Here is a 144,179-nt window from a genome sequence, read left to right on the forward strand (position 1 = left end):
TTGATATTTGCCAAGGGAAAGAGGAGAAGGAAGAAAGGCTAAGACTTTTGAAGCAAGTAGTAAGTTAAACCTAGCTACCACCACTAACTAGCATTGTTGATTATTGTATGGTTAATTGCTATTATTGTGATTGAGCTCTCTTGATTGTTATGTGGCTGTTCTTGATAGTATCTTGCTTTGGCCTTTGCATGATTGAGTTTGCCAAATGATAAGCATGTTAGTTCATCCATAGTAGCTAATGTGATCATGCATAATAATGATGCTTGCTTGGTGTTATAGTTGGTTAATTTGCTACTGGGATTTCAAAAATCTCATCCCCCAAAATAATGTAACATTTTAGGACCTGAATCCTCCAAGGGGAAGCTGCAGATTGAAGGTTGATTTGTGGAGTTTAGCCACAAAATTTCGTGATAATATTTTGGTCATGTACATATTAAACTAACAGTGCTGGAAGCACACTGACCCGACCGGTTCACACGACTTTTTGATTATGTTCCCGAACGCGTTAAATCGTGAAATTTGGTATGATAAAAGATGACATCCTGAGCTTCAAATTGATAGCTAATACGTTAAAAATGGACAAGTATACGATTTTTGGTGAATTTCCAAAGTTAAAGGAAAGAATCTGGGAAAAAGAAATTTTGGCACTGGACAGAACGGTGTTCCACAAAAACCTGACACTTTCTCATAAAGAATTGGACAATGAGATTATTTTTTCTTGAAATAGGACTTAAAGAAATTTAAGTAGAATTTTGAACCACTCAAATTGGATTTTTGTAGAATAAGTTATGAATTTTTGAAGTTGGGCCAGAAAAACTGGATTTTTACCTGATGAACAGTAAAAATCCGAAAATTAGCGTTTTTATGGTAAAAAGTGAGCCCAAGACCATCCAATGTGGTCAAAAATGATTTTGAAAGGAACCTAAGTTGTGATGACTGTTCTTTCAAAACCATTATAGATGAAATTCAACAATTTATTCCAAAGATTAACCATGATAGAAAAGAAGAAACCTTAAAATTTTAAAATCACTATCATGGTTAAAAGAAATAAACTTATATTACGAGCACATCGATACTTAACTTAGGCCTTGGACTATCAAAGTCCAGAAATATCATTCCACCCTTAGCTCAAACAAAAACTTATACTTTCAAACGAATGTCACGTACAACGTCTCAGAAGCCTCTGGCTTTCTAACAGCTCTCTCATCAATTAGCAATAATCAAATGTATTAGTTCACAACATCAAAATAGATGAGTCCTATGTGGCAATATATAACAAGTCAGCACATAGAACAAAAGCAAGGAGGCTATACAAGCTATAACAGCACACTATGCCTCCAGAGCCTTCCCTGATGGGCCACCACATGAACTATCGCCTGAAAAATGTTAAACCACGGGGTGAGACAAATGCCTCAGTAACCAGCTTTCCAACTCATCATACATACTAACACGTGCTCGTGAGGTGTCAAGTGGGATAGTTATTAATTCTTGAGAAACATAGATATATCCATAAAAATATAATTTCAATCATCCAAACCCTCACTATGGGGGTCAACACACAAGCCACATAAGTCTATCCCTCACTCTGGGGGATCAATCAAACATATGGGCCTATCCCTCACTTTGGGGGACGAATAAGAAGCCACGAAGGCCTATCCCTCACTATGGGGGACGAAAGAAGAAGCCAACCAATGTGCACCAATGGCGGCCTTACCACGTGGTAGGATAGGACTCAATCCCAAAATCCAAATAACAACCAATCATTCACAATATAATAAAAATGTCTTAATCTTTTCTCAGTATAATCCATAAGATATAAATCATATATCTTTTCCAAACTTCTCAATCACAATTTCAAAAATCTCACAAGACAATTTTTCATAGCTCAAAAGATATAACATATCTACTCAAGTTCCAAATATCAACTATTATTCTAAAAATAGCAAAATACTCACAAACAATATATTAGCACATATAACAAGTGGAAAGTGGTTACCTCTCGCCAAAGTAATAGAAGGATTACCACAAGGTCAATCCTTTGCTCAACCAATAATTAATCTACACAATTAACATAACCACATATTAATATAAACTAACTAATTAATTTATTAAGCTTATATATTAGTTAAATTCCTAATTTAATTTAATTTTCATTCTAAATTCTCACAACTCTTATAATCCAAAATTAAGTATTTAAAACTAACTGATAATTTTCTAACAAGCCAAATTATTTATTTACATCCTCCAACTTATTTACTTTAATAAGAAGAATTTTCCAAAATTTCTAAATATGAAATTACTATATTCTAAATTATAAAAATCTCATTTGAAATTTAAACCTCAAAACCGAACCATCAAAAATTCAATAGTGTCTCAAATATTTATATATATAAATAATCTAATCAAAATTTTAATGGCATATATATATTTTCATAAATAATGAGCTTTAACTACAATAATTATTTTAAAACCTCCAGTCACCCAATAAACAAAACTAAACCGATTAAAATTTCAATAATATATCAAATAACTCAAATAAATTATTTAACTTAATTTTAATCGGTATAAATATAATATATCTCATAAATAACATATTTTTTTTATTAAAAATTAATTGTAAATACTAAAATCAACAAATGGACAAATCTAAACCGGTAGAAATGATCTACTATAACAGATCTACAATATTGTGGTTAACACTCATCAAAACTAAATACTTGCTCCAAATTCTATACCAAAAATTTTCTCTAAGTAATATAAAATTACTATCATTAGATAGATCTGATTGAGTAGAACAACTTTCATGAAGAGAGTTTTGTAATTAGAAGTAGTTTTACTTACCAAAATGATCTGTAACAATGAAGAGAGAAGGGAGAGAGAGCAACGCTGCGGGTGAGCGAGCGAACGAAGCAACGCGGAGAGAGAGAAGGAGAAGGAGAAAAAGACGGGGAGAAGGTAAAAAGAAAACACTAGGGGTAAACTGAAGTTAAAGACCCTAGGTAAAACGGAGAAAATAACAGTTTGGAACCTTTTTTTTTTTTAATATTTAAATCCTTAGAGTAGAATTTGAGATGTTACATAAGTCAATATTATAGTAAGGTGTGATAGACTGTGCATGGCTGAGCAGAATGTTTGCAACATTTGTGGCAAGTTCGGACACTTCTCAAGAGAATGCCCTCAAAATATAGAGAAAGCAAGGCTACGTATCCAAGGATGAGTATTTGCCATCACAGGGGAGAAGCCTAGAACTCTTCGAAAATGATCCAAGGCACGATCGTTATCAATAACTCCCTAGTGATTGCAATGTTTAATTTGAGTGCTAGTCATTTTCTTATCTCATATATTTGTTCTAAAGGACTTGGCTTGGTTATAAACATGTTGCCTTATGACATGTACGTGTCCATACCAATACACTCTAGGATAGTACATTTATTGTGTGTTTATACTGTATAGTTTACTATGAACACCAGTATACTACTTTAGATTTGATAAATATGCCTTCTATGAAAGTGATGTGATAATTAGATTGAAATGGTTGTCATCTCATAAGGGCAAGGATAAAACCCTGATCCTACCCCAAGAGAAATGGAGTTAAATCCGGAAGTTAAGTTAAAATTCATAATGAAAGCCCAGATGGGCAATGATATGATGAATAAAGTTAAGTAAGACTAACAAAGGTTAAGAGAAAAGTGTATTTTGTCATGATGAACCAAGGTAATCAGTGGCGATGAGCAGCGATGAGCAAATACAGAAGTGCTTACTAGAGGAGGTGGTACCTTTCAACCCTTCAAACAGGGATTCTAGTCACGACGAACGAACACAATAACTCTCAGATGTTGAGATGGTAACTTAACAAGACACAACGACTTTTAGAGGTTGCTGAGAGTAAGATTAGTAAAGGTCAGAAAGAGAGAGGTAGCCACTAATTAGAGTTATTAGATTCCCCCTCAAGAGGAAGATTAATGACAAGAGTTTAATAAGATAGTTAGGGATTGAGTCTGTACAGCACTAAGAAGATGTAGTGGCCACCTAAACTAGACAAACTTTTATAGCCTCATTAGGACTACGGCACCATGATAGAGTAGCTATCTCAAGTCCTAGAATAGATGAATAAGAACTTGGAGAAAGTGAAGCCAAGATGGAGAGCCCTAGTGAGATTTCTTAAGGATCAAGAAGAGAAAGAGACAGATGGCTATGTAAGGAACTAGCTTAGAGGTTGGCATGTTCCTGTTAATGTTAAGAGGTACTCAGTCACTTAGGATTTAGGTCAAGAGGCACCTTTTCAAGGGATATGGTCTTGGCCAGGAGTCTTCCTAAAGAAAGCGGGAGTTGGTCCTTTGAATTAGAATTGATGTTGCTCTCGATGAAGTAAGATACCCTATCCGAGCAGGAAAGGGAAGAAATCGAGGCAAGGTAAGCAGAGTTGACCTTACCCAAGGGAAGCATGAGTAGCCAAGAACGAAGCTAGGCTTGGATGTACCTGAACTTAGCAGAGTACTAGAGCAAGCAAAAAGAAGAAGAACCTCATAAGTCTTCTCCCTATGACTTCCAGAAACAACTGCAAACAGAAAGAGAGGCTCCCTCTTGTAGGGATAAGATGTTTGTTTGGCACGCTACAGATATAGCAACTATTTAAAGCTTGCACTCCTTGCATTGAAATGCTAGGCATTATGCATGTTAGAGTATACTCATACTGAAAGGAAAAGTAGAGGAAAGAAAAGTTGCATAAGTCCTCTCTCTGTACTGATCTAAAATAGTAATAGATGGTAAGAGCAGCTGGAGGAATAAGAGAACTCCTAAGGCAGATTGGCTTAGGCACCTAAAGAGACCAATAGGTAGCCTGGGGAATGACATGAGGCCTAAGAGAATAGTATTGGTTCTTGGAACAGTTTTAGAAAATTCTTAGTTAGGTGACCAACTGAGAGGAGGTGACTTACTTAGTCCTATGGTTGAAAGTCTCTAACAGATCTTAAGAGTATGTTAACACTTTAGGGAAGATGAAGACCAAGGATGAGTTGGAGATATGGAAACTTCCTTCGGTTGTAAACTAGTACTAAGAGAGTACCCATGACGTCCTTCCAAATAACCTTATCATTAATTAAGCTGGGCTCATTTTTCTTCCTATTAACAAAAGAAAGCTAAAGTTAGAGGAGTTAAAGACATAAGACCTAAAAAAGAGACATTTAGGCTAGATTCAGATACAAGAAGAACCCTTTGTGATACAGAGATAGACTGAGTATTGATGGGAAGATCCTTAAGATGAGGCTATAGTCAAGAATTTAAGCTGAAAAGACCCGACCAAAGATAGATTAAGAAGGGTCTAAGACAGTAGAGTATCAAGATTTAAGCCTATCAGAATCAGTGCCCTAGATTCCCATCAGCACTATTCAGTTAAGCGTGCCTGGGCAAGAGTAGCCTGATGATAGGTAACCTCTGGGAAGTAAGGTAAGAGGGTGCAAAAGCCAGAAATATTAGCCAATTTGGCAAGAATGCACTAAGTATAGCAGAAAATGAAAGATAAAAGTTAAGAAAGCTATTAGGCTACTTAGTGTCCCAAGTAGTATTGTTTTGGATCGAGACCTGAGATTTACTCAAAGTTTTAGAAGGTTCTCACTGAAAGAAATGGACATTACTCTCAAATTTAGTACAGTATACCCTCTACAGACCGATGGACAGACACAGAGAACGATATAGATGTTAGAAGATATGCTACGCGCATATGTGTTTGTTTTCGGCAGTAATTAGGATATGTACCTACCGTTAGCCAATTTGCTTAAGATAACAGTTTCCATTCAAGTTTCCATTCAAGTATCTGAATGACACCATACGAAGCATTCCATGAGAGGAGGTGTAGATCTCCCTTGTGCTGGGGTAGAGCTTAGTGAAAGAAGTATGTAGGATCCTGTTATAGTGGATCAGATGTTCTAACAAATTAAAGCTATTTAGTACAGACTCCTAATGGTTTAAAGTAGAGAAAAGATTTACATAAATACTAGGAGACTGTTAGAGTTTGAGGTTGGTGATCGAAGTGTTGCCAACAACAGAAGGTTGATTCCTAAAGACTAAGAAAGTGAGTCCGAAGTATGTTAGACTATTTCAAATTTTGTCCAAAGTTGGACTAGTAGTTTACAGGTTGACTCTTCCCTCGAATGTGAGTCAAATTCATAATGTCTTTCATGTCTCCGAATTAAAAAAGTACCATCCAGACCCTTCACATGTTATAACCTATGATGACATTGTGCTCCAAGACAACCTCTCTTTTGAGGTCAGACTAGAGCGAATCATTGATCAGAAAGTTGAACAGCTGAGGAATAGGCAGATTCTGCTGGTCGAAATTGTCTGGAAAGGTCTTACACTTGAAGAAGCTATATAGGAGATGGAGGCTAAGATAAAGGAAAAGTTTTCTGAACTTTTTCAATAAAATACTCCTTAAATTTCGAGGACGAAATTTATTTAGAGGGGAGAAATGTGACATCCAGTAACATGACAATTCGGGATAAAGAATATTCCTAAAAATTTAAGGACAAAAAAGGATAAGGAGAAATAGAAGAATTATGGTGGAAAATAATTATTATGATTTTTCAAGGCAATTACGAAAGTTTGACTAATTGAAAAAAATTTGGTCAAACATAATTATGAAAAAAATTTCTAAGTCTTAGAAAATTAAGAAAAAATAAGGACAATGTTCCTTGAGAATTTTATGAGGTTATATAATTGGTTTTATGATCAAATCATCCTTGAAAAAATTACAAAGGAATTTAAGGGTAATTTAAGCTAGTTTAAAGCCTTTTATTTGGAAAATTCCAAATAAATATTTGGAAGGAGAATAAAATTTCAAGAAAAATTTTTATGATGCTCAAAGGAATTATAAGAGATTATGAAATTAAAAGGAGGCCCTCAAATATCTAGGATTTTTCCTAATTATCCAGAAAAGTGGAAAAATCACTAAAGAGGAGGAAAATAGTTTTCCTTTTATTTAATTAATGGGAATTCAGGATTGAGATAAAGAGGGCATTTTGGGAAGATAAAAATGAGAAGAATAAATTATGAATCTGACAGAAAATAATTACAGAGGCCAAAGTACTGTAATTATAGAAAAGAGGTTAAACTCAGAGTAAAAGTACGCTGATAAAGTGTAAATTAGAGTCTTGCACTTTGCTTGGCCCACAAGTTGCCACTTGTCAAGACCTTAGAGAGTAATTAAACCTTCCAAGTTTCAAGTCCCAAGTCAAGGAGAGTTTGATTTTTGGAAATTAATTACAATTGAAATTAAATGATTAAGAGGGAAATTGTAACAAGGAGCAGGCAATTGACACTTGACAACTCATTAATTGTGGTAGTTGGGTGGTTGAGATATTTATTGGGCATTAAAGAAAGCTTATCCTCCCTCTAATTTCAGATCTTTATTTTGGCTAAGGAGAGAAAGGTAGAGAAAGAGTGATTTTTGGAGAAGAACCAAGAGGAAAGCAAGCCACTTTGGTCTACCAATCAAGATTCAAGATTAGTAAGTTGTTTTAAGATGCTTCTTGCCTTGTTTTCTTGGGTTGTATGATTGGAAAAATCTATTCTTGTCCCTCTATGATGCTGGCTAAAATAAATATAGGGAAGGGAGAGAAGTTTTGGTCGCTAAACATGGTTAAAACACCTTGTTTCATGATGGTTTCAAGTGGTTGTATGTTACTTTTAAAAAGATTTCATTGTTGGTTTGCTAGAGGAACCATTCGGCCACTTCAAGAACCCTAACCTAGGATGAGTTTTTCAATGTTTTGATGCTTTCATGGTGTTCAAAATGAAAAATGAAATAACCCAAAGAACAAGTATTGGAAGCATTAAAATCAAAGTTGTAATTTTTAGATAATGAACCCTTTTGGTTCGGCCAAGCTGAAACTAGAGAAAGAAAGTTTCTTTTCTTAAATCCAAATAGATATCTAGATTTTACATGAAAAATTATATAGGAATGGACCAAGAAAGAAATTTTTAGGGATTAAGAAAACAAAGCTTAAAAAATTAAAGATCAAAGGATAAAGTTTTAAAGGGCTTAAGAGTTTATTGAGTTTTGTTATTGATTTTTGATATGTTTTAATTAGTAATGTAGCTGCCCTTTCATGGTTTGTGATGTTAGGGTTTGTAAGTTGTGGAGGAGAGGAAGAAGGTCAACGAATCAAAAAGCTTTTGAATTAAGATAGTAAGATTTAATTAACTTTAATGTTAAGTGTTGCATTGATTGCTATGCAATTTCATATGCTATTATATGGTTGAGCTAAATGATGTTGGTGATGACGACTGTGTAGCTATACTCCTTGCTTTAAGTGCCTTGGCTATTGCATGTTAGAGTGCTACATGTATGATGTAAAGTAGTTCCCTCTTAACAGCAAAATGTTAGAATGCTTGTAATTGATGCATATGATGTTATGGTTAATTATTCTTACTACTAGGATTTCATTGAAATCTCACCCTCCCAAAATAATCCAACATTTTAGGGCCTGATTCATCCAAAGGGAAGCTGCCAATTCAAGGGTAATTATGGTGGTAAACCATGAGGAAACAATTATATTTTGGTTATGTATAAGTATGTATATTTGGTGTTGTAATCCCTAAGCAAGATACCAACTTGGAGCTATGTTTTTCTAAGTTCTTGAAGGAATTTCTTCACAAAATTTGATATACTTAAAGTTAATGTTATGAGCTCCATTTTGATAGGTAGAAAATGGCCAACTATATGATTTTTGGTAATTTTTCAAAATTAAGTTTCAAAAGCTGGAAAATATTTTTTACCAAAAAGACAGAGGTGATTTTCACAAAAACCTGATACTTTTTGAATGGAATTGGTTCACAAGATTATTTTTTCTTAAAAGAACATTCAAAGAGCTTTCTATATAATTTTAAACCACTCCATTTTTATTTTTCTAGATTAAGTTATAATTTTTTGAAGTTGGGCCAGAAAACTGGATTTTTACCAATTGAATAGTAAAAATTCGAAAATCAGCACTTTTCTTGAAAAATTAACCCCAAGACTATCCAATATGGTCTAAAATAGTTCTAATCAAACTCTAAGTCACTCTCGTAGTCAGAGTGTAGGAAGGGCAATCAAAACCCGTGAACTAACGCCAAAGTTCATCGGACCTTTCCAAATCTTATCAAGAGTTAGCCTAGTGGCTTCCAGATTAGCCCTACCCCCTAATTTGAGCTAGATTCATGACGTCTTTCATATTTCTTAGTTAAAGAAATATCAGTCGGATCCCTCACTTGTTTTGAAATACAAAGACATAGAGCTGCGAGATAACCTCACTTTTGATGTGAAACCAATGAAAGTGTTAGATCGGCAGATCAAGTAATTGCAGAATAAGGCATTCCAATGGTCAAAGTTCTTTGAAGGGATCTAACTCAAAGGAGGCTATATGGGAAAGGGAGGACGACATGAAAGCCAGATACCTATAACTATTTGATTAAGGTATATTTCTAAATTTTGAGGACGAAATTTATTTAAAGGGAGGAGGAATTGTCATATCCCAACAATTTTTACCTAGATATAGAAAATCAAAAATTAAGATGAGGGTTAATGTACAAATTAGATGGGAAGACGAAATAATGTTTGATGTGAAATTCCGATAAGCTCCAGGCTAACACTTCCGTAATTATCAGTCTAGAAAGGGCAAAACGGAAAAATTTAGAAACATTCCAAAAAATTCCTAAAAATGGAAAAAATGCAGAGCAGAGATTTTGGAAACTCAGTTTAGGCCTGAAAGATAGAATTTCGGTGAAAATAATTTATTATCGAATTTCCCGTAAACAAAGGTTTTTCAAAAAAATATTAAAAAATCAGAGAAAAATAATTATTTTAATTAGTTAGAGGCCTCAAATAATTTGGAAAAGTGATGGATACTTCACCTAAATATTTATTTGAATTTATAAAATTAATTTTAGGTCTTGAAAGTTCAGAAATTAATTTTAGGGAATTTATTTTCCCTCAAAATTATCGATAAAGGCCTAATCAGAGAAAATTCAAAATAAATACCTAGAGGTGGAAAAAAAATTATGAAAATTTTTAGATCATATTCTCATATTAAAAGGTGAATTATCATGGAGAGAAATAAATTTTTAGAGGTCTGAAAAAATTATGAAATGTTACTAGTGAATAGTAACTGATAAAATTTTAAATTAGTTTGGGATAGTGATTTGGTTTGTCAGCCAGTCCAAACCATTTATGGGGCCCACAATGGACCCAAGAAGAGTATAAATTTGTTTACTTTCCAGATCCTTCAGTTTTATTAAATAAAAAGTGAAAAATCAAGGGAAAATACTTGGAAATATCTAGTAACTTGCCACTTGTTCAAATCTGACCATTTCTTACACTTGATGGCTATCACATACACCCCTTGAGGTGTCCAATTTCATCCAAACATAGAGGGTGAGGGAAGATGGAATTTTTCTATAAATACACCCTTAGAAAATGCAAAAACTGTTGGAAAAATAGAAAAACAAGGGGAGGTTCTGCCATTTTGCTTCCAGAACCCTTCAACCAAAAATTCTAAGTGTTTTGGACAAGGAATCATTCAACATACACTAAGAAAATATTAAGGTATGCTTATACCTTCTTATTCCTAAGTTTCAAGCTTGGTTAGTTGAAGTTTTTAGCTTGAAAAATTAAGGAAAATTCTGCCAAAATTTTGTCAGACCTTGTGATGTTTAGGGAAGGATAGAAACCTTAATAATCAAGTGGAATAAGGAAGATTAAGTCGTGTATGGGTTGATTTTTGAATGAAATCAAGATTAGGGTTTTGGAGGAAGCAATTCGGTCAACCTTGTTCATGGTTTTGCTTGATTTCATAATTCGAATGGCTTTAAAAACATGTTTTTGTGTGGGGATATGTTGTTGGAAAGTGTTTAAAATCATTGGAATCAAAAATAGAATTTTTGAAAACCAACAACCCCCTATTCGGCCAAGAGCAATTCATGGGGAAGGAGTGTGATTTTTAAAAATTTGATTGCACCATTGGATTCCTCATGAAAAATTGTGAAGGATTGAGTCATGAGATGATTGATTCTAAAGAAGGAATCATTTTGATAAAAATCAAAGAAAAAGGAGGGAAATTGTTGAGTTAATATTCAAGTCTTGGAATTAAGTTGTTTATGGATTAATGTGACATATGTTTATACTTAGTTTAATAGGCATTGTGAGGAGGAACCAAGAGGAAGCTTTGTTCTTGGAGTAACTGATTGGACAAGTGTTAAAGAGGTAGCTTTGAATTATAATTTGATTATTTGTCTTGCTTGTTTAATGTGATTTGTTGTTTGCTTGGATTGAGGAACTTGTGTGGTGATATTGGTTGATTGGATAACCTTGGTTTATGGTTTGGCCAAATGCATTGAATTGGGTTAATGTGGAAGTGTTGATGTTCCTCTCCTAACATGGCATTAAGTATAATTCTATGTGGTTTGATTATGCCTTGAGGTTTGATAACATGTCACATGTGAAGTTGCTTGATTTACATGACAATTATAATTCATAAGCTACTAGGATTTCTTTGAAATCTCATTCCCCCTATATTAAATTATGTCTCAAACAAGGAATGATCCATCTAATGGTAAGGGCAAGGAAATGATTTTGAGATAGAGGAGCATTATGGAATTGAGGCTATTATGTTATGCTATGAAATGTAATAATGAACTTTATGTTGAGAATGTAATGACTTATGAATGATATGTAATGTGAATTATGTTTATATGACATGCGCTCATGCTAAAATTATGAATGGTGCAATGTTAAAAGAGTGTAGGAAAAAGGAAAATGAGAGATAAATTAAAGAAATTGACATTAGGGCATAAAATCTCCCTAAATAGTGCCAAATTTGTGTGAGATAATAAGTAATTGTTATAATTTGGGCATGAAATTTTACAAGCTTATAGATCTCATTTTTAATTTTAAATCAAGTAGTAAACCATCAAATTTGAAATTTTGTGCTAAGAGTTATGCCCTTCTAAAATTGGGCAAAAAATATTAAAAATTTAAAAATTTACCAAATGAACAGTGCACTTTGATGAATTTCCTGGAATTATTCTGGATGGAATTGGATCTAATCGTAGAACTCTTAACAAGTTTCATGTAAAAATTAGAATCACTTTGTTTTGATTTTTTTAGAATTAGTTGTGAATTTTCAAACTTAGCCTATTTTTGAATGAATAATATAATGATAGGATGAATAGTAAAATCCTGAGTTTTAAATTTTTCGTCCAGACATGTTATGAAATGACTTATATTGGTTCCAATTAACGTATAATAGGCTATAAAGAGAGGTGTGACACAATTTCGCATGTAATCATTGATATATTTCCTCATCTTTTGCCAAAAATAAACCTGGCTATGTGATAGAATGTATGGAGAAATCCTGCATGTCCCTTTGTGATGGACGAATAAAATTCATCTAGAATCATCTTAAGTAAGGTTGTGTCGTCATATAGAATCATCAACTGTTGTTTCTAATATAAATCCTAGCTCCAAATATGGAAATGCTTCATTGAACTTGGGTCGTCTTTCAGTTTGTCTTTCATTTGGGAAATCAAAGGAGATTCTCTAACTCAAGTATAAGCTTGATCCGTGAAAGTGTTCATACTAGTGAGTGCCATGCATGATACTCTCGACAAAGCATTGGCCACTTGGTTGGTTTTCTTAGGTTTATACTCAATATCAAACTTATAGCCCAATAATTTAGGTAAGCAAGCTGCCTATTCTAGTGTCTCATTGTCCTAGCTATTGATGTGCTTCAAGCTATCATGATCAATCCTTATGATGAAGTGATGACCCAGTAAATAATGATGAAAACATAAGACCACTTCGGTAATCACATAGGGTTCTCAAACATATACAAAATGAGCTTCCAACACAAAGGATTTTTGAAAATTTGGTAGAGCTAAAATAGGGGCTAAAGTAAATTCCTATTTAAGGGCTTCAAAACCTTCTTGCGCTTGTAGGTTCCAAACAAAAGAGGCTTTTCTTAATATATCAGTCAATAGACCCATAACAGTAGCATAGTTGTTTATGAATTTTTAGTAATATCTATTAAGGCCCAGAAATCCCTTCAGCTATGAAATATTTGTGGGCATGGGCCATTCTTGTATAGCTTGGATCTTCAATAGATCCATCTCGACTCCCTTGGCTGATACTATATGCCCCAAATACTACACTTTTATCACCAGATCAAGGTGTTGCAAATAGGATTCCCATGTTGAACTATGTATGAGAATATCATCAAAGAAGATGAGAATAAACTTCCTTAAGAAGGGTTGAAACACAAAATTCATCAAAGTTTGGAAAGTGGCCAGAGCATTGGTCAACTCGAATGGCATCACAAGGCGTTGATATAATCCTTGGTGCGTTCAAGACGCCATCTTCTCTCTGTCAATTTCTCTCGTAAGAATTTGATGGTACCCGAATTGAAGATCTAACTTGGAGTAATAGGTTGATATATGTAATTCATTGATGGTTGGCATTGAAAAAGCATCTTTTATGGTGACTACATTCAGAGCCCTATAATCGATACAAAATCACCATCTCATCTTTTTTCTTAATTAGTATTATAGGGGTAAAGAAAGGGCTCGTACTTGGTTGAATTAATCCTTCACACAACAACTCATTTGCCATATTCTCAATCTTAGCTTTCTGGCTCAATAGGTACCTATAGGGATGCACCTTCACGTGTCCTATACCTGGCTTCAATTCAATTTGATGCTCATACCCCTTCTCAGTGGTAAGCCATATGGTTGTTCAAAGACTTCCCCATACTGTTGAATAATTCAAACACTAGCGGGTGTAACTTCTCCTTCCGCTTGTTATGGCATCTCTTTTGCATCACCTGTATTTATGAGATATATTTCAGCGATTACATCCATCTGGCACAATCAAACTAGGTGATAAAAATGTGCTTGAGCCATAGCAAACCCTCTATACCCTCGCAATGTTACAAACTACCCATATTGCAGGAATCTTATAGTAGTACTATAGTCTAACAAAAGAGCCCCTAATGTCTCTAACCAATCTACTCCTATTACCAAAACCCCAACTATCTACAAAATAAACATAATCAACACAATGGTGTGCTCGCTAATTTGAATGGGTATATTAGTGACTTGCTTATTGCTCCTTAGTATTGGACCAGTATCCCCAAGACTCTGAGTTTAGTAGTATATTCAATAGTGAGGCCTAGGTGTTCTACTATCTGATGGTGTATGAAATTATCATAACTTCTGCCATCTAGCAATATTTGAACCTCAGTTCCATTGATACGGCCATTAAAACATATCGTAGCTAGACCCTGTGTCCTTCTTGGAGCGTGTAATGATAGGTGGTGTAATGTAGTCTCCACCACAGTGTTCTCTGGGTCCTATTCTTCTTTCTTATTTTCACACTTTATCGCATCTCATCATCATCATCATCATCATCATCATCTATCGATTGGGGAATTTATGATTGGGCGAGAATTTTGCATCATAAGTGTAACATAATCCCTTCTCTCGACAAACTTATACTTCGACAGGAGTTAACCTCTTAATCTGAGGAGTGTTGGTTCTTGGTAATAAAGGAGGCAGGGTTGCTTTTCCTCCACTCAAGACTGCTAAGCCCATATTGCTAGCCGGTAGTCTGATCGTTATGTTAGTCTAGTTCAAATTGAGCCCTATAATACCTCCTTTTTCCTTTATGTTAATGAACCCATATGCAGAGTTCTCGTAAAATAGTTGAGCTAATGACATAGCTGCTCTTATAGTTATGGGTCATTGAACCAGCACATCTCGTCTTAACTCTATCTTCAACCCCCATATATGACAATCCAATAGTGCAACTTTAGGGACATCCTCTGTCCGGTTAGATATAGTCAAAAAATTGTTATTACATTTATCAAGATTATTCTACATTGTCAACTAAAAAGGCTATGCTTAGGCGCAGTTAGACTTGGATAGTCCATATTGGTTTTCCATAGCCTGTGACATAGAATCCCAATTGGTTATCTAGCATGTCTTTTCAAGAACTTGAAACCATAGTAGCACATTCCCATCTAAATAGACTAAGGCTATAACTAGACATTATGGGTCCTTGATCTCATATTATTTAAAACTACTCAACTTTGTAGATCCAATCTAGCACGTTTGTCCCATCAAACCTGGGAAAATACATCTAAATCTGCTTTCCTGTTATTTGAGAGGTTATTGTGGTTTGAACCACATATTCTTTAGGAGATTGAAGGGGCTCCTTCGAGCTCGAAGCAACCGGCTCCGCCTTTTTGTTCAAGTTGTTGACCAATTTCACTAGTATTTCTAAGAGGCTTTCTATTTTGCTAAATTGACTGGTTTCCTCGCCAATGAACTTATTTGCTTTCTTCATGTCCGCTTGTAACTCTTTCATTCTTATGTTTTCTGCCACACTCTCTCAATGAAAGCACCAGAATATAATATAATGATAAAGAGAATACAAATGAAATAAATATGGGTATGAAAAGCTTTATTGATATATAGAGATCTCCTCAATGGATATATGATTTAATAGTACAAAAATCGATGAGGAGATACGGTACAAGATTTTTAGGGAAAATAGCATAAAAGAAATGTCAAAGAGTACAGAAAGGAAAGGAAAGGAAAGGAAAGATTCCTCAAGGGAGAGAGAGTCCACAATAAAATATTCCACATCACTATCAGTACTCTCTTGTTCATATTATAGTCATGCGCCAACCTCTAACTCGCGAAGCTTCCACATTTTCTCTTTTTTTTTTGGTAAGAGAGAAGGCTCAAAACCGAAAACAATTACATCACCATAATTTACTTCCTACTCTATCAGCATAGATGAGGTCCTCTAGCTACTGTGGGCATGCGTCAAACAGATATGACTCAAATATTCCTTTTTTGGCCAATGCATCAGCCACTGCATTACAACTCCTTGGAATAAAGTGAAGCTTAATCTCCTAGTGATAACGAAGCATATCCTTGATCTCAGAAAGACCAGACTACAATTGGCTTTTTCATGGGATGAAGATAATAAATCAACCAATTGCTTTGCATCATATTCTACAATAACACTTCTAAAGCCAAAGTCCCAAGCGAAATAGAGTCCCTTAAATAAAGCCCATTCCTCAACTTCTATAGTATTACACAGCCCAATTTCATGACAAAAGCCAGTGATCCAGTTCCTATTGTGATCTCTTAGAGTTCCTCTACAACTAGCTTTTCCAGTTAGAGTAGACATAGCACCATCTACATTCAGCTTAACCCAGTTGATGGGAGGTTGTTGCCATTTTGAATCAGCAGAGCAATTCCCTCCATCAAGATTTTCCCTGTCTGTAGTTTTCAGGACATAATTCCTCCACATTCGAAAAATACTCTCAACGGGATAGTTTGGTTTAACAAAAGTAGAGTCAAACACAAACTTATTCCTCCATAACTAGAGTTTCCAAATGGAGACTCCCCAGACAAACTTCCATTCTCCATTGAAATCCTTGCCTATATTTTCTTTCAGATTCATTGTCATCCACTCTATTGAAGTTACCGAGAAGAAACGGTCAGCATACTTGTGTTTTATGAGACCAAGCCAAAAATTACTTGCATAGGAGCAGGCTCGTAAGATATGCAATATTGATTCAGATTCAGCATTGCAATATTTGCAAATGGCAAATGTTTGGGACCACTAACTTCGTCATTCATTAGTAGGGAGTCTATTGAGTGTAACTTTCCACATAAACACTCGAATTCTTTCAGCACCTCCCTATTTCCAAATGGTTTTAAAAATTGGATTATGAAGATGGGAAGGTGTTTCTCCTATCAACTGATAAGCACTCTTAGTAGAGAAATTTCCATCTTTTGTAGCCTTCCAAGCCATTATATCATCGCCTGCCATATCCATTGGTAGTAGGACACCAATAAGTTTCTGAATGACTTCATTTTGAACCAGTCTATTCAAACGTTGGAAATCCCAAGCCCCATATTTAACCCATTCAGCAGCAACACTTTGATTCTCTTCTTCTAATAGCGGTCTAATACACATATCTTTTATGAGTTTATCATGAAACAGCCAATAATCATTAAAGAAATTGACATGTTGACTATTTTGTATCTGCCACACTGTGCCCTTCTGGATAACTTCATTTTGTTTACTGATGAATTTCCATAGTTTTGAGTCATTTGGTTGAGTAATGAGAAGATTCGTCTTATTTTTAAGCATATATTTGTGATTCAGAGTATCAAACCATAATCCTTTGCCTCCTCTGATTAGTTTTTGTGCCAGTTTTGCCCCATACACTCTATTAACTGAAGTGAGTTTTCTAAATCCTAATCTTCTAGCCTCTTTAAGTAAGGTAATCTAGTTCCATCCCACTACATGATAGGAGGTATTTGAAGGATCATGTCCCCAAATGAAGTCACGTTGTATTTTCTCTATCTCCATGCAAGTTTTTTTAGGGAGCAGTGCCACTTGGATTGGATAAATAGGAATAGAGCTTAGAATAGATTTTGTCAGTGTTAAGCACCTTACCATTGATAAACTTCCAGCCTTCCAAGCAGAGAGTTTATTCCTTACCCTATCCACCACATAATGAAATGTTTCAGTGGTCTTCTTTTTAATTGCCAGGGGAACTCCAAGATAGGCTTCTATCTCTTTAGAGATTTTCATAAGTATGATTCTCTTAATTTTCCCTTTAGTTGTAGCTTTAACAGTAGGGGAAAAATAAAGAGAAGATTTGCTTCTATTCACTTTTTCACCAGAAGCTGCACAGAACAAATCAAGACATTTTATCATGCAAAGAGCTTGATTTTTCGTAGCTTCCCCAAATAGTAGTGAGTCATCAGCAAACATGAGATGTGAAATTAAGGGGCTATTTCTTGAGATTTTGACCGGTGGCCAATTTTTCTCGTTAACTGCATCACAAATGAGATGGGAGAGTTTATCAATACACAGAACAAACAATAGAGGAGACATAGGGTCTCCTTGCCGTAACCCTCTCTTAGGATAAGAGAGATTGGTCTTAGTACCCTTCCACAAGACATTATAAGAGACTGACATAACACACGACATAATTAAGTGGATCAAATGTTGATCCAATCCAGCTTCCAAGAGGACTTTATGAAGGAATTCCCAACTAATTCTATCATAAGCCTTCTCAAGGTCAATTTTCATGGCCATTAAACCTCTTATACCCTTAACTTTTTTCATTGTGTGTAGTATCTCTTGACCAATAATAATATTATCTTGGATATTTCGCCCTTTGATGAAACTAACTTGGAAGGGTGAGATTAGATCATCCATTACAGTCTTCAGCCTCTGAGCTATAATTTTGGTAATGCATTTATAATGCACAGTACATAAAGATATTGGTCTAAAATGAGAAACAAACTCTAGATTATCCCTTTTTAGAGTAAGAGCAAGGAGAGTGCAGTTGGCATTCTGAGCAGAAATTTTTCCCTAAAAAACATCTCTAAAAAATTTACAAACATCTAGGCCAATGATATTCCAATTCTTTTGAAAAAAGATAGGAGAGAAACCATCAACACCAGGTGCTTTGTAGGGTCCCATAGAGAAAATGGCATTTTTAATTTCAGCTTCAGAAGGGGTAGTATTCATAGCAACATCATTAAGGAAATCAATTTTGGGAAAAGCAGTAAAAGTCTGTAGAGCGTCTATTTCAACTTCTTCATGGGAAAAAAGCTTTTTGAAATAATCCAGAACCATGTTTTCAAGACTTCTTCATCATCAATCCACTATCCTGTATCATTCCTTAGAGTTAAAACTCTATTCCTTTTTCTTCTCACATTAGCTTTCAATGGTAATAACGTGTATTCCTATCTCCTCTTTCAATCTAGATGGACCTAGATTTATGAAACCATTTAATCTCTTCCATTTTTATAAGTTCATCAAGCTCACTTTGCAATTCATTCTCCAAATTGCAGAGGAAGGAAGAGTGAGGGTAAGCATCAGAGCACTATATTCCATTAAGTCTAGCCAAAAGAGTTTATTTTTTTCCTTTCCACAAGACCAAACACATTCTTATTCCAATCTAGTAGAGAGTTTTTAAAATCATCTAGAGGGGCATTTAAATCACTATTAGCGGGCCAGGCATTTTTCACAAAATCTCTAAAATTTTCATGTTCAAGCCACATGGCTTCAAAACGAAAAGGCTTCAACTCCTTTCTAGCAATATTATTAGTGCTCAAAATTAATGATAAAGGATTATGACCAGAGAATTTGGTTCTGAGAAGTACCTTAACAATACTATCTGAAAATGTGGCCATAAACTCATCATTAGCAAGTGCACAATCAAGCCTTTCGTGGAGAAGGTTGTAGCCAGTCATTTTAGGTCCCTTCCAAGTAAATTCGAGGCCTTCGAATCCCAGATTAGAGAGCCGGCACTCAAGCAAGTGATCATTAAACCAGTATATATGATTTCTCCTACCTTGAGCTGCACCAATTCTTTCAGATAGAGAGGCGATATCATTAAAATCGCCATATACTACCCACGATTCATGTATAGTATCTGCCAAAGCCTTCAAATCTTGCCAGAGTACATTCCTGAGATTAGAATGAGGAATAGCATATATGGCAGATATTAAGAAATCATGAGACCCAAGAAGCGAGCAACATAGATGAATAAGCTGTCTCTCTTCTTTCAAAATCAAAACCGTAATTTTATCACTTCTCCATATAGCAAGCAAACCCCCTGAACAACCAACACTTGGAATGAAGGAAATGCCATCATAACCAAGAGAATGAAGACTGAGAAACCTTAAGCTTTGATCATAACATGTTTTAGCAAGAATTATTATTAGTGGCTTTGGCCCAATGAAAAGAGCTTTCAAATTCCTAAGGAGGCTTTTGCCGCGTGCCTCCCCTCATGTTCTAGTATAGGATATAATCCATAAAAGTTATAATTAAAGAAATGGGCCAAGCCCATCAGCACTCAGCTGAGAATGGAGTCTCAGGAATTATTGTGTCCACTATTTGCTCATTTGAAATAGCCTCATTTGTTTCATCCTTTAGGAGGTCTAGCCCATCATTGCTGTCCATACCCATTTCATCTATATCTCCAAGATCATGCGGTAAATTCAGAGGTCCACTTAGGTCGTTCATTTTGTCGTCATCCATATTTTCGTGCTGAGATGACTCCAAAATTTCTCCTCAGTTTCCTTCCTCCTAGTGCTCAGTGGACAAATCATTCAAGGTAGTCATAAGGATCTCATTGCTTCTCAAATGATTTTGGAATAAATCCCATGTTCTCTTCTCTTTTCGGCTCATTGGTTTCTCATTATTTGTCTTGTTCTATATTTCAACTGGGACCACTGCCATGTTAGAGCTGTTATTGATGCTCTGAAATTGTTTCTGCACTACTTTCTTTGCTTTTGCATTTCGTACCTATGTAGTGCGTGGTCGATACTCCCGTCTCTTCTCTTCTTTATTTTGTGCAGGTACCTCCATATTTTCATTTTGATTTTCATTAATTAATTCCTCTGCATCAGCAAGTACTCCAAACTGTGACCCAGCATTCTGTTGCGGTAGATTTTCACCTTGCCGTTCTTTTCCCTTCCTTTGCTGATGAGTTTTACTCACTACCTTCCATTACTCTGGTTGTCTAGGACACCCTATTACCTCAACATTCATATTCCTTTGTGATTCAGAGTTTTGCTTCATTAAGTTTTCATCATTTGTCATCGTTGTAGCTACATGAGTGGGGCATTCTTCACTTCGTACCCATAGATTCCACATTTGGTACAGAGGAGATGAAGTCCTTCATACTCCAATGAATATTCTTCACCCTCCAAACAAAAACCTAACATTAGCTACCTATCTAAATCAACAAGTACACAAATCCTGGCGTAATGACCTCTCAATTGGCAAGATGTATTAATATCAATTTTAAGTGTCTATCCAATCCTGTTGCCAATCCTAGTCAAAGCTTCTTCATCATAATATTCTAGGGAGACTCTTGGTAAACGTACTTAGACCATGACTTTGTCTATTTTAGCTATTTGAGGTTTGAAGCAGGGTTCCCATGGTCTTACAGTAAGGTAATGGTCATAGACCATCCACGGGCCTCCTGTTAAGGCATTATAGTAATCCTCTTTATTGGTCAGCTTCACCACGAAGAAACTATAGCCTATATTGATCGGTTTTGTAACTCCTCTTTTTGCTCAAAGGGACTGTAGACAAGCTTCCAAAGCCTTGTAACCAACATGTCTTCCTAAGAGCTTAACAATAACAGCTTTGTTTCAGGCCTTATACAGCCTCTTCTTCATCTTTGCAGAGAAATAGAAGGTAGGGAAGTTTTTATTGGGGTCTTCTCTGATCCTGCATGGAGGTTCATCAATTTCATTACCACTATCATAGTTCTCAAACATAGTATCATATGATAATTTGTCTTCTAGCTCATGTTCTTCATCTGACTGATCATCATTTTTGTTAATGCCTTTCAGCACATCAGCAAAAGTATGGCTTCTTCTCTGGTTAGGATGAGATCTAGTTCTAGGCTTAGGCCACTGGTTCATCCATGAACTGTTAGCATTCGCATTCTTAATCTTTTTGGAGCTTCTCCTGGGTAAGTCGTCCTCCTCAGTGGATGGAGGTATCAGTATCGGATTTTTCCCGCAACGAATGAGCACCATACCATTACTGATAGTGTTGCTTGGTCATGGAAACCTCAGACCAAAGCCGTTGGCAGGATGATTCTTGTTATTGCATGCATTCCACATTTTCCTTTTAATTCTTTTACTTCCACCGACCGAGCCATTTTGGGCTTGACTATCATCTAGCATTGGGCTAGAGTTCATTATAAAAAGAAAATAGGGTTAACGTGCAAATTAAATATGTTTTAGAAGTTTGCATATGGGAATGCCAGACACTATTATGAGTCTCATATTGGGGAGCCTCATATATGAGTCATATTAGGGAGTCTTATAAGTATTGTGTGGTTTATAAGTTCAAAAAAACTCTTTCTTCTGATAGGTTAATCTTTTGGGATTATAGTTTTTCTTTGGACTTATATATGTTCATCACATGGGTACTTTCATTAAGAATTGGCTAACTGAAAAGAGCTACTTATAGAGGGTCTTGATCGATAGGAGACCGAGTGAGACATTGGGGATGCTCACAAGTGATGTGGGGTTTATAAGTTCTTTCCCTTTGTTATATTATCTAATAGACAAGATATTTTATATTTTAAAATAAATTAATAGACAATTTAATCTTTGTTCTTTCTATTCATGCTTGGGGGAAAAAGCGGAAGAGAAAGAAAAGCTAGGGAAAACAAAGAGAAAAAGTTGCATTTTACCCGACTATACCATGAAGAGAAAAAATAGAAACGACAAACAAAAAGAAGAAAAATGGCATATGGGGCCCACAAATTGCAAGGCCTCCGCAAAGTACCCCGTAACTCATTAGTATCAAATTTTCTAGGATGAGGAGATGACGACAAAATTGCTTGCGACTCAAATAATTTTTCCAAGCTGTGGGCGCCTGACTTTTTCCAAAGTCCTCAAAGCGGGGCTTTGTTTGGGGCCCTTTTAGGGACAGGTGCCACCGGACTTGTTACCATTATAAGCTACTATCGATTTCATGCTTACCTTCAGCAGCCTTTTCAATCTTAATGATGTAATAATGAAATGGACATCCTATCCTCAAACCTCATCTTAGGTTAAAAAAAAAAAATTATATTTCGTGAAACAAGTTTTTTTTTCAAATATTTACATTACACAGTGTAAACTTACTTGAAATAAACAAATTTTTATACAAACATAATCTCTCATTCAAACTACCCCCGGTCTGGAACATCAACCAACTAATTTGCAAGAGCACGAAATCTTAAAATTATAAGACAAGGGACATTAAATTTTTTTTTTTTTGGGTTTATGATAAGTGGGTTTTACATGATTAGATAGATATATTTTGAGAATTTTAACTCAAAACATAAGTAAATACTAATTCTCATGGTGCCTTCTGAATGGACTTTCCAAATCCTCCATGAAAACATTGGTGTTTTAAGGTAATTTAGTACTTAACGTGCCAGCTACCTGATTTGGGTCCTTATTTGTGCGTTTTAGCTTTGTTTATTTTTGGGGAAAGATTCGCTTTGTTGATACTAAGAATCAGTTTCCCCTAATCGATTCTCCAATCTTTAGTGTTCGATGGTTCTGATTGTTTTTCATAGGCTTGCATCTGGCTTTGCATAATGGATTTCATTTCGAGATTAAACTTCTATGTTCACCGTTGGTTATTGCAGTTTAAGGTGACTGGGTTTGGGCACTGTGGAGCATTCCGAATTTCTGTCGGAATTGCATGGCTACTCTTTAAAATCTGCTTCTCATCTATATTTCATGTTCTTCATTCCTGTTGTCCTACTGTTGATTTCAACTATACCAAACGCTTTATTTGGCTCAACGGAGTTCAGGAGAAGGGAGGAGAGGGATCCTAACAATCCCTTATTTGAAATGATTAGAAAGAAAGGAAGGATACCCTACTTGTTTTCAGAGTATGTTTTTCAGTAGTATACAATATCTTAAATTAATTGTCAATACATCAAACACCCTAAAATATCTTTTAAATAACAACAAGCACTCTAAACTTGGGATACTGAGTGCAAATGAAAAATCTTTTAAGAAGTTGGATGCATAAAAATTACTTTAGAATATTGAATGTTATTGAAAAAATAATTTAAGATGTTGGATGCAGTAAAGATTAGTTTATGCTATTAACGAGTGTTTTTGGAAATATACTTCAAGGTGCAGCTTGCTAAATACTAAGTGTTATTAAAAAAATAATTTAGATTGGTGGATGTTATTTTACTACAAAAAATATGTATTTTCTAGTGGTTAAATTATGATGTTTCTAGCGGTTTTAACCGCAACAAACAACATTTGTAGTGGTTAGCCTAACCGCTAGAAAATCAAGTGTAAGAAATAGTTTTTTGGTGATTAAGGGAACCGCTACACAATCTGGTCAAAATGCAAGAAACTTTTTAGAGGTTAACATAACCGCTAAAAAAAAAAAACAGAGACACAGGTGAATGAGATGACATTTGTAGTGGTTAAAAGCTGTTAGAAAATTTCAAAAAATTTCAAGGGATCAAACTACTAGAAAATTTTCAATGAAATTACATTTTACTAGGAAACGAAATTTTTATATTGATGCCAAAAAAATTTTAGCAGTTACCAACCGCTAAAAAGTTTGGTATGAAATTACATTTTGTTAGGAATAGAAATTTTCAAATCAGCGCCAGGTGAAACCAAAGTTAAATTCTGTGAAATTTTTCCCTCTTATTTAAAATTTCTAGCGGTTTTAAACGCTAGAAGGTTCATTCTAGGCCAAAAAATAAAATTTAAATATTTAATTCTTAAAAATGATTTTATAAATTAAAAAACTGTTAAATTGATTATATTAGAGAATTTTTGTTAATGCGTATATTTACAAATGTATTACATATTATATATTTGAGTTTTGTGATCAATAATAAGTAATTTGTTAGAGTTAAATTTTTGATGATAACAAATTAAGGAATATGTGTTTTAGTAAGTTGATTGATCACCTGATCAATCAAGGGGTTATCAATAACTTGATAGATAACATTCTTGTACAAATAAGTAACTTTGCAAAAAAATTAATCGATAACTTGATAAATAATGTGTTGATCGATCAATTGATCAATTATTGTTAACACAATTGTGTATAGAAGCCTGTAGAAAATTATCGATCAATTGATCAATAATCTAATATTTGAATAACTGTCAGATATTGGGACATAAGTTTGGTAAGTATTTATCGATCACATCATCAATAAATAGGTCATCGATAAGAGGACAGATAAATAGTAAAGCTCTCTCACCTTGGTTAATTCTGTTTCTTTCATCATTTATCAATCACTTTATCGATCAGAGATTTTTTGATAACATAATCAAATATTGCTTTATAACCCACTCAATATGCCTTTGTTCAAGCTTGTTATCTAATTGATTTATCGATCACTTGATCGATCAGTGAATTATCGATCAAATGATCGATCATCACTATCTTGTTTTATTTTTAAGTTATGATTTTTCGATCACCTGATCGATAATCTAATTATCGATGAAATGATCGATCACCCATTTATCTGAGTGCTTTGTTTTCACATAACGTGATCAATAAATCAGCTCCCTAGCATTTCAGAACTAAATCTCTTTGTTATTTTTTTATCAATTACCTACTAGATCAAGCATTAATCAATCACTTAATCGATCATCATTTGTTTTCTACCCTTTGAAAAACTCTTTGTTGAATCTCTCTTATCGATCAAGTTTTCCATCATTCATTTATCGATAAAGTACTCAATCATTATTCTTTGAAAATCTATTTCTATCCCACTTTGCTTTATCGATAGCTTGATTGATCAATAAGCTTTCGATCACTTGATTGATCATTGCCTTATTTTAGTTAAACATCAACCAGTTACAATGATTCTCAAAATATGTTGATTATTTCCCTTCAAGCTTTTCTCATCCTTCTTGTTTATCTTAATTCTCTATTTTAAGGGATTAAAAATCAAAAGTGACCTTGAGCCTTTTTCTCTACATGTCTTTCTGAAGTCACTATTTTCATTTATTGATTACTTGATCGATAGATTAATAATCCATAACTTGATCGATAAACAAACTTGCCTGTTTCAAATTCTTACTATCTGATTAATCGATAATTTGATCAATCAACCAGTCATCGATCATTACTTCGATCAAGGATGTCTAGTTCTTATTCAATACATTTAGAAACTGATTGATTTCACTTTCAAACTATGAATGTTCATTTTTATTATTTGATCAGTTGTGGCTCTAAGCTTTACTTTGCAAGAAAAACTCATTGAAGTATTATTGCAGATTACGAAGAAGAACTCAATGGTTCTCCAATGGCTGTTTAGTAGCCTGTAACCTACCATGTCAGAAGCATTAACGGCGAAAATTGTTGCAACTAGGAAAACACGCAACCGAACTCTCAACGACTAGAAGCTCTTCTGTCTAATGGTTATTAGACTTCCTCAACTATAAAAGGCATGAAGAAGCATTAAATGAACAGATTAAATACGCAAGCTACCTTCTGCTAATAATTTACTGTTGCATTCAATACTCTGTTCTTGCTTATACTAAGCTTCAGTGTTTCTCATTTATTTACTCTACAAGAGAGCTCTATCTATCATCTTCAATTAATTTTTGAGTGAAACTCAAGAGTGTGGACTCTTGAGTGAGATTGTTACCTTACGGATAGTAAAGGGGAGTGATTGAGCGAATCAATTGCTGTACTGTGGCACCAAGAGCTCGATTAATCTTGGAACTTAGTGAAATACTCAGAGATGTTCTGAGGACTGGATGTAGATCAAGTGATTGAGATTGAACCAGTATAAATTCTGTGTCTACTCTCTACAGTGAAATCACTCTGACTTACACTCTCTGTTCTGTTTAGCTTACTGTTTTAATACGCAAGATTTTTATAACTCACCCATTCACCCCCCTCTTGGGTGAGACTGCCACTAACATAATTAAATTATGATTTTTGCCAAATTAATTGAATTGAATTTAATAAGATAATTGAATTGGAGATGTAATGGTTTATAATATTGAACCTTAACTCTCATGTTGAAAAGTGGTTGAATCAGTCGAGCAGGACATGACAAATGTGAAAAAGAAAAATCTGAAAGAAAAATATAAATAAATATGTTAGTAAATTATAAATAAAGATAAATAAAAGAAATTAAAATTTATAAAATGAGTACCATCTACCATATAAAGAAGAGGAATAAACCACCATATGATAGAGGAAGAAGAAAAAAGAGAACTATAAAGAAGAAGAGGAGAAGAAGGAAAAGAGATGGGGTAAATGAATGAGGATGTGATATGGTATTTATAGAGATCAGCGAGATGTTTCTAGCAGTTTGTTATAATTTCCAGTGGTTTAATTCATTTTGTAACGGTTTGACATTTCTAGTAGTTTTGTAACCACTACAAATTGTAATTTTTTAATTTTTAAAAAAGTGAACCAACTTTACTTTGTACATATTTATTTATGAAAAACAAATTATATGAATGATAAAAATTATTAAAACTGCTATTCTTGATCATCATCTTGCCTAAAAGGAGATATTAAAAAAAATTATTGTTAGAATTATAAAATATTTAGAAAAAAATCAGTAATTAGTAGTTAATTATTTAAATAATTTAAGAAAAGATATATACCTGATAATGGTCAAATTATCGTCTCTTTGAGGAAAGAAGTCTTTAAAATTCCTGGGTTGGAAGGATTCACCGTCGTAAATAATATCACCATCACCTATATTATAAAGATCTCGTGGCTTGAGGTGAACGACCATATTCCAGTCTTTATATTTCTCGTCCTCGACATAGGAAACTTGGTGTGCCTCAGAGGCAAGAATATATGGCTCATCATCTTCTGATTCTCTCATATGAATGAGTCTAGAGAAATTAACAAAGGTGATGCCCAAGTGGTCAGTAGCGAGTCCCCGTGAAGTTGTCATATTTGCCTAGGAGCACTTGAACAGAGTTATGGTGAAAAGCTAGTAACTTAACAATGTCAATTAGCTTTTCATAATAAATGATGCCTCCAAAGCGCATATCACCATCACTGCTGCTAGCATAACATCTCATCCCGAATGTCCTGCAAACTCTAGAGTTTTGTGTGAGCAATCCTTGATCACGTCCAACAGTACAGAACTTGAACCCGTTGACATTATACGCCGTAAACCTCCATGCATGGTCTAACGGATTGAGAGAAAGAGATTTGAATTCACCCGTTGTCATTACATATTCGATGTGTAAACCAACCAGGAAACTCTCTATGGAATTTTTTATCAATGTCAGCGAAACGCGCACGCTCTCATGACAACCGCTTGAGGTAATTTCTAAACTCACTACAATGAAGTGTAATTTGTTAGAAGAGTTAGTGAGAAACAAATATAAAGTGTGAAAGTTAGTAAGCTTATATAGTACTTACTGCATGAAGGGTTCAACTTGGCCGCAATTTATCAAAACATGTATGTGTGCCTAGAGTTTCTCTATGGGAGTGAGTCTGAAGAATTCATATCCTCCAATTGGTTTCCTAGCAAGAGGAAATAAAGTTGACATGGAAAGATCAGGAGGAGAATCATCTACGCAATGCGGGCGGTTAAAAGATGTCTCCATATCATCAAAGTACCTTGAACAGAAAGTTAGGACTCATCTCTGGAATAACCTTCTGCTATTGACCTCTCAGGTCACACCTTATTCCTAACATATGATTTTAATTTTTCCAAATACCTGCAAGTTAATATTCTATCAATAATTGTGAGCAATTAAAATAACAATGTCAAATTTAAAGAGGCAGGGATAAAAAATAATCCAGTACCTCTCTATAGGGTACATCTATCGATATTGAACTGGGCCAGCAACCTTTGCTTCTCGAACAAAGTGGACAGTCAAGTGAACCATGACAATGAAGAATGATAGAGGAAATATCATCTCCAGGTGACAAAGTGTAAGAATTATTTTATCTTGTAGCTGATCGAGCTCTTCCGGTATTGAGACCTTCGCACACAACTTCTTTAAAGATGAACACAATTCCACCAAAATCACTGATACATAAAAAGGAAGTGTGTTTCTTAAAGCCAATGGAAGTAATTGTTGCATAAGAACAAGGGAGCCATGACTTTTTAACCCAGTAACCTTTCGAGCCTGCAAATCGATACATCTTGAGATGTTGCTAGAATATCCATTAGGTGCTTTTATATTCTTCAACGTCAAAGGGAAGATATCCTTGTTCTACTTCATCAAGGAGAATTTAACTGGTTGAAACTTGTCGTTTTCATCAGGTCAAGTTTCTTCACAAATTTCCCAAGCCCATAAATCTTTTCTAGCTGTGAGATTATCTTTAGACTTTCCAGCTTCATTGAGCAACGTATATAGTACATTATTGTATACAATTTTTTTCAATGTGCATAACATCGAAATTGTGTCATAACAAATTAGATCCCCAATAAGGAACAGTGACAAAATATGCTTTTCTTCTACCATTGCATAGATTAAGCATCAAATGTCCCACGAGACCATCGTCCCAGTGCTTTGGGATCCACATTCTTACCAAACTCGACATCAACATCTTGTAATTGCTACAAAATATCCACACCAGACAAAGCAACAGGAGGATCTCTCTTTTCTTGTTTTCTATCAAAGCAAATCCATTACAATCTAAATCTCTGCTTGGAATCGAGGAACTGTTGATGTCCTATGAAGCACCATTTGCGACTGTGTGGAAGGTGACATAATACGACATCAAAATTGCACTTAGGATAGGCCAACCCAATATGCACGTTCCACTCAGACAAAGTTCCTAAATTGGGTAAATCACTTATTGTCCACATCAAGGCTACACAGAGATTGAATAATCGCTTGTCATATGAGTCATATGTCTCAATATCATTCATCCACAAGTCAATCAATTTGTGTATCAACAGTTGTAGGTACATGTCTATATCATTTCTTGGCGCCTTCTTGCCAGGAATGATCATGGAAAGCAAAAATGAGCTTTGTTTCATGCACATCCAAGGTAGAGATTGTATGGAATTAACACCACTGGCTAGATACTGTAGCTTGTGCTTATATTTCTGAAGGGATTAAAACTATTGGTTGCCAAAACAAGATGTACATTTTTAAGATCACCCACAAAGTCTGAAAATTTCACATCAAACATTTTCCATGCCTCCAAATCTCATAGGTGTCTTAACTTGCTATCTGGATTTTTCTCAGTCATATGCCACCTCATATGCTCAGTTATTTTTGATGACATATACATTCTTTGCAATTGCGGTTTCAAAGGAAAGCATTTAACAAACTAATGTATTAACAATTTCAAATATCAAATATTTAGAGATAGAATAAGTAACACATTATAATGAACCGTATTAAGAATTTTAAGTATCAAATATTTAGAGACAGAACAAGTAACACACTATAATGAATTGTACTTGAAAATTTTGGCTGGCTTCTTCTTTTGTTTTTTGGCCTTCCATACAAACTTATAGCGAGGTATGTTACATCTTGTACAAATCTTCTTATTTGCATCATCTCCCTAGTATAACATACAGTCATTTGGGCATGCATCTATCTTCTTGTAGTTCAAACCAAGCTAGTTGATAATCTTCTTTACTTCATAAAAAGATAAAGGGAATTCAACTTGAGGAAAAGCATCTCCCAGTAACTCTCATAGCATGGACATTGTCTTGTCAGTCATACCACACAAGTATTTGATATGATAAAGCTTCAGTAAGAATGACAACTTAGAATACTTTGTGCACTCAGAATAAAGAGGCTTATTAGCTTCGCTCATGAGGTCAAAAAATTTCCGGCTAGTTTTGTTTGTAAGGAACTTTGGTTGAGGTCCTTCTACTTCATCTTCATTGGGATCCTCACTTTCGTGAACACTAAAAGCATTATGCACAGTATTGTTCATGGCATCGGCTTCTTCCGCTCGAACTCCCATCCATGAAACTAGTGGAACTGACTCAACAATCATATCTGGTCATCCCCCATGTAGTTGTCAAAATACATACTCTCGCAGGAAGCGCTTAAATATCAAATGCTCTCTAACAATATCTCTTAAATGCCACTTCTTGAAATTACATTTAGGACATGGACATTGAATCTTACCATTTACGGCGGCATTGGCGAAAGCAAAATCCAAGAAATAGTTTAGACCAGCCAAGTATTGCGGGGTCGACCGGTGTAAGTTGATCCACGACCTATTCTAAAATTGCATAATGTGTGGTGCCTCAAGGATGGAGAGAAAGACAAGTGGACTAAGGAGTTTGATGAGTGTCCACTGCACACAGCTTCAGATACCTAAAACATTTGCCAAAACCACTAAGGAGAAAGAAAAAGCTATTGGTAAATCTAATAAACACCCTATTGCTGCAGCTACAATGCACCATTCCTCAACATCATCTTTGTCTAAACATATGGCCAAAATAATGGCAAAAGTGTTTAAAGATCTAAAAGTGGAGATACATGCAAGGTTGGACACATTAGCTGCAAACCAACAAGAGTTATTGTCTTAGTTAAAGGATGTGTCTGTGAAGCTTGCATATGTTGAAGCTCAACAAGATGATATTTCGGGTGATATCAGAGCCCTCAATCTGTTCACTCAATTGTATGCCGCTAAAATTAGCAAGGGAGCAAAAGCCACACACTCAAGACCCTCAAGTTCCAATTTTCAACAGCCACCAATCCCCTCTGAAGTACTAATTCCTAGTCCTCAACCACAATATGACCTGACACATAGATGAAACCATATATGTCTCCATTTCTCAACACCTTACCCCCTACCTTATAGTAATCCCCACCACCCCCTTAACAGACTGTCCCTCGAATGTCACATCAATCCCCACCTGATCTTGAACACACTATTCCTCTTACTTACCTCAGTCCCCATCATCCCCTCAATTGCTAAAAGATGCTAACTATGCTGGTTCTCAGTCTCATGTAGCCTTACACCAATAGTTACCACTTTCACCAACCATTTCTCACACATTCACTGAAGCAGAAGACCTTACCCCAGTCACCCCAGGCTCCATCATTCCTTATGTTCCATCTTCTGAACCCCTGCACCACCATCTAGACCACTAATGTTTCCTTAAATGATTGAGGCCCCTCCTCCCATATCATTCATACCCGATCCCCCTATCATGCCCAACAAACAAGCATCTGAGACCATAAATCCATTCCCTTCACCTTCACCTCCACCCAACCTTGAATCCATGTTTGTTCTTGTTGACCTTGCCCCTTCTGAATGTTCTCCTAAGGGAAGAAGGATGAGTAGCAACCCAACCAAGAGGAGAAGAGGGAATTAACCTAATATACTGTTATTTGATATGCTTCATATTGTTATGTCCCCAATGCACTTCATAGGAACTATTTTGATAATGACTATTTATGTTTCTTTCTTGGATAATGTATTTTATGTTATTCGCCACCTGTAGATGAATGATCTTTCTTATATGTTATGCACCAATGTTCATGTTCATGTGCAGATATGTTTTACTTAACGGTCTCTAGTACGTGTATCACGTGAATCGGTATTTCTGTAACACAACTTCCTTTTAACTCTCAAATTGGAATTTTATTACATCACTACCGATTCAATTAAAATATCTCTACCAGCGGTAACTGTGTGAGTAACCACATTACAATGTGAGACTCTCAAATATAATATGTAAATCAAATTCTATTTCATTTGCACGGTTATTGAATTTATTATACAAAATTCAGTTTTCTTTACCACATAGCTTATTTATCAAACCATTCCTGTTTCTATGACAAATTGAAACTGCATTCAAAAATTCATATTGCCGCTTATGAATTCCAATTTATATTATCACATGGCCTAGTACATGGCTTTTGTTTCTTTAGCAAGCATTATGAATAATTTTATGCACACAATTCACCTTTAATACAGTAGACATCAATAGAACAACACCAGACATGGCAACATTGGTTATCATTAACGACAAATTTACATAGTACAAGGTTTTCGTTCACCCCACACACACCATCATCAAAATAGTACATCAAATACAAGGGAACTCATGCTCTACTTCTCCTTTTAAAATGGAATTCAATACAAGACAATTCATGTTGTGCTTTCCCTTATTACATAAACACAATGCCTAGCTTTTTCTCCTCTCTTGTGCCTTCCATATTCACTATTTTGCCCACAGATCACCATATAGGTGCCTAATCTCTCCAAGCTAAGCAAATATTGACAAAGTGCGAAAATCTTTTGCCTCTGAACAAATGAACTAGTTATTTCATCTATACCCATTACTTAATAACGACAAAAAGCAAAAGCACTCTTCTGAAATCAATTCTTTACTTGAATTTATGCGTCCCAAGCCGTTGCATCACCAATCACACAACTTGTGTAAGTATCCCATCTAAATCCATGTGCGTCGACGTCCCACAATATTCCACACACTAGCTCCCAATCTTGATAAAGCTTCCTCATGTGAGGATGTGTATGCGGCCTTCCCTTTAACCCACAGCCTCGAGGCCTTTCTTCCATCCTATTTTACTCCAGATAACCATAATTATAAGTTGACCCATTCATAAACATTCCACTCAATCGCATGGCCTGGAGTATATCAACAAGAACTGCAGTCTCCTAACCAGAACCACCCCACACGCGCGTCCTGTTTCCTGTAACATTCAAATATGTTCATACAACAACCGATTAGAGGGGAAAGAATTCATTTCTTAAAATTTAGCCCCCGCCATATTGTCCACGGTGGCCGCTGTTTGAACATGTTCGTCGCTGCTCTATGCTCGTTCTGACATGTTCCTCCTTTGTTCACCTCTTTCTTTCGGCACCAATAGCAAAAACATCTTCCTCTTTTATTATTTATTAATTCCATTCATTACAAGACTAAAATGGTCTTTCTCCAGCATTTTCTTACCCACTTTCATTCCACCAAACATTAAATTTTCCATCAAACTATTTTCCATTCCCGTGCTTACCAAATATATCATCAGTTTTAAATTTTCCATTCCATTGCTTTCTGTTCCAACCTTTTCTCTTTACCAAACAAGATCTAGGTATTGTCTTTCCTAGAATACCTTTGTTAATCAAGCATGTTAGTTAGAACTACCATTACTACAAGAACTAACTTGAACAAAGTGGGTAAATATGAGACAAAGTGGATTAGAATCTTATATTTAGAACTAAAATAAAAATCAAAGTAGCTTTTATATTAAGAAATGAAGGTAGCATTACAGTAATATTTAGTAATCTTATAAGTTATAAATAGTTCCCAATATATATATTTAATTATATAAAATCCAATTGTCATCAACAAAAAAAAAATGTAACGTTATTTGACAGTATAATTTTAAGATTTTGTGCTTTTGCAAATCAATTGATTGATGTTTTGCATAGGTGGGCTAGTTTGAGTGAGAGATTATATGTCATAATGGCAAATTTTCAAAAAGCAATCCCATTAAAATATTTGGTTATCTTATTCGGTTTGGCTATTCGACTTTTCAACCATTAAAACAGGGTCATAGTTGCATTCACTACTACAAAATATAAATATATGTCAGTTAAATTTGGCCATAGATGACGGTATTCATAATTGTCACTAATGGATGCGTCATATGTTCTCTTTGCCAAATATGTGAGTGCTCTAAGTCTCAAAGGGTCATATATTTAAGTCTTCTGGTAATTTCATGTGACCTGCATGGGTCTCCTTATGTGACGATTTGTTTCTCATAACCGTGACATATTTTATAAAGATATGTGACGATTTTAACTAATAATTGTCATGTAAAGCAGCTAGCTTTTAAAAAAAAAAAATAGGTGGCTGCTTTTTATTGACCAGCTCTTCTATATTGCAATATCCGCGCGCGCGCGCACACACAGCAAAACAGAATCAATATTTATAAAATCAGCATATGCAACAAAATAGAATCAAGAACCAAGACACGATATATAAGAACCAACTTAAATTACATATAACAAAAGCTAATTAAGTGATATAGGTTAAATTGTATACATCATCATCATAATAATAATAATAATAATAATAATAATAATAATAATAATAATAATAATAATAATGTTATATTCTGAATAATCAACTAGTAGTGTCTCCTTCTCTTTTCCTACCCATTAATGATGTAACTCGTGTAAAAAAATAACTGTCTGCACGGACTATTTTTCAAAAAAACATTAATTTCTCAAAAATTGAGTTAGAATCAACATTATACTTCCCAAATTATATTTTATTATATACGCATGATAGGTGTCTCGGATTTTTCTCTTGTTTCTTTTTTTTTTGGCCCTTAACAAAAAACAAAATTGAACATTGAAAAAGAGCTAAATGCGACGGACAATTAAGGGCATGTTTGTGTTGATTTTTATGAAAAACCATACTCACCAAAAGTTAATTTGACTCCAAAAGCTAATTTGAGCTAAAAAAATTGTTTGGATAGGGATTCGAGTCAAATGAAGTTTTCCCGCAAAACCAGAGTTAGAGCTAGATCTAGATTTTGGAGTTTTTGCAGGCATTTAAACTGATTTTTTTAAACCAAAATATATCCAACCATAAATCATATTTCGCAAATTAACGTTTATCTTAACCTTAGTTTGCAAAATGTAGTTGATACAGTAAAAGTCAGTTCGTCTTCTGTCATCTAAATATTGATTCTGATTTAGAGGTGCGCATTTTTACCTATAATATAGCTAAAGCGAGGCTTATGTTTTCACACAAAAATTGAAAGGAGTTACACTTGTTCACAATTTATGTATAGTATGATTTCATGTACTTATTTTTTATTTTATACTGATAATTCCACCTGTGATGGTATTATTTAAAATTATTCTCACTGTTTTAATTAAATGAGTTTGAGTTAGATTTATTTTAAACTTTGAAGAAGAGAAATGCTTGCACACACCCAGTGCACCACATCATTCATTGACTGACTAGTAAAAATATGCCACGTCACTAATTTTAATCCTACTTGTAAGCTTATGTATCAACCTTGGAATTTACTTTAGATGGATAATTTGAGGCTGTAATTAATATATATATATATATATAAAGCAAACCATTTTTCTTCACGGAAGAAAGACGTGGCCAAAAGCATAATCTTTCTTCAGTCTAATAAAGCATGATTTTTCTTCAGTAAAGAAATACTTCTAGCGCTCCAGATCCTTAAGCAAAAGTCCTAGCAAAATTGGTACTTGTTCTTAAACATTTAGTCAGGGGTTTGATCTTTGGCAGTATGTATAAAGAAAGCCTCATGGCCAATACTAAAGCCCCTTCAAAAAGTCTATACACTAGTCATCCCTGCCGGCTATAGATACCCTGGACTCAACCAAAAAGAAAGAAAGAAATATTTCTAACGCTCCAAATTATTGACTCCACCAAAGCATGATGATTAATGTTGGGTCCCAAAGGAAGATTAGCATTTGTTGAGGGTTTTGATGAGTGTTTTTGACACGTTTTGGTGATGTGTTTGACCCCAGAAAGGGTTGTTCGGGTTCACATAGAGAAGACAAATCACAAAGGAACTCATACACGTCTACTGAAAAATGAAAGGCGCTAAACACGAGATCTAGCACAATTAACACTCAGCTAAGTTCTTGGGTTCCCTTTTAGTCAGGAGTTTACAGTATGAGAAAATTAGTCACTACTACCGGACAGTGGATACCTTAAGCTTAATCCCCAAAAAAAAAAAAACAAAACAAAACAAAAGAAAAAGAAAGGCCCTAGGGCTAAGAAGTGAGAAAGATATTTGAAATATATTATTTGTCCATTATTTTAAAGAAACAAGTATTATCATGTTTAACAGTTGTTCTCAATAGTTAAATATTAACTTAATATATTTTCTGATTATTTTCCAATAAATATAAAAAATCTGAATTTTTGAAATATTTTCTAAAGATATAGGGTCCATTTGGATTGGCGGTAGAAAAAGCAGCTTATTTCTAATCTGATTTTTAAAAAAGTAAGATTAGGTAAAAGTTAAATTGGATAAGGTGAATTGTATTTGGATTGGAGTTTTAAAAAGTTAGTTCGTAAAAGTGAGATTAGTAAAAGGTTGTTTGGATTATGATTAAGTAAAAGTAAGTTTGTTTGAGTAAAAAAAATAGGACCCACATTTTGTCTTTCCCTCTCCACTTTTCCATCTCTATAAGCTGCAATTTTTTAGCTTTTGGATTAAGTATGTGATTTTGGCATAAGTTCTTAATTTTTTTAAACTCTTCCAAACACACTCAAACATATTAAGAGCCAAAAGCTACTTAAAAGCCACTCAAACGTGACTCCAAACAGGCACACAATTATTTAACAGTTGTTAATTACAACCATTAAATATTTACTCGCAATTATTTGCGTTTCAATATAATAACTATCAAATAAGTTTTTGCTCAACCTCATTTTCATCTTACTTCATGCTTTTCTCTTAAACATAGCAAATTCTTTTAAATTATAATGACATGTTTTTTCTAAATTACTGTCATCTAAATATTGATTCTGATTTATAGTTGCCTCTTGTCGCCGATAGTATAGCTATAGTGGGACTGTGTTTCTACACAAAAATTGAAAGGAATTACAGTTGTACAGTATCTGTGTATAGCATGATTACATTTATTTAAAATTGGGTTAGATTTGTTTTGAGAGTGTTTGAATAAAAACCAAACTATAGTTTTAAAGATAATTTTATGGTATGTGAAGTAAATATGTAAAAGAATTTATTTCAATTTGTGAAAAATTATTTTTAGAAAGTACTTTTACAATAGCCAAATATCTCAAATTTGAAGAAAATGTACATGATGGGGACTGAGGAGGGGTGCTTACCAGTTGTCACGATGCTGCTTTTGGCCCCCCGGGGGGGGGGGGGACACAGATAATGCACCGTGGAAAGCAAGGTTGCAATCTTCCTTTAGTCTAAAACATAGTCTTTTTGTTTAGTCCAAAGCACAATCTTTCTTTAGTCTAACATAATCTTTCCAATGGGAATCGTGCCATATGTAATAAATGTATGTGATTTTATACTGTAGAAGCTAAATTTGTAAGGAAAATTTTATTTAGTAAAACATAAAAGGATTTTATACCCTAATAAGGACCATGAGTTTCGAGTCACACAGCACTTTGTAATGCCTTTGGGCTTCCTTCTAAATCATTTGGTTGTTGGGTCATATTGCAAATTTAGCACTTTGATACGATTGGGAAATAGAGAAGGAGAAAATTTAAAGAGGGAATGATGCACTTTATTACATAGCACACCTCAAGTGGGATTCGTTCCACTTTTTATTCACATTTTTCATGACTGTCACAAATTATACTTGAGCTTCCTAGCTATCTCTTTCCAGCGCCAATAAAGTTGTATGAATTGTTAGGCTAGCAATGGTTTCATATTCACATATGAGATAACCTTCAGAATAGTAATGAGCTATTCCAAGTTGCAATCTTCTCCAACAATGCATAAAATAATATGACGGTAAGTTAAGGTTAAAGTCAATTTTAAGATCAAACCGATCATAATTAAAATATGTAAAAAATATTAATATGTAACAATAAAAAAAATGTGCACAAAATGTTCACAAAAATTGTCCAAATACAAATCACATTATACTAATTTAATTTTATCTCAATTTCAGTTTACAAAATACAGTTGGGATAGAGGCTACTTTTGAAAACATTAATCCAAACAAGCCCTAGATTAGAAGACCCAACCATAGAAAAATTTCAGTAAATACTTAACAAAAGGATTTTTTTTTTTCTTAGTGAATGTGTCATAATCCATTACTCCCTTTTTTTTTTGTAGGAACAAAGAAAGGAAATTTTATTTTCTCTACTCTACTAGTTACTATGGCAGCGAAGAATCAAATTGTTACTATATTGTTTTTCCTTTTTTTTTTTGTTTATATGAGTTTTTTCAATATTTTAATGTTTGAATTGGTTATTAGCTCTAATTTGATACAAATTTATGTTTTAAAACAGTGCTACATATTTTATTTAATTTTATTTAAACTAAGGGATAGCCTTGCTTGTAAAAGAAGATAATATTTCTATAAAATTAGATTTGATTGAGTTAAAACAAGATAGTGGAATTTATTTTCATAAAATCTCTGAAAAATCTTAGACTGGGCAAGATATTCTATTTTCTAAAGCAAATAAATTGATCATTTAATTTCTGTTCATTCAATTATTTTTTGTCAACTTTGGTCGAAATACTGATCGATTAAATTAAATTATAGATAGCTGTCAAGTAATATATGTGTACATATATTTTCAATATAACTCTCTTAAAATTTAATGACATGTATTTTGTAAATTGCCGTCATCTAAATATTGATTCTGATTTCTAGTTGCCCATTGTCACCCATAGTTTAGCTAAACGGGGCCTGTGTACTGTTTTTACACAAAAATCGACAGAAGTTGCACTTATTCAATATTTATGTATAGTATGATTTCATTCAATTATTTTCATATTTTATTCTGATAATTCTGTTTGCGACAATATTATTTAGGATTATTCTCATTGTTTTAAATTAGCTCGGGGTTGTGGTAAAAAAAAAAAATAGCTCGGGGTTGGATTTACTTTGAAATTTGAAGAACATGATGACGAGGGGTCCTCACCAGCTGTCAGAGCGTCGCTTTTGCTAAAGAAAGATGCTGCATCGCCGAAAGTCAGTTTAATATTGTAATTATATATAAAGCAAAGCATATTTATTCACTAAAGAAAGAGGGGTCCAAAAGCATAATCTTTTTGTTAAAGCATAATCTTTCTTGTCTGATGAAGCATAGTCTTCAAAGCAGCACTTGAGCCTGTCTAATGGGGACCATGCTATATATAAGAGATAGAAAATTAAGGAATGCTTGATTTAACTTATTTTGTGTGATTTTACACTGTATAAGATAAATTTATATGTAAAAAAATTTCTTCCGTAAAACATAAATTTTCTTTTGAGGTATTTCCAAACACCCATGTTATCTGTATTTTTTTAAAAATTCTGTTCGAAGTTAGTTTTAGCTTGGTGCTGCCCATAGACTTCCTTCCAAAGATCATATTAGTTGTTGGGTCATATTGCAAATTTAGCACTTTGATACCATTGGAAAATAGAGAAGGAGAAAGTTAAAGAGAAGAAATGTAATTTTTTATATAGCATACATCAAATAGGATTTGTTCCACTTTTTATTCACATGTTTCATGGCTGTTACAAATTATACTTCAGCTTCCTAGCCATCTCTTTCCAAGGCTAAGAAAGTTGTATGAATTGTTAGGCTAGCAATGGTATCATATTCACATATGGGCTATTCCAAGCTGCAATTCTCTTCAACAATACAATTGTCCCCATTGTCCCCACTCTGTGCAAAGGAATGAATCCAACTCATAGTAATTACTCTTGTGTGAAGGAAATACTCTGCCCTTCATGGTTAACCTTTTACCACTAATTGTTGAGTTTGCAAATCTTATGCCCAAAGATCTTTTAATATTGTTATTACACAAATCTCGTAGTCAAAGCCATTAATTTGGAGGGCCATGAACTCTAAAATGGAATCATAGCCATCTTTTCGTCAATTATGCATTTCAAGCTATGTTGATCGGTTTGGATGATTTAAGTTCAGAAACACCTTGCTATCACTATAATACAGCAAATTCATTTGGACACTTGTGTCATTTTCAATTTCAGACTTTGTTTTTATAAAAGGATTTTTAAACTCTGATCTCATATTTTTAAAGATGTCTAAGACATTACCTTTTGCATATGCATATTGATGGTTAAAGATTTTACATTCCAACCTCTCTTGGACTCAGGAAACTTTACATATCAAAAAAAAAAAAACAAAAGTTGAATATGTTTATAATTCAGAGCTACAAGTACTATCTCGATCCTTAGTATAAGGCTAGTTTGACATTTGATTTGATCTTAAATATAAGATTCCAATTCACTTTATCTTTTATATTTATCTATTTTTTTTCAAAGTAGTCATTGTTATTGTTAAACATGTCAAATGTTTCATTAAATGGTGGTTCTAACTAATATATATTATTAGCAAAGGTATTTTAAGAAAGACATACTATTTATTATAAATAACTAACTTAATTAATTTTTTAAATATACTTAGAATAGTTAATTAGTTCTTATATTAAAAACCGGAGGTAGTAGCAAATTAATGCTGGTCAAAGAGGCGGAACAAAAACCAAGTCTTTAGTACTTGAGATTGAGAAAATCAACATCGCACTACTACAAAAAACTCTAACTATGGCGCTTATTTTTTAATTTTTCTAGCATTTTTGAAATGCTACATTAACTCCTACTACGGAAGGCTCGGGTATAAGCTGTAGCGCTTTGAAAATGCTACGTGAGGTGGACTTCCTGTAACTAAAATAAAATGAATAAAAAAAGGGAGGGAAAATGGAAAATATAATTATGAGGGGATTTTTATAATTTTTGAAAACAGAGTGTTTAGCTTTTATTTTAACTTAAATAAAAAATGAAAAAAAAGGACTTCTCTGGTGTTTTCTCGATAAAACGCTACATTAGTTCTCCAACTTCCTAAATAAAGCGCTACAGAATATTTTTTTACTTTTTTTTAAAAGGTAAATGGAATGTTATAGCGCTTTCTTAAGAGAGTGTTACAACAAGTATCATACATGGTGTAGCACTTATTTAAATAAGTGCTACAGAATATATCTTTTTTTTAATAAATTATTGACCACTAGCTGTAGCGTTTTCATTTTAAATGCTATAGAACGTGCGCTACAAATCGATTATTTTGTAGTAGTGTTGCTAAGATGAAAAAGGAAAACAATTTGATGGCTAATGAAAGAGTAAAGAAAGACCGTGGGTTTGTATAATATAATGGATAAGAAAAATAATATGAAAAATATGAAGGTAATCTTTTAAGCTTCATTACCTATGGCGAATGGTTCTAATAGAAAGCAACAATACTTTATGACGTGGCAGACTAAAATTCGAATATCTATTAAGAGAGTCGCTCACATCTAGTGACTGATAAGATTATTATTATTGTCTCTATAAAATTAACCACTTTTACCCTCGTGTTATCCTGCTTGACTAAGCATAAAGAGTGAAAATCATATATCTTAACTTTTCTCTTCCCTTCATGTTCTTTCCCCTCAATTTTCATCTATCACAACGGATGTACATTCAATGTCATGGGGTGAAATTTCCCTCAAGTTTTTTTTAAAAAAAATATAATGCTAATATTCTTTTTCAATTAAAAGTCTTTGACATCAGTTTGCTCTCCCTGTGGCCACACTTCAAATAATTTATATATGGTGATGTGGATCAATGCAAGATACTGGTGATCCTTTAATATATAAATTAACATATATATATGTGTGTGTGTGTAATATATACGTAATTTAATATATATATATATATACATATGTAATTTTTTTAAAATATACTTATCTGATCCTATTTATAGGGTAGAGAGAAAAGAATTTTTTGGTTTTATTTATAGGGCACATAGAGAAATCTTTCATATGAATATATAATTTTACCCTTCACTTATTATTGTGTTGACTTTATTTTTATGGGGTGTAATATATATTAAATGAAGACAAAATTGAAAAGTTTTTGAATTTTAAATGAGGGTTAATTAAGTTTAAAATTTTTCTTGATTTATGTGAAACATGTTGAAAGTGATTTATAAATAGGACCAGAGGAGTATCATTTACTAAAATAATAGATCTTAAACGCGGCTTAGAATTCAATGTTGGGTCTTTGAAGTATCATTTATTAATTTTATTAATAAACTAATTAATTATTCCCAAATTTTGGAAAAACCCATTTTATTCCTTATACAAGTTTTAATAAATTTATCGTATATAATAGCTTAATGGTTTTAATCAAGCATGAAAAAGAATCATTCACATCACCTTTTTTTTTTTTTTTTGCCAAATACTCACTTTTGTTTGTTTGCTAGGCATAGTATTCTCCTATTGAACTGTCGGGAACTAAATATAGGTACTTCCCCCAACAAAAATTTAAATCTTAGTTCGTCACCTTATGAGAGATCTAACCACTATTGGTCATTAAACTTTTTTAGCCAAGTAATAAAAACAGATCATACAAAAGCCCAGATTAAAACAAAACAAGGGGCACAAAACCCATTGCCGGCTGGCACATAGCAGCCCATTGAAACTGTGAACCAAAATATTTACTATTTCTCTTCAGTTTTGTATGGAAATCTATAAACAAGACATATGCAAGTATGTATGACATGCAATAGCTGATGCTATGTTCAAGAAGAAGTGCACCAATCTAGTTCACTTGGGAGATTAGGGACTGGAAGAAGGCCGTCATTGATTTTGGAAACTCAGATGCTTCCACTTCATCCAGTGTAACGCCCATTCTTCTAACATCCCACAATAACTTAAAACAAAAACAAAAGACAAATAAAACTTTCCATTGCAATCCGTCAAAACAAAATACATAATATAGAATCTTATGGTACTGTTTATGGGCAAGCAGTATTGAAACTCAAACTATATAGTGTTGTAATATCCATAAAAGGTACTCAAAAGGGTGCATAACATTACAATCAGAGAGAATATATATATATATATATATATATATATATATATAACAACAAGTACTCCAGCATTTACTCATTTATTTATAGAAATTTTATCTTCAATAGAGACACTCTGCTTTGCACCTGAAAAGGAGAAATCTTAAGACAACTCCTGCAAGAAGTATTAGAATGTGATTCATCCCTGCATCCAAAATTTAGTGGGAAAATATTAATTAGCAAAGGCTCTTGATGGAAAAGGGATATTGCAGGAGATGAATATGACTAATTAATCCTTTTGTATCTCTTTTTTATATTCTATAAGTCAATAAATTTTTTAAGGAACGGTTCATTGCCCGTTAGACACTTGTAAATCTTCTTTTATCTATATGTCGCTTTTCAAAATAAAATTTATTAAATTATTATTGTATATAATTTAATATACATGAAATTTTCTTAGTAATACCAAAAAATATGTAATTTTTAAAATATATTACAAGAATTTGTATGCATAAATCATTTACTAAAATAAAAGGTTCCGAACACTGTTTAGAATTCAAATGGTAGGTCTTTGAAGCGTCTTTGTTTACTTATATTCATAAAGTAATTAATAAATGGTTTTTTTTTCCCAACAAAAAGCAGGATTCATATCATTGTTTTTGCCAAATGCTTATTAAGCTTTTTTTAATTAAATAATAGAAACAGACCATACAAAGGCCCAAGCTAAAACAGAACCAAGGGCACAAAATCCACTACCAGCAGATAGCAACTATAGAAGCTGTGAACTAAATAATAGAGCAAAAATAGAAGTATGTAAAGTGTACATATGCAGGTAAGCATTCTATATAAGAGTTTTCTTTTGTATATATGCTATTTGTACTTATTTTTGCGTGAAATATGCTATGCGTACTTTTATTAAAAAAAATTTACAAATTTTGAAACGTGAAATTCAAGATGCAACAATCCATATGAAATTTGGAAAAAATAAATTATTCATAAATGTTATAATCACATGATAATATTTATATGCATGCATTGCTTGGGGCAATCAGAAAGCATTCACATTTACTTTAAAGCTTAACTGACTGCGATTACTTGACAGAAATAATTACCTTTCTCCAGATTTTGATGAAAGAAGATGCTGAATAGCTTCGTCTTCTCATTCGTATGGCTGATCCAATTCAAGTTTAAAGAAAAGGAGACGCTTGGTAGCCTCGTCTTCCCATTGCAATTGTTCAAACCACCTATAATTTCCTATAAAGCACTGTACATTTTTCAATGCATTTTGAGAATTAAATGGGAGCTTCTTCAAATCAGGGCACTCTATTACTGTAATCTCCTTCAAACAAGGGGACTGTAATGCCATTCTACATATACTCCTTAAGTTACTTAGAAATCCCAATTGAAGATAAGTGAGACTGAAAAAGAGATTACTTTTCACTCTCTCAGTGTCAGCAGTCCCAAAATCTTCATGTATAACTTCCGCCAATAAATGACAACGACCTAATTGAAGGACTTGAAGGTTTGGAGCATGTATAAGCCAATTCAAGTCAACTATGTTATTACATCCCATGAGAGTCAACTTGTGAAGGCTGATTATATATATTCATGTCCCCAAAATGAGCTCCTCGGAATATTCGCAACTTCAGAATCCTCTTGTCCTATGCCACCCATTGCTTGTAATATTTCGAGATACTCCATTTTTCCAAGTGATGAGAACAAGTAATGGAGTGTGAGCTTACTCCATCAACAAATAACTCACACATGCACCTGTGCAATTTTGAGAAGATGAGTATTTTTTTCAACGGAGGATATGCTCGAGACAGAAATGCGTATATCTTGAAGATAATCTAAGCTTTCTAGCTCATTCAACAACACATTTTCATCAGTCCCTCGAATTCTCCAACTTCTCATACTAAAAGCTTGAAGAGATAACAAACTAGATATATACCCACCCCACTACCAGATATAGGGGTCTCTTTCGGGGGCTAAAAAAAAGAAATTTATTTGTGAAGTTCTAATTCCTAAGAGTTTCATTGATGCCAAAAAGTGGGCTTTCGTCAAATGACTGGAACAACAGCATCCTCACCGAAGGAAAAGGAACAGATCGTTATCTTTTCATAAAGCTTGAAATGGAGGAAACTTTAGTCATATATTCCACAGAATAAAGAAAATCAACTGTTTATTTATATATGATGGAGGAATAGATCATTAATCATGGACTTGCCTCTCACAGATGTAGGTAAGGCTGTGTCGTTTTTAGAGACTAGAGAGGACACCAAAGCATAGAAGGCTTTGCAGGGATGGCAGAGACAAAGCAGGGGTGATGCCGAATGCACTGAAGCCACAAACTAGAGGTGAGGCAATGATGACGAGTTAGTGATAGACAATAGTTGAGGTCGGAGAAGGCAAGAAGCTGAGTGAGAACAAAGGACTGGACTTAGGAGGCTATGGCATGTGATTTAGGGCAAGAGTTTGAGAGAGAGAGCATCTGTGTTGCGTTCGACTGACAAGGCAGTGGCTAGTCGGTGCATTTTGCATGAGACTGAGGACCTGACTTTGAGAGGGACCAAAATATTTTAATAAAAGGAAGAGAAATAAAAATAGTGAAAAAAAAGAGGAAAATTAAAAAAATAAAAGGGGTTATATTCAGTTATTCGATTATAATCGAATTTTTTTATGCACATCAAACCGAACCCGGAAACCTAAAATAACCAAAAAAATTAACCAAAAAAATAAAAACCGAATTAACCAAACTAAAAGAACTGAATTAATTTTGGTTTGGTTTGATTTTTGGTTATAGTTCGGTTTCATTCACCCCTAACAAAATTTATTTTAAAGGGAGAGAAATGTCACATCCTACTATTTTTAACCCTGAGAATGCAAATAATAAATTAGTTAGAGAGTCAAGTAGTAAAGTAGACTCAGAGTCAAAATAACTTTTGAGTTGAAATCTGACTCTTGTCCAAATTGATATTTTTGAAATTATAAATCCAGGAAAGACAAAATAAAAAAAATTGAGAAAAATTTCAAAAAAATAGTAAAAACATAAATTAATAGGTTTGGAATCATATTTGAGGCCTTGGAGGTGGAAAGAGCATGAAAATAATTTATTAAAAAAATTTCTGCAAACAGATATTTTTCTAGAAAAATAGCAAAAATTAGCCAAAAATAATTATTTTAAATATGTTGAGACCTAAATAATTTTGAAAAAAATATGAGAAAATTATTTGAGAATTTATTTGAGTTTATAAAATTATTTTCAGGCCTTGAAAGTAGAAGCATTAATTTTACAATATTTATTATCGAAATCTTATCAATAAAGCCCGATTTTAGAGAAAATTCAATACAGATAGTTAAAGATTGAGATAAATTCTAAAAAGAATTCAAGAGACCTTTCTATATTAAAATATGACTTTATATGGGCAAAAATGAATTTTTGGACATCTAAAAGTATTATTGAAAATTAAACAGAAATTTTAGCCGATACAACAAAGTCGGGTGAAAAATATTTGGAGATGAAAGGTAATACTTGTTCCTTCTTGCTCCAGTCCATTGGGCATTATTTTGGGCTAGAAATAAACAACAAATTTGTGGCCCAAGTGTTTCACATGATTATGATTATGGAATAAAATAATGTAAATTAACACATAATTTTATCCAAATCATAATAGCACATGGGACACTTATACACTCCCAATTTTTTGCAGTTCATTAAGATGAACACATGGCCTTAACACCCCAGATTTTGAAGGGACACTTGGAGGCAAGGGGAGGATAAATTCACTCTATGTATTCCTCCTCTTATACCTTCAATTTTGATTATTTTTGGCACTTAAAGGGGGGAGGTCTTGTTTCAAAAAAACTGCGTTTTGAGAACCGAGAACATGTGATTTTTAGTGAAGATTTATCAAGTAAGAATCAAGGATCAATCAAGGTATGTTAAAGCTTTAATTTGACTATGTCTCTAAATTGTTTCAAGTGGAGTTTGGTGACAAAATTCCAACGTATCATGCTATCCAATTTTTGAAATACTGAAGAGTGATTGGGGAAGGATGGAAACCATGATTTAGAGCTCGGATTGGCTTGCTTAGTTGATGTTTGGATTGATTTTTGGAAGAAACTCCAAGTTTCCTAATTATTATAATAATTCGGCCAAGCTTGGTACAGTGGGTTATAAATTGTTTTAGTTTAATTTGATAATCGCAATGAGTTTAGAATGTGTTTTTGTGTGGGAATATATAAAAAAAAAAGTATTTGAAAGTATTGAGATCAAAAATAAAAATTCTAACCCTAAATTACATACAATTCGGCCAAGCTTATTGTAATAGGGTGGGGTTTGATTTTGATAAAACCAAGTTGATATTTGGATTCTACATAAAAAATTGTGTCAAAATAATCCTTGAGACTTGTCAAAACAAAGATGGAAATCAAAGTCAAAGGAAAAAAAGAGAGAGGCTTATAAAGTTATCTTGATACTTAATGGTATTTTATGTGTTATGGTTAATAATATCACATGTATTTATGTATGGATTCATAGGCATTGAGCAAAAGAACAAGGGGGAACCCAAAAAAAACCAAAGAGGCTAAAAGCTTTGGATTGAAAAGAGGTAGCATGGAATTTATAATTTCAATGTTAACTTGCTTAGTGGTTACATAATGTGATTCCTTGAATATATGCCATGTTACATTTAAAATTATTTGATGGTGATAACATGTTGGTTGGTTGCATTGTATGCCTTGACAATATGTATTAACATATTAATTTTGAATGGACTGGAATAATATTTACATGGCATAAAAATGAATAGATGTTTATGAACTTGTTTTTAAGATACCTTGCCTGCTTGGCATTATTATTATAATTCTTTTGCTATTAAGATTTTTATGAAATATGATTCCTCTCTGTGATTAAACAACATCTGTAGGACCTTCAAGTGGTATGGCTAAGGGCAAACAGGTGATGTCTCCATGAAGAAGAAATATTATTGAATTATGTTAGACTTATGTGAAATTTTGTAATAATTGTAGATTATTATTTTGATTACTTTTAAGTATTGCAAATTATGAAGAATTACTTGTTAAATGCTGTGATATGTGGTTGAACCATATCTGGATGGATATGGCTTGATTTTGACAAGTTTTGCAAAAAAGGGATGAAAGTTAACTTATTTAAGGGTAAAGTTTGATCATATGAAATTTTGAGCAATTGATGGAGTTTGAATATGAAACGTAAGGTCTAATAGATCATATTTTTAACTTTAAAACGAGTGGTAATTCATAAAATTTAGAGTTATGCACCAAGAGTTATGCCCTTTCAAAATTGGGTATAAATTTTAAAAAATTGAAAAAATTACTAAATGAACAATTCATCTTGAGGTTGAAACTGGGCACATATGAGCTGGATTCATAGTCTAGATGTATTTTTTTTTTTTGTTAAATAGCTCATTGCAAGCTTCAAGTAAGGCTTAAAACCATATTATTTTGATTTTTTTAAAATTAATTATGATTTTTTAAAAGTTAGAGAAATTAAAGTTACAATGAATAGTAACCCAAGAAATTTTAAAAATTCAAATTTTTCCAACTTAATGATTTGAGAAATGATTCCAAATGCTATCATTTGATATAAAATTGGATAAATAAAATAAGGTGTGGAACATTCACTTGTTGGAATGCAGAAATTAAAGAGTGACCGTCCAGCTATCCATCTCCAACATCTTTCAAATCGTCCACAAATCCTTATAATCTCTTATGATCTTGGTTGTGAATATGATGATGAGCCAATTGACAAAGCCTACTTTGAACCTTTGAAGTGGAAAAGTTTTTCATATGTTTGCGTAGCACCAGTTGTTCCCTTTGATAATGAGGCCCCGGCCACTGTAACAAAGGCTTGGCTTGAATTCAAGCACGTGAAAAAAGGAGAGAAGTTCTTTTCTTGAGGCTTGGATTTTCTTTGGTGGAACCTGTAGAAATTTACAAATCGGAATGGGATGTATCTAATAAGAGGTGTCAATTGCGCCCTAGTGGTCGCTTAATTTAAGACCCTTTCCGAATATTTTTTTTTCCCGAATTTTTCATTATTAAATTCTGTATAAAATAAGTGCCATTTTGATATCTTATAAACAAAAAATGGTGCATTTTTTTAATGATTTCTCAAAGAATCAAATATCAAATCCTTGAAAAATTGTAAAACAAGTTTAAAATTGAACGAGTTTTGCCCATAAAAAGAAACTAAAAAAATTGGAAAATTCCCCAAAATTCGAGGGGCCAAGAAGACACCCTGATATTGGGTGGTCATTGGAGCCAAACTTTGTACAGAGGAAGGCAAACATTTTGGTCCTTCAGTTGCAGGATATGATTCCTTCTTTTCTAACGAATACCTGCATGAACAAATATTTTGCATTTTTGTATTCTATTGAAGTTTGTTAGTTTTCGCTTGGTGCTGCCAGTAGGCTTCCTTATGAATCATCTGGTTGTTGCCATGTTGGGTCACATTGGAAATTTAGCAACTTGACACCATTAGAGAAGGAGAAATGCTAATCCGTAAGTGACTATGCCCATGTCACAATTACTACAAATACCTCTATGAGTCCCTCTTGCTTTAAAATAAGCTGCAACGACTACTTATTGGGTCCTTGCCTGAGGTTGTGTTATGAAAACAGAGGTGAACAGAGCATATCAATGTGTGTTTGTTTTCTTTGGATTCCCAAAACCTTCCTGCTTTTGAACTCATTCACAAGCCTATATAGCATGAACCGTAAACAAACCCACAACTCTGAATATCAATCTATTACCAACTGATCAACTTCCCACTCTTTCTTCTATAACTTCTTCACAACTTTTTCAAGCCAAACCTTGATCTCTGTGGCTCTGATTTGATATTCTTGAATACAAACAGCTTCAAACAACATTTATTATAATCCTTCGTGTCCAAAAGACAACAGGAAAATAAGGATGTGAAAAGCTTGGTTTCAATTCATGCTATCCACTTCCTTCTTGCTACCATGATCACTGCCAACAAACATCCCAACGGCTTCTACTTCCTCGTGTATATCTTTGAAGCTTCTCTCTCGTTCTTATTATCTTACTCTGGAAAACATTTGTGTACGATTTTTGCAACGGGAGAAAAAGCAACCGGCACAAGAGGAGGAGGAAAGGTTTGAAGAAAACATAAATGTCACAGCAGGAAACACAATCATGGGGCTCCACATTCGTCTGTTTCTAAATCTTTTTCCAGTTACTCGTTCAAAAGTCTGATTTTTGCGTTCAGTTTCTGTATGGGTTTTTTTTTGCATAATACTACTACACAAATTCTGATCATAATCCATTTCTTTATCTCTATCAGAATTCCTTTTGGTCATGGCCTCTTATGATAGAGGAGCATGGCATGATCAAGCATCAAAGGAAGACCAAAATACGGAGCGTGGAGCCCAAGCTAAAAGATGGAAGTCCAATATTCTAAAAGACCCATTACAAGGCATTGTAGGCCCAATGACAAGAGCAAGGACCAAATCTATGAAAGAGGCGCTGAAAGAGTTAGAGCCCATTTATTTGGAAGAAGCATCTCTCAATCAGCCCATCAAGGGTCCAAACATGGTGATTACATTGCTAGAAGCCAAACAAGATGATGTACAAGGCCCATGTGTAGTCCATATTGAAGAATTCACTCAAAGTACCATGTGACAAGCATGTGCCTTGGAGGAGGAGCATAAGTGACGTTCAAGAATATTCAAGAAGCATCAAGAAGACGTCTTTATGTATTAGTTATGGTTTAATTTCGTTTTTTTTTTTTTAAGTTTCCATTTTTATTTGCATTAAATAAGGCCTTTTGGTCAAAGATTGCATAAGAATATTTTAGGTTAGTTTCCTATTTTTAGGTAGAAGACTTTTCCTTCAAGAAAAGATAATTTCCTATTTCCTTTAGCCTTAATAGGTGCCAACCAAGATAGTCAATCATCATTAAGGCACATTTATGGCATTTATGACCTAGGGTTTTTTGATTCTAGATTGTTCTATTGTTGCCTATATATAGGCTACGCTTTTTGTAATTGAATTAAGATTTGAATGAATGAATTTTAGAGAATTTTATTTCTCTTGAGTGAGCTTTGCTTGCCGCTTCGTATTCTCGTGGGAATACTCAACTGTATCAAAGACTGATCATCCTTGTGGTGTCTCCATGGCTAGGGTTGTAAGAGACAGGTTCTCTTAAGGTCCTACCTTTGATCGTTCGTCTAATTTCCTAACTTGTTTCTATCCGATCCGTATCCGTCCCTTATATCATCTTATGTTGCGTATTATGGTTCAATTTTGTTTTTGTCACATGTACAGATCAGAAGCTTGGTCAGCAAAGTTACCCAGTCATCTTGCCAAGTAAGTAACTCCAAGCCTTTTAGAAATATTAGGACTAACGATCCAAAGGGACAAACTTAAAAGAATCAAAAAGCACGTTCTAAAAATTTTAGGGACTAAACCTAAAATAAAAAGAGACTATAAGCACACTAATGATTATACTAATCCAAAATTATACGAAAAATTATAAGCACACTAATGATTATATTAAGCCAAAATCATAACATAAAACAAAAGACATAGCGTACAATCTTATGGCAATGTTTATGGGTAAACAGTAAAAGTATTCAGACCATAGTGCTTGAGAGGATACAGAACGATACAATCTGAGAGAGAATAGGAATATAGCAACACTGACTATAACCTTTGTTCACTCATTTATTTCCAGAAATTTTATCTTCAATATATATACACAATATGTTATTCACCTGAAAAGGAAAATTCTTAGGCACCCACCTTCGAATGATAACCTTTCTTAGACGACATACTCTGATACTGGCCTGCATGAAAAGTTCGCAGGGGAAAAAAGTTTAATTAGTGAAGGCTCTTGATAATTAAACAAATAATATTGCAGCAGATGAACACAAGTAATTAATCCTTTTATATTTCTTCTCTGTATATGTATATATGTATTTTAATTCAAAAAAGTATGAAGGCGACCTTTTTTTTTTTTGGGCCAACATATGAAGGTGATCTTTAAAGAGTAAAGACTTGCTTAATATATGGGTTTGAATAATGAAACTTACCATTGCAATCCATCGTAACTAAAAAAAAAAACAATATATTTTTCTCATCTTAAATATAAAACCTATTTTATAATATAATTTATATTAAAAAATAGGTTATATATTTAAAATTGAAGGGAGCATCAATAAAAGGTACTTGAAAGGATACAATAAAAGGCACTCACCACCAACTGCTCGCAACCTGACGTGGAAACAATGCGGGGCTGCAAGCAAAGTTTGGCCCGGGGAAAAAAACCTTAATCAGCGAAGGTCTTGATTTGGTTGTTGGGGGGGGGGGGGGGGGAGGCAAAAAGAAAAGATACTGCAGCAGATGAGCACAAGTAATTGCCGCGGAATGGTTCAAGTCCGTTAGTCTCTTTTAAAATTTCTCTTATGTGTTGCTTTTCAAAATAAAATGTCATTATATTATTTTTATGTATGATTTAATATATGTGTATTGGTTAATTTTCTTATAAAAAAAGTAGTTTTTAAAAAAATATATATATACAATAATTTGTATGCATTTACCATTTACTAAAATATTAGATCTTGGACACCACTTAGAATTCAATGTCGGGTCTTTGAAGTATCTTTGATTAACTACATTAATAAACTATAGTTAATTATTCCTTGTATACGTTTTAATAAATTTATTGCATATAATAGCTTAACGGTTTTTAACTAGGCATGAAAAAAAAAAATTTATATCAGTTTTCGCCAAATACTCATTAAACTCCTTCATTAAATAATAGAAACAGATCGTACAAAGGCCAAACGAAAACAAAACAAAGGGTACAGAACCCACAACCGGCCGACAGCAACCCAAAAAAACTTCACACCAAATAGTAGCAAAAAAATTTTATGTCAAAATATTTACAAATTTATTATTTCTCTTCATTTATAATTTTTGGTCCCTCAAGTATATTCTTATTTTGTTTTGGTCCTCAAATTTCAAATCATAGTCTTTTACCTTTCAATTTTTTTTATTTAAAATATTGATCCTATAATTTAATAAAAACTTGGATTATTTTGTTTCTTAAAAGAGTAAAACCTATAATTTGAAATTTGAAGGACCAAAGTCAAAATAAATAAAGACAACATTATGGGACAAAAAAGTATATTAACCCTAAAAGAATATATATATATATATATATATATATATAAATAAAACGTACTTGAAAGGATGCATAACGTTACAATAAATACTCACTCTCTGAGCCGAACTCTAGTTCCCATAAGTGCTTGTTTAGCTACGCTCCGAAGCGATGGCTGCACGGAAAGTTTAGCCAGGGTAAAAAATAAAAAATTAATCAGCGAAGGCACTTGATATTGAAAAAGAAAAAGGAAAAAAAAAAAAAAGATACTGCAGCAGATGAGATGAACGCAAATAATTAATCTTTTTATATTCTATAAATCAATAAATTTGTTACGGAATGGGTCAATTAATGCCTTCTCTTACGTGGTGCTTTTCAAAATAAAATATCATTATATTATTTTATGTATAATTTAATATATGTGTGTGTGTGTGTAATTCTCTTACAAAAATGTAACTTTTTCTAAAAAATATATACAAGAATTTGTATGCATATATCATTTACTAAAGTATTAGATCTTGAACACGGCTTAGAATTCAATGTTGGGTATTTGAATTGTCTTTGATTAACTACATTAATAAACTAGTTAATTATTCCTTGTATAAGTTTTAGTAAATTTATTGCATATAATAGCTTAATGGTTTTAATTAGGCATGAAAAAGAATAATTTATATCAATTTTTGACAAATACTCATCAAACTTCTTTTATTAAATAATAGAAACAGACCATACAAAAGCCCAAACTAAAACAAAACAAAGGGCACAAAATCCACAACCACCAGACAGTAACCGAAAAAAAACTTCAAACTAAATAATAAATCACAAACAGGAGGAACAAAGATTTATATGTCAAAATATTTACAAATTTACTATTTCTCTTCATTTTCAGTTCTATATGGAACAGGACGCATGCAGGCAAGCATCACAATATCAAAATTTTCTTACATGCTATTTGTACTCTTTTGGTGAAATATGCTATGCGTACTTTAAATTAAAAATTCTACAAATTTTAAAACGCCATATGAAATATTGGGAAAATAAATTATTCACAGATATTATAATCTCATGATGAATATTTATGTGGATGCAGCGCTCGGGTCAATTAGAAAGTATATCAGACTTTGCATGCAAGTGAGAACAACTTTAAAGCTTTAAGTAACTGATTGAAACTACTAGACAGAAATAATTACCCTTCGAAATTTTGATGAAAGAAGATCCTTAGTAGCTTCGTCTTCCCACTCCAATTGATCCAACAACTCTTCAGCATATCCTATAAAGCATTGTAGATTTTTCAATGTATTTTGAGAAAATGGGAGCTTCTTCAAATTGCCGCAGTGAAACACTTCAATCTCCTTCAAACAAGGAAACTCTAATGCTGTTCTACAAATGCTCCTTAAGTTCCTCAGATATCTCAATCGAAGATAACTGAGACTGCAAAATAGATTATTTTTCTGTATCTCAGTGCCAAAATCCTCGCTACTTATAACTTCCACCAATGAATCACAATAGGCTAATGTAAGGAATTCAAGGTTTGGAGCATGTATAAGCCAGTTCAAGTCAAGCATATTATGAAACCCAGTGAGAACCAACTTGCGAAGGTTTATATAATCATGTGCCCTAAATAAGCTCCTCGGAGTCTCCGCAACCTCACAAGCATCAACTGTTAATGTTTCAAGATGCTTCATATTTCCAAGTGATGAGAACAAGTCGCGGAGTGATGAGTGTACTCTTGTAACAAATAGCTCACACATGCATCTTTGCAATTTTGGGGAGTTCAGTATTTTGTCGACAGAGGAGGTGCTAAAGACATAAATGCGTATATCTTGAAGACGATCTAAGCCTTCTAGCTCATTCAACAACACATTTTCATCAATCCCTCCAATTTTTGATCGTCTCGTGCTAAAAGCTTGAAGGGATAACAAACCGGATATAACTTTCTCTGGGAATTCAAGCACGTGCATTCTGTCCAGCAACAAGACCTTCAGCTTCTTCAAATTCTTCAACTCCTCTGGCAATTTTCTTATACGAGTATTGTATAGGTTCATGTGTTCCAGGTTTACAAAGTCCCCTATTTCTGATGGTACATCTCTTATTCCATAATTAGAAGAAAAGTCCAGAACTTTGACAGTACTTGGAAGGACAAATGCCTCAGTTGGAAAGGCCTGTATCCAAGTATTCCTAATAAGCAAAGGCACGAGATTAGGACAATGGGGTTTTTGTGAGAAGTTTGTGCTCACATCACCCCCACCCCACATTGATAGCTTTTCTACCTCTTTCCACTTTGGATCATTGTAAACTTCAAGCCCAGTTGTCATGGAATAGCTTCTTACAATGAATCTCATCGTATCCCCGTGATCATTAGCTAGCCAGAGAGCTGTACCTCTAATCACATCATGCATCTTAACTGTATCATCTTTCTCACCATTTTCCAATAAGCACGCATACTTTAGAGTTGAAATTATATCTTCTCCTTGCTTACGTGCTTCATGAATATTGCAATCAAATTCAGCCAAGAAACCTTCTGCAATCCAGAGCAAAATAAGCTCCTGTTTTTTAATGTTATGGTCCTCAAGGAACAGGGCACAATAACAAAAACATGATTTGCAGGTATCATTTGGCAATCTATTATAACTAAATTCAAGTAAGAGAAAGACTTCATCAACGATACCTGGGACCTTTAATTTGAGGGATTCCTCTTCAAAATTTTTATACTACGCTTCCATTCATCAAGAGTCTTCTTGTTAACCATGGCACGTCCAACAGTACAAAGAGCAAGTGGCAACCTTTACATTCTTCCACCACTTGCTTTGCAAGAGACGATATAGTAGGTTGTTCAAGAGTAGTATCACCCACTTTCTCCTTGAACAAGTCATATGCTTTATCTAGTGGGAGACAATTTACTTTGATGCTTCCATCTGCATCCGCACCCATTCGACCGCATACCTCTTCTAACTGAGTTGTAAATATTATCTTGCATTCATGACTATTAGGGGAAGGAACCGCCAATTTTAACAGGTCAATCCTTTCCCACACATCATCTAATAACAACACAAGTTCCTGCCCTGCATTTTGAATTTTGGAACAAATTACAGTTAATGACCCCCTGTCATTATTCTTTTCTTCTACATCTTCTTCCAAATAGAATAAATATTAGTGAATTTTGTTAAAAAAATTACTTTTTACCTTGGTATTTAAATTTAGGAGAAAACATATAAATAAATTAAATAAACATAAAATATTTAAAACTCAATAGGTTCACAAATTTTATGAAATTACTAAATAAAAATATTAAAAACTTTAAGTTATTAAAATCATTTAAAACAATTTAATAAACAAACATTGAAAACTATCATAATGAGAGTGTCATGTTATTAGAGCCTTCTGTTTTTTTTTTTTTTTTGTGAATTAGGCTCATTCAGCCCTGGTAGGACCCCAAGGACAACTAGTCTCCACCAAGTATTTAATGATGTTACATGCCCAAAGCCCAAACTTGAGACTTTTGATTAAGCTAGAATGACTCTTTACTAGTTGATCTAAGCACTTGGAGGTTTACTAGAGCCTTTTTTTGTGTCATGTTATCTTAAATAGTTTAGGAAAAAACAAAAATAAAATATATAAGAATGGGTATTGGAGAAAAATAAGAAAATTAATACTTTAGTATTTGTTTATTAAATTATTTTAAGTGATTTTAAGAACTTAAAGTTTTTAATATTTTTATTCAGCTATTTCAAAAAAATTTGTGAACCTATTAAGTTTTAAATATTTTATATTTATTTATATATTTTCTTCTAAATTTAAGTACCAAGATAAAAAAAAAATTTCACAAAATCTACTTATATTTATTCTATTTAAAAGAAAATGTAGAGTAACGGAAAATAAGCAATAGATATGATGAGATGGGGTCGTTAACTGTAACTGGATCCAAAATTCAAAAATGCGGGGGCACGGCAAAAGTATATGAAACTGGGTATTAGTTGTAATTTTTGTTAGAAATGAAAATAGGGATAGTTGAACTCGTCCATGACCTGAGCGAGTTTCATTTTTTCACTTTTAAAAAAATAGCTGTTAGAGTGAAAGTTCATCATAAAATGAACGAGTTTTAAAAAGATATAGTATATCGGTAAATAGGTCTCATAGTATAGCATTTGGGTAATTACTTTTACCATTTATGGTATTTTGATAAAATCGCCACATACTTCGTGATAAATGCTGATTTTAATATATTGTTTGATATCTTTTTAGAGATATTTATCAATTAAAGTGGGATAAATTGTATTGATTGTAGATATTTTGAATCAAATATTAATTGCATGAAATTAGAGATTTAATAGAAGATCTTATCATATTTTTATCTCTTTTTAAATAATTGATTTTGGATTTTATGATAGCATCTCATTTTATCTTTTGCAGGCCTTAAAAATAAGGAAATAAAGATCATAGAAAGCTGAAAGGAAGGAAATAAAAAATGCAAAAAGAAGGAAATTGGAGACACAGCTTGGATGGCATCAGATATGATATTATCTATATTTTTATGGATTCAAAAAGAGGACACAGAAATTATCCACATGCCTATCTTTGAGATTTGATTTGGATATATATTATATCTCCTCCTTCACGCAGATATCACAGCCCCCCCCTATTCCATTCCTATATATATCACCGTACACACACTCATATGGGACGCCTCACACCACCAGACCTCACTCACAAGCCTTCAGCTCCTCTCCGCATATACCCCGCCACGCCATCAGTTTTCATCTTTTTTCCCTTTCGGCCACACTCATACCCCACTCACACACCGTTTTCATATACCCCCCGTCCCCACCTTCAATTCCCATATATTCCCTTCGGCCAAATACACACCTCCATATCCTTCACACCCGCACGCGTCCTCCCTCTCACGCCATACAACTCCTCTTCCCTTCCATCAGGACCCGTGACGCCACCGCATCCATATTTTTATACGGCCAATCCTCACATTCATCTTTCACCGTAGCCTCCATGGATTCTCATTGTTTCAAATATATTGTGGATTCTTCTAGAGCTATGAGAGGCTAATTCTATTGTGCTTCTTGAAGATGGAGGAGTAGCTTGAGCTTGGAGCTTCAACTAGGGGAGTATTTAGTTTTCCAATTAATTTTCTTCTGAACTTCATTAGATTTTTCCTGTGTTAGGAATATTTTCATTTGATTTGGAGACTGAGATTATGTGTTATAATTTCTGTTAATTGGATTTTTGCAATTTAATTTGAGTTATATTACTTGGGATTTGAATTTATATATATTTCCTTTGCATGCATTAAAATTATCTTATCTGGCGCGTTGTTAGATTTTATGATTGAGATGTATTGCAATTGAGTGTCTCCGTGAGCATTCTTTGAGAGGGAAACAAGTTTTATTAACTCAATTTAAATTGCACGTCAAGTGGTTTTTAAAAGTAACTTAATAACTTGATTACTATCTAGCGTTTAGGGTAGTTAAGTGTTGAGTTTACTTGACCCAAACCGTGTTTGGGGTTGTTTTTCTTAACTTGGTGTATTATTTTACTCCCATATCTTATTAAGCAAGGATAGCTACATTCCGTTTTCAAGAAGCATTCTCATCACTGATTTTCTAAAATTCAAATTTGCATTTTTCATTTTCTCTTTATTAAAAATACAAAAAAATAGTTTAGATTTATTTCTTATTTTCATAATTAGTTTTATTAATTGAAAAATCCTTTTTCAAATCCCCTTTTTTTATTCTTTGTCACTTAGTTAACTTAGGAATTAATAAAAGGCTTCTCAAGAGACTCGACCCGAGTTGTGCTTTATTGCATAATTTGGTTTTATTTTTGATTTAACCCAAGGCGACTAAAAAGGTTTAAATCAAGTGGCGCCGTTGCCGGGGAGCCAAGTAATTGGTTCCTTAGTAAACTAAGTATCAGTTTTTTTTTCTTTTTCTTTTCTTTATATTTTCTTTGAATTTTTTTTTTCTAGTTTAGGTTGCATTTGCATATCATTAAAAAAAAATTTAAAAAAAAAATTCTCATTTTATTTTAATTATTTCATTTTTTTTGTCTTATTTGCATATCTTGCATTGCATTTTGCATCTTTGCATTAATCTTCATTCATTTTCGCACATTGCTGTTCTGAATTTCTTTGTGTATGACCAGAGATAAAGAAACCCTACTTGACGATCCTGAGTTTGACATACCTTTGAAACAACTTAAAAGGAAAAATAAGAAAAAGGGTCAAAAGAGTGATAGGGAACTTCTTTTAGAACAACACATTCCTAGTACAGCTAACCAAGTTTTAGACATGGCTGATCGTACTGAGAATAGGGGTGATGGTGAAAATAGTGGAAATGAAAATAGGGGCAATAGGGACAATAATGGTCATGGGGAAAATAACGAACCTAGGAATAATGGTGAAGATCAGAGGAGTCTTAGAGAAATAAACAACTCTACTGTGAATTTTGATCCTCATGGTTTTTACAATTTTAATGCCAATTTTGAAATTAAAGGTAATTTGATTAATGCTTTGCCTAAATTTTTTGGCCTTTCAGGAGATGACCCCTATGGACACATTGAGACCATGATGATGGTGTGCTCCACCATGAAGCCCCAAGGTGCTGATGTCGAGGAAGTTTTGAGGAGAACCTTTCATTTCACCATGGAAGGAAAAGCTAAAGAATGGTTAAGAACACTTCCTCAGCACTACACTACACTTACGTGGGAGCAACTCAAGACAGCATTTCTTGAAAAGTTCTTTCCTGCATCCCGGTCTTCTAAGCTTAAGAAAGCTATTTTTGGTGCACAACAAGATGAAGGAGAATCGTTTTATGAATATTGGACCAGGTTTCTCACCATGATGGCTCGTTGCCCTAATCATCAGATTTCCAAATCTAATTTGGTTCAGTATTTCTATGAGGGTCTTTTGCCACTTCATCAGAGAACTATTAATGCTGTTGCTAATGGTTCGATACTCGATCTCACTCCACAAGGTGCCTGGGACTTATTTGAGAAAACTGCTACAAATGATCAACAGTATGGCACTAGAGACAGACAATTTGTGAGGGAGGTAGCTTCATCTTCTTCTACTGATGAATTGAAATTATTTATGGAAAAAATTGATAGAAGACTAGAGAGGCTAGAAAATGACAAGGGTCCAAAACAATGTAATGCCATGGGTACTTCTCAAGCCTTGGTAGCCCCAAGTTGTGAATTCTGTGCTTCCCCTATGCATCTTAGCAGTGTTTGCCCATCCAGAATTGAGGAAGTTTCTGCAATGTATCAAGGCGCACTAACAATCAGAAATGGGACCCATATTCCAACACATACAATGAGGGGTGGAGAGACAACCCTAGATTTAGTTGGAGGAATAATGAGGCTAGAGGACAGAATCAATTTTCACAAGGCAATGTTGGATCTGGTATTCCTTCTAACCAGTTTCAAGACACCTCAAGAATGGTTATTCCACTCCAGGATAATTCACTCTCTCAACCAAAGAGTGATGAGACCAGCCAACTTCTGAAGAGTATGTCTGCTCAGCTTAATAATATGGATAACCGATTAAGGGAAGATAAGGCCCTAAATGATAGCCAATTCTCCTCTATTGCTTCGATTCTCCAAAAGATGCAGGGAGATAAGGTGAATGATAGTGCTCAATTGACAAACCTTTGTAAAAGGTTTGAGGCATTAGAAATGAAGAATAACACTTTGACATCTCACCTGACTCAAGTTTCCAATACTGTGAGCGATTTGCAAGCCAAGAATGGGGGTGGACTACCCTCAAATACTGTGATCAATCCCAAATCCCTTAATGCCATCAATCTGAGAAGTGGGAGGGTGGTCAAATTCTCTAATGAGGATGACGAAGAAGTTGATGAGGAAATTGAATGTGATAGCTCTCCGTTAACTCCTATGAAGCTGAAGCACTCTGAAAGCACCAAGAAGAAAGAACTGATCGACAAAAATCTGAAATTACTCAAGATGGAGCAAGGTCTACTGATGGGCCAGGATCTCAAGTGGCAAGTCAACCACTTCTGGAAGAGATCAATGAAAAAGCTCCAACCACACATGAGAAAAGCGAATCAACTATGCAAGGGCCTTAACGCCAAAAGGTAAAGAGGTAAAGATTTCTGACATTCCCTTTCCTAATGCTTACTTTAGAGGTAAGAAAATGCATGATGATCAAACCCAAAAGGAAATGATTGAATTCTTTAGTAAGCTAGAAGTAAATATGCCTTTTCTGAACATGATTAAAAGCATGCCTGCATATTGTAAGTTTCTAAAGGATTTGTGCACTCACAAGAGAAAGTTTAGGCCTAATGAAAGAGTTCAACTGAGCTCTAATGTGTCAGCTATCTTTAAGCCTCAACTTCCCATAAAGTGCCAAGATCCAGGTGCCTATACCATTCCCTGTACCATTGGACCAGTGAACATAGCCGCTGCACTGCTAGATTTAGGGGCCGCAATTAATGTAATGCCTAAATCTGTTTACATCGCCCTAGGAATCAAAGCAGTCAAACCCACCAGTGTTGTGTTACAGTTAGCTGATAGGTCCATTAGGCACCCTGATGGTATCTTAGAGGACATATTGGTTAAAGTGAAAGACCTTGTTTTCCCAGCTGATTTTTATGTCCTAGATGTGTCTAATGAGTTAGCTAGTGAGTCCACTCTCATCTAGGTAGGCCCTTCCTTAGAACAGCAAATACCATTATCGATATGAAAGAAGGTGCCATAACCATGGAGGTTGGGAATCATAAGATATGCTTTAACATGTATGAAGCCATGAAACACCCATATGAGGATTACTCTTTGTTAGGTGTTAATGCTATTGATTTAGCCATTGAAGAGGCAAGGGATGATTTTGAATTGAATTTGCATGATGATAACTACTTGCCTATGCCTGTTGAACATGATTCTTCTGAGCTTGATGATGCCATGTCTGCTTATGATGAGTATTTTTCCTCTCTTCCTTCTATATACTCTCTTTTTGATACTTGTGATAGCGACATGATATATTCTGATTTTGAGATTAGCAGTACCCTCTCCACTTCACAGGTTTATACCTTTTCTCTCTGTGATACTGACTCTGCTTTTGCAAGTGACCTTAGTTTGGGAAAGGATTTGCTTCTTGAATGTGCAGATACTTTTATGGAATCTGAGATTGTAGCTGAAAGTGATAATGTTGGCTCAACAGAGAGGCCAATTCCATCTAGTTCCCCTACTCATGTCTTTGATCAGCAACCAAGGCAATCTTTACCTAAGGATAAAGGGCATTATGAGAACACTTCACTTGCACTTTCTAATCACTCTATTATTTCTCCTCATACTTTGAAATACTTGCAAGATCTTGTTTCTAGTTGTGATGCAGGTGTGAAGGATGAAAATCCCAAGTTTGTTGGTGCTATAGGTCAACCTGAAGTTGACTCAACACTTGGGAAGGCCAATGAGCAAAAGGTAGATTCAAGGGAGCTGAATCTAAGCTACCTAGTTGAGGCTACAAAAGGGAGTTCTCTTTGTTCTCTTAAACTCCCTAAGTTAATCCCTTCTATTGTTCAACCCCCGACCCTTGAACTGAAGTCTCTACCTTCTAATCTTAAATATGCATTTCTTGAGCATGATGAACACTTGCCTGTGATTATTTCAAATGCTTTATCCGCTGATGAAGAGGCTAAGTTGCTTTGTGTGCTTAGGAAAAACAGAGAGGCGATTGGGTGGACATTAGCTGATATTCCTGGGATCAGTCCAACTGTTTGTACCCATAGGATACTACTTACTGAGGACTCCAAACCTGTTAGACAGCCCCAGAGGCGTCTTAACCCATTGATCCTAGATGTTGTGAGAAAAGAAGTCACCAAACTTTTGAGTGCAGGGATCATATATCCTATTTCTGATAGTGAGTGGGTTAGTCCGGTTCAGGTAGTACCTAAGAAGAGTGGGTTGACTGTAGTTAAAAATGACAATGATGAGTTAATCCCCACTAGGGTTCAAAATTCGTGGCGGGTATGCATTGATTATAGGAGGCTTAATGAAGCCACTAGGAAGGACCATTTCCCATTGCCTTTTATTGATCAGATGTTAGAGAGATTAGCGGGAAAGAGTCATTACTGCTTCTTAGATGGGTTCTCTGGATACTTTCAAATCCCTATAGCTCCTGAGGATCAAGAGAAGACCACTTTCACCTGCCCGTTTGGTACTTTTGCTTATAGGAGGATGCCTTTTGGTCTTTGTAATGCTCCTGGTACTTTTCAACGCTGCATGATGTCTATATTTTATGATTTTCTTGAGCATTGCATGGATGTTTTCATGGATGATTTTACAGTTTATGGTGAGTCATTTGATGCTTGCTTATCTAGTCTTGATCAAATCCTAGCTCGATGTATTGAGAAGAAGCTCGTTTTGAACTATGAGAAATGTCATTTCATGGTAACTCAAGGCATCGTGCTAGGACATGTGATTTCTAAAAATGGTATTCAGGTTGACAAGGCAAAAGTTGAGGTTATTTCTTCCTTGCCCTACCCTTCTTCACTTAAGGACTTAAGATCCTTTCTGGGGCATGTTGGTTTTTACCGCAGATTCATAAAAGATTTTAGCAAAATATCTCTGCCTTTGTCAAAGCTTCTTCAAAAAGATGTTGACTTTGTTTTTGATGATAACTGTAAGCATGCATTTGATGAACTGAGACATAGACTGATTACCCCTCCTATTCTGACTGCCCCTAACTGGGAACTTGCCTTTGAACTGTCTTGTGATGCTTCTAATGGTGCTGTTGGAGCAATGCTTGGCCAAAGAGATGGTAAGGTCTCTAAGGTCATTGCTTATGCATCAAAAACTTTGGATGCTGCTCAGTGTAATTATACAACCACTGAGAAAGAGTTGTTTGCCATTGTGTTTGCTTTGGATAAATTTAGGCCATATTTGATCAACTCTAAGGTTGTAGTGTTCACAGATCATGCAGCTGTTCGGTATTTGTTTAAAAAGCCACAGTCTAAGCCTCGACTGCTCCGTTGGGCTCTACTTATGCAAGAATTCAATATTGAGATCAAGGATCGAGCCGGAGCAGAGAATCATGTTGCAGATCATCTCAGTCGACTTCCTAGTGATACAAGGGGAGTAGATGATTCTAATTTAGTTTGTGATGATTTTCCTGATGTTGCTCTATGTGCTGTGGGTTTGAAAGAACCCTGGTTTGCTGACTTGGTTAATTATTTGGTATTAGGATTGATTCCTGATTATTTGTCTCCATTTCAGGTGAAGAAGCTCAAGAGAGAAGCCCAGTACTATGTATGGGATGAACCACACCTGTGGAGAATTTGCAATGACCAGATCATTAGAAAATGTGTACCAGAGATAGAATTCCAATCCATCCTTTCTGCTTGCCATTCATTGAGTTGTGGGGGACACTTTAGCGCTAAAAAGACCTCTAGGAAAGTATTAGATGCTGGATTTTACTGGCCAACTTTGTTTAAGGATGCTTACTTGTATTGTAAGGCATGTGATAAATGCCAGAGGTTTGGGGGGCTAGGTAAAAGGCATGAAATGCCGCAGCACCATATGTTATTCTGTGAGGTATTTGATGTTTGGGGAATTGATTTTATGGGTCCCTTTCCACCGTCTGCAGGTTTTAATTACATATTGTTAGCAGTAGATTACTTATCTAGGTGGGTAGAAGCCATCCCTACTAGGAAAGATGACGGCCAAACGGTCTCCAAGTTTCTTAAGTCTATCTTTTGTAGATTTGGGGTACCAAGGGCTATAATAAGTGACAGAGGTACCCATTTTTGCAACCGGATTATCAATGGTTTGCTTGCAAAGTTTGGGGTTACCCACAAAACATCCACTGCTTATCATCCACAGACAAATGGGCAAGCAGAAGTTTCTAACAGAGAAATCAAGCAGATCTTAGAAAAGATAGTGAAGCCTTCGAGAAAGGATTGGAGCTTGAGGTTGGAAGAAGCACTCTGGGCATATAGAACTGCCTTCAAAACACCGATAGGAATGTCCCCATACTGGCTTGTTTATGGGAAAGCATGTCATATTCCGGTTGAACTGGAGCATAAGACCTACTGGGCAGTGAAGATGTGCAATATGGACCTAGAGGAATCTGGTCTGGAAAGGAAGTTGCAGTTACAGGAACTAGAAGAGATGCGGTTGGACGCTTATGAGAGTTCCCGCATATATAAAGAGAAAACCAAGCAAATTCATGACCAAAAGATACTGCGAAAGCACTTTCAAACTGGTGACCAAGTACTACTTTTCAAGGCCCGATTTGCACTCAAACCAGGAAAGTTTAAAACCCGTTGGGATGGGCCATACAAAGTCACCAAAGTGCATGACTTCGGGACGGTAGAGCTACTTGATGAGGCTAGTGGATCAGAATTCAAAGTCAATGGACACCTTCTCAAGCTCTACCACGATAGTACAAAACCTCCATAAGGCCAGGTTGTCCCTTTCCTCTCTCTATCTCTCATATCATGCATATGTCTACCTGTGAAATGTTTTGAACATGAATGTTTGAGATAAGTGTGGGGGGAGGGCCATTCCAGTAGTAGTAGTTAGGATTAGTTTTTTTTTTCTTTTCCCTTCTTGTTAGTTAATAAATGCTCCAAGCTCTCTACTTTACCCACTCAACACTTAGTCTTTATATGGGAGTCTGGTAAGGATAGTGTGTTTTGAAATACATTGAGGACAATGTCTTGATTAAGTGTGGGGGAGGACCTCCATTTTCTACATTTGTAAGCCTTTCTATTTCACATTGAAATTCTTTGATTGATTGAGCCCTACTAATTCTACCATTAGTATTGGTGATTCTGTTGCTCACTATGCCCCGTACTTTGACTATTGCTACTCTGTTTTGAAAAAAAAAACAGAGAGACTTTCACTAGTTTAATTTTGAGTTATGCTTGTTCATGATTGAATATAATGCTTTGATTTATGATACTCCTACAGCTAATAATTTGAGTAGTTTGATTAATGCTTTGTGATTAGTTTAGTATCTAATTAGCCAATGTAAGTGAACATGAGAGAATAAACCTTGTTGGAAGATTTTTGGGCCTAATTTCCTTTCTTTGTGTGTGATTATCAACTTAATTTTTCATTCTGCAGAACTTGTTTCAACTCTTAGTCTAATTACATTGTGATTATATGATAAAAGTGATTGAGGCATTCATATTTATAACCCTATTGTCCCAAACACAAACCTCTATCATTTTTATCCATTGCATACCTTTTGAGCCTTCACTTTCTTTTTATTCTCGTTTTCGACAAGCGACAATGCATGTACATCTCAATTGCATTCTCAAAGCATCTTAACATACTCATGACTTGTCATATCATAGAATGTTGCTACTATCTTTCATAATGTGTTTGAATGCCAATTTCAAAAAAAAAAAGGAAAAAAAAGAGAAAAAAAAGAGAGGAGTGAAAAAAAAAGTTGAATATGAAAAAAAAAACAAAAAAATAGAAAAAAACAGAAAAGTAAAAAGAAAAAAAAAAGGAGTATGGGAAATAAGGCATTCCTTTGGATTCTGTGAAGTAGCAAAAGTAGCTCTGTGAAACATGATTTTATGGAATATCTAGTGGTATTTAAGATGCTTATCATTCATATGTGCATGCATAGTTCTTGTCATTTTTCTCATTCATTCCATGTGGCCTAATTCCATCATTACAACCCTTTAAAGTCCTCATGATTTATTGTATAATTGTGGTAGTAATTGAGACAATAGAGTTGTTACAAGCCTATGATAGAGTGTGAATTAAGTAGATCTGAGTGAAAATTACCCCAATGAGGTGACATGAGTGAAACACTATTATCTTTAAGAGCTTTCTCTCATTTATTCACTTTCAAGGTTGATTACATACTTGACTAATCCTTTGCATTGGTTTTAACTATGAATTTTGCTAGTTTGTTAGATATCATTTATTGGATTATTATATTCTTTTCATGAATTTGTATAACTCTTTAATTGCTCTTGGTGTTAGTCTTGATTTTTCATGTGATTGATCATTTTGCTCAGGAGTGCAAAAGTTCAAGTGTGGGGGAGTTGATAAATGCTGATTTTAATATATTGTTTGATATCTTTTTAGAGATATTTATCAATTAAAGTGGGATAAATTGTATTGATTGTAGATATTTTGAATCAAATATTAATTGCATGAAATTAGAGATTTAATAGAAGATCTTATCATATTTTTATCTCTTTTTAAATAATTGATTTTGGATTTTATGATAGCATCTCATTTTATCTTTTGCAGGCCTTAAAAATAAGGAAATAAAGATCATAGAAAGCTGAAAGGAAGGAAATAAAAAATGCAAAAAGAAGGAAATTGGAGACACAGCTTGGATGGCATCAGATATGATATTATCTATATTTTTATGGATTCAAAAAGAGGACACAGAAATTATCCACATGCCTATCTTTGAAATTTGATTTGGATATATATTATATCTCCTCCTTCACGCAGATATCACAGCCCCCCCCCCCTATTCCATTCCTATATATATCACCGTACACACACTCATATGGGACGCCTCACACCACCAGACCTCACTCACAAGCCTTTAGCTCCTCTCCGCATATACCCCGCCACGCCATCAATTTTCATCTTTTTTCCCTTTCGGCCACACTCATACCCCACTCACACACCGTTTTCATATACCCCCCGTCCCCACCTTCAATTCCCATATATTCCCTTCGGCCAAATACACACCTCCATATCCTTCACACCCGCACGCGTCCTCCCTCTCACGCCATACAACTCCTCTTCCCTTCCATCAGGACCCGTGACGCCACCGCATCCATATTTTTATACGGCCAATCCTCACATTCATCTTTCACCGTAGCCTCCATGGATTCTCATTGTTTCAAATATATTGTGGATTCTTCTAGAGCTATGAGAGGCTAATTCTATTGTGCTTCTTGAAGATGGAGGAGTAGCTTGAGCTTGGAGCTTCAACTAGGGGAGTATTTAATTTTCCAATTAATTTTCTTCTGAACTTCATTAGATTTTTCCTGTGTTAGGAATATTTTCATTTGATTTGGAGACTGAGATTATGTGTTATAATTTCTGTTAATTGGATTTTTGCAATCTAATTTGAGTTATATTACTTGGGGTTTGAATTTATATATATTTCCTTTGCATGCATTAAAATTATCTTATCTGGCGCGTTGTTAGATTTTATGATTGAGATGTATTGCAATTGAGTGTCTCCGTGAGCATTCTTTGAGAGGGAAACAAGTTTTATTAACTCAATTTAAATTGCACGTCAAGTGGTTTTTAAAAGTAACTTAATAACTTGATTACTATCTAGCGTTTAGGGTAGTTAAGTGTTGAGTTTACTTGATCCAAACCGTGTTTGGGGTTGTTTTTCTTAACTTGGTGTATTATGTTACTCCCATATCTTATTAAGCAAGGATAGCTACATTCCATTTTCAAGAAGCATTCTCATCACTAATTTTCTAAAACCCAAATTTGCATTTTTCATTTTCTCTTTATTAAAAATACAAAAAAATAGTTTAGATTTATTTCTTATTTTCATAATTAGTTTTATTAATTGAAAAATCCTTTTTCAAATCCCCTTTTTTATTCTTTGTCACTTAGTTAACTTAGGAATTAATAAAAGGCTCCTTAAGAGACTCGACCCGAGTTGTGCTTTATTGCATAATTTGGTTTTATTTTTGATTTAACCCAAGGCGACTAAAAAGGTTTAAATCACTTCGTCTTCTAAATTTATAATTATTTTTGAAAAACTCTTTCTTATTAATTATACATATTAAAAGGTTTCTATTTAGAGATAGTTTTATTTCCAGTGCAAATGATTAAGGGTCATATTTTTTACAAATAATTAACTTCATTATTTTTTGAGTTAAAATGTAATTTTAACAACAAAATTTACCTCAAAAGTTACTGACACTTTTTTTTTGGAAAAAAAAACCGTCAAGTATTGATTTCTCTAAAATCTTTAAGTACTGTGAACAAACCGTTAAATATTCTTTTGTATAACAATACTTGACAGTTTTATTTGAAATCGTCAAATATTTGTTCACATACTTGACAGTTAGTTATAATCGTCAAGTATTATTTTGTTAATTTCCATCTCAGTTTTTTGACGGCTTGTTTTTACTGTCGTCAACTATTTAGCTTTAAATATCTGTTAATTTGTAGTAATGTCACTTCCTTGGGATCCAAGCTTTATGTTAACACCAGAAAGGTAATTTATTGGTAGGGTTACATTATTTAAAGTATGAACGTCCACCTTGTATTCGTGTATTTTGAAAAGGTTCATGCGCGAGCTTGGTTGTGGTCCCATTACATGTTTAGTTTTCTTTACCCAGATGATGTAACAACAGACATTCTTAAAGCCATGTTTGGTGTACTGAAAGGAAGGTAATGAGGGAATTCAAAAACAAGGTTGATTTATATTTTTTAATGCAGTGTTCATTATATCTTTATTGTTGTTACTAAACATTGTTTATCCCTTCTTCTTCTTATTATTATTTATGTGAGAGTGCAGGTATCATTTTGCATTTTTTTTTCATTCGTTTTCAATACCTGACATTTTGCTTTCTGACTTTACAAATTTGAAGGTTGACTCTAGATATTGTTCTGATATAGGTATCCGCTTGTTGCTGGAAGGAAGAAATTAAAGAGTGACCATCCAGCTATCCATCTCCAGCATCTTTCAAATAGTCCACAAATCCATATAATCTCTTATGATCTTGGTTGTGCATCTGATGATGAGCCGGTTGACAAAGCCTACTTTGAACCTTTGAAGTGGAAAAAGTTTTCACATGTACGCGCAGCACCGGTTGTCGCCTCGATAATGTGAAAAGGACAAAAGTTCTTTTTTTAAGGCTTGGATTTTTCTTGGTAGAACCAATAAAAAATGTACACATCAAAATGAGATGTCTCTCGGCAGAGTGTCAGTTGCACCCTAATGGCCGCTTAATTTTGGACCCTTTCCTTTTTTTTGAGTTTTCTTTATCATTAAATTCTACATAAGATAAATGACATTTTGACATCTTATGAGTAAAAAATGGTTTGGTTTTTATTTTTTTAATGATTTCTCAGAGAATTGAATATTAAATCCTTAAAAAATCATAAAAAATGAAAATTGAACGACTTTTTGCCCATTAAAAAAATAAAAAAATATGAAATTCCCAAAATTTGAGGGGCAACCGGAGGCACAGCTAAGGTGGTGGCACGGTTCGGAATCTCTCCTCTTTTTTTTCCATCCTCTTTTTTTTTAATTGTTAGATTAATATTTTAAAACTATTATTAAAATATTAAATTATAAAATAAATAAATGATAAATTATAAACTATATTAAAATTTAATTTTAATGATTTGCAATTGCACTAAATGTTTTTAAAATTTTTTATAAATAGTGTATGAAAAATTAAAATATAAACTATTGAAATATGTTAATCCAACAGTTGATTAAAAAAAAAAAAAGAGGAAAGAGGATGAAAAGGGAAGAGGAGAGGCTCTAAACCGGATAGTGGTGGGGTCAACCGACACTTATAAGTCATGTGCCTTAATTTCCATTTCGAAAGTCATGGTTCTTTTCAGCGTTGATGAGCACAATGCTCAGCGAGGAACTGCATTGAGAATGAAAAGCCTACTGGAGATAATATGAAACAATGGTGAGTCTAGTACCGAGGCACATGTTCCAACAGCGTATTGGGTCCTTGTTTGAGTTTCTCTTGATTGTTTTGAGATGGACAAATTATACTCATGAATGATCTAAAGGGTGTTGAAGTGATTTTAATTATTTGGATTTTGTTCTGTTTTTGGTTATGAAAATAGCGGTGAACAGAGCATGTCCACATGTGTTTGTTTGTTTTGGATTCTCAAAACCTCCCTGCTCTTCTGCTCATTCCCAAGCCTATATAGCATCGACCGTCAACCGACCCACAACTTCGAATATCAATCAATTACCAACTGAGCAACCTCTCATTCTTTCTTTTATAACTTCTTCCCAAATTTTTCAAGCCAAATCTTAATCGCCGTTGGCTCTCTCACACTGAATCGCTCAGCAAGTATGGCTCAACCGTTCCCTTGCTTCTAACACCTCCCCTAACTTTGAAAATTATTAAACAAATACCCATAAAGTTGAAACCTATTACTGATTTGATATTCTTGAATACAAACGGCTTTAAACAACATATATTATAATCCTTAGTGTCCAAAAGACAACAGTAAAGTAAGGATGTGAACCACTCTGTTTCAATTCATGCTATCCATTTGCTTCCTGCTGGAATGGTCACTCCAACAAACATCCCAATGGCTTCTACTTCCTCGTATATATCTATGAAGCTGCTCTCTTGTTCTTATTATGTTACTCTGGAACAAGAGATGGGGGAAAGGTTTGAAGAAAACATAAATGTCACAGCAGGTCTGTTTCTAAATCCTTTTTTCAGGTACTCGTTCAAAAGTCTGATTTTTGTATTCAGTTTCTGTATGGGTTTTTTTGACATAATGCTACTACACAAATTCTTATCATAATCCATTTCTTCATCTATATTCTGGATCAGAATTCCTTTTGTTCATGGCCTCTCACATGTTCTGTTCGTTGTGTTTTGTGTTTCTATTTTGTATTTGTCATATGTCGATATCAGAAGCTTGGTCAGCAAAGTTACCCACTCATCTTGCCAAGTCAGCAACTCCAAACCCTTTAAAAAATATAAGAACTAGCGTTCTAAGGGACAAACTTGAAAAAACCAAAATCCGCGCTTTAAAACTTCAGGAAATAAAAGTGAATTATAAGCACACTAATGATTATGTTAACCCCAAATTATAAGAAAAATATGGTCATGATATTTAAAGATTAAAGACTTAATTAATTTCCATTCAAAATGACCCATAACATAAAACACATAACCTAAAACAAAAGACATAGTATAATGTGCCTGTTTGGTAAGGCGTTTCAGTACCCAAAAAGCAACTTATAAGTGTGATAAGTCAGTTTGTAAATTTAGGAGTTGTTTGCAATAACTTTTGACTAATCTGATTTATAAATCAAAAATTATTTTTTAAACACGATTGCAAAAGCACCTAAGAATTAAAATATATTTTTATCCTTATGTTTATGTTGCTCTTATATGCTTCTCTCTAAATATTTCTTGTACTTTCCAATTAGCTTTTAGTTATTTATTTTTAATATTCTCTTAAGCAAAAATAATTTTTAACAGCTTTTATAATATTTTAATTTTTAATATTATTTTTATTTTATATTCACATAAATTATGCAGAGTATATCATCTAATAAAGTATGTAATATTATTTGGTTAAAAAATTTTCATATTTCTATGATTTCTAATTTAAATATATTTTATTCTTTAAATATAACTTCTTCCTATTATAATAATTTAGAATTATTACATCTTGTAAATTCATATTTTTAATATTTTTTATTATTTAATAAAAGTTATACTCATTTTGTTCATCCTACAAACTAAATTTATTTATTCAATGATAATCCAAACAATTTTTCTACTCTACAAACTAACTTTTATAAAAGCCAATCTAAATATAAATCATATTACATGATATAAATTTTACCCAATTTTATTTTTTTTAAAATCAGATTAAAAATAAGTTACTTTTTCTACTATCAATCCAAACAAACCCACAATCTTATGGCATTGTTTAAGGGTAAATTGTAAAACTATAGTGTTTGAGAGGATACATAACGATAAAATCTGAGATAATATAGCAACACTAACCACAACATTTACTCACCCATTTATTTCCAGAAATTTTATCTTCAATATATACACACTCTATTATTGACCTGAAAAGGAAAATTCTTAGGCACCCACCTGCAAGATGTTTTAGAATGATAACCCTTAGACATACTCTGGTGTTATCCTGCATGCAAAGTTAGCAGGGGAAAATGTTAAGTGGCGAAGGCTCTTGATAATGAAAAAGAATATTGCAGCAGATGAACAGAAGTAATTAATCCTTTTATATTTCTTTTTATATTCTATAAATCAATAAATTTGTCAAGCAATGGTTCAATGTCTGTTAGTCACTTGTAAATTTTCTCATATGTGTTGCTTTTCAAAATAAAATTTATAATTTAATGTGTGTGTCTCTATATATGTGTGTGTAGTTTACTTCGAAGAAAATTGTGAAGGTGATCTTTTTTTTTTTTTTTTGCCAACATATGAAGGTGATCTTTAAAGAGTAAAGACTTGCTTAATATGTAGGTTGAAATGATGAAACGTGCCGTTGCAATCCATCATAACATAAAAAGGGAAAATCGCATAAGGTTTCACCAAGAGAATTAAATGTTAAAAAATCTCTTGAAATCATCAAATTAATTTGAAATCTTAAAAGACCTCATTGCAAGATATTCCACTAGTTCAATTACTAAACATCTCCTATCTTATTTTTAAGTATACATTGATAACTAAAAAGGCATTCATTAATAACTTAATATGTAACGATTAACAATTATCATAACAAGTATTAACAACTCCACAAAGATTTAATCTATGAGTTGTTAATACTTGCCACAATAGTTATTAATCATTGCATTTTAAATTGTTAATGACTGCCTTTTTAGTTATCAACACATACTTAACAAAAATGAGGCAATTTAATAATTGAACAAGTGAAATCTTTTGTAATGAGGTTTCTTGAGACTTTAGATTAATTTGATAATTTTAAAAACTTTTTTGTATTTAATTATTCTGAGCAGGACCTTAATGTAATTTTTCCCAGAAAAGAAAATATAAACCCGTTCATTGAGACCTATTTAATTATTTTATGATATAATTTATATTAAAAAATGACTCTTATATTTATATTTAGAGCCGAAGGGAATATCAATAAAGGGTGCTCGAAAGGATACGTGACAGTACAATAAAAGGCACTCACTCAGACAATGCCGGCGGCCGAACAAAACGAACGCCAGACCTGCACGCAAAGTTTAGCCAGGGGAAAAAATATTTATATGTCAAAATATTTACAAATTTACTATTTCTCTTCATTTTCAGTTCTATATGGAACAGAAGTACAGGACATAGGCAGGTAAGCGTGACAATATCAAAATTTTCTTACATGCTATTTGCACTTTTTTGGTGAAATATGCTATGTGTACTTTAGTTAAAAATTTTACATATTTCTTTATGAGCAAAAATTCTACAAATTTTAAAATGTCGTGAAATGCAAGATTTTGCACCTATCCATATGAAATATTGGGACATAATAATCCAAAGATATAATAATCTCATGATAAATATTTATATGCATGTGCACCGCCTGGGTCAATCGGATAAAGTGTTAAAATTTGCATGGAAGTGGGAGTAACTTTACTCTAAAGCTTTGACTGATTGCGAGAAATGATTACCTTTTAATCTTTGACGAAAGAAGATGCTTAGTGGCTTCGTCTTCCCATTCCATTTCATCCAACTCCATGTCTCCCCTAAAGTATTGTAGATTTTCCAATGCACTTTGAGAATTAAATGGGAGCTTCTTCAAATTGGGGCAATCTCCTACTTCAATCTCCTTCAAACAAGGAAACTGTCTTGCCATTCTACAAATGCTCCTTAAGTTTCCCAGACACAACAAAGAAAGAGAACTGAGACTGCAAAATAGATTACTTTTCACTCTCTCAGCGTCAGCAGTCCCAAAATCTTCACTTATAATTTCCACCAATGAATCACAATGGATTATTTCAAGGACTTCAAGGTTTGGAGCATGTATAAGCCAATTCAAGTCAACTATATTACCACACCTAAAGAGACGCAACCTGCGAAGGGTGATGATATAATCATGTCCCCAAAATGAGCGTCTCGGAACATCCACAGCTTCAGAATGCGCAACCAGTAATGTTTCCAGATGCTCCATATTTCCAAGTGATGAGAACAAGCCGTGGAGTGATGAGTCTACCTTTATAACAAATAGCTCACACATGCACCTTTGCAATTTTGAGGAGATCAGTATTTTTTCAACAGAGGATGTGTTATGGACAGAAATGCGTATATCCTGAAGATGATCTAAGCTTTCTAGCTCATTCAACAACACATTTTTATCAATCCCTCGAATTTTTGACCATCTCGTGCTAAAAGCTTGAAGGGATAACAAACCGGATATAACTTTCTCTGGGAATTCAAGCACTTCTATTTCGTCCAGCAACAAGATCTTCAACTTCTTCAAATTCTTCAACTCCTTTGGCAGTTTTCTTATACTAGTACGGGATAGGTTCATGTGTTCCAGGTTTACAAAGTCCCCTATTTCTGATGGTACATCTCTTATTCCAAAATTAGAAGAAAAGTCTAGAACTCTGACAGTACTTGGAAGTACAAATACCTCAGTTGGAAAGACTTCAATCCTAGTATTCCTAATAAGCAGAGTCACGAGATTAGGACAATGAGGTTTTTGTGAGAAGTTTCTGCTCACATCACCCTCGCCCCACATTGATAGCTTTTCTACCTCTTTCCACATTGGATGATTGTATACTTCAAGCCCACTTGTCTTGGAATAATCTCTTACAATGAATCTCGTCGTTTCCTCATGATCACAAGCTAGCCAAAGAGCTGTATCTCTGATCACATCATGCATCTTAATTGTATCTTCTTCCTCACCATTTTCCAATAAGCAAGCATACTTTAGACCTGAAATTATATCTTCTCCTTGCTTACGTGCTTCATATATATCATAATCAAATTCAGCCAAAAAGCCTTCAGCAATCCAGAGCAAAATAAGCTCTTGTTTTTCAATGTTATAGTCCTCAGGGAACAGGGCACAATACAAAAAGCATGATTTGTAGGTGTCATTTGGCAATCTATCATGACTGAATTCAAGTAAGTAATAGACTTCATCAACTATACCTTGGACCTTTGAGGGATTCCTCCTCAAAATTTCTAAACTACGCTTCCATTCATTAGGAGTCTCTTTGCTAGCCATGGCACGTCCAACAGTACAAAGAGCAAGTGGCAAGCCTTTGCATTCTTCCACCACTTGCTTTGCAAGAGGCAATATATTAGGTTTTTCAAGAGTAGTAACGCCCACTTTCTCCTTGAACAAGTCGTATGCTTCATCTGGTGGGAGGCAATTTACTAAGATGCTTCCATCTGCATCCGCACCCATTTGACCACAAACCACTTTTAACCGAGTTGTAAATATTATCTTGCATTCATGATTATTAGGGGAAGGAACCCCCAATTTCAACAGGTCAATCCAGTCCCACACGTCATCTAATAACAACACAAATGCCTTGTTCTTTAAGATATTGCATAACACAACAGCTTTTTCCTCCACCGTCTTATTATTCCAAGTATCATCTGGGACATTCAATTTCTTCCTAATGGCATCTTGAATTTTTCCTTCATCTGCATCTTTCGATGCTACAACCAAGATGACTACGATGTTTGCTTTTTTTGAGAGGAAATCGTTGTTGAATTTCCTGAGCAGACTCGTTTTGCCTACCCCTCCCATTCCCCACAAACCAATCTCGGATTGTTCTCAAAGCATGAACATAGCTCCTCAAATGTTGATTCTACCCCTACAAGCTTAGCCACAGGAAGTTTATCGAACCTATCACGGGGAAGCTTTTCTGCTATGACATCAAAATGGCCTTTGCGTGTAAGATCATTAACTTCACTCAGCTTCCGGTCAACCATTTTGTGTAGCTTGTAGATAGCCCAACAATTCTTGGGACAATGACCTCCGAAACATGTGGCTTGTATTTCTCGATCATCTTGCTGCAAAATGGCTCGGACTTCATTTTGTAGGCGTTCTACACTGCCCATCCAACCCCTTACCCGTTGCAAAACCGTCAGCCCTGGGTCCTGCTCTGCCGTTTCGACCTTCATCTTGACATCATGATATATGTCGTCGAGTTGATCTGAAGCACTTGTCAAGGACTTGAGGTTTTCTTGAAGATTGCATATTGAATCTGCCCATTTGGCACAGTAACGACACAAACGAGTTAGGATGTCAATAACTGGAGTAATAAAGTCGGACATGGTTTGGTTCGGGCGCACTAAAGAAGTAGTGAAGATAGAAATCGAGAAGGAGAAGACAGAAATGCAGTGAATGACAGAGAGCAATGCTTGGCTATCAGTCTGAGCAAGCTTTAAGGACTATATTTAAAAGGGATGACCCAACCTGCAACTATTGAAAAATTACGGTAAACAATTTTTAATAATTTAAATTAATTAGACGGTCTATGATGCAATTAAGTCTCACCATCAACGGTCTAAAACTGCGTTCAATAGTTGCAGGTTGGGAAAAACACAAGACAAATCTAATCTTTGTTCTTTCTATGCATGCTTAGAGAAAATTAAAGTGGAGGAGACAGAAAAGTAAAGTCGGGAAAAACAGAGAGAAAAAATTGCACTTTACCCGACTTTACCGTGCAGAGAAATATAGAAAGGACAAAAAAAAAAAAGATGGAAAATGGAACCCACCAACCCCAAGGCCTCTGCAAAAGAACTCGTAACTTTTTCAAAGAAACTGCACGTGACTTGGATAATTTTTCAAAGTTACGGACCCCTAACTTTTTCTCTCGTGCCCAGTTGCCCGCAAAGCTGAGCATTTTTTTGAGCCTTGAGGGGCACAGGTGCCACCAGTATTAATTTCATGCTTATCTTCAGTAGACTCTTCAATATCAATAATGTGACAATGAAATGGACCTCAGTGCTCTGTGCTCAGTGGCCACCTCAGTTAAGAAGAAAAATTCTTTTATACTTTGTGAACCCGGTTTTTTTTTCCCCAAGTGTTTACATTAGCTGTTATTTCAAAAAGATTTTACTATGATGAGTGCACAAAAGATTATTTTAATTGCTGAAAAATAATTTAGATTGTGGAATGTTATCTGGAAAAAACTCAAAGTATTTTACACAAAAAAAGGGCCCCTTACTTTTTCTCTTGTATTCACAAAGCCGAGCATTTTTAGGAGCATGGAGTGGTGCCGCCAGACTTACTGCCATCATAAGCCCCTGTTGATTTCATGCTTATCTTCAACAGTTTTTGTAATCTCAATAATGTGATAATGAAATCGACCTCCTTCCCAAAAACAAAAAAATCTTTTATATTTCGTGAAGCAAGTTTAATTTTTTTTCAAATATCTACATTACACAGTGTAAACTTACTTGAAATAAACTAAGCTTTATATTTAAATTGATGCTTATCCTTCCCTGTAAAAGAAAATAATATGTCTACGTAGGCTAATATTTTAATTTATGAAGTGAAAACCACTTCTGGGAATTTGTATCAGTAAAATCCCTTAAGAATTTTTCACTCGACAGGATGTTTTGTAGTATATGTGTTGGCATTTGATTTTCCTTTTTTATGTCTATATTACCCAATAAAGAAGATATTTTATATTCTAAAATATATAAATAGGCAACTCAATCTTTATTGTTTTCATGCATGCTTGAAGAAAATTATAAGATAAATTTTATTGGAGGGGTTTGATTTTTTATTAAATAAAATTTACTTTTTTTCTAAATATTTAATAAGTTTTTTTTCCAATTTTACCTCATATATTCTCTTTTCTCTTTATTCTTTAGTTCATTTATTGTATTTTATACTTATACTTTCTATTAATAAGGACATATTTTAAAAAAATTATGCTTTATACATTTATTATTTTAAACTTATTTTAACTAATTTAGATAAAATTTATCTTATATTTTGAATACATGAAACCCACAAACTGCAAGGCCTCTGCAAAAACAACCCGTAATTTGTTGAGTACCAAATTTTCTAGAACACGGAGACGACAAAGAAATTGCATGTGATTTAAATAATTTTTCAAAGGTGCGGACCCTAACGTTTTCTCTTGTGCCGACAAAGGTGAGCAGTTTTTGAATAGGTTTAGAATTTTGTAGCATGTGTTGGCATTTAATTTTCCTTTTGTTTATGTATATTACGTAGTAAAAAAGATAATTTATATTTTAAAATAAGTTAATAGACAATTTAATCTTTGTTCTTTCTATGCATGCTGGAAGAAAAAAGGGGGGAAGAGACTGTAAACAGGAAAAAACAGAGAGAAAAAGTTGCATTTTACACGGCTTTATAACGGAGAGAAAAAATAGAAAGGACAAAGAAAAAAGAAGATGGAACCCACAAATGGCAAGGCCTCTGCAAAATTCTCTAGAAAAAGGAGATGACACCGAAACCGAATGTGACTTGAATAATATTTCCAAAGTGTGGGCCCCTCACTTTCACTCTTATGCTTATCTTCAGTAGGCTTCTCAATCTCAATGTCGGTTTGGGGGGGGGGGGGGTCTTTTATACTTTGTGAAACCAGTTTTGCCCCCCAAATATTTACAGTGCTGGGTGTAAAATGACCTGAAATAAACTAATCTTTATACAAACATAATCTCTCGTTCAAACTATAGATACTCCTGTTTGGGGAACATCGATCGACTAATTTGCACAAGCAAGGAATCTTAAAGTTATAAAGCAACGTTGTATTTTTTCTGTTTATAAGAAGTGGATTTTACATTGATTAGACAGATATATTTTCAGAATTATAATTCATAGGATTATTAACTACTATGTACAAATTCAGTTGAATATATATATCATGTTGGAATTTATTTACAGGAAAAATGACTTAAGAAATAGAAATCGGGATGTAATTTGACCTAGGGATAACATTTTAGTGACAATTGGATTCATCATTCAATCGGTCGAGGCAATAATGCAGTTACAGCTAGACCTGCCATAATTAAAATAATATGATTAAATATAAATATATAAAAATGTTTACAATTAATTTTATTTTATAATAAAAATAATATATAAGTAAAAAGACGTTAATTCTCGCCCAGTCGACCCCCTCTGGGTTCTTGCGCGGCCCTTCAATCCATCGTACCTTCTGAATGAGATGTCCAGAAATCTTCCATGAAAATGCCACTGTTTCAAGGTAATTTACTGAGTCGCATGGCAGCTGCCTGATTTGGGTCCTTATATGTGCGTTTGCGCTTTGTTAGTGATGCTTGCTTAGAAGATAATCAGAGGGAGCTAATAAAAAATTACTTATTTTAACCTAATAAAATTTAATTGGAAGTTTCTCAATCGCCCTAAAGGGTAGTTTTAGTGGTGACTTTTTGTCGTCGCTGAAAGTCTGTTTTAATATTTTATTACTATTATGTGTGTGTATCTGATTTCACAATAACTATTACTAAATTCATTCCAACTCAACGGCAAAAAGAAAGAACGCCTAAGAAGGTTAGGAGTTTGAACCATGAAAGAGCCATATTTATGATGATAATATCCAGTTGGTGACTGGTAGATTGAGGTGTGGACACTTGGTATGGACAAGGTGGCAACTGACGTGGTAGCAGTCAATGCCTAGCAGGTGATGATGTAGTGGCAGCTGATGGTGGTCCTATTTTCTGCAGCAACACTTTCAACGGCGACTCTTTCAAAGTCGCCATTGAAACTATACTTTCAACGGCGAATATTTTTGTCACCACTGATGAGTTTCAGCAGCAGTCGCTATGGCATCGACTTGGATGTCGCCACTGAAAACCTTTAGTGACGGCTTTTTGACTTTTAGTCACTGTTGAAGGTCAATTTTTTTTGTAGTGACCAGAATTCATTTATCTAAAACTGGCATCACACTTTGGGAATGCTTGGCTTGAAGGGTGAAAAATCACGTTTCTAAGCTAAAAGTTGAGTTAGAGTTTCAACAATTCATGTATTCTTAGTGTAAAGCATTAAAGTTTTGATGTTATTTTTTATTAAAATACTAAAATACTTGCTGAACAATACTTTAGTCCGGCTGTGACGTGATTATGATGTTACTCATTTCTACTCTTTGAAGGAGAAATTGAAAGAGTATTACAGGTATAATGGCATAAGGGGCATGTTTTTTAGATTGGGAGGTGCTCATAATTTACCTTCTTTGGATAGCATATATATTTGTAAATTGTAAATTGTTCTAAACTTCAGTTTACCAAATTTTTATTTTTTTAATAAAAAAACTAAAGGGAAGTAATTTACACATACATTAAATTTCTAACTAGATTGAGGTTGAATGCTGAAGTTTTCCAATGGAAAAGAAAATATAAGTCTCTTTCGTGTATTATTTTTTATTTTAAAAACCATGTGCTACCGTCGCCTCTGATTTTCTCGTAGCATCCATCTATGACCTCAAAAATGAAAATCATTTAACTTTCTAATTTAAACTGGCATGAGTACAATTGTAATTTTTGAGATATATACATGATCATCTAACACACAAGTATCTTTTTATCTGAATTCAGTGCAATTTGAGTCATGGAAATTCTTCCAAATTTGCCCTGTTGCAGATGTCTGAACACTTGAGTTTAGCATTATCTTTATCTGGGAAAGTTCTGTCTGGCTTATAACAGTTGGAAGAAAGATGCAGCTTCCACTAAAATCTTTGCATTTGATAGTTGGTTCATAACTTTGTATAGTGTTGAGTTAGATAGAGCCCACCTAACCTCTCCGAGCATGTGAAAAAACCAAGTGCCTACTTCATGAACCCTGCTGCCCTTGCTGAGTAAGTGTATTTATTTTTCTTCTTGTTATACCTTCGTTCATTTATTTTATTTCTATTACTACCGTGGTTAATTTGTCATTATTTTTGCTCGTATTGTTCTTGTTATAGTAAAACTTCGAATAAAAGTTATTTCTGATGTGACCATAGCTTTTTGTTTTTTTTTTTTTTCTGTGTAACCATGGAAATTCAGTTTGTTGCCTTGACAAAATTCTTGTTAATAGACCTGCAACCTGATGGGGTTTACTTTCAAAATTTGATTGTAACAATTGATCATTTTCTCGACGATATCTCGCATGAAAGTCAACAAACTGTAAGCTCCTGCCAGCAAGAATATCTTCACAGATATAGATATTTAAGTATAAGATGCTAGCAGTCTATATGAATGAGTTTTGAACCTACTTTTTCTTATCTTTCATCCATAGAAACATTTTAAGTTTCCTTTCACCTGAATGGTGCATTGAATAAGACATAATTCTACAGGTTCATTGAGGTAAGGATGTGGTTCACATCAAGCAGTTCAAAAGCTCACATCTTCAACCCACTGAAGTGCAGAGATTGCTTAAGAAAGAAGCTGATGAGAGGTTTTCTGAGGATGGAGATACATGTTCCGGTTCCGATCAAGCCGGAATATCAGTAACATTGAAGGTTCAGAAGATAAAATGCATCACCATCATTTTTAGCTGTCTAAAGAGGATTATATGTGCTGTGGAAAATATGCCATATATGCACAAGCCTTTCTTCTTGACTGTATTACCAAAATTAAGTCCTAAATACAAATAGTCTACCTGCATATTTTTATCTGAGTTTCCTCACACCTAAATTTTCTTTTATTGCTTCTGTTCATGATTCAGAACCAGTATAAGTGTGAGTTTAGCATTCTGAATTGAATGAAACAATTTCATCTCGTTTTTCTCTTTGTTTCTTTTAATGGTATGCAGTTTTACCTTTTTCTCTTTTTCTTTTACTAATAGTAACCCTGAATTGATCTTAATTACCAGGAACCATTGTGGTGAATGGGAAAGAGAAATATGTTGATATTTTCTTCATAAATTGATTTGTTGATAATAAGACTGCGCTAGTTTGCTATACTGCGTTCAAAAACACCTTAACATAGAGACATAATTTTATATTCAATATTAAACATAGCCGAAAGGGAAAAAATCGATTTTGATTTAGTTACTTAAAATTTTAAAGAATATATGAAATGTTCTACTCGTCAAAAAATATTTGTTGTGATCTTTGCAGGATGATGGATATGAGCCATGGAACCTTGATGCAGCTCTTACTGCAGCTGTTATACCAACTGTAAAAAGTCACTCAACCAAGGAGGTTGGTATTAGTTTCAACTGTCATTGCTTCTTCAACGCATCAAGCAACCATCTTGCTGTTATCACATTTGGGCTCTTATTTGAATATAATTCAAACAGGATCTCATAAGCATTTCTGTTCCAAGGGGAGGTATTGTTGGCATTCAGCAGAACCATAAGGAGTGGCTTTCTACTATATCGCAGTCACCTGAGGCCATATCAATGCTGTTTTTGCCAATTACTTCACTGCTTAGTTCCAGTCCAGGCCATGGCTTCCTAAGCCATGCAATGAATTTGTATCTCAGATGTGAGTACACATTTCTTGATGCCAATTTCAATCGCTATATGCTATTTTCAATTTCAGTTGACATTATTATTGCTTCAGTTAGTGTGGTTTATTTTCTCTGCATTTTGGCAAGTCTGATATTATGTAACTTGTCCTTATCTACCATGTCTTGGAGCTAATGAAACCTCTGGCTTGGAATAGGGTTCGCTTGGAAGGATAAGTGCAGAGGTTTTGACTTCGACTAGTTAGTCTTTGTTCTAAGAGGATGGAAAATGAGATTCTTGTGAATAAAGATTAAACCTTTGGCATGGCATTTTATCCCATTTGATTCTATATATATTTGAGATGGAAATGTTTTTCTAGGGTAGAATGCAACTAGGGGAGCATTATCCATTAACATCGTTTCGAGCGCGCGTATAATGATTTCTCATTTGCAATTCCTTCACATTCACTCCTATATACGTTCTGATCTGGTTCCTTAACCTCCCGTCTACTAACATATTTTAGATTATTTAATGAGAGCAATCTCAAATAAATTCATGCAAATTCATCTAGAGTTGTTCTGAAACATTCTGATTAAGCCATCGAGGACTCGTTGATTTTTGATACTGAAGTTAAGATAAGAATAATCTTATATACGGATTCAACAATGTGATTTATCTAGTGTGGGTGTTAAATGAGTTTTTATTTGATGCAGATAAACCCCAAATAGATGAACTTCGTCAATTTCTTGAATTTCAGTTGCCTCGGCAGTGGTCTCCATTGTATGATGATGTGCTTCATGGATTTCGTCCTAGACGCCAAAAGAACAAATCGCCATCACTCCAGTTCACTTTGTTGGGATCCAAGCCTTATGTTAAAAACATAAAGGTAATTTGTTGTTACATTATTTAAAGTCTGAACTGAAGGTTGCTTAAGCCTACATTCACAAAGCACGGAAAAAAATCACATTGTATTCATGTATTTTGTCTTTGCGTTACCATTGCGGCAATTCCACATACACCACCAAGCAATGTAAAAAGATTCACACTTAAGATTGTTTGCGGTGTCGTTACATGCTTAGTTTTCCTCCACAGACATTTTCAAAGCAATGTTTGGTGTACGGAAAGGAAGGTAATCATGGAAAACAAGGTTGATTTTTACTTTCTAATATAGTGTCCGTTATATCTTAATTGTTGCTGCTAAACATTGTTTGTCCCTCAGTATTATTATTGTCATTATTAAGTAGGAGTATAGGAATCATTTTGCATCTGTTTTTCATTACTTTTCAATAATACCTGACATTCTACCTTTAACTTCACAAATTTGCAGGTTGACTCTGGACATTGTCCTGTTGCAGATATCTGCTTGTTATTGGAAGGGAGAAAGAGTGACCATCTGGCTATCGATCTCCAGCATCTTTCAAATCTTCCACAAATCCTTAAAATCTCTTATGATATTGGTTGTGAATCTAATGATGAGCCAGTTGACAAAGCCTACTTTGAACCTGTGAAGTGGAAAAGGTTTTCACATGTCTGCAAAGCCCCAGTATTGTACAAGAGTTCCCTTGATGATGAGCCCCCAGCCATTGCAACGAAGGCGTGGCTTGAGGTCAAGCATGAGAAGAGGAGAAAAGTTCTTTTCTTGGGGCTTGGGTTTTCCCTGGTAGAATCAGTAGAAATTTACAGATCAGAATGGGATGGATCGCCGTTTCCATTTCGAAAGTCAGGGTTCTTTTCAGCATTGATGAGCACAATACTGACCAAGGAACTGCATCACGTGATTGACAATGAAAAGCCGACTGAAGAAGATAGCATAAAACCAATAGTTTATAATGGTGAGTCTGGTACTGAGGCACCTGTTCCAATAAAGGCCCCAGAAATGCTCAGCTTTGTGGATACGAAGGAAAAGGTCAGGTGTCCAGAAGACACGCCTGGATATTGGGTGGTCATTGCAGCCAAACCCTATATAAAGGGAGGCAAAATCTCCATCAAGGCCAGGTATTCTTTGTTAGCTATTATGTCAGGAGATTTTGTGACTACATGAGCAGACAGGCATCTCTTTGTACATTTAGATACTTGTAAATCTGACTTGTACCTTCATTTATCATTAATCTAGTTTCCATTTTGGTCCTTCAATTGCACGGTATGGTTTATTATTTTCTAACGAATACCTGTATGAACAAAATTTTGTACTTTTATGTTCTGTTGTATTTTGTTAGTTCTAGTTTGGTGCAGCCAATAGGCTTCCGTCTGAATCATTTGGCTGCTGCCTTGATATTGGAAATTTAGCACTTCGATGCGATTGGACTGGAGAACAGAGGAGAAAGGTTAAAGAGGGGATTTATTTTATTACGTGGCATACGTCAAATAGGATTGGTTCCACCTTTCTTGGACTCAAGAAACCTTGGATATCAAAGAACAAAAGTTGGATATGTTTCACACAGATAATTGAGACCAGGAAGTAACAAATTAATGTAGCTCCAAGAGGTGGAATATATAAAAGTCATTAGCACCAGAAATTGAGAAAATCAACATCATGGCCCATTACTCTCTTGTAAGTTTTCTCGTATGTGCTGTTAGGGGTATGCATAGACTAGACTGGACTGGGTTTATTATCAACTCAAAGTCTAGTCCAGTAAAGACCTCGGATTAAAAAAGACAGCCTGAGGTTTAGTCCAATCCAGTACCAACCCGAAGTCGGGTTGGACTGGACTTGGTCCTCTGGACTATCGGGACCAATCCAGGCAGTCCAAGACCTAAATTTAATTTTTTTTAAATTTTTTTCTCCAATAAGAGGCGAGATTGTAACTTACTATATAAAATTTCATACATAATTTAATCCAAAGTTCATCAAATTTGATGATTCCCTTTCAATTTCCCAATAATCTCATGTTTTATTAATTAATCCTCATTATTATAGATCTTATATTGTAGAAAATATATACGCATGCTCATTACTTAGGAGGTTAATAGATAAATCTTGATTATTTGAATAGACAAAAAACTTATATAGAAAAATTAAATCAAATTAAAATTATATAAATAATAATTAAAAAAACCGGGCTAGACTGGACTGGACCAACTAGTCTAAGGGGCCAGTCCCTAGTCCAGTCCAGCCCGATGAGACCAATCCGGTCCAGTCTAGTCCGGTCTTGTTTTAGACCAATTTTTTCTGGACTGGATTGGACCGGGTTTGCTCGGGTTGGACCGGACCATACCGAACCCTCGGGTTTTTGCATAGTCCTATGTGCTGCTTTTCAAAATAAAATATCATTATATTGTTTTATACTCCCTCCGTTCCTTATTATAAGAGACAAATAACCGAAATACGTTGATCAAAAAAACAGTTAAAATTAGTTAAGAATAATTAATGTGTAAAAAGTATAAATTTTTTTCCAAAAATGCCCTCATTAATAAGGAGAGAGAGCATGAGAGAGAATAATTAAATTATTAAAAGAAAGAGAAGTGGGAGGGAGAGAGAGAGTGAGTTGGAGATAATAAATATGGGTAAAATAGTAAACCAACACAAAAAAGTAGAGACAACTTGTAAGTGTCTCTTATATATAGGAACATACCATAAGCATCAAATGTCTCTTATAATAAAGAACGGAGGGAGTATAATTTATCATATATGTGTGCTACATAAATGTAGTTTAACATGCATGTAATTTTTTAAAATACACATGCTAGAATTGGTATGCCTACATCATTTAATGATTTTGAACACAGCTTAGAATTCAATGTTGGGTCTTTGAAGTATCACTGAGTAATTACAGGAAAAACTAATTTAGAGGTTCTTATAATTTGCTTGAGTCTTGAATTTGATCCTTAAGACTCTGCCCCCCTTTTATTGGATCTCTTAACTTTGCACAGTTAGGTCCATTAGTCCCTCCCCATTAAGGAAACACTAACGACCCTCATAACCCCAAAAGTATCAGACCAAGACTCTCCTTCCTTCTTTGTTGCTCGTTCATTGCCCAATATCATCGTTCATTCCTCCTTCGTTCTGCTTCGAAAGCAATTGCAGCGATTATGGCTGCATTCAGCCGCCGATGGGTATTTCTCGTCTGTGTCATTGAAATTCTGCACGATTTTCGGCAAGTGAAGTGAACTTAGCTCGAACTCCGACCGTCCTCCCTCTCTGTTGGATGAGTATTCATTGGCGGCGACGAGTTTCTCCAGTGAGAAATTCCTCAACACACTCGGAGATTGGTTGTCAAAGACGAACAACTTTCTTGGCCACAACTTCAACATAGCTTCGCCAAATCATTCCGAACCACCGCTTCCCTGAGCTTTCAGGCCTTGACATCTATCATCTAAATTCAATTAACTGTACTAATGGAGATAAATTGAAGTCTCTGCATGTGTTTCCACTTAAATCTCAGTCAAAAACAACACCTAAGGCGGCCTTTGACCAATTAATAACATGCACTCCATAACATAAAAGAAACATAACGATAATTCAAAGTTCAACAACATTTGCCGTGGCGAACAAAGTCTTTCACTGCGGTAAACACAAAAACAACTAAAATTAATAATAAGTCAAGCAACTGATCCATATCCCTAATGTGGCAATATTACAAGGAATTCAAAGCACAATGAATGGTGGAGGCGATGCCACTCTCCATAATAGCTTATAAACCTTCAGAGCCTTCCTCATTGGTTCGTCGTCCAAGCTGGAAAGAACTGGGAAAAAAGAACTGGAAAAAAAGAAAGGGAAAAGCAGTGAGACAAATGTTTCAGTGAAAGTCATTTGGAGATCCTAAACGCTAAAATGGTACAGTTAACCATCTTTTTATCAATCATGTACTTCAAGCTATGTTGATTGATTTGGATTATATAAGTACCTCTGCAAATATCTTGCTGTCAATATAATATGGCAAATTCATACAGAAACTTATGCCCTTCATAAAAGTACAGAATGGCAGACTTATACTATCTACGATCCTTAATATAAGACTTAGTTGACTAATTTGAAAAGATTAAAAAAATTAGTTAAGTTAGTTATTTGTTATAAATAGGTGTTGTCTTTCTTAGAATACCCTTACTAATCATGTATATCAGCTAGAATTACCATTTGATGAAATTTTTAACATGTGTAACTACTATAAGGACTATTTTAAAAAAAATAAATAAATATGAAAGAAAAAAGGGATTAGATTCTTATATTTATAACTAAAATAAAAGTCAAACGGGCTCTTATAATAAATAACGGAGGTAGTATTAAGCATTGCAGTTGATGTCTTGATGATGCATATTCAATTGAAACTCAAACCACATGGCGCTGCAATATCAGTAAATGTTACTCACATATTCCCATGCTCCAACTCTGTAACCACCGCAGCCAAAAAAAAAAAAAAAAAAAAAAGAATCAGCGAAGGCTCTTGATAAAAGAGAACGTTACTGCAGCAGATGAAGAAGAATAATTAATCCTTTGATATTTCTTTTTATAGTCTATTAATCAATAAATTTCTTAGGATTGGTTTGATGCGCGTTTGTCTCTTGTAAATTTTCTCTTACGTATCATTACATTATTTGTATATATAATTTAGGATATGTGCGTCCAATAATATATATGCAATTTTCTTACCACAAAAGAAACATGTATTTTTTAAAATATCTAAAAAAGAATTTGTATGCATATATCATTTACTATTTTAACAAAATATTAGATCTTGAAAACGGCTTAGAATTCAATGTTGCGTTTTTGAAGTATCTTTGATTAATGGTATTAAAAAAACTAATTAATTATTCACAAATTTTCAAAACTTAAACCATTTTATTCCTCATATAAGTTTCAATAAATTTATTGCATATAATAGCTTTATGGTTTTAATTAGGAATGAAAAAAAATTATATTCACATCATTTTTCTTTTGCCAAATACTCATTAAACTTTTTTAATTAAAAACAGACCAGACAAAGGCCCAAGCAAAAAAAAGAAAAAAATCAACGGCACGAAACCCAAAAAACTTCAAACCAAACAAAAGAACCTATGTAGGGTGTTTTTTTTTTTTTTTTGGGTACAAAGACCACATGCATATTTATATGTCAAAAGACACACAAATTTGCCATTTCTCTTCATTTTCCCTGCAGTTCTAAAGAAGTGCGGAAACAAGACATATGCAGGTAACCGTGACAATATCAAAATTTTCATATATGTTATTTGTACTTTTTTGGTTGAAATATGCTGTGTGTACTTTAATTAAAAATTCTAGAATTTTAAAACGTTGTGAAATTCAAGTCCAACGATCCATATGAAATATTTGAAAATAAATTATTCACAGGCATTATAATCTCATGATAAATATTTATATGCATGCAGTGCTTGGGTAACCAATAAGAAAGCATTAGCATTTGCAAAGTAAGAATAACTTTACTCTAAAGCCTTTAACCGATTCCGTTTACTTGGCAGAAATATTACCTTTCAAATTTTGATGAAAGAAGATGCTTGGCTGCTTCGTCTTCCCATGCCAATTGATCCAACAACTGATCAGGATATCCTATAAAGCGTTGTAGGCTTTTCAATGCACTTTGAGAATTAAATGGGAGCTTCTTCAAATTAGGACACTTTTCTACTTTAATCACCTTCAAACAAGGAAACTTTAATGCCATTCTACAAATGCTCCTTAAGTTACTCAAAGATTCCAAATGAAGATAAGTGAGACTAGAAAATAGATTGCTTTTCAGTCTCTCAATGTCAGCAGTCCCAAAATCTGCACTCACAACTTCAACCAATGAATCACAATAGCTTATTTGAAGGACTTCAAGGTTTGGAGCATGTATAAGCCAATTCAAGTCAACTATATTGCCACACCCATTGAGAACCAACTTGCGGAGGTTGATTCTATGTTCGTGTCCTTGAAATGAGCTTCTCGGAATATCCACAGCTTTGGAATTCCTAACTTCTAATGTTTCGAGATGCTCCATCTTTCCAAGTGATGAGAAGAAGTCATGGAGTGGTGAGCTTTCTCCTTCAGTGATTAACCTACAAATGCACCTTTGCAATTTTGAGGAGATCAGTATTTTTCCAATAGAGGATATGCTAAAGACAGATATGCGCATATCTTGAAGATGATCTAAGCCTTCTAGCTCATCCAACAACACATTTTCATCAATCCCTCGAACTTGTGACCTTCTCATGCTAAAAGCTTGAAGGGATAACAAACCGGATATAACTTTTTCTGGGAATTCAAGCTCTTTTAGTCCGTCCAGCAACAAGAACCTCAGCTTCTTCAAATTCTTCAACTCCTCTGGCAATTTTCTTATACCAGTAAATGATACGTTCATGTGTTCGAGGTTTACAAAGTCCCCAATTTCTGATGGTAGATCTCCTATTTTGTAACTTGATGACAAGTTTAGAACTCTGACAGTGCTTGGATGGACAAATACCTCAGTTGGAAAGACTCGTAATCCTTTATCCCTAACAAACAGAGTGATGAGATTAGGACAACGAGGTATTTGCAAGAAGCTTGTACTCACTTCATCCCCGCCCCACATTGATAGCTTTTCCACCTCTTTCCACTTTGCATGATTGTATACTTCAAGGTCACTAGTCTTGGAACAATCTCTTGTAATGAATCTTGCCTTTTTCCCATGATCACAAGCTAGCCAAAGAGCCATATCTCTGATCACATCATGCATCTTAATTGTATTTTCTTTCTCACTATTTTCCAATAAGCATGCGTACTTTAGACTTGAAATTATATCTTCTCCTTGCTTACGTGCTTCATGTATATCATAATCAAATTCAGCCAAAAAGCCTTCAGCAATCCAAAGCAAAATAAGCTTTTGTTTTTTAATGTCATAGTCCTCAGGGAACAGGGCACAATACAAAAAGCATGATTTGTAGGTATCATTCGGCAATCTATCATAACTAAATTCAAGCAAGCGATAGACATCTTCAATAATACCTTTGATCTTTGAGGGATAATGCCTCAAAATTTCTATACTACGCCTCCATTCATTGGGATTCTCCTTGTTAGCCATGGCACGTCCAACAGTACAAAGAGCAAGTGGTAAGCCTTGACACTCTTCCACCACTTGTTTTGCAAGAGGCAATATATGAGGACTTTCAAGAATTGTCCCACCCACTTTATCCTTGAACAACTCAAATGCTTCATCTGGTGCGAGGCAATTTACTTTTATGAGTCCTTGTGCATCCATTAGACCACATACCTCTTTCAACCGAGTTGTGAATATTATCTTGCATTCATGATCTTTTGGAGAAGGAACCCCCAATTTCAACAAGTCAATCCTTTCCCACACATCATCTAATAACAACACAAATTTCTCATTTTTTAAGATGTTGTATAACAAAAGAACTCTGTCATCCACCGTCTTATTATTCCATTCGTCATCTTTGACATGCAATTTTTTCCTAATGGCTTCTTGAATTTTTCCTTCATCCGTATCTTTAGACACCACAACCCAGATGACTATATTTTTTGCTTTCTTTGAGAGGAAATCGTTGTTGAATTTTTTCAATAGGGTTGTTTTGCCTACCCCTCCCATTCCATACAAACCAATGATGCCCACCCGATTGTTCCCAAAGCATGAACATAGCTCCTCAAATGTTGATTCTACTCCCACAGCCTCATCCACAGGAAGTTCATCGAACCCATCACGGGCAAGCTGTTCTGCTATAACATCAAAGTTGCCTTTGCTTGTAAGATCATTAACGTCACTCAACTTCTGGGCAACCATTTTGTGTAGCTTGTAGCTAGCCCGATAATTCTTGGGACAACGACCTCCGAAACACTTGGCTTGTATTTCTCCTTCACCTTGCTGCAAAATGGCTTGGACTTCATTTTGTAGCACTTCTACTCTGCCCATCCAACCCCTTACCCGATTCGAAACCTTCAGCCTTGGATCTGGGTCCTGCTCTGCGGTTTCCACCTTCATCTTGACATCAAGATACGTGTCATTGAGTTGATTTGAAGCATTTCTCAAAGAGATGAGGTCTTCTCCAAGATTGCGTATTGAATCTGCCCATTTGGCGCAAGAACCACACACGCGAGTTAGGATGTCAATTACTGGAGTGATAAAGTCGGACATGGTTTGGTTAGGGTGCACCAAAGAAGTAGTGAAGATAGAAACCGAGAAGGAGAAGACAGAAATGCAGTGAATGACAGATAGCAATGTTTGGCTATCTGTCAGAGCAAGGTTTAAGGACTACTCTATATCTAAAGTGGATGACCCAACCTGCAACTATTGAAAAATTACGGTAAACAATTTTTAATAATTTAAATTAATTTGACGGTCTATGATGCAATTGAGTTTCACCATCAACGGTCTAAAACTGCGTTCCTTGTTTTATTTTAATTTTATTTAAATTGATGGTTATCCTTCCCTGTAAGAGAAAATAATATCTCTATATATGCTAATATTTTAATTTATTAAGTGAAAACCACTTCTGGGAATTTGTATCGGTGAAATCCCTTAAGAATTTTTTACTCGACAAGATTTTCTGTAGTATATGTTGGCATTTGATTTTCCTTTTGTTCGTCTATATTATGTAATAAAGACGATATTTTATATTTTAAAATAAATTAATAGACAATCTAATCTTTGTTCTTGAAAATTAAAGTAGAGGAGACGGAAAAGTAAAGTTGGAAAAACAGAGAAAAATTTGCATTTTACCCTACTTTACCGTGAAGAGAAAAATAGAAAGGACAAAAAAAAAAGGATGGAAAATGGAACCCACAAACCGCAAGGTCTATGCAAAAGGAACTCGTAACTTAAATCTTAAAATTATAAGAAAAGTGACGTTAATTTTTTTTCCCCCCCGCTTGCAGTTTGGGATTAAACTTTTATATTCACTGTTGGTTCTCTCTGCTCTCTTCTTGGGTGGAGTCTATTTGTTTCCTTGTTATTGCAGTTTAAGGTGACTAGGTTTGGACACTCTGGAGTATTCCGAATTTCTGTCGGAATTGCATGGCTGCTTTTTAAAATTTGCTTCTCATATCTATTTCATGTTCTTTATTCCTGTGGTCCTATTGTTGATTTCATTACAAGCCAATCTAATATGTGTTTGTCTACATTATGTAATAAAGAAGATAATTTTATATTTTAAAATTGGAAAAATCCCAAAAAAGATTATTGGAATATGAAAAATACCAGATTGGGTCCTTAAATTTTGAAAATAACAGAATGGGCCATTGACCCAATCTGTTATTTGTGAAATTCAGGCGAATTGATAATTTTGCCCTCATTTATTCATTCACTATAATGATTCAAGGAATCACTATAAAAGTTTAGGTGTTACCTAGATTCGTGTAGCGAATAACTACTCACTTTTTCATAGTCAGGTGTCTTGTTATTAACTACAATTAATTCTATAATCACTAGAACAATGTAAGCATTATCTAGATTTGTGTAGAGAATAACTACTCATTTTTTCATAGTCAGGTATCTTATTATTGTCAGGTACCTTATTATTAACTACAACGAATCTTGTAATAACTAGAACAGTGTAAGCGTTACCTAGATTTGTTTAGAGAATAACTACTCACTTTTACTCAGGGGCAAAAATGTCAATTCGCATGAATTTCATAAATGACAGATTGGGTCATTGACCCATTCTGTCATTTTCAAAATTTTAGGACCCAATCTGGAATTTGGTATATTCCAGGGATTTTTTCTGGGATTTTTCCTTTAAAATTAAAGAGGAGGAGACCGAAAAGTAAAGTTGGGAAAAAAAGAAAGAATAGACAGGACAAAAAAAAAAAAAGATGGGAAATGGAACCCCACAGACTGCAAGGCTTCTGCAGAAGTAGCTTGGTGAGTATCAAATTTTCTAGAACACAGAGACGACAAAGAAACTGCCTACGATTTAAATAATTTTCCAAAGGTCTGGACCCCTGACTTTTTATCTTGTGCCCGCAAAGCTGAGCATTTTCTGGAGCCTGCATAGGAAAAGGTGCCGCCAGACTTGTTACGACCACAATCCGCTATTGATTTTATGCTTATCTTCATTAGACTTTTCAATCTCAAGAATGGGATAATAAAATGGACCTCCTTGCTCGCCTCAGTTAAGGAAAAAACAATTTCTTTTATAGTTTATACTTTGGGAAGCCAGTATATTTTTTATTTTTTTTAATGCTGAGTGTACAAAAGATTATTTTAAGATACCGAGTATTATTAAAAAATAATTTAGATTGGTGGATGTTACTTTGAGAAAACTCAGTAGTTTACACAAAAAGCAATATAGTTTTGAGTAGAAGAGGACATCGCACTATAAAAAAAACAGTTTATTATCGATGGAAAATTATTTTGTTTCTAAATCCTGTTACTAATTCATCAAAAAATCTGTTGGTAATTTTTTAAAGGTTAAATTTTTTCATCGCTAATTCCACCTCTAAATTGTTTGCCAAGAAAATTTCTGTCAATAATTTCATTGCTAAGTTTATTCTCTCACTAACTTTAAATTTTATTATTTTATATTATAATCCTCCAATAATTTATAAATAACATAATTAAGAATGTAATGAATTAATCATGTTTTTAATTATAAAATAAATTGATATCTTTGTAGGGTTGATGTTAATGAAGGTATCATCATTATTCATCTAACCATTAGATACATACTGAAACAGAAAGATAATTTCTTAGAAAACTTGTTTTATGTTTTATTAAAATCAATTCCTCTTAATTATTAATAATAATTAAACAAATATGGTAAAAATATTAATAAATTTTTTATATAAATTAATATAATAATAAAATTAATAACTCATAGATTGATTTCTTCCTCACCACAAAAACAAATTGTATATATGAAGATTGTTTAGGAAAAAAAATTATGTAGGATACATACATAAATTAAAGAAGAATGTTTATTACAATCTATTCAAATCATTTAATTTCTTTATATATAATAATTTAATAGATTTTGTTATTATAATTATTTTTTAAATAATTAAATTTTTTTCTTAATTATAATATTTTTCATTAGATAGATAATATAACATAATATAATATAGTACATATATAATTAAATTATATATCTAATCATTGTTAATTAGAAAAATTAAATTAAAAAAATATATTTATGAAAAAATATTTACAATTTAAAATTTAAATTAGTTTCATTATAAATTAATATTGTATTAAAATAAATTTTAAAAGAAATAAATTTTATAAAATAAATGGTAACACAATTATTAAAAATGATTTTGTCAAAAAATAGTTAAAATTATAATTATCATATAATTTATTTTAATTTTTAATGATATATATGTTCTAGATAATTGTTTGTGTAAAAAAATATTACATATATATATATATATATATATATATATATATATATGTAACATGTTGGTAGTTTCATTAGAGCTATTAGAGTTTAACTGGTGAAGACGCATACATGCACACACGAGATTTTTGGTTTGAGCCTTGAAGAAGTAATTTTGAGGACGAATTATGTGGTAGCGAAGATGAGGTAGTTGGCAGTCATCACTGGGATAAGCTAGCAGATGATAGAAGTGCCACATGGCATTTTAATTTTTTGGAAAAACCATATTGAAGGTACTTATACTTTCTCTTCATTTTTAATTTGGTATCTATGTGTTTTTTTCTCTTTAATTAAACATTTAATTTTATCTTTTTAGCAACATTAACTCTTATAACTTTGTTCTATTGATATTTTTAGTCTCTACATAAGGATTAATGATGTTAATAGAGGAAAAATAAAGATTTAGTTAAGAACAAAAAACACATAGGTACCAAATTGAAAATTGAAAAAAAGTATAGGTACCTCCAATATGGTTTTTCCTAATTTTTTTAAAAACATTGAACCAGCAATGGAATTTGCGATGAAAATCTTTCATACCAAATTATGTCACCAATCACTTTTTTTTTATAGTGTCAAATGCGCAAGGTAGAGGAGAGAATCTGTTCCTTTTTTCTTTTGCTCACCCAATGCTTTGTTTGGCTCTACAGAACAAAGGGGAGGAGAGTTGAGGGATTTTGATAATCTCTTGTTTAAATTGATTGGAGAGAAATGGAAGAATTTTAATGATACTTTGTTCAAATTAGAAGATAACTTTATAAAAATTTAAATGAACGTTTCCCAAACTTTTTTATCAGTTTAAAAATGGTAAGAATTCAAATTAAATCCGGTTAAAATATCAAAATTCAAATTAAAGTGTACATTTTTTAACAGATACCTATTTAGGCCATGGGCCTTATTAGGAATTTTTTAATATTGTTAAAAGACTAAAATGCCCTTTAAGTTGGTAAATTGGTAATTACTCCAATCAATTTATGAATTGACTTGTTTTTTCTTGAGATGCCGCCAGATGATTCATCAATTTCACGCATTCTTACTCTATATGTTGTTAAAAGACTAAAATGTATAATTTTTTTATAAATTTATATTAAGTAGTTTATATTACTTTATCCATCCCATCAAATGGTTGAAAAATTATTTAAATTTCTAATATAAGTTTATATTAATTATTAGTATGAATTTTAGTAATAAGATGATAAAATATAACATGATGAGAACGTCTATATAACAGATACAGCAAAGCACTTAAGAAAGAAATGACAAATTTGATGGTAAAATTTGCTAATACATTTTAACTATTTTTTTGGTCAAAACTGATTTTTTTAACTGAAAGAAAAAAAAATTTTCCTTCAAAAAATTATTAATTTGATAGTGCTGGAATCAAGCAATTAAAAATTCCTTGTTCCCATTGCCAAAAAAAAAATTCCTGTTCCTATAAATTTCTTATCAATATTTTAGAGTTAGTATAAATATTATATTATGCATTGTTAATTTTTTGCTCTTAATATTTCCAAATTTTCTCATGTAAATTTTTTTTTTATAAATACTATATAATGTCAATTTTTCAGCCATTTTAGTCATTCAACAATATTTAACAATTCCTAATAAGGCTTTTTGGCCTGGTTAGAAATTTGTTAAAAATGCATACCTTAATTTGAGTTTTGATATTTTAAGTGGATTTAATTAAGATGCATTTTAGCAACTTTATATGTCTAATGCATTTTATTCATTATACCAATAAGTTATGGTTAAGATGGCAAATAGTCTCACCTCTGTAAGGAGAAAAATATAAATTTGAATCCCAGAAAACGTGTTCATTGAGAGGACTTTAACTTTAATACTTCCAACTCAATAGAAATTAGTTTTAAGTTCAATACGGTTTGAGGATATTATGAATTATACAAAAAAAAAATTCATTGCCTCTTATTTGAAGAGAAGAAAGGGGGGAAAACTGGTACAAGATCGTCAACGGTGTGCTCTCGTTCTCTTTAGTTTTAGCTCATGGGATGTACCAATTTTTTTTCAGAGCAAAACAGGTGAGGTAACACGTACAAGAATGTGATTTTCTTGAAATGTTCTGGATGATTTTTTTTATAAAAAAAATTCTGATTATTTTCTTTGACAATTTTGTGTTAGTTTGATTGATGTCTTAGGTTGGGATTTTTCTGGCAAGCAGGTAACGTACAAAAATTGATATCGTCGGCGTATATAATTGACAGCCCGTAAGTAGCAAATTATAGTGTTGCTCGAACAGGTGCTGGAACAAAAACTAAAGTCATCGGCACCTGAAATTGAGAAATCGACGTCTCTAAGATGAAAAAGGAAAACAATTTGATGGTCTATGAAAGGAAGGTGATCTTTAAATAGCAAAGACTTGTTAAATCTTCCTTCAGTAATTATATATTAATTATTGCAAATTATGAAATATATTCAAACGAAACTTTGCTATTCATCGTAACATAAAAGGGCAATGATTAAGAGAATACAAATGAAATGTGGATATGAAAAGCTTTATTGATATATAGAGATCTCCTCAACTAGAGCCGGGGAAAACGGGCCGAGCCCGTCTGGCCGGCCCTTTTAGGCCCTAAATTATAAGGGTCGGGCTTGATATTTTTCTCTTAAAATGAAACATAAGCCCTGGAGGGCCGAGGACTTAAAAGGGCCGGTCCTGGAGGGCCACGGGCCGGCCCTTTTAAGCCCTTTTATATTTTTTTATTTTTAAAATTTTTTATATAAATTTAATGTTATTAATTTTTTACATTGTTAATAATATTTCAAATATTTAGTTATTATTATCATTTTAAAAGTAAATTTAGTTTTAGATAATAATTTATCCAATTAAATTTTTAAAAATGGGTTAATTTGGACTTTAATAATGATTTGATTTATATTATATGCGTTGATATTTTTTAAACTATATATATATATTTGATAATAGAATATTTTTATACTTATATAACTTGTGATTCTATAATTTGAATTAGAAATTCATGAGTTTCAACAGCAATATTTCTCACATTAAAGTAAAATAATAGTTAGATTGCAAAATTTAAAAATAAAATTCTTATAAAGAAGAAAAACTTGATATTTTTGTTACGAAAGAAAAGTATACTTATGAAGAAAAGTAATTAATTATAGTGATGATGAAGTTTCAAAAGATTAATATAGTGTTTATTTATTGCACAATTGCATTATAGATAAAACTTTTAGATGTTGTTATCTTGTTAATGAATGTTTTAGATGTTGATGAATATTTATATATGATGATATTTTATATGTGACTTAATTTTATTCATATTTGTCTTTTATTAATTTCATTGATTTATTTTATAAAAAATATGATAAATATAAAAAATAGTATTTTTTCTTAAACGGGCCAAAGCCGCGGGCCGGCCCTGGTCCTGTAGCTTAAGGGCGGACCTAGTAAATTGGGGTATTTTTAAAATTCTAACCCTGGAGGGCCGGCCCTTTTAAGCCCACCAGCCCTGAAGGGCCGGCCCTGATTCCCGGCTCTATCCGGATATATGACCTGATAGTACAGAAATCAATGAAGAAATACGGTACAAGCTTTTCAGGGAAAATAACATAAAGAAATGTCAGAGAGTGCAGAAAGGAAAGGAAAAATTCTTCTAGGAAGTGAGAGTCCACAATAAAATATTCCACACCACTATCAGTACCTTCTTGTCCATATTATAGTCACGCGTCAGCCTCTAATTACGAGCTTCCAAGTTTTCCTTTAATTCTTTTGCTTCTATGGACCGAGCCATTTTGGACCGACCATCATTTGGCATTGGGCTCGAGTTCATTACATCACCCCCCATCTTTGAAACGAACCTTGTCCTCAAGGTTCAGTGTAGGATACGGCCACCACAAAAAAATATGTAAATAGTAGCGGTTAAATTGAGACATTTTAGCGGTTTTAACCGTTAGAAATATTATTCTAGCGGTTACAGAAACCGCTAGAAAATCAAGTGCAAGAAAAATTTTCTAGCGGTTATTGCAACCGCTACACATTTTGGTCAAAACGCCAGAAAATTTCTAGCTGTTCAATAACCGCTAGAAAACGCCAGCAGTGGTTTAGCCGGCCGAAACCTCTAGACAATTTGTAGCGGGTATATAACCGCTAGAAAAACCTGAACCAAATCTCATTTTGCCGGGAATTGAAAATTTGCATTATGGCGCCAAAATTTCTAGCGGTTTAGAACCGCTAGAAATTCCGTGGGAAATAAAATTTTGCCGACAAAATTAAAATTTTCAATTGGCGCCAAAAAATTTCTAGCGGTTGTAACCGCTAGAAAATGTGGCACAAAATTTTAGTTTCATAAAATATTCCCGCAATTTTTTTATTTCTAGCGGTTTGTAACCGCTAGAAATGTTTTCCGAGGCAAAAAATTTTTTTTGCTGTTTCATTATTAGAAAATATAATATTATAAATTTAAAAATATGAAATAGATTGTGTTGGATAATTTTTGTTAATTTGTATAATTAGTTATGTATTACATTTTATAGTTTTAATTTTGTAATAACAATATGTTATTAAATGATAGTGAATCATTTAATAAGATAATGAATTGAATATTTAATAATATAGTTGAATTAAAGATGAGATAGTTTGTAATATTGAACCTAAAGTGTTATGTTGAGAATATTTGAATAGTTGAGAAGGGTATGACAAGTGTGAAGAAGAAAAATCTGAAAGAAAAAGAAAAATAAATATGTTAGTAAATTATAAGTAAAAATAAATAAAAGATACAATGACTTATAAGAAAAATTCACTTACCATACAGTGAAGAGAAAAAAACCACCATATGAGAAAGTAAGAAAAAAAGAGAGAATTATGAGGAAGAATAGGAGAGGAAAGAAAGAGATGGAGATTTGAATGTAAAGATGATATGATATTTATAGAGATCAGCGACACATTTGTAGCGGTTTTTTTTTGTAGCGTTTTATTGCATTTTGTAGCTGTTTGTCATTTTCTAGCGTACGTATAACCGCCAGTATTTGTAGCGGTTAGCTTTTGTAGCGTTTATTTAACCACTACTAATTTTGTAATCAATTTGTAGTGGTTATATAACCGCTACAAATTTATATTTTTAATTTTTAAAAACCTATACCAATTTAATTGATACATATGTATTTATGGAAGAAATTTTTTTTAATAATAAAAATTTTGGCTGCTGCTATTCTTCATCATCATCCAACCTGAAAGGACATATTTAAAAAAAAATTTGTTAGAATTATAATGTATTTAGAAGAAATTAGTAATTAGTGGTTAATTATTTAAATAATTTAAGAAAAGACGTATACCTGATAATTGACAAATTATCATCTCCTTAAGGAAAGAAGTCTTCAAAATTCGAGGGTTGGAAGGGTTCACTGTCGTAAATAATGTCACCATCACCCATATCATAAAGATCTCGTGGCTTGAGGTGAACGACCATATTCCAATCTTTATGTTTCTCGTCCTCGACATAGTAAACCTGGTGTGCCTCGGAAGCAAGGATATATGGCTCATCATCTTCAGACATTCCCGTATGGATAAGTCTAGAGAAATTAACTGAGGTGATGTCCAAATGGTCAGTAGCGAATCCCCGTGAAGTTGTCGTATTTGCCCAGGAGCACTTGAACAGTGTCACGGTGAAAAGCTGGTAACTCAACTCAATAATGTCAATTAGCTTTACATAGTAAGTGACGCCTCCAAAGCGCATATCGCCATCACTGCTGCTAGCATAACATCTCGTTCCGAATGTCCCGCAAACTCCAGAGTTTTGTGTAAGCAATCCCTGATCACGTCTAACTGTACAGAACTTGAAGCCGTTGACATTATACGCGGTAAACCTTCATGCATGGTCTAACGGACCGAGAGAAAGGGCTTTGAATTCATCTATGTATGGGCCGTTGTCATTACGTATTCAACATGTAAACCAACTGGGAAACTCTTTGTGGACTCTTTTATCAATGTCAGCAGAACGCGCACGCCACCGTAGCTGACGCCTGAGGTAACTCCTAAACTCACTACAGTAACGTGTAATTTGTTAGAAGAGTCAGTGAGAAACAAATATAAAGTGTAAAAGCTAGTGAGCTTATATGATATACTTACTGCATGAAGGGTTCAACTTGGCTGCAATTTATCAAAACATGTCTGTGTGCTTGGAGTTTCTCTGTAGGAGTGAGTCTGAAGAATTCATATCCTCCAACTGGTTTCCCGACAAGAGAAAATAAAGTTGACGTGGAAGGACCAGGAGGAGAATCATCTACACGACGCGGGCGGTTAAACGATGTCTCCATGTCATCAAAATACCTTGAACAGAAAGTTAGGACCTCATCTCCAGAATAACCTTCTGCTATTGACCCCTCAGGCCATGCCTTATTCCTAACATATGATTTTAATTTTCCCAAATACCTGTAAGTTAAAATTGCATTAATAATTACAACCAAATGAAAGAACAATGTGAAATTTAAAGAGGCGGGAATAAAAGATAATCTAGTACCTCTCTATAGGGTACATCCATCGATAGTGAACTGGGCCAGCACCTTTGCTTCTCGAACAAGGTGGATAGTCAAGTGAACCATAACAGTAAAGAATGATGGAGGAAATATCATCTTCAAGTGACAAAGTGTAAGAATAATTTTATTTTACAGCTGATCAAGTTCTTCCGCTATCAAGACCTTCGCACACAACTTCTTGAAAAATGAACATAATTCTACCAAAACCACTGAAACATCAGAAGGAAGTGTGTTTTTCAAGGCCAATGGAAGTAACTGTTGCATAAGAACATGAAAGTCATGACTTTTTAACCCAATAACCTTTCAAGCCTGCAGATCGATACACCTTGAGATGTTGCTAGAATATCCATTTGGTACTCTTATGTTCTTCAACGTCGAGAGGAAGATATCCTTGTTCTGCTTCGTCAAGGTGAATTTAGCTGGTTGAAACTTGTCATTTTCATCAGGTCAAGCCTCTTCATGAATTCCCCAGGCCCGTAAATCTTTTCTAGCTGCGAGATGGTCTTTGGACTTTCCAGCTTCATTGAGCAACGTATATAGCACATTATCACACACATTTTTTTCAATGTGCATAACATCCAAACTGTATCGTAGCAAATTAGATTCCCAATAAGGAAGAGTGAAAAATATGCTTCTCTTCTACCATTGCATAGGTTGCGTATCAGATGTTCCACGAGATCGTCGTCCCAATCATTCGGGATCCACACTCTTACCAAACTCAACATTAACATCTTCTAACTGCCGCAAAATATCAGCACTAGACAAAGTAACAGGAGGATCTCTCTTCTCTTGTTTCCCATCAAAGCTAATCCGTTGCAATCTAAGTCTGTGCTTAGAATCAAGGAATCGTCGATTTCCTATGAAGCACCACTTGCGACTGTGTGGAAGGCGACATGGCACAGAATCAAAATTGCACCCAGGACAGGCCAACCCAATATGCACGTTCCAGCCGGACAAAGTTCCCAAATCGGGAAAATCACTTATTGTCCACATCAAGGTTGCATGGAGATTGAATAGTCGCTTGTCATATGAGTCATATGCCTCAACACCATTCGTCCACAGGTCTATCAATTCGTGTATCAACGGTTGCAGGTATACGTCTATATCATTTCCCGGTGCTTTCTTGCCAGGAATGATCATGGAAAGCAAAAAGGAGCTCTGCTTCATGCATATCCAAGGTGGTAGATTGTATGGAATTAACACCACCGGCCAGATACTGTAACTTGTGCTCATGTTTCCGAAGGGATTGAAACCATCGGTTGCCAATGCAAGACGTACATTTCTAGGATCATTGGCAAAGTTTGAAAATTTCGCATCAAATGCTTTCCACGCCTCCGAGTCTCGTGGGTGCCTTAACCTACCATCTTGATTTTCCTCAGTTGCATGCCACCTCATGTGCTGAGCCATTTTTGATGACATATATATTCTTTGCAACTGTGGTTTCAAAAGAAAGTATCTAAGAAAATAATATATTAAAAATTTCAAATACTAAATATTTAAAGACTGAACAAGTAACACATCATAATCAATTGTATTGAGAATTTTAAATATCGAATATGTAGAGACGGAACAAGTAACACATTATTGTAATAAATTGTACCTGAGAATTTTGGCCGGTTTCTTCTTTTGTTTTTTTCCCTTCCGTACCGACTTATAGCGTGACGTCTTGCATCTCGTACAAATCTCCTTGTTTGCATCATCTCCCTAGTATAGCATACAGTTGTTTGGGCATGCATCTATCTTCTTGTAGTTCAAGCCAAGCTTGTTAATAATCTTTTTTGCTTCACAAAAAGATGATGGAGGGAATTCAGCTTGGGAGAAAGCATCTCCCAGTAATTCCAACAACATGGACATCGCCTTGTCAGTCATACCACACAAGCATTTAATATGATACAGCCTCACCAGGAATGACAACTTCGAATACTTTGTGCACCCAGAATAAAGAGGCTTGTCAGCTTCGTTCATGAGGTCAAAAAATTCCCGAGCAGTTTCGTTTCTTAGAAACTCCGGTTGAGGCCCCTCTACTTCATCTTTGTTGGGATTCGGGCTTTCGTGAACACCAAAAGCATCACGCACGGCATCGTTCACGGCATCGGCTTCATCCACTTGAACTCCCATCCGTGAAACTACTGGAACTGATTCAGCAACCATATCTGGCCGTTCCCCATGTAGTTGCCAAAATACGTACTCTCGCGGAAAGGGCTTAAAGATCAAATGTTCTCTAATAATATCTTTGGGATGCCACTTCTTGAAATTACATTTAGGACATGGACACTGAATCTTACCATTTACGGCAGCATTGGCGAAAGCAAAATCCAAGAAATAGTTTAGACCAGCCAAGTATTGCGGAGTCGACCGGTGCAAATTGATCCACGACTTATCCATCACTAATGTTGCTCAAATTTCGTGAACATATGACACAGGAAGCTCAAAGAGAAGTTAAAATGAATTTCAATTGAAGTGTTTTAGCTTATAAAGGAGGCTACCAACGGATGTGTAACGGTCAATTTTTTGTAGCGGTTACCAAGCGCTAGAAATTTCTAGCGGTTTTAACGGATATTTTGATTTTCTAGCGGTTAAAAACCGCTACAAATTCAATCTGACAACGGTTATAAAATTTCCAGCGGTTAGGAACCGCTACAATGTTCTTGATGGGGCTTAGAGGTTTTAACGGAAATTTTAAGTTTCTAGCGGTTTATAACCGCTACAAATACAATCTGTCAATGGTTGTAACATTTCCAGCGGTTAGGAACCGCTACAATATTCTTGAAATTTCTAGCGGTTATGTAACCGCTAGAAAATTCGTTATCACCCCTTCAGTTTTGTAGCGGTTTTGTAACCGCTAGAAATTGTAATATTTTAAATATTAAAAATTACAAAAGTATTTTAAATACTGCGCAATTAATTAATGACATTTTTAGTACAATGTATTAATTAACACGTGATATAAAAAAAATTATTAACAAATTATTAATATTTATAAATATTTAGTAAATTAATAAATTAATAAATATTTATAGAAATATTTAATTTATAGAAATAAATTGTAGAAATTTTAATTAATTAACATGTTTAATAAAATTTAATGTTTATATAGTAATAAATTAATAAATATTTCAATGTTAATTAATACTTGACATAAATAAAATTATAGAAATAAATAAATAAAGTAAGCAAATAAATATAAATTTTAAATAAATATCTAAATAGAATATAAAATCATGAAATCAAAATTCAAATAAAATTCTATACAATGAAAAGGAGAAATCATGGGTGAGGGGCAGAAGCAGCATCATCGTGATCGTCCTCTACTGGATCCTCCTGCTGGGGGTGGGCAGGCCGCTCAACGTGCTGGGACTGGACTGGCGGATGGGGGGGTAGGGGCGGGACTGGTGGCAGGAGTAGGTTGGGGATCTCAGGAATTGCGATGTTTGGAGCTATACGGATCACCACATGACGCATAGCCGTAGCAGCTGCCAAGAGCTGGTCAAGCTGCGCCTGGAACTGAGCATCACGCTCCTGCAACTGATGATCACGCTCCTCGATCATGGCCTCTAACTCTCGTCTGAGCTCCTCTCGCAACTCCTCTGAGGATGAGGAACCTGGCCGCTTCGCTCTCGCACTCGCACTCGCCTGAGAGCTCCCGGCAGTATATAAAGGGCCAGCGCCACTTGAGCGGGGCAACCTAGTCGGTGTAGGTCCAAGTCCAAGCCCGCTAACTCGACCAGGGTGCTGCGGCCAGCCACGACCCGTTAAAAGTGAGGCAGTGGGATCCAAGGCAGACCCCTGAGACTCACGCAACTCGGTATCGACCTGAGTCATCCGTGCCTACCAAAATTAATGTAAAGAAGTTAATTAGAATAAAATGATATTTACACTATGATATTATATTAATATTTAACTTATTACTTACCGCTATCTCCTCAACCTCATTCGACCCACGCCCGTCTCGAGGTCTATACACCATCGGCCACATCTCGCCATAAGTGGCCGTGTATCCCTGCTCCTGCTGTATCTTTTCCCTCTGTAAATGAAATGAAAGAAATAATTAGTTACAAATTAAATACATATCCATATTTAACAAATTTATTTCAAGTACTTACAATCTCGTCATAGGTGATCACAAAGCTCTTGGATCCAGCCCTATGATGTCTTTGATGCCTGACGCTCCCAATATTTCTCTGGGAAAGAACCTGAAGCAAAATGTAAAAAAATTAAATTAAATTAGTCAAGTTGGACAAAAAAAATTAATACAATATTATCATACCATCTGCTCAGCCGTCATTCTAAAATAGACGTAACTGGACCAGTCTTGCTCCGGGACTCCACCAGGTATATCTGCCAGTATCTCCTGCAGGGGCCTCGTCCCGTCACCTTTCTTCTGCCTCCACAGGTCGGCCTTCCTGTTCTTCTATGCCACTCCAAACCTCTTGATCGTGTCGGCCCTCAACTCTTCCCCCAGAATAAACTTATTCTGTGATTAAAATAATAAATTAACTAAGTAACAAATTATAAACAACAACTAAGCAATTTCAATAAAAATATATATATTTTTAACTAACTTAAAAATATTATAAATGAAATAATTATATCAATAACAAATTATAATTAAACAATTAAGTAATTTAAATGAAAATATATTTTTAATTGATTTAAAATTATTATAAGTAATAAATTAATGAAATCAATAACAAATTATTTTCAAACAATAAATAATTTTTAAAAAAAGATATATATATTCATTTAACTATTTTAAAATATTATAAATAACAAACAATTAAATATAAAAAAATTATAATCAAACAATTAAATTATTTGAAAACAAAATATATAATCATTTATTTAAATTAAAAAAATATAAATAACAATTTCATATTACCTTCATCATTTCCCAGCCTTGCTGCTTCTTCTCTGAGGTGATCTTCTTTCAATCCTGCACGTAGATAGGAAACAGCGTCCACTGCTGACCAAGGAGGCGCACATACTTGTTGTACAACTGGCCACCTTTCTTCGTCGGTTGGCCCAACTCATTGAGCGGCACAACCACTCGTCCGCTCGTCGTCATAGACAGCTCTTTGGCTGTCAGCCTCCTATAAGACCTGTTCCCCTCAGAGTCTGCAAAATTTAACTAAGAAATAAATTACATATTAATGAATTAAAAAAATTTCTATATAAATTAAATAGTTGTCAAATTTAAAAAAGTAAATAAATACTTACCCACAAATTCCACCTCAAAACCGGCCTGACGTCTGGGAGCAGGACGCTCGCAGCCTGGAGATTCTCATTCCCCTGAACCTGCTCCTCCTACTCCTCAACAACATCATCATCAGCATCATCATCAGCATGGGGTTGTTCATCCCCAGTCAAATGAGCCTCCTCAGTCCGCTCAACATCGTCCTGCTCCATAAAACTGAGTATATCCTCCTTGCTGAGATCGTAGTCGTGAATACTAAAAAATGGCTCACCAGCACCATGACTACCATCACAACGAACCTCACTGGGTCCAGCCCTCTCATCCTTACTGGGTCCAGCCCTGTTAGGATCAACTGGCTCCTTCCCTGGCCGACGACTCATCCTAATAACAACAAATAGTAATTATTTATAAATAAAAAAAGAAACTATTTATAAGGAAAAATATAATAAATTAAATAAAAATAAGAATAAAATTATTTATAAATAAATTACTACTTGTACCTAAAAATAAAGATTTGTAACTGAATCAGAATTCGGATATGTTTTGTGGAGAAAATTCAGCAGAGCTTCGCTTCATGAATGACTGATACAATGAAAATTAGCGGGGGGTATATATAGGCAGCGAATTTCTAGCAGTTATGTAACAAAACAGGTAGAAAGTGCAAAGGTCAGCCGCCCGCATTTAAGGCACCTTGGGAATTCCCAGATTTTCTAGCGGTTTCACTATAAACGCTAGAAATTTCTAGCGGTTTTCAACAAAACCGCTAGAAAGTGCAACGGTCATGAAATATTTCTAGCGGCTTTAGTTAAAACCGCTATAAATTCTCAGACCATTACTAGTGGTTTAAGGAACCGCTAGAAATTAAACGCTACAATTTTGGCGTCAAGTTCCCGCCAAAACGCGGGAAGGATTTTAGCTGTGATTTTCTAGCGGTTGGCTTGTAACCGCTAGAAAGTTGTGCATGCATGGTCAAAGCGATGGTAATTTCTAGCGCTTCTGAGTGAAACCGCTAGAAATGCTAACATTTCTTGTAGTGAGTTGTCGTAGATCGTGTTCAAACTCCCCCGTATGGTTCGGCGATCAGTCCTATTGAACTAGACATTAGTGAGCCTACTGGTCATTTTGTTGTACCCACGGAGCTTCCAAAATCTGAGTTGGTTGAATAACAGGTCTTTCTAGTATTAAAGATTAGTAGTAGGGGCAAATAGGTAGTGGTCTCATCGCCATGAAACTTCTTCAGCATAGAGACATAAAAAACAGGATGGATCTTAGCATGATCAGGTAATTTCACTTTATAAGCAACCAACCCAGTTCGTTCCACAATAGAAAATGGACCAAAATAGTGTATGGCAAGTTTTTGGGATTTTCTAAGCTGCACGAAATGTTGCCTATAACGCTAGAGTTTGACGAGTACCAAATCCCCAACCTGAAACTTGACCTCTGTTCTCTTCTTATCTACATAATGCTTCATTCGTTGCTGAGCTATCTTAATGTTCAATTTCAAAATATCCAATACTTCATCCTTTTGTTCCAGTTGTTGATGAAAGTCTAGGGGAGCATCTTCTAGAGAAATGTGGTGTGGCAATGGAGGTGGATTTCTGCCATAAACAACTTTGAAGGGCACCTTACCGATGGAAGAATGAAAAGAAGTGTTATATTAGAACTCCGCCCAAGGCAAATAACTGAGCCATCTTCGAGGATAATCTGATACAAAGTGTCTTAGATACATTTCAACACATTTGTTGAGCACCTTCGATTGACCATTAGACTGAGGATGGTATGCCGAGCTAAAACACAACCGAACCCCTTGTAACTTCATCAGATGTTTCTAGAAAGCACTCGTGAAAGTTCTATCTCTGTCAGAGACAGTGGTGTGGGGTATACCATGCAATTTAATGATGTTTTACGAGAAAGCTTCAGCAACTATTTGGCTAGAGAAATTACTGGGCAGGGGAATAAAATGATTGTATTTGGACAATCGGCCAACTACTACCATAATCACCTAATAACCTTTCACAATCGGCAAGCCAACAATAAAATCTATAGCAAGGTCCTCCTATATCCTTTAAGGAACAGACAAGGTTTGAAGCAAACTTAAGGGATTTAATTGTGATAACATAACATATTGACAGACGGTGCAATTTCGTATGTAATCTATGATATATTTCCTCATCTTCTGCTAAAAATAAAGCCTGGTTATGTGATAGAAAGTACATAGAAATCCTGCATGTCCCCTTGTGATGGACGAATGAAACTCATCTAGAATCATCTTGAGTAAGGTTGCATCATCATATGGAACCACCAACCGTTGTTTCCAATATAAATCCTAGCTCCGAATGTCGAAATGCTTTAGTGAACTCAGGTCGTCTTTCAGCTTGTCTTTCATTTGGGAAATCAAAGGAGATTCTCTAACTTGGCTATAAACTTGATCCATGAAAGTGTTCTCCATACTAGTGAGTGTCATGCATGATACTCTCAACAAAGCATCAGCCAATTGGTTGGTTTTCCCAGTTTTATACTCAATATTAAACTCATAGCCCAATAATTTAGGTAAGTAAGCCACCTGTTCTAGTTTTTGAATTTTCTGGCTATTGATGTGCTTCAAGCTAACCTGGTCAGTCCCTTTGATGAAGTGATGACCAAATAAATAATGACAAAAATGTGAGACCACTTCGGTAATTGCATAGGGTTCTTGAACATATATAGACTGAGCTTGCATACGGGGTGATAGCTTTTTAGAGAAAAAAGCAATAGTGTGGTGATGTTTGCTCAGCATAGCCCCAATCCCAGCAATGCATGCATCGGTCTCCAACACAAAGGTTTTTTGAAAATTTGGCAGAGCTAAAACAAGGGCTCAGGTAAGTTCCTACTTAAGGGTTTCAAAAGCTTCTTGGGCTTGTAAGTTCCAAACAAAAGGGTCTTTTCTTAACAGATCAGTTAATGGACCCATAATAGTAGCATAGTTGTTTATGAATTTTTGGGAATATCTACTAAGGCCCAGAAATCCCTTCAACTATGAAACATTCGTGGGCACTGGCCATTCTTGTATGGCTCGGATCTTCAATGGATCCATCTCGACTCCCTTAGCTGACACTGTGTGCCCTAAATACTCGATCTTCATCTTGCTAAAAGCACTTTTGGACATTTTCGCATATGAACGGTGCTCTGTGTAACATCCTAAGTTTTACCGGGTTTTAATAGCCTCTTTTGGGTTGATTTTGAGGATAGATTAGTGATTTAATCTTGATCTTGGTGTTTGGGTTGGATTTGAGGTTGGTTGGAGGCATAGGTGAACGTACCCCTCTCAGGGTATGTTCGCCGCTTCGCCGCGGCGAACCGAGAGTTTCAGAGGGGAGTGTCTTCTCGGGAAGGTTTGGCCGCGGCGAAGTCTTGGGGACGCCGCGGCGAAGTTGTTCTGGTGAGCGAGGCTTCCCTTTCGGGAAGGTTTCGCCGCGGCGAAGGTAAGGGCACGCCGCGGCGAAGTTCTTCTGGGCGAGCGAGAGTTTCCTCTCAGGAAGCTTTCGCCGCGGCGAAGTTTGGAGTTCGCCGCGGCGAAGTCGGTTTTTCAGGCGAGTAATCCCTCTCGGGATTAGTTCGCCGCGGCGAAGATGGAGTTCGCCGCGGCGAAAGGTCGCGATTCTATATAATCGCTGGAGGGTTCAGAGTTGCGAAAATAAGAAAATCTGAAGGAGGAGAGAGAGACTCTGCTAGGGTTTCGTGGAGGAGGCTTGAGAAAGGCATTTCTAAGGATCCATTACCTCAAGTAAGTGATTTTAACCTCTAATCTTCTTTCTTTTTGGAATTTCTTGGAAATTTCTGAGGATTTTTGGTGAAACCCTAGATTTTCTAAGTTGTGATGGAACTGAGGTTTTTGACCGATTGCTTTGAGTTTAATTGATTGCATTGGGTTAGTTTAAGTATTTAATCGGTGTAGTTTCCTTGGATTTAAAGAATCTTGAATTTTGGAGTTAGGGTTTATGGAATTGGATGATTTGGGATTGAGGATGATAATGTAGAGATTGATTTTGAGTTTTGTGAATTGGGTTATGTTAAGGAGGGTTAAATTGGATGTTTAATCGGTTTAGATTTGTTGTTGGAACCTTAATTGCTCAAATGGGTTGTTGGAGGTTGAATTCCATAGTGGGTCCTTGAGGTTGTGAATCTTAATTGATGTTTGGAAAGGAATTAAGGTGTTAATGGATTGGTATGATTTTGGAGGGTTGTTTTGATAGTTTTACCCTTTGAGTTGGGTAGAGTTTTGATGGGAGATAGGAATTTTGTGTCCCCAAGTGTTGTTTTGGCCACATTATTAGTTTGAGAGCTAATATATGTTGGTTGTGTGTTTGTGTGCTTGTGTAGACCGGTTGTGAGTCTTGGTGGTGCACGGGGCCACATTGTTGATTGTTATTCCTTGCTCAGGCGAGAGGTAACCACTTTCCAATCCTTAGTACTTGCTTCTGTGGTATTGTGAGTAGATTTGTGTTTTGTGCTCCAAATAGTAATTGTGTTCGAATTATATGTTGTATATAATAATGGAAAACCGTCTTGTGGGGTTTGGATTTATGATGAATGAAATTGTGGAATTGTGAAAGATATGCCACTGAATGAGGTTAATTGTGAAATGTTTCTTACTCTAGATTATGATTTGAGCATGATGCATTAATTGGGAAATTGGTGAGAGTTTTGTCTGTTACTACCACGTGGTAAGGCCTCTATTGATGCATGATGGTTGGCTCTTTACGTCCCCCATAGTGAGGGATAGGCCTTCGGGCTCATTACGTCCCCCAGAGTGAGGGATAGGCCTTTATGGCTCCTTACGTCCCCCATAGTGAGGGATAGGCCGGGTTCGGCTCCTAAAAATCCCCCAAAGTGAGGGATTTGGTTGATGGGATTGCATCATTTCACTTGCATAATTTGTTGTGGCTATTATTATGTATTATTTGTGAACTGCCCCACTTGACACCTCACGAGCACCTATTTAGTAGTACCTAGTATTGGAAAGGTTGGTTACTGAGACTTTGTCTCACCCCGTGGTTTAAAATGTTTTCAGGTGAAGGTTCTAGGCGTGGGCCTTCGGGAAGAGACGCGGAGGCTTGAGCTTGGTTAGCTTTAGGCCTCTAGCTTTATTTATGTATGGATAGTTGTATATTGCCACAGCTAGGGTTTTCTTGAAATATTCTGATTTCCTGGCCTTATTGTAAACTGGAGAATATATTCCCTACTCGTTTTGTTGGCCGGAGGCCCTTCCTATTACTTTATGAAACCTTGTTATTCGTGGTTGAGATCAATTGGAAAGGGGCTGATTTTGATGTATGTTGTTACCCGGGCCGGAGGCTCGGAGGCCCAGTAGATTATGATTGAATGATGATAGTTGCATGCAACTGTGTTTGAGATGGAACCGAGTTTTAAATGTTAATTTTCTAAAATCACGCGATTTCTTTCTACTATGGTAGTTGTTGTACATCTTTCCTTTTTCTACCATAGTAGTGGTCTTATGAAAAGTATTGATGTTTAAGGAGAAGGGTTTTACACTCTGCCAACACTTTCATCTCTAGATCCAGATGTTGCAAATGGGATTCCCATATCTCACTATATATGATAATATCATCAAAGAAGATGAGAACAAACTTCCTTAAGAAGGATCGGAACACATAATTCATCAAAGCCTGGAAAGTGGTAGGAGCATTGGTCAACTCAAATGGCATCATGAGCCATTCATATAATCCTTGGTACATTCAAAAACCTGTCTTCTCTTTGTCAATTTCTCTCATAAGAATCTGATGGTACTCAGATTGAGGATCTAACTTGGAGTAATAAGTTGATCTATGTAATTCATCAACTAATTCATCAACGGTCAACATCGAAAAAGTGTCTTTTATGGTAACTACGTTTAGAGCCGTATAATCAATGCAAAATAACTATGTCCTATCTTTTTTCTTGAGCAGTATTACAGGGGCAAAGAAAGGGCTCGTACTTGGTTGAATTAATCCTTCACTCAACAACTCATTTGCCATACTCAATCTCAGCTTTCTGGCTCACTAGGTACCTATAGGGATGCACCTTCATGGGTCCTGTCCCTGGCTTTAACTCAATTCAATACTCGTGCCCCCTACTCGATGGCAAGCTATGTGGCTGTTTAAAGACTTCCCCATATTGTTGAATAATTCGAACAATATTAGGTGTAACTTCTTCTTCCGCTTGCTGTGGCATCTCTTCTGCATTACCATTATTCATGATATATATTTTAGCCATTGCATCTGTCTGGCACAGTTGAACTAGGTGATGAAAATGTGCTTGGGCCATAGCAGACCCTCTATACCCTCGCAATGCTACAAACTACCCATCTTGCAGGAATCTTATAGTAGAAGTACTATAGTCTACCATATGAGCCCCTAGTGTCTCTAATCAGTTTGATCCCATTACCAAATCAAACCCAGCTATCAGCAAAACAAACAAAGTCAACACAATGGTATGCCTGCTAATTTGAATGGGTATATTAGTGACTTGCTTATTGTTCCTTAGCATTCGACCGGTACCCCTTAAGACTTTGAGTTCAGTAGTGTATTCAACGAGTAAGCCTAGGTGTTCTAACTATCCAAGAATGTATGAAATTATCAGAACTTCTACCATCTAGCAATATTTGAGCCTCAGTTCCATTGATATGGCCATTGAAACATATCGTAGCTGGACCCTTTCTCTCTCTTAGAGCATATAATGACAGGTGATGTAATGTAGCCTCCATCATAGTATTCTTTGGGCCCTATTCTCCTTCCTTATTTTCACACTCTTTATCGCATATCATCATCATCATCATCTGTCAATTAGGGAATTTATGATTGGGTGAGAATTTTGCATCACAAGTGTAATATAATCCCTTCTCTCGACAAACTTGTACTTCGGCAGGGGTCAACCTCTTAATCTGAGGACTATTGGGTGTTGGTAATGGAGGAGGCAGAGTTGCTTTTCCTCCACTCAAGACTGCTAAACCCATATTGCCAACTCATAGTCTGGTCATTATGTTAGTCTTGCTCAAATTAAGCCTTGTGGCACCTCCTTTTTCCTTCATGTTAACGAACCCGTATGCAGAGTTCTTGTAAAAATGCCGACCTAACGACATAGCTGCTCTTATAGTTATGGGCTGTTGAACCAGCGCATCTTGGCTCAACTCCATCTTCAACCCCCTATATAACAATCCAATAGTGCAACTTTAGGGACATCCTCTGTTCGGTTGGATAGAGTCAAAAACTTGTTATTATATTCATCAAGATTATTCTGCATTGTCAGCTTGAAAGGCTGTGCTTGGGCACTGTCAAACTTGGATGGTCCATATTGATCCTCCACAGCCTATGCCATAGAATTCCAATAGGTTATCTGGCGTGTCTTTTCGAGAACTTGAAACCATGGTAGTACATTCCCATCCAAATGGACTACGGCTATCACTAAACATTGTGGGTCCTTGATCTCATATTACTTAAAATACTACTCGGCTTTGAAGATCCAATCTAGCATGTTTGTCCCATCAAACCTGGGAAGATCCATCTAAATCTGCTTTCCCGTTGTTGGAAAGGTTACTGTGGTTTGAACTACTTGTTCTTCAGGAGATTGAAGGGGCTCCTTTGAGCTCAAAGCAGCCTGCTCCACCTTTTTGTTCAAGTTGGCGACTGATTTCACTACTACTTCCAAGAGGCCTTCTATTTTGCTAAATCGACTGGTTGCCTTGCCAATGAACTCATTTGCTTTCTTCATGTCTGCTTGTAACTCTTTCATTCTCGTGTGTTTTGCCACACTCCCCTAATGAAAGCACCATAATATAATGCAATGATTGAGAGAATACAAATGAAATATGGATATGAAAAGCTTTATTGATATATAGAGATCTCCTCAACAGATATATGATCTGATAGTACAGAAATCAATGAGGAAATATGGTACAAGCTTTTTAGGGAAAATAACAAAAAGAAATGTCAGAGAGTGCAGAAAGGAAAGGAAAGATTCCTCCAGGGAAAGAGAGTCCACAATAAAATATTCCACACCACTATCAGTACTCTCTTGTCCATATTATAGTTACGCATCAAGCTTTAATTTGTGAAGCTTCCAAGTTTTCCTTTTAATTCTTTTGCTTCTACAGGTCAAGCCATTTTGGACCTAACTATCATTTAGCATTGGGCCAGAGTTCATTACAAAAAGAAAATACAGTTGAGGTGCAAATTAAATTTATTCCTGAAGTTTGCACTTAGGAATGTCGGATACTGTTATGAGTCCTATATTAGGGAGCCATATATATATATATATATATATATTTTATAAGTTCAAAAAATTCTTTCTTCTAATAGGTTAGTCTTTTAGGATTGTATTTTTTCTTTGGACTTATATATATTTATCAAATTGGTACTTTCATTAAGAGTTGACTAATTAGAGAGGGCTATCTACTGAGGGTCTTACTGCTAGGAGACCGAGTGAGACATTGGGGAGGATCACAAGTGGTGTAGAGTTTATAAGTTCTTTCCTTTCACTACTGTAAAAAATATATTTAACGGCGGTTAAAATAAGCTTTTTACGGCGGTTTTGAGACCGACGTCTATACCATCAACGTAAAATATAGAGGATTTCACGGCGGTTCTTAACCGCTGTGATATGTGACTTTTAACGGCGGTTATATAAATAACCGCCGTGAAATTTTTTTATTTTTTTAGACTACGTTTCACCCTACTGATTAAGATGGAACGGGAGAACAAAGCTTCAAAGGAAGTCTCTCACCAGTTAAAAGCATTCTGATGGATTAATAGCGTCACTTAGCTTCACCTTCAGCCACCAGATTGAAGCAACTAAGATTTAATAAAGATAAAATCAAATACTCAGATCTGATAAAATCAAAGACTCAGATCTGCTAAAAATCATATCTCTTTAAACTCATATTAAACATCATATTTTGAACCAAAGAAAATAATCATATCAAACCACAAAACTATGAAATCCACGGAGAGAATGGAGGTGAAAAACTCACAAATAAGAATGAAGAGGATGAGGCGATGGCGACCGCGACGACAACGGCAACAGCAACAGCAACAACGACGATGATGGAAGAACATGGCGGAAATGATAGAAGCAATGGATAAACACCGACAAATGTAGGAGGAGGGAGAAAACAGAGTGAGGATGATACGGGGGACTATGAGCTCTGACTCTGAAAAGTGAAAACTATCGCACGATGGATTTTAAAATTCTGATAGACTTTTTATGGCGGTTTTTTAAAAAACTGCCGTTAAAAGTATTTTTTATGGCGGTTATTTAAAAAACCGCCGTTAAAAGTCTGCCTATAGTTACAGAAATGCCACCATCATATTTTTTACAATGTTTTTTCTAATAACCGCCGTAAATTAGCGTCGTGAAAACTCTTTTTTGTAGTAGTGCTTCGTTTGTGTATATTATGTAATAGACAAGATATTTTATATTTTAAAATAAATTAATAGACAATTTAATCTTTGTTCTTTCCATTCATGCTTGGGGAAAAAGTGCGAGAGAGAGAAAAGCTGGGGAAAACAAAGAGAAAAAGTTGCATTTTGCCCGATTATACCATGGAGAGAAAAAATAGAAAGGACAAATAAAAAGAAGCAAGATAGCATATGGAGTCCGCAAATGGCATGCCTCTGCAAAGTAAAACCCGTACCTCGACAACAAAATGGCTTGCGACTCAGATAATTTTTCCAAGGTGTGGGCGCCTGACTTTTTCTCTTGTGTCCTCAAAGCTGGGCATTTTTTGGAGCCTTTATAGGGAGTGCCACCAGATTTATTACCATTGTAAGCGACTATTGATTTTATGCTTATCTTCGGTGTTCTTTTCAATCTCAATGATGTAATGTAAGAATGAACTAGACCACAAGGTCAAAAAAAAAAGAAGAGAAATGGACCTCCTATCCTCAATCTCATCTTAGGTTAAAAAAAAAAGAAAGAAGTCTTTTATATTTCGTGAAACAAGTTTTTTTTTTCAAATATCTACATCACACAGTGTAAACTTACTTGAAGTAAACAGATTTTTTATACAAACATAATCTCTGATTCAAACTACCCCCCCGTCTGGAACATCAGCCAACTAATTTGCAAGAGCACGAAATCTTAAAATTATAAGACAAGTGACGTTAAATTTTTTTTTTTTTTTTGCTTTTTGGGTTTATGATTAGTGGAATTTACTTGATTAAATAGATATATTTTGAGAATTTTAACTCATAACATAAGAAAATACTAATTCCCATGGTGCCTTCTGAATGGAATTTCCAAATCCTCCTTGAAAACATTGGTGTTTTAAGGTAATTTAGTACTTAACATGACAGCTACCTGATTTGGGTCCTTATTTCTGCGTTTTAGCTTTGTTTGTTTATTTTGGGGGAAAGATTCGCTTTGTCAATGCTAAGGATCAGTTTCCCCTAAACGATTCTCCAATCTTTGGTGTTTGATGGTTGCGATTGTTTTTCATAGGCTTGCCTCTGGCTTTGCATAATGGATTTCATTTTGGGATTAAACCTTTATGTTCACTGTTGGTTATTGCAGTTTAAGGTGACTGGGTTTGGGCAGTGTGTAGCATTCCGAATTTCTGTCGGAATTGCATGGCTACTTTTTAAACTTTGCTTCTCATATCTATATTTCATGTTCTATATTCCTGTTGTCCTATTGTTGATTTCAACTATACCAAACGCTTTATTTCGCTCAACGGAATTCAAGAAAAGGGGGGAGAGAGATCTTAACAATCCCTTTGTTTGAAATGATTAGAAAGAAAGGAGGGATACCCTGCTTGTTTTCAGAGTATTTTTTCCAATAACGTACAATATCTTAAATTAATTTTTTTAACAAAATATCACTACAAAAAAAAATTGATTAGCAACAGAATTTGTGACGGAAACAAATTCCATCGCTAATTTCTGATGGAATTGCGACAGAAATTCTGTCGCTAATTTTTTCTGACGGATTAGCGATGGAATTTTTCCATTGCTAATATTAGTGACAGATTAGTGACGAAATTTCTGTTCGTCACTAAATTCCGTCGCTAATCCGTCAATAAATATTTAGCGATGAAATTAGTGATGGAGTTTTTTCTGTCAGAAATATCGGTCGCTAAATTGTTTGTCACAGAAGTTTTTGTCACTAATTCCGTTGCTAATTCTATTCCGTCGCAATTCCATCGCTAATCCATAACTAATTTTAAATTTCATTATTTTAAATCATAATCTTACAAAAATTTATATAATAACAATTAAGAATATAATGATTTTAAAATATTTTTAATTATAAAATAAATTGATATATTTGTGGAGATAGTGTTAATAAAGATATCGTCATCGTTCATGTTATCATTATGTATATGCTGAAAATAGAAGGACAATTTCTTAGAAAACTTGTTTATATTTCGTTAAAACAAATTCCTCTTGATTATTAATAATAATTAAAAAATATAATAAGAATATTAATAACTTTCTTATACAAACTGATATATATAAAAAATAATTTTATCATATGTACAATATATTGAAATATATAATATATGATAGAAATTCAAAACCAAACAATGAATTTATATGAACACAAATTAATATTGAAGTGAATTTTGAATTTCAATAATTAAACAATAAAATTTAATCATAATATAATTAATATCTATGATATAGATTGATTTTGGTCTTCAACACAAAAACAAATGGTATATACAAAGAAGATTAAGAAAATAAATTACATAGAATATATATACAAGTAGGAGAATACTGTTTATCATAATCTATTCAAATCATTTAATTTTTTATGTAGAATAATTTATTAGATTTTATTATAGTATTTATTTTTTGAATAAAAAGATTTTTTGACTAATTGTAAATGATTTTCTTCAAATATATAAAACATATATAGATAATATAATATAATGTAATATAATACATATATAATTAAATTGTATATCTTATCAATGTTAATTAAAAATAAATTTTAAAAAATATTTATAAAAATTATTTATGATTTAAAATTCAAAATAAGTGTCATTAGAAATAAGTGTCGTTAGAAATTAAAATTATATTAAAAATATTTTTTAAAAAATAAAACATTACAAAACAAATAGTAAAACAAATATTTAAAAATTATTTTTTCATTAAAATAGTTATGATTAAAATTATCATATAGTATATTTTTAGTTTTTAATAATATATATAATTGTTTGTGTAAAATAATATTATATATATTTAATTTTACATAATAAGTCATCAGGTTTATTGCAACTCAACTGGCAAAGCCCCACGCACGCATAGATGAGGTCCTAGGTTCGAGTCATGGAGAAGTCACTTTGATGAGGGAATTATATGGTGGCGATACGTGGTAGGCAAAGGTGACATGTGATGTGCCAGGCAGAGGTGAGGTGGTAGCAACATGTGGAGATGGTCACCGGTGATGACATGGTGATTGGTAGAAGTGTCACGTGATATTTTAATTTTTTTTCCAAAAATCGGGTTAGCGACGGAATTTTTCTGTCACTAATTTAAGATGAAAATTTTTGTCAAGAATTAGCAACGGATTAGTGACAAAAAATTTCTGTTAGTTATTCCAAAATTCCGTCGTTAATCAATTAACGACAAAGGAATTAGTGACAGAACAAATTCCTTTGCTAATTTGTTTCTGTCTTTAATCCGTTGCCGAATAAAAAATTTCGTTGCTAAATTCCATCACCAAAAGCATGTTTTTTTGTATCTTAAATTAATTGACAGTGCATCAAACACCTTAAAATATTTTTTAAATAGCAACAACCATTGTAAACTTAGGATACTAAGTGCAAATGAAAAATCTTTCAAGAAGCTGGATGCATAAAAATTACTTCAAAATATTAGATGTTATTAAAAAAATAATTTAAGTTGTTAGATGTGGTAAAGATTAGTTTATGCTATTGACGAGTGTTTCTGGAAATATACTTTAAGGTGCAACTTGCTAGATACTGGATATTATTTAAAAAAAAATATGTCATGGTACTGAGTGCTCAAAAATTACCTTAAAATACTAAGTGTTATTAAAAAAAGAACTTAGATTGGTGGATGTTATTTTGAGGAAAAGAAGTGGTCAGACTCAGTATTTTACACCAAAAAATAGTATAGTTTTGAGTAGAAGGTTGGCAGGGAATGCTAAAGGTAGAGTAGAGAGAAGTTGGTTCCTTTTTCCTTTTGCTTATCTAATGCTTTGTTTGGTTCAACAAAAGAAAGGGAGGAGAGTGAATAGATTTTAACGATCTCTTATTTAAATTGATTAATTAGGAAGAAATAGAGGAATTCTAATGATACTTTGTTTGACTTAATTAGGAGAGGAAGGGAGAGGAGTTGATAAAAAAAAATTAACTATTTTAATTTTATTAAAATTTAAGTGAATGTTTCTCAATTTTCTTTTTTTTATCAATTTAATGTATAATGTATTTCATCAATTTTTTTAACTTACAATAATAAAAAGTATTCATTACCTCTTATTTGAACCCAAAAAAAAAAATTGTGCAAGATCGTCAACAGTGCGCTCTCATTCTCTGTTTCTATTTGTCTAACTTCACTTGCTAGTTTTCTTGATCTGTTTTAGCAAACCGAAGGCCAAGATTGTAGACCTAGCTATGCGAGAATGGGGATGCACACGTTAGAGAATAAGCTTATATTTGTATACCCCCCTTGGATATTGCAGCATATATATTGGACTTGTTTGTAAATTTATAATTTCTATGTTTGTTTTCTATGATTTTTAGCTTATGGGATGTACCATTTTCTTTTTCAGATGCAAAACAGGTAACGTGTACAAGAATGTGATTTCTTTGAGATGTTCTGGATGATTTTTTTTTTAATCTTCTGATTATTTTTATTTATTTCTTTGACCAATTTTGTTACGTATTTTGATTGATGTGTTTGGCTGGGATCCTTTTTGGCATTAAAATTAGCGGGGAAGACAATCATGGAAATGCTGGTTTGATGAGATATAAAAGGAGAGGTAGATAATTGTTAATGGGGTATATTAGGACTTTCTTAAGGTACTGGAAGAAAAAAGAGAAGTCATCAGCACAAGAAAAATCAACATCTCTAATAAAAACTATAAAGAAAATATGAAGGTAATCTTGAAATAATAAAGACCTACTAAATCTGCATTCAAAAATTAGATATTAATTATTGCAGCTGATGAAATATATTCAAATGAAACTTTGCAATACATCATAACATAAACGAAAATAGAGTTCAGTGCAAATTAAATTTGGTCCATTAAAAGCTTTCACTCAAAATTGTTGGATACTTGAAAGTCTTTTTTTGGATCTAATATTACTCTGGAAGTTTAAAAGCAAAATTATGCTCCCTACTATTAAAAATGTTGACAGTTAATGTTAATATTTCAACATTTAACATTAGTTTTTTAATTGTATGGGGCAAAATTGCTATCATTTTAAAGTTTTGGAGTAATATTGAATCCAAAAAAAAACTCTTGAGTATCTAGCATTTCAGAGTAAAAATTTTCTGAACAAATTTACATTATATTCTAAGAAAGTACATACATACATGCAATCTTAACAATACAATGGAGAGAATATAGCAACACGTACCACAACACTTACTTACTCATTTAATTTTCCAGAAATTTAATCCTCAATATAGACACTCTGCTTTTGGCCAGAAAGGAAAATTCTTTGATGCCTCCCTTCCAAGATGTTTCAGAATGATCCATCCCTCCATGCAAAGTTTAGCGGCGAAAAAAAAAATTTTAATTAGCGAAGGCTCTTGATTAAAAAGATTTAGCAGCAGAAGAAAAAGAGTAATTAATCCCTTTATATTATTTTCTTTTATATTCTATACATCAATATAAAGTTGTCAAGAAACAGTTCAATGCCCATTAGTCTCCCGTAAAATTTATACATGCGTGTGTGTGTAATTTTCTTGTTAAAAAAGAAATATGTAATTTTTTAAAATATATATACAAGAACTTGTACGCATAAATCATTTACTAAAATATTAGATCTTGAACACGGCGTAAAGAATTCAATGTTGGGTCTTTGAAGTATCTTTGATTAATTATATTAATAAACTAATTGATTATTCCCACATGCGTTTTAAAAAATTAAACCATTTTCGTCCTTATATAATTTTTAATAAATTTATTGCATATATTAGCTTAATGGTTTTAATTAGGCATGAAAAGAATTATTCATATCTTTTCGGCCAAATACTCATTGAACTTTTTTAAGGGTGTGTTTAGCTGAAAAGAGGGGAGGGGAGGATACTAGGCCCTGTAAGAAAAATACTTTATATAGTGTTGGATTCACAAAAATTAATTTAAAATAATGAGTACAATTAAGAAGGTTTACCTTTTTTCTTTGTTAAAACTTTAATGTATTAGCATTTTTCGTAAAAATGAAGGGAAAAAAATATGTTTGTAAACACAAGCTATTATCACCAACAACATTGAAGTTAAAAGAGACCTTTCCAGATATTTTGTTTTAACCTGATCACCTTATAATATTTGCATGTCAATGCAAAATGGAGAAAGAAATATCTTGAAATGGGTGAAGGAAGCTTCATTGGATAGATAGACGAAAATGTGAAATCGTTCATGATCTGAAGGATTTCACTTATTTCCTTTAAAAAAAAAATAGAAATGTCGAATAATATGGTAAAGATGAGAAAGCAAAGTTAATGTGAACTTGTTCTTAGAATGAATAGGTTTTTCTTAATTTTAAATTTGTTTCTGACCTAAAGATTAAGTGTAATATTTTGATAAGTACTTCTAACCATGTAAAATTTCGGCATTTTTTTCTTTTTACTGTTTTTAGTGTATTATTAGTAATAAAAGGCGAGAAAAAGAGTGAATGAGAAAGAGAGAAAGGGTGTGATGGTAACGTTTAACAGTGAGCGTTAGTGGATGTTAATAAAAGAAGACATTGCACCGTTTTCGGAACACTTAAAAAACCGCTAGAAAATTTTGGACGAAATTACATTTACCGAGAAACAAAATTTTCATATTGGCGCCAAAACTTTCTAGCAGTTAGAAACTGCTAGAAAGTTTTTGGATGAAATTACATTTTTTCCAGGAAACGAAAATTTGAAATTGGCGCCAAAAATTGTAAAGCCCTTCTTGTAAAACCCCTTTTGCTTAAACATCAATACTCTTCATAAGACCACTACTATGGTAGAAAAGGAAAGTTGTTAATACGAGCTACCATAGTAGAAGGAAAATTTTATATTTTTAGAAATTGACTTTCAAACTCGGGTCAACCCGATAGACGTTGCATGCAACCAAAATAATCCATTCATATCTACTGGGCCTCCGAGCCTCCGGCCCGGGTAACACACACATCAAAATCAGCCCATCCAAATCGTTTTCAACCATATAACCAAGTTCCATAAAACAATAGCAATGGCCTCCGGTCAACTAAAATAAGGAGATAACGCATCCTCCAATTTACAATAGATCAACAATCAAAATATCACAAAAGACCCTAACTGTGGCAATATACAACCGATCATACATAAATAAAGGCTAGAGACCTAGAGCTAACCAAGCTCAAGCCTCTGCGTCTCTTCCCGAAGGCGCACGCCTAGAACCTTCACCTGAAAACATTGTAAACCACGGGGTGAGACAAAGTCCCAGTAACCAGCCTTTCCAATACTAGGTACTACTAAATAGGTGCTCGTGAGGTGTCAGGTGGGGCAGTTCACAAATAATACATAATGATAGCCACAACAATTTATGCAAGTGCAATGATGCAATCCCATCAACCAAATCCCTCACTTTGGGGGATTTTCAGGAGCCGAAGCCGGCCTATCCCTCACTATGGGGGACATAAGGAGCCATAAAAGGCCTATCCCTCACTCTGGGGGACGTAAGGAGCCAAAAGGCCTATCCCTCACTATGGGGGACATACCAAGCCAACCATCATGCATTAATGGCGGCCTTACCACGCGATAGTAACAGACAAAACTCTCACCAATTCCCAATTAATGCATCATGCTCAAATCATAATCAAAGAGTAATAATCATTTCATAATTAACCTCATTCAGTGGCATATCTTTCACAATTCCAAAATTTCATTCATCATCAATCAAAATCCCACAAGACGGTTTTCCCTTCTTATATACAACATATAGTTCGAACACAATTACTATTTGGAGCACAAAACACAAATCTACTCACAATACCACAGAAGCAAGTACTAAGGATTGGAAAGTGGTTACCTCTCGCCTGAGCAAGGAATAACAAACCAACGATGTGGCCCCGTGCACCACCAAGACTCACAACCGGTCTACACAAGCACACAAACATACAACCAACATATATTAGCTTTCAAACTAATAATGTGGCCAAAACAACACTTGGGGACACAAAATTCCTATCTCCCATCAAAACTCTACCCAACTCAAGGGGTATATCTATCAAGGCAACACTCCAAAATCATACCAATCCATTAACACCTTAATTCCTTTCCAAACATCAATTAAGATTCACAACCTCAAGGACCCACTATGGAATTCTACACCCAAACATCCCATTTGAGCAACTAAGGTTCCAACAACAATTCTAAACCGATTAAACATCCAATTTAACCCTCCTTAACATAACCCAAATCGCAAAACCCAAAATCAATCTCTACATTATCATCCTCAATCCTAAATCATCCAATTCCATAAACCCTAACTCCAAAAATTCAAGATTCTTTAAATCCAAGGAAACTACACCGATTAAATACTTAAACTAACCCAATGCAATCAATTAAACTCAAAACAATCGATCAAAAACCTCAGTTCCATCACAACCTAGAAAATCCTAGGGTTCCACCACAAATCCTCAGAAATTCCAAGTAATTCCAAGAAAGAAAGAAGATTAGAGGTTAAAATCACTTACTTGAGGTAATGGATCCTTAGAAATGTCTTTCCCAAGCCTTAAAACCGAAACCCTAGCAGAGCTCCTCTCTCCTCCTTCAGATTTTCTAATTTTTGCACAACTGAACCCTTCAGCGACTATATAGAATCGCGCCCTTTCGCCGCGGCGAACTCCATCTTCGCCGCGACGAACTAATCCCGAGAGGGATTACTCGCCTGAAAACCTGACTTCGCCGTGGCGAACTCCAAACTTCGCCGCGGCGAAAGCTTCCCGAGAGGAAACTCTCGCTCGCCCAGAAGAACTTCGCAGCGGCGTGCCTTTACCTTCGCCGTGGCGAAACCTTCCCGAAAGGGAAGCCTCACTCACCAGAACAACTTCGCCACGGCGTCCCCTAGACTTCGCCGCGGCCAAACCTTCCCGAGAAGACACTCCCCTCTGAAACTCCCGGTGCGCCGCGGCGAAGGGTATATTCACCTATTCCTCCAACAAATCTCAAATCCAACCCAAACACCAAGATCAAGATTAAATCACTAATCTATCCTCAAAATCAACCCAAAAGAGGCTATTAAAACCCGATACGACTTAGGATGTTACAAAAATTCCTAGCGGTTTGTAACCACTAGAAATATGACGCCAGGTGGCACCAAATTTAAATTTTGTGAAATTTTTTCCTCTTTTATTTACTTTTCTAGCAGTTTTGAACTGCTAAAAATTTTATTCTAGGCAAAAAAAAATTTTTAATGTTTCATTTCTAAAAAATATAATCTCATAAATTAAAAAAACATCAAATAAATTATATTAGAGAATTTTTATTAATATGTATATTTACCAATGTATTACATGTTACATATTTGAATTTTGTGAGAAATAATAAGTAATTAAATTATAATTGTGTCAAATAAATTGAAGTTAATTTAATAAGATAGTTGAATTGGAGATGAGATAATTTATAATATTGAACCTAAGCTCTTCTTATGTTAAAAAGTGGTTGAATCAGTTAAGAAAGGCATGACAAATGTGAAGAAGAAAAATCTGAAACAAATAAATAAATAAATAAATATGTTAGTAAATTATAAATAAAGATAAATGAAAGAAATAAGGATTTATAAAATAAATATCATCTTACCATATAAAGAAGAGGAAAAAACCACCATGCTAACAGAGTAAGAAGAAAAGAGAGAATTATAAAGAAGAAGAGGAGAGGAAAGAAAAGAGATGGGGTAAATGAATGAGAAGGTAATATGGTATTTATAGAAATCAGCAAGACCTTTCTAGTGGTTGTTTACTATTTGTAGCAGTTTTATTCATTTTGTAGCGGTTTTTCAATTTCTAGCGGTTTTATAACCACTAATTTTTTTTTAATTTTTAAAAAACTAAACCAATTTTATTTATTTGTAGTTTCTGGCAGTTTCTTAACCACTAGAAATTGCAATTTTTTAATTTTTAAAAAACTGAACCAATTTTTTTATTTGCATTTTCTAGCGGTTTTCTAACCGCTAGAAATTGCAAATTTTTAATTTTTAAAAAACTGAACCAATTTTAATTTGAACATATTTATTTATGAAAAACAAATTATTTGAATGATAAAAGATTTTGAAACTGCTATTCTTAATCATCATCCTGCCTGAAAGGAGATATTAAAAAAAAATTTGTTAGAATTATAATCTATTTAGAAAAAATTAGTAATCAATAGTTAATTATTTAAATAATTTAAGAAAAGATATGTACCTAATAATGGCCAAATTATCGTCTCCTTAAGGAAACAAGTTTTCAAAATTTGTGGGTTGGAAGGATTTGCTGTCATAAGTAATGTCACCATCACCCATATCATAAAGATCTCGTGGCTTGAGGTAAATGACTATATTCCAATCCTTATGTTTCTTATCCTCGACATAGTAAACCTGGTGTGTATCGAAGGCAAGAATATATGGCTCACTATCTTCAGATTCTCCCGTATGAATAAGTCTGGAGAAATTAATAGAGGTGATGCCCAGGTGGTCAGTAGTGAGTCCCCGTGAAATTGTTGTATTTGCCTAAGAGCACTTGAACAGAGTTACGGTGAAAAGCTGGTATCCAAAGCGCATATCATTATCACTGTTGCTAGCATAACATCTCATCTGGAATGTCCTGCAAACTCCAGAGTTTTGTGTGAGCAATCCATGATTACGTCCAACCATACAGAACTTAAACCCATTGACATTATACGCAGTAAACCTTCATGCATGGTCTAACGGGCCGAGGAAAAGAGTTTTGAATTCATCTGCGTATGGGCTGTTGTCATTACGTATTCGACGTGTAACCAACCAGGAAACTTTTTGTGGACTCTTTTATCAATGTCAGCGGAATGCGCATGCCCTTGTAGCTACCGCCTAAGGTAACTTCTAAACTCACTATAATGAAGTGTAATTTGTTAGAAGAGTCAATGAGAAATAAATATAAAGTATAAAAATTAGTGAACTTATACAATACTTACTGCATGAAGGGTTCAACTTGGCTGTAATTTATCAAAACATGTATGTGTGCTTGGACTTTCTCTGTGGGAGTGAGTCTGAAGAATTCATATCCTCCAACTGGTTTCCCAACAGGAGGAAATAAAGTTGACGTGGAAGGATCAGGAGGAGAATCATCTACGTGACACAAGCGGTTAAAAGATGTTTCCGTGTCATCAAAGTACCTTGAACAGAAAGTTAGGACCTCATCTCCGGAATAACCTTCTGCTATTGACCCTCAGGCCACGTCTTATTCCTAACATATGATTTTAATTTTCCCAAATACCTGTAGGTTAATATTCCATTACAATTGAAATAACAATGTCAAATTTAAAGAGGGCAGGGATAAAAGATAATGTAGTACTTCTTTATAGGGTACATCCATCGATAGTGAACTAGGCTAGCAACCTTTACTTCCTGAGTAAGGTGGACAATCAAGTGGACCATGACAATAAAGAATGATGGAGGAAATATCATCTCTAAGTGACAATGTGTAAGAATTACTTTATTTTGCAACTGATCGAGCTCTTTCGGTATCAAGACCTTCGCATACAACTTCTTGAAAAATGAACACAATTCCACCAAAACCATCGATACATCATAAGGAAGTGTGTTTCTCAAAGCCAATGGAAGTAACTATTGCATAAGAACATGGGAGTCATGACTTTTTAACCCAGTAACCTTTCGAGCTTGCAGATCGATACACCTTGAGATGTTGCTAGAATATTCATAAGGTACTTTTATGTTCTTCAGCATCGAAAGGAAGATATCCTTGTTTTGCTTTGTCAAGGTGAATTTAGCTGGTTGAAACTTGTCATTTTCATCAGGCCAAGCCTCTTCATGAATTTCCCAGGGCCGTAAATCTTTTCTAGCTGCAAGATGGTCTTTGAACTTTCCAGCTTCATTGAGCAACATATATAGCACATTATCGCACACATTTTTTTCAATATGCATAACATCCAAATTATGTCGTAGCAAATTAGATTCCCAATAAGGAAGAGTGAAAATATGCTTTTCTTCTGCCATTGCATAGGTTACGCATCAGATGTCCCACGAGACCGTCGTCCCAGTCATTCGGGATCCACATTCTTGCCAAATTTGACATTAACATCTTCTAACTGCCGCAAAATATCCACATCAGACAAAGTAATAGGAGGATCTCTCTTTTCTTGTTCTCCATCAAAATGAATCTGTTGCAATATAAATCCATGCTTGGCTTGGATTTGAGGAACTGTCGATGTCCTATGGAGCACCACTTGTGACTGTGTGGAAGGCGACATGATACGGCATCAAAATTGCACTCAAGACGGGCCAACCCAATATGCACGTTCCAGCCAAAGTTCCCAAACCGAGAAAATCACTTATTGTCCACATCAAGGCTGCACAGAAATTGAATAGTCACTTGTTATACGAGTCATATGTCTCAACACCATTCATCAACAGGTCGATCAATTCGTGTATCAACTATTGCAAGTACATATCTATATCATTTTCTGGTGCTTTCTTACCAAGAATGATCATGGAAAGCAAAAAGGAGCTCTGTTTCATGCACATTCAAGGTGGGAGATTGTATGAAATTAACACCACCAGCCAGATACTGTGGCTTGTGCTCATATTTTTGAAGGGATTAAAAGCATCGGTTGCCAACACAAGACGTACATTTCTAGGATCACCAGCAAAGTCTGAAAATTTCACATAAAAGTCCTCCGAATCTCGTGGGTGTCTTAACCTGTCATCTGGATTTTCCTCAGTCACATGCCACCTCATGTGCTCAGCCATTTTAGATGACATATACATTCTTTGCAACCACGGTTTCAAAGGAAAGTATTGAACAAAATAATGTATTAAGAATTTCAAATATCGAATAGTTAAAGACTAAACAAGTAACACATTATAATGAATAGTATTGAGAATTTCAAATATCAAATGTTTAGAGATGAAACAAGTAACACATTATAATGAATTGTACCTGAGAATTTTGACTAGTTTCTTCTTCTGCTTTTTCCCCTTCTGTACTGACTTATAGCAAGACGTCTTACATCTTGTACAAATCTCTTGTTTGCATCATCTCCCTAGTACAACATACAGTCATTTGGGCATGCCTCTATCTTCTTGTAGTTCAAGCCAATCTTGTTAATAATCTTCTTTGCTTCATAAAAAGATAAAGAGAATTCAGCTTGAGGGAAAGCATCCCCCAGTAATTCCAATAGCATGGACATTTGCCTTGTTAGTCATACCACACAAGCATTTGATATGATAAAGCTTCACCAAGAATGACAACTTTAGAATACTTTGTGCACCTAGAATAAAGAGGTTTATCAACTTTGTTCATGAGGTCAAAAATTTTTTGGGCAGTTTCGTTTCTAAGATACTCCGGTTGAGGCCCCTCTACTTTATTTTCATTGGATTCTCACTTTGTGAACACCAAAAGCATCACGCACAGTATCGTTCATGGCATTAGCTTCTTCCGCTCGAACTCCCATCTGTGAAACTAATGGAACTGACTCAACAATCATATATGGTCGTTCCCCATATAATTGCCAAAATACATACTCTGGCAGGAAGGGCTTAAAGATCAAATGCTCTCTAACAATATCTCTGGGATGCCACTTCTTGAAATTACATTTAGGACATGGACATTGAATCTTACCGTTTACGGCAGAATTAAAGAAAGCAAAATCCAAGAAATAGTTTAGACCAGCCAAGTATTGCGGAGTCGACCGATGCAAGTTGATCCATGACCTATCCATAGCTAATATAGCTCTAATTTTGTGAACATATGAGATGAAAAGCTCAAAGAGAAGTTAAAATGAATTTCAGATGAAGTTTTTCAGCTTATAAAGGCAGCTGGCAATGGATAGTTAACAGTCAAATTTTTGTAGCGGTTATAAACTATTAGAAGTTTATAGCGTTTAAAAACACTTTGTAGCTATTCAAACTGCTAGAAATTTATAGAAGATTTTTCTAGCAGTCAATTACCACTAGAAATGTTGAGGTAATTTGCCAACGACACGAATTTTCTAGCGATTTATAACCGCTAGAAATGTCGAGGTGGGAGAAAAATTTGAATTTGGGAACGGCCAAAATTTTGTAACGGTTATTAACTGCTAGAAATGTTGGGGTAGGAGGGAAATTTGAATTTTAGTGTAACAGTAAGAAATTTCCAGCAGTTAGTAACCGCTAGAAATTCTCAAGAAGCATTTAAAATTTCTAGCCAAGTTTGTAGCAGTTAGTAACCGCTAGAAATTGTTAGCTAGCATTTAATATTTATTGCAACGATTGTAGTGGTTTGTAACCGCTAGAAATTTTGTCTGCCTTTAAAAATAAGAAGACAGTAACAAATAATAAAAACGAATTAGCGACTAATAATAAAATAAAACAACTATGGTTTTAAATAAATAAACATAAAATTTAAATAAATATCCACATAAAACATAACATAATAAAATCCAAATCCAAATAAAATCTAATACAAAAAAACAGGGAAAATCAGGGGTGAGGGGTAGAAGTAGCATCATCGTGATTGTCAGGCACTGGATCCTCCTGCTGAGGTTGGGTAAGCTGTTGATCGTGTTGGGGGCTGGACTAGCTGCTGGCCGTGTAAGGGCTAGGTTGGTGTCAGGTGTATGTCAGGAAAATCGAGAATCATGTTTGGAGCGAAATTGAGCATCACATCACACATGGCCATAGCAGCTACCCTAAACTCATCAAGTTGTAACTACAACTACCAATCACGCTCCTCCATCCTGGCCTCTATCTCTCGCAACTTGTCTAAGGATAAAGAACTCGACCGCTTCGCTCCTGCGCTGGCCTGATGGGACACTGCTGCTGACTGAGAGCTCCCTGCAGTGTATGAAGGGCCAGCGCTACCTGAGCGGGGTAGGCTAGTTGGTGTAGGTCCAAGACCGAGCCCGCTAACTCGATCGGGCTGCTATGCTTAACCACAACCTACTAAAAGTGAGGTGGTGGGATCCAAGGCAAACCCCTGAGACTCTCGCAGCTCAGTATCGACCTGACTCATCCGCGCCTATCAAAATTAATATAAAAATATGAGTATGGAATATTTATACTGCAATATTAATTAATATTTAATTAATTACTTACTGCCATCTCCTCAACCTCATCCGAAGTAGGAGACCCGTCTTGAGGCCTGTATAGGCTCGGCCACATCTCACCATAGGTAGGCATGTATCCCCGCTCCTACCGCGTCTTTTCCCTCTATAAATGAAATGAAAAAATCATTAATTACAAATTAAATACATATACACAACATACAAATTCTTTTCAAGTACTCAGAATCTCGTCATAGGTCATAGCAAAGCTCCTAGATCTAGCCTTATGACACATTGTCTGATGCCTGACGTTCCCAGTATTTCTTTGGAAAAGAGTCTAAAACAAAATGTATAAAAATTAAATTAGTCAAATTGGACAAAAATAAAAAACTTTATAATTAATGCAATAATATCATACCATCTGGTCAACTGACATCCTAAAATACACATAACTTGACCAGTCTTGCTCTAGGACTCCATTAGGTATATCTACCAGTATCTCCTGTAGGGACTTTATCCCGTCACAGGTCAGCCCTCCTGTTCTTCTATGCCACCACAAGTCTCTTGATCGTATCCGCCCTCAAGTCCTCCCCCAATATAAATTTACTCTATAATTAAAAAAAAATTATATTCATTTCACTAATTTAAATAAAAAATAAATTAAATAAATAAAAATTATAATCAAACAATTAAGTAATTTAAATAAAAAAATATTATTCATTTAACTAATCTAAAAATATTATAAATATAAAATAAATTACATAAACAACAAATTATAGTCAAACAATTAAGTAATTTAAATAAAAAATATATATTCATTTAACTAACCTAAAAAAAATAACAAATAACAAATAAATTAAATAAATAATAAATTATAATCAAACAATTAAGTAATTTAAATAAAAAATATATTCATTTAAATAATTCAAAAATATTATTAATAAAAAATATATATTCATTTAACTAAACTAAAAAATTACAAATAACAAATAAATTAAATAAATAACAAATTATAATCAAAAAATAAATAATTTAAATAAAATATATATTTATTTAACAAATCGAAAAAAAATACAAATAAGAAATAAATTAAATAAATAAAAAATTATAATCAAACAATTAAGTAATTTAAATAAAAAATATATATTCATTAACTAATTTAAAAAATTATAAATAAAAAATATATATTGATTTAACTAATCTAAAAAAAATTATAAATAACAAATAAATTAAATGTATAACAATTATAATCAAACAATTAAATAATTTAAATAAAAAATATATTTATTTAACTAATCTAAAAAAATACAAATACAAAATAAATTATATAAATAACAAATTATAATAAAAAAAATTAAGTAATCTAATAAAAAAATATATATTCATTTAACTAATTTTAAAAATTATAAATAATAAATTTATATTACCTTCATCATTTTTCAAACCTTACTGCTTCTTTTTGGCATGATTTTCTTCCAATCCTTCACATAAATGGGGAACAAAGTCTACTGCTGACCAACAAGGCACACGTATTTATTGTATAACTGGTTACCTTTCTTAGTTGATTGGCCCAATTCATTCAACGACACAACCACCCGTCCGCTGGTCATCATGGACAGATCTCTGACTGTCAGCCTCTTCTAGGACCTGATCCCCTCAGAGTCTGCAATATTTAATTAGGAAATTAATTTAACAGTTTTCAAATTAAAAACAAAAAACAAAATTACCCACAAACTCTACTTCAAAACTAGTCTGGCGTCTGGGAGCTGGACACTACTCATTATGGGGATTCTCATTCCCCTGAACCTCCTCCTCCTCCTCTCACCAGCATCACCATGGAGTTGTTCATGCCCCGAGAAATGAGCCTCCTCAGTACACTGGATATCATCAACGTTCCATGAACTGCAAGATATCCTCCTCGTTCAGATCGTAGTCAAGAGTGCTCGGGAATGGCTCACAACATCATGACCCCCACCACCACGATCCTCGTTGAGTCCTCCTCTCTCAGGATCGATTGGCTTCTTCCCTGGTCGACGAGTAATCCTAATAATAACAAATAACAATTGCAATGAAAATATATTTTATAATTACAATTATTAAAAAAAACAATTATATCAAATAATAATTATTTCTATTAACTCTAAATAATAATATCAAATAATAATAATTGAAAAATAGATATTCGTACATTTAGATTTGCCATCAACTCATTAAAAAAATAACGATTTTTATTAACTCTATATAAACTAGTCTATTATAAAAAACATTTCTATTAAGTCAAACTAAACCAGTCTACTAAATTTAATATAAAAAATAAATAAAATAAAGAAAATAAAAAATAAAAACAAAAACACTTTATAAATAAATTTTTATTCTTACCTGAAAATGTAGAATACTATCTGGATTTGGATTTGGATCTGGATCTGTATTTGCTTTGTGAAGAGAATTCGGCAGAGCTTCGCTTCACAATTCGCTAAAACAGTGCAACTGAGGCAGAGGGGGTATATATAGACTGAGATTTTCTACCAAAACCACTAGAAATTTGTAGTGCTGCCACTCTGCCCCCCACCGGCATACAGCCATGTGTCAGGCCTCTTTAGGAAAAATAAAAAATTTCTAGCGGTTTTAGTAAAAACCGCTAGAAAATTTGTTAAACTTTCTAGCGGTTGGGTAACTGCTAGAAAATACAAGGATGATTTGCGTTCTCTAGCGATTCTGTCAATAAAATCGTTAGAAATTAAATGCCGAAAATATGACGCCAACTTGGCACCAAATGGCAGCAACACTTGTGGCAATCACTTTCTAGCGGTTGGGGCAAAATCGCTAAAATGTTGTGTGGCCCACACCATTTCTAGTCAAAGTGCTACAAATTTCTTGCAGTTTCTATTATGACCACTAGAAATTATTGATTTTGTAGCATTTTTTTTAACCGCTAAAAATGGACCACTGATAATTTGCTATTTTTTTTTGTAGTGGCATATTGATGATTAAAGACTTTACATTATTCTAACTCTTGGGCTTAGGAAACTTTGCATATTAATACAAAAACAAAAGTTGAATATGTTTATAATTGAGAGCTACAAGTACTATTTCTAGTCCTTAATATAAGAGCTAGTTTGACATTTTATTTAATTTGGTCTTAAATATAAGATCCTAATCCATTTTATCTCTCATATTTATCTATTTTTCTCAAGGTAGCCCTTGTCATAGTTGTACATGTTAGATATTTCGTTAAATGGTAGTTCTAGCTAATACATATTATTAGCAAGGGTATTTTAGGGAAGACAATACTAATTCATTACAGATAACTAACTTAACTGATTTTTTTAATTTACTCAATTAGTTCTCACTACAAAAAAACAGGTCATTACCGCCGGAGTTAGTGATAGAAAATTATTCTGTCGCTAATTTCTGAAGAATTACTGATGAAAATTTCGTTGCTAAATTTAGCGACGGATTAGTGACAAAATTTTTATATCGCTAATATTAGCGACAAATTAGTGACGGAATTTCTATTTGTCGCTAAATTCTGTTGCTAATCCATCGGAAAATCCGTCAATAAACAATTTAGCGATGGAATTTTTTCTGTCAGAAATTTCCGTTGCTAATTCCATTGCTAAATTGTTTGTCACAGAAGTTTCCGTCACTAATTCCGTCACTAATCTGTCGCTAATTTTAAATTTTATTATTTTAGATTATAATCTTACAACAATCTTGATTATTAATAATAATTAAAAAATATGATAAGAATATTAATAACTTTCTTATACAAACTGATATAAGAAAGAAATAATTTTATCATATGTATAATATATTGAAAGACATAATATAATAGAAATTCAAAATCAAAAAAATGAATTTATATGAACACAAATTAATGTTAAAGTGAATTTTGAATTTCAATCATTAAATAATAAAATTTAATCATGATATAATTAATACACATGATATAGATTGATTTTGGTTTTCAATACAAAAACAAATGGAATATATACAAGAATTTTGAGAAAATAATTACAAAGGGTACATATATAAGTAGGAGAATATTGTTTATCATAATCTATTCAAATCATTTAATTTTTTATATTGAATAATTTATTATATTTTATTGTAGTAGTTATTTTTTGAATAACAAGATTTTTTGACTAATTGTAAATAGTTTTCATCAAATATATAAAACACACATAGATAATATAATATAATATAATATAATACATATATAATTAAATTGTATGTCTTATCAATGTTAATTAAAAAATAAATTTATAAAAATATTTATTAAAAAATTATTTATGATTTAAAATTAAAAATAGTGTCATTAGAAATTAAAATTATATTAAAAATATTTTTTTAAAAAATAAAAAATTATAAAATAAATAGTTAAACAATATTTAAAAATTATTTTGTCATTAAAATAGTTATGATTAAAATTATCATATAGTTTATTTTTATTTTTTTAATATATACATTTATTATAATTGTTTGTGTAAAAGATGTTATATATATATATATTTAATTTCACATAATAAGTTAATAGGTTTATTGTAGCTCAACTAGTAAAGCCACACACACGCATAGATGAGGTTCTAGGTTCGAGCCATGGAGAAGTCACTTTGAGGACGGAATCATGTGGTGGCGACATGTGACATGCAGAGAGTGGTAGGGACACGTGGAGGTGGTTGCTGGTGATGATGTGGTGACTGGTAGAGGTGTCACATGGCATTTTTAATTTTTTTTCCAAAAATTGGGTTAGTGACGGATTAGTAACGAAATTTTTCCGTCGCTGATTATCGATCGAAATTTCTGTCAATAATTAGCAACATAGATTTCCGTAGCTAATTAGCGACCGAAAATTTTGTCGCTAATTCGTGGCTAATTAGCGATAAAAGAATTAGCAACGGAACAAATTTTGTTGCTAATCTATCGCTAAATAAAAACTTACGTTACTAATTTCGTCATTATAACATGTTTTTTTTATAGTGTCTTATACTAAGAACTGGAGGTAGTAGCAAATTAAAATTGGTCGAAGAGGTGAGGTGGAATGAAAACCAAACTCTTCAGCACCTGAGATTGAGAAAATCAACATCGCTAAGATGAAAATGGAAAACAATTTGATGGCTAATTACCAATGGGGAAATATGAAGAGTAACGAGTAAAGAAGACTGCTGGTTTGAATAATAGATAAGAAAAATATGAAGGTAATCTTTAAACTTAATTATCAATAGGGATTGGTTCCAGTTGAAAGGGACAATCCCTTGTAGCGAATCAAAACTCAAGTCACTATGAAGAGAATCGCCCACATTTAGTGCTTGATAAGTTGTTATTATTGTCTATATAAAATTAACCACTTTTATCCCCTTCCTATTTTATCCTGCTTAACTAAGCATAAAGAGTGAAAATCATATATTTTAACTTTTCTCTTCTCTTCATATTCTCTCCACTCGATTTTCTTCTATCACGACGGATCTAGATTCAATGTGATGGGTGAAATTTCCCTCAGGTTTTTTTTTAAAAAAAATATGCTAACATTCTTTTTCAATTAAAAGTTTTTGACAACGCTTCAAATAAACATCAAGCATACTTATCTTTGACCAAAATAGGTTCAGAAGTTCTCAAACATTCCCATACAATTTCCATACATACATCATCAATAGTTTCGAAGCGCACGAGCATGCTTGTAAAGGGCAAATCTCACATTAAATCATTTAAACTTTTCTCTCCGAAAATTGGGAGATTACGAAGAGAAAATTCTTCTCCCAAATTTGCCAGTCAATATATTTACTTTTCCTTAATGTAATGTTATACTCTTCCGGTCTTTAATATAAAACATATTTAACTAATTTGATTAGGTTAAAGAAGTTAGGTAAGTTAGTTAATTATGAGAAATATGACATATTTTTCCTAAAATACCATAATCATTTTTCTTAATATCCTTTTTTCCTCTTCTACTTGATTATGGTTGAAGGAGTATCTATAGGGGGTAATTTTAGAAAAAACTGATAAATATGAAAAATATGTATTATATTTAAGATCAAAATTAACTTAATAATTAGGTCTTACATTAAGGACAAGAGGAGTATAATTTCGATTTTACAAGTACCTCTAGAAATATCCTGCTGTCACTGTGACGCAGTAAATTCGTCAGAAACTTGTGCCATTCATTTCTAGATTCTGTTTTCGTAAAGGAATTTGTAAACTTTGATCTTATGTTTTCGGAGATGATGTATAAGAAAAAATATTTTGAAACACTTATTTGAGGAAACAAAATCGTTGTTTTTATCATCATCCCTCTCCTTTTTCTTGAATAGAACAATCTTTTTCACATGCATATTTACATAGTTTGAAGATTTTACATCTAACCTTTCTTCGGCTCAAGAAACTTAATTTCGGATATCAAAAAAACAGAAAGTTGAATATGTTTAACATACATAATTTGTATATCAATAAAGTATTCAAAAGGCCGGGTGCATGACACTACTATCTGAAAGAATATATTTATATACTATCTCCGGTCCTACATATAAGAGCTAGTTGATTAATTTGAGAATCAAAGAAACTAGTTAAGTTGTTATTTGTAATAAATAGGTATTGTCTTTTCTAAAATATCCTCCTAATGAAGTGTATTGGATAAATTACTATTATAAGAAAACTACCTTAGAAAAAGTACAAATATGAGAGACAAAGCAGATTAGGTCTTACATTATGATCAAAATAAAAATTAAACAAGATTTTATATTAAGGATTGGAGGTATATATAGCACAAGTACTCTAGCATTTACACTCGTTTATTTATAGAAATGTTATCTTCAATAGACCACTCTGTTTTTTCGCCTGAAAGGAAAATCTCCAAGACACCCTCCTGCAAGATGTTTTAGAATGTGATTCATCCCTGCATTCAAATTTAGCGGGAAAAACCAATTAGCAAAGGCTCTTGATAAAACGGATATTGCAGTAGATGGATATGAGTAATTAATCCTTTTATATCTCTTTTTATATTCTATAAGTCATAAATTTGTTAAGGAACGGTTCATTGCCCGTTAGACACCTGTAAATTTTCTTTTATACATATGTCCTTTTCAAAATAAAATTATTAAATTATTATTGTATATAATTTATATATATGAAATTTTCTTAGTAGTACCAAAAAATACGTGATTTTTTTAAAATATCTATACAAGAATTTTGTATGCATAAATCATTTGCTAAAATAAAAGGTCTTGAACACTTTAGAGTTCAAATGTTAGGTCTTTGAAGTGTCTTTGATTACTTATATCCATAAAGTAATTAATAAATGGTATTTTTTTTCCAACCAAAAAGCACGATTCATATCATTATTTTTGCCAATTGCTCATTAAACTTTTTTAATTAATCGTAGAAACGACCATAAAAAGGCCCAGGCTAAAACAGAACAAAGGGCACAAAACCCACCACTAGCAGCCAGCAAGTATAAAACTGTGAACTAATTAATAGAGCAAAAATAGAAGTCTATAAACTGTACATATGCAGGTAAGCATTCTATATCAAGTTTTTCTGATATATGTGCGTACTTTCATAAGGAAAAAATCTACAAATTTGAAACGTGAAATTCAAGATGCAACAATCCATATGAAATTTGAAAAAAAAAATTATTCACAAATGTTATAATCACATGATAAATATTTATATGCATGCATCGCTTGGGTCAATCAGAAAGCATTCACATTTACTCCAAAGTTTAACTGATTGCGATTACTTGACAGAAATAAATACCTTTCTCCAGATTTTGATGAAAAAAGATGCTGAATAGCTTCGTCTTCTCATGCGTATAGTTAATCCGATTCAAGTTCATATGAAAGGAGACGCTTGGTAGTTTCATCTTCCCATTGCAGTTGTTTCAAACCACCTATAACTTCCTATAAGCACTGTATATTTCCAATGCACTTTGAGAATTAAAAGGGAGCTTCTTCAAATCGGGGCAATCTATTAATTTAATCTCTTTCAAACAAGGAAACTGTAATGCCATTCTACAAATACTCCTTAAGTTACTTAGAAATCCCAATTGAAGATAAGTGAGAGTGGAAAAGATATTACTTTTCACTCTCTCAATGTTAGCAGTCCCAAATCTTCATTTATAACTTCCACTAATGAATGACAACGGCCTAATTCAGGGACTTGATGGTTTGGAGCATGTATAAGCCAATTCAAGTCAACTATGTTATTACACCCAATTCAATTCATGGTTAACGTTTTACCACTAATTGTTGAGTTTGAAAATTTTATGCCCAAAGATCTTTTTAATATTGTTATTACACAAATCACGTAGCCAAAGCCATTAACGTGGAGAGCCGTGAAGTCTAAAATGGAATAATAGCCATCTTTTCTTCAATTATGTATTTCAAGCTATGTTGATCGGTTTGGATGATGTAAGTTCAGAAACACCTTGCTATGACTATAATACAGCAAATTCATTTGGACACTTGTGTCATTTTCAATTTCAGACTTTGTTTTTATAAAAGGATTTTTAAACTCTGATCTCAAGGTTTTAAAGATTTCTAAGACATTACCTTCTACATATGCGTATTGATGGTTAAAGATTTTACATTCTAACCTCTCTTGCGCTGAGGAAACGTTACGTATCAAAAAACAAAAGTTGAATATGTTTATAATTGAGAGCTACGAATACTACCTTCGGTTCTTAATATAAGATCTAGTTTGACATTTAATTTGGTCTTAAATGTAAGACCTCAATCTACTTTGCCTCTCATATATATCCCTTTTCTTTTCAAAGTAATCATTGTTGTCATTGTGCATGTTAATGTTTCATCAAATGATGGTTTTGGTTAATACATATTATTAGTAAGGGTATTAAAAAAACACATTTATTATAAATAATTAACTTAATAATTTTTTATCTATTCAAATTAGTCAACTAGTTCTTATATTAAAGCCAGGAGATAGTAACAAATTAATGTTGGTCAAAGAGGTGAAACAAAAAACCAAAGTCTTCAGCACCTAAGATTGAGAAAATCAACATCGCTAAGGTGAAAAAGGAAAACATTTGATGGCTAATGAAAGAGTGAAGAATGTAACACCTCACATGATGATATCCGCATGGGCAACAAAATACTTTATTTAAAAGTTCATACATATTTCTAACACTCCAAATAGGTCATAATTTTAAAATATTTTCTCACATAACATAATAAACGATTAAAGTCTTATAGTCATAGCAAATAAAAATATAACATAGCATGTACATGAGGAGCACAGAAGCCTTCATGGCTCACTCTATTGGTGCCTTCCCTTGATTTCTACTAGATCCTTCGCTTGAAAATATTAATATAGGAGATGAGATCTAATGTCTTAGCAACTACTGAAATTCTAACTTATACAAGCAAACCATATATGACAAAAAAAAAACTGATTATATATATATGTACATGCATATATTTTTGTATGGAAATCATGAATTTATACATTCAACTCAAATTCATTTTTAATTCAACAAGAGGCCAACATCATTTTTCAATATATCAAAAAATAATGCAATATGCATCCTCCCTTATATCACCATCCACCCTTATACAGCTAACTGGAGCTATAAGCTAACACAGAGTCTAATAGAAACTAATCTATTTTACTGAATTATTCTAAGCTCAATGATACTGGAGATATATTAGGTCAAAGATATAGAGCTCAAGTTTGGACTATGGCTCCCCTTCTTTGTAAATAAAATAAGGAGGTGTCACATGTCCCACAGCTTCAATGAATTTTTGACCAAAGGAAAAATGGAAGAAGGGGCCCTAACAAGTGCCATTTACTGTGCACCGAATAATGGCATACTACATGGTAATTTTATATCCATGCAAATCTCCTTCTATCCTTGGTCCAATAATGCATATGTCATATGCAAATAATATTACGTTAGCAGTACGTCGTCAAATATATTATTAAAACTAAGGTAGCAATAAAATTTCTGTATCCATACCTATCAATATATTTAAATATTGATCATGATTAATAGTAATAAATCTTAACAAATTAAAGTAACACATCAAAACATTTATTTGAAAAAAATCATAATACACATATATTTCAATATGGTATAATAAAAATCAATAAATCCACAATATAATCATACACAATTCACATGTACATGAAAGAACTTTCTGAATTACCTACTGCTCTTTAGCTTACAAATATTCACACAATGATTATTTCAAAATTCTTAGGAGTCTAAAAAATTGCACATAAATATTTATTAATATAAAACTCAAAATTACTTCAAAACTATTCTAAAATTCTAAGACTACCCCTAAACTAAAATTACAAAAATATACTAACTCTCACAAATTTTGCTATTTATAATGGATACAATGTTATTTTGAAAATAAAAATTTTCATATAATACTTTAAATTTAATAACTTAAGTAAATATATTTTTATTACCCAAAATCTGAATATTTTATATTAAAATCCTCAATTTACAGTTTTGAGCCTTCAAAAATTATTTCAATAATAGATTTTTAACTTATTCAATATTCAAATGGATTAAATCTCAATAATATATTAAATAGCTCGAGTAAATTATTTAACTTAAATTTAATCAGTAAAAACATTTTATATGTCTTTGAATAACTAATTTTTCAACTAAAATCTTAATTTAAAATTCTCAAAATAATCAAAAAACAAATATAACCGATTAAAATTTATTAATAATATATATTTAAATTTCTACGGTCATATATTATCGAAACTCACTATTTACTACTCATACTCAAATCGTAAAATTTTCTCTAAACATTATAATGATACTACTAATATAAAACTCTAAATATATAGGAAACATTCATAAAGAAAATATGATTAAAAAAGTATATTTGTGTACCTAAATGGTTTTCAAATCTTGTCTTATCCTTCATACAGAACATATTTTTACTCTCTCTTGATTTTTCCTCTCGCTCTCTCTTTATTCTCTGCTCACTTTCATTTTTCTCTTCCGCCTCCTCCCTTCTCTTTTATTCTATCTTCCTTCAACTTCCAACTACCCATTTCCCTTTTTTACCTTCTTCATTTACTACTCCTCCCCAAAAATTCTTTCTTCCCAATTCAATGTCCCAGGGAAAAGCTGTCTTTTTTTTTTTTAATTTTAATAATAATAAAATACTATTATTTATATATATCTTTTTTTTTTATTTTTTTAAAATTGTCTTATTTATTATTTTTTTAAAAATAAGTATGTTACAAAGAAAGATTGTGGGTTTGAATAATATAATGGATAAGAAAAACACGAAGGTAATCTTTTAAACTTCATTACCAATGGTGAATGGTTCTAATAGAAAGGAACAATTCTTTATAACGTGGCAAATCCAAATCCAAATCTCTATTAAGAAAGTCGCTCACATCTAGTGACCGATGAAGTTTTTATTATTATTGTCTATATAAAATTAACCACTTTTACCCTTTCTGTGTTATCCTGCTTAATTAGGCATAAAGAGTGAAAATCATATATCTTAACTTTTCTCTTCTCTTCATGTTCTCTCCCCTCTATTTTCTTCTATCACGACGGATCTAGATTCAGTGCCATGGGGTGAAATTTTCTCAAGTTTTTTTTATAAATATAATGCTAATATTCTTTTTCAATTAAAAGTATTTAACAACAGTTTGCTCACCCTGTTTCCACACTTCAAATAATTTATATATGGTGATGTGGATCCCTGCATGCAAGATACCGGTGATCCTTTAATATATATGTGTGCGCGCGCGCGTGTAATATATATGCAATTTAATATATATATATGTAATTTTTTTTAATAGGACACATTGAGAAATCTTTCATATAAATGTGCAATTTTACTCTTCATTTATTATTGTGTTGACTTTATTTTTGTGGGGTATAATATATATTAAATAAGGATAAAATTGAAAAGTTTTTGAATTTTGAATGAGAGTTAATAAAGTTTGATGTTTTTTTAGTCTGTGTGAAACATATTGAAAGTGACTTATAAATAGGACTAGGACAGTATCATTTACCAAAATAATAGATCTTGAAAACGGCTTAGAATTCAATGTTGGGTTTTTGAAGTATCATTTATTAATTATATTAATAAACTAATTAATTATTCCCAAATTTTTGAAAATTGAAAAACCCATTTTATTCCTTATACAAGTTTTAATAAATTTATCTTATATAATAGCTTAATGGTTTTAATTAGGCATGAAAAAGAATCATTCATATAATCTTTTTTGTTTTTGCCAAATACTCACTTTTGTTTGTTTGCTAGGCATAGTATTCTCTTGTTGAACTGTCAGGTACTAAATATGGATACTTTTCCTAATAAGAATTTGAACTTTGATTTGTGATCTTGTGAGATTAATCTTTTCTATTAGACCTAACCATTGTTGGTCATTAAACTTTTTTAATCAAGTTATAAAGACAGATCATACAAAGGCCCAAGTTAAAACAAAACAAGGGGCGCAAAACCCATTGCCAGCATATAGCAACCCAT

The 144,179-nt window shown here is 33.9% G+C and overlaps 4 protein-coding genes across 4 annotated transcripts; 1 reads left to right on the top strand and 3 right to left on the bottom strand.

The window, feature by feature from the left end:
• Positions 1-54,413: 54,413 nt before the first annotated feature.
• On the bottom strand, positions 54,414-57,989 carry LOC114736615 (probable disease resistance protein At5g63020). Its single transcript, XM_028924496.1, has 3 exons — positions 57,950-57,989; positions 56,185-56,303; positions 54,414-55,787 (listed from the first exon to the last, which is right to left on the bottom strand). Exons 1-3 carry the CDS (start codon positions 57,987-57,989, stop codon positions 54,414-54,416), a joined length of 1,533 nt encoding a protein of 510 aa, XP_028780329.1.
• A 16,122-nt stretch (positions 57,990-74,111) lies between these two features.
• LOC114736633 (probable disease resistance protein At5g63020) lies at positions 74,112-77,207 on the bottom strand. Its single transcript, XM_028924515.1, has 3 exons — positions 76,718-77,207; positions 74,588-76,586; positions 74,112-74,154 (listed from the first exon to the last, which is right to left on the bottom strand). The coding sequence occupies exons 1-3, from the start codon at positions 77,205-77,207 to the stop codon at positions 74,112-74,114; spliced, it is 2,532 nt and encodes an 843-aa protein (XP_028780348.1).
• A 4,695-nt stretch (positions 77,208-81,902) lies between these two features.
• LOC114736644 (MACPF domain-containing protein NSL1-like) lies at positions 81,903-85,342 on the top strand. Its single transcript, XM_028924523.1, has 6 exons — positions 81,903-82,034; positions 82,220-82,369; positions 82,970-83,053; positions 83,152-83,338; positions 84,015-84,187; positions 84,629-85,342. Exons 1-6 carry the CDS (start codon positions 81,903-81,905, stop codon positions 85,340-85,342), a joined length of 1,440 nt encoding a protein of 479 aa, XP_028780356.1.
• Positions 85,343-87,886: 2,544 nt separating this feature from the next.
• On the bottom strand, positions 87,887-92,415 carry LOC114736655 (probable disease resistance protein At1g61300). Its single transcript, XM_028924534.1, has 2 exons — positions 89,722-92,415; positions 87,887-87,998 (listed from the first exon to the last, which is right to left on the bottom strand). The coding sequence occupies exons 1-2, from the start codon at positions 92,352-92,354 to the stop codon at positions 87,887-87,889; spliced, it is 2,745 nt and encodes a 914-aa protein (XP_028780367.1). The 5' UTR covers positions 92,355-92,415.
• Between the last annotated feature and the right edge of the window lie 51,764 nt (positions 92,416-144,179).

Source organism: Neltuma alba, unplaced genomic scaffold (genome assembly GCF_004799145.2).
Source record: "Neltuma alba isolate B1F8T4 unplaced genomic scaffold, ASM479914v2 tig00002744_pilon, whole genome shotgun sequence".
In the NCBI taxonomy this organism is placed as follows: Eukaryota; Viridiplantae; Streptophyta; class Magnoliopsida; order Fabales; family Fabaceae; genus Neltuma; species Neltuma alba.

Bases quoted from the DNA above. Each gene is read 5' to 3' on its own strand.
- LOC114736615 (XM_028924496.1), bottom strand. From the start codon at position 57,989: ATGGCGTGGCGGGGTATATGCGGAGAGGAGCTGAAGGCTT. The intron at 56,304-57,949 runs GTGAGTGAGGTC...TTCAAAATGCAG, and splicing joins CGGAGAGGAGCTGAAGGCTT to GGCAGGAACTTGTGTTGTTA. The intron at 55,788-56,184 runs GTATGCGGTCGA...ATTAAAAAACAG, and splicing joins TTACAACTCAGTTAGAAGAG to GAGCTTATTTTGCTCTGGAT.
- LOC114736633 (XM_028924515.1), bottom strand. From the start codon at position 77,207: ATGTCCGACTTTATTACTCCAGTTATTGACATCCTAACTCGTTTGTGT. The intron at 76,587-76,717 runs GTTCATGCTTTG...TCTTGGTTGTAG, and splicing joins ATCAACATTTGAGGAGCTAT to CATCGAAAGATGCAGATGAA. The intron at 74,155-74,587 runs GTAATCATTTCT...CTTTGCGTGCAG, and splicing joins CTTTCGTCAAAGATTAAAAG to GTCTGGCGTTCGTTTTGTTC.
- LOC114736644 (XM_028924523.1), top strand. From the start codon at position 81,903: ATGGAAATTCAGTTTGTTGCCTTGACAAAATTCTTGTTAATAGACCTG. The intron at 82,035-82,219 runs GTAAGCTCCTGC...CATTGAGGTAAG, and splicing joins CGCATGAAAGTCAACAAACT to GATGTGGTTCACATCAAGCA. The intron at 82,370-82,969 runs GTTCAGAAGATA...TGATCTTTGCAG, and splicing joins GAATATCAGTAACATTGAAG to GATGATGGATATGAGCCATG.
- LOC114736655 (XM_028924534.1), bottom strand. From the start codon at position 92,354: ATGTCCGACTTTATCACTCCAGTAATTGACATCCTAACTCGCGTGTGT. The intron at 87,999-89,721 runs GTAATATTTCTG...CTTTTTTTCCAG, and splicing joins CTTTCATCAAAATTTGAAAG to TTCTTTTTTCCCAGTTCTTT.